The 143,273-nt window shown below is 43.2% G+C and overlaps 8 protein-coding genes across 12 annotated transcripts in view; 4 read left to right on the top strand and 4 right to left on the bottom strand.

The window, feature by feature from the left end:
- The window catches only part of LOC110525453 (probable peptidyl-tRNA hydrolase), a 5,224-nt gene extending 2,030 nt beyond the window's left edge, over positions 1–3,194 (bottom strand). The window contains exons 1-2 of one of the 2 annotated variants that reach the window (XM_036979587.1): positions 2,942–3,194; positions 2,553–2,690 (exon numbers count right to left, since the gene is read on the bottom strand). In XM_036979587.1, the coding sequence (XP_036835482.1) occupies positions 2,553–2,660 (108 nt within the window). In that variant the 5' untranslated portion in view covers positions 2,661–2,690; positions 2,942–3,194. Of the gene's footprint in view, positions 1–2,552 lie in introns of both variants that reach the window. The other variant, XM_021605577.2, reaches the window with a different exon arrangement.
- A 126-nt stretch (positions 3,195–3,320) lies between these two features.
- Positions 3,321–6,807, bottom strand: LOC110525452 (natterin-3-like). Its single transcript, XM_021605576.2, has 3 exons — positions 6,708–6,807; positions 5,988–6,102; positions 3,321–4,540 (listed from the first exon to the last, which is right to left on the bottom strand). The coding sequence occupies exons 2-3, from the start codon at positions 6,100–6,102 to the stop codon at positions 3,444–3,446; spliced, it is 1,212 nt and encodes a 403-aa protein (XP_021461251.2). The 5' UTR covers positions 6,708–6,807; the 3' UTR covers positions 3,321–3,443.
- A 22,907-nt stretch (positions 6,808–29,714) lies between these two features.
- LOC110525011 (protein FAM163B) lies at positions 29,715–31,276 on the top strand. Its single transcript, XM_021604973.2, has 2 exons — positions 29,715–29,818; positions 29,959–31,276. The coding sequence occupies exons 1-2, from the start codon at positions 29,726–29,728 to the stop codon at positions 30,373–30,375; spliced, it is 510 nt and encodes a 169-aa protein (XP_021460648.1). The 5' UTR covers positions 29,715–29,725; the 3' UTR covers positions 30,376–31,276.
- Positions 31,277–32,964: 1,688 nt separating this feature from the next.
- LOC110525116 (ADAMTS-like protein 2) lies at positions 32,965–55,283 on the bottom strand. Its single transcript, XM_036980155.1, has 18 exons — positions 55,182–55,283; positions 54,461–54,603; positions 54,246–54,321; positions 53,052–53,154; positions 52,792–52,937; positions 52,483–52,606; positions 52,099–52,179; positions 51,473–51,648; positions 50,845–51,163; positions 42,729–43,047; positions 36,886–37,241; positions 36,670–36,796; positions 36,136–36,349; positions 35,673–35,828; positions 35,360–35,530; positions 34,993–35,169; positions 34,514–34,658; positions 32,965–34,061 (listed from the first exon to the last, which is right to left on the bottom strand). The coding sequence occupies exons 1-18, from the start codon at positions 55,281–55,283 to the stop codon at positions 33,940–33,942; spliced, it is 3,057 nt and encodes a 1,018-aa protein (XP_036836050.1). The 3' UTR covers positions 32,965–33,939.
- Positions 55,284–70,640: 15,357 nt separating this feature from the next.
- On the bottom strand, positions 70,641–77,772 carry LOC110525115 (tetratricopeptide repeat protein 16). 3 transcript variants are annotated; one of them, XM_036979585.1, is made up of 14 exons: positions 77,633–77,772; positions 76,288–76,478; positions 76,072–76,162; positions 75,761–75,904; positions 75,499–75,599; positions 74,795–74,924; positions 74,349–74,563; positions 73,826–74,118; positions 73,091–73,232; positions 72,784–72,949; positions 72,265–72,401; positions 71,981–72,052; positions 71,706–71,865; positions 70,641–71,454 (listed from the first exon to the last, which is right to left on the bottom strand). In XM_036979585.1, the coding sequence occupies exons 3-14, from the start codon at positions 76,138–76,140 to the stop codon at positions 71,287–71,289; spliced, it is 1,797 nt and encodes a 598-aa protein (XP_036835480.1). In that variant the 5' UTR covers positions 76,141–76,162; positions 76,288–76,478; positions 77,633–77,772; the 3' UTR covers positions 70,641–71,286. The 3 variants fall into 3 exon arrangements, with proteins under 3 accessions (XP_036835480.1, XP_036835478.1, XP_036835479.1); XM_036979583.1 differs by lacking the exon at positions 77,633–77,772 and having other exon boundaries at positions 76,288–76,761; XM_036979584.1 differs by lacking the exons at positions 71,981–72,052; positions 77,633–77,772 and having other exon boundaries at positions 76,288–76,760.
- A 91-nt stretch (positions 77,773–77,863) lies between these two features.
- LOC110525450 (solute carrier family 2, facilitated glucose transporter member 8) lies at positions 77,864–90,614 on the top strand. Its single transcript, XM_021605571.2, has 10 exons — positions 77,864–78,246; positions 78,439–78,601; positions 78,819–79,025; positions 79,258–79,357; positions 80,112–80,323; positions 80,734–80,883; positions 84,583–84,691; positions 85,163–85,330; positions 89,182–89,327; positions 89,650–90,614. Exons 1-10 carry the CDS (start codon positions 78,155–78,157, stop codon positions 89,791–89,793), a joined length of 1,491 nt encoding a protein of 496 aa, XP_021461246.1. The 5' UTR covers positions 77,864–78,154; the 3' UTR covers positions 89,794–90,614.
- A 910-nt stretch (positions 90,615–91,524) lies between these two features.
- Positions 91,525–94,420, top strand: lcn15 (lipocalin 15). The gene is made up of 7 exons (XM_021605575.2): positions 91,525–91,696; positions 92,280–92,419; positions 92,730–92,806; positions 93,152–93,262; positions 93,382–93,483; positions 93,661–93,686; positions 93,794–94,420. Exons 1-6 carry the CDS (start codon positions 91,604–91,606, stop codon positions 93,684–93,686), a joined length of 549 nt encoding a protein of 182 aa, XP_021461250.1. The 5' UTR covers positions 91,525–91,603; the 3' UTR covers positions 93,794–94,420.
- Positions 94,421–95,254: 834 nt separating this feature from the next.
- Positions 95,255–139,119, top strand: jak2b (Janus kinase 2b). 2 transcript variants are annotated; one of them, XM_021605568.2, is made up of 25 exons: positions 95,255–95,980; positions 96,091–96,166; positions 98,183–98,428; positions 103,562–103,685; positions 103,806–103,923; positions 122,975–123,120; positions 123,398–123,689; positions 126,028–126,147; positions 126,304–126,461; positions 126,570–126,681; positions 126,858–127,044; positions 127,693–127,817; positions 128,006–128,140; positions 128,366–128,453; positions 128,962–129,089; positions 129,328–129,466; positions 129,769–129,920; positions 130,048–130,198; positions 130,549–130,685; positions 130,912–131,101; positions 133,881–134,005; positions 134,221–134,393; positions 135,476–135,593; positions 138,065–138,178; positions 138,449–138,816. In XM_021605568.2, the coding sequence occupies exons 3-25, from the start codon at positions 98,197–98,199 to the stop codon at positions 138,554–138,556; spliced, it is 3,372 nt and encodes a 1,123-aa protein (XP_021461243.1). In that variant the 5' UTR covers positions 95,255–95,980; positions 96,091–96,166; positions 98,183–98,196; the 3' UTR covers positions 138,557–138,816. The 2 variants fall into 2 exon arrangements, with proteins under 2 accessions (XP_021461243.1, XP_021461245.1); XM_021605570.2 differs by lacking the exon at positions 96,091–96,166 and having other exon boundaries at positions 138,449–139,119.
- Positions 139,120–143,273: the final 4,154 nt, after the last annotated feature.

The following is a 143,273-nucleotide window of genomic DNA, read 5'->3' as shown; positions in this document are numbered from 1 at the left end:
ACCATAGACAAACATTGGCAGTAGAATGGCCTTACTGAAGAGCTCAGTGACTCATTGTGGCACAGTCATAGGATGCCACCTTTCCAACTAGTCAGTTCAACAAATTTCTGCCCTGCTAGAGCTGCTCCGGTCAACTGTAAGTGCTGTTATTGTGAGGTGGAAATGTGTAGGAGCTACAGCTGTTCAGCCGCAAAGTAGTAGCCACACAAGCTCACAGAACAGGACTGCCGAGTGCTAAAGCGTGTAGTGTGTAAAAATCGTCTGTCCTCAGTTGCAACACTCACTACCGAGTTCCAAACTGCCTCTCGAAGCAACATCAGCACAAGAACTGTTAGTCAGGAGCTTTATGAAATGGGTTTCCATGGCCAAGCAGCCGCACACAAGCCTAAGATCACAATGTGCAATGCTAAGCGTCGGCTGAAGTGGTGTAAAGCTCACAGCCATTGGACTCTGGAGCAGTGAAAACACGTTCTCTGGAGTAATGAATCACGCTTCACCATCTAGCAGTTCGACGGAACAATCTGGGTTTGGCGGATGCCAGGAGAATGCTAACTGCCCCAATGCATAGTGCCAACTGTAAAGTTTGGTGGAGGAGGAATAATGGTCTGGGGCTGTTTTTCATGGTTCGGGCTAGGCCCCTTAGTTCCAGTGAAGGGAAATCTTAATGCTACAGCATACAATGAATGACATTCTAGACAATTCTGTGCTTCCAACTTTGTGGCAACAGTTTGGGGAAGGCCCTTTCCTGTTTCAGCATGGCAATGCCCCCGTGCACAAAGCGAGGTCCATACAGAAATGGTTTGTTGAGATCTGTGTGGAAGAACTTGACTGGTCTGCACAGAGCCCTGACCTGCAGCTGAAGGTGGCACAACCAGTTATTGAGTGTAAGGGGGCAATTACTTTTTCACACAGGGGCGACAGGTAGCCTACTGGTTAGAGCGTTGGGCCAGTAACCGAAAGGTTACTAGATTGAATCCCCGAGCTGACAAGGTAAAAATCTGTCGTTCTGCCCCTGAACAAGGCAGTTAACCCACTGTTCCTAGGCCGTCATTGTAAATAAGAATTTGTTCTTAACTAGTTAAATATAAAGGTGGTGATAGCTAGTAGGCTAAGGCAGGGTTTCCCAAACTCAGTCCTGGGGCCCCCCCTGGGTGCACGTTTTGGTTTTTGCCCTAGCACTACACAGCTGATAATCAAAGCTTGATGATGAGTTGGTTATTTGAAGAAGAAAAAAAAACAGGCACCCGGGGGGGGGGGGGGGGGGTTGAGACCGAGTTGGGTTAAGGTACCTAACGTCCTCCTCTCCTCTCACCTCCTGTTGACTGGGTGAGCGAGAGGTGGATTGTCTGCATCTGGCCAGGATTATTGTTATACCCAATGAGTGGCTGGACCCACACTTTTATAGGCTTTGCCTGGGGACAAAAAAGGATGTCATAATGGCATTGACATGATCTATTTACTTTGCAATAGAAACAGTGTTCTGTTTCTTTGGCCAACCCAATACACCCTGGTAGAAGAAAAAATATCACTCAGGGATTTAACTAGTCTAGTCATGACAAAATATAGCCCAGTTTTCTCAAACTCAACTCTGGACCTCGAAGCCATTTCCACTGCTTTAAAAAAAATTGTTCCTCTCTAATCAGGATCTAGACCTGGGACACTATATGGGTGCAATTAATTATCAGGATTTCAAAGGAGACTACGTGAATCAGGCCTTCATGGTTGAATTGCTGCAAAGAAACTACTACTAAATGACACAAATAATAAGAAGAGACTTGCTTGGGCCAAGAAACACGAGCAATGGACATTAATCTGGTGGTCTGATGAGTCCAAATTTGAGATTTTTGGTTCCAACCTCTGTGTCTTGTGAGACACAGAGTGGGTGAACGTATTGTCTGCATGTGTGGTTCCCACTGTAAAGCATGGAGGAGGAGGTGTGATGGTACTTTACTGGTGACACTGTCTGTGATTTATTTAGAATTCAAGGCACACTTATCCAGCATGGTTACCACAGCATTCTGCAGTGATATGCCATCCCATCTGGTTTGCGCTTAGTGGGACTATCATTTGTTTTTCAACAGGACAATGACCCAAAACCCACCTCCAGGCTGTGTAAGGGCTATTTGACCAAGAAGGAGAGTGATGGAGTGCTGCATCAGATTAAGAAATAATAGTACATATTTTGACTAGGAAAGCCACTACATTTAATTTCCATTTAGATAAATTGTAATAAGAATTTTAGCAAATATTTATAAACAGTTAATAATGCGATGTTTGCAAACTGTAGGCTAATGTGAACAACATCATGTACAGCATCTGATGCGCCCTACTGACACACTGTCCGCTGTGGTACTACATTGTCGCCTACAACGTTACGAGCATTGTTGCATTACTATATTGTAGTGATTGGCTGCTATGCCAACAGCAACATTGTAACTAGTAGTAGGCCTACGATTATTACATATCAAACTCTGTGAGCAAGACAAGTGGTTGCAGTGCACTAGACCAGAAGACATTTGTGCAGCAATGTCTTTCCTGAATATTTCACTTACCAGCCTCCGAAGAGCATTCGTGTGGACTCCTGCTCCAATGTCCATTATTGGTGCAAAGGGTTCAGTCAGCAACGCTCGGTTTATCAGTTTCGATAAAAGTCGTCTCATTGTAACAAAGTTCAACAGCGTCTTGAAAAACTGTGACACACAATACCAAAGTTTACCAGCAACAGTGACGTGTCTCATGAGTGCAAAAAAGGGAACGTCATAAACACTTGAATCTTCATAACTTCATTGTTGTGTTAATAGCCTACTGTCTGTGACCATCAACATCTCAAATTAAATAATGTACTCCTGACATTTTACTTCAGTTATAAACAAACCTATTTGAAATTGTGAAAACAAAATAAGAAACGTTGGAAAAGAGTAAATATTTTACTGAACTAGACCTGCCATGCAACTTCGACATTAGTCAAAGAGACTGGTGGCCAGAAAAGTGAGAGGGTTCATTGTGACCAACGTCTGGTCTTTTTAAGCGTACCGCCACCTAGCTACGAGGTTTATACATGCACGTATACACGCCTACACGCTCATAGAAAATGCACAGTGTAATAGTGATTTTTTTACATTTCAGCCTTGTGTAATTTTATGTACTGGAATTATATTTCACTTCTAGGCCATTGAAACAAATGATGATGATGATGATGATGCCTACATGAGGTAAATCAAAAAAAGTTCAACAAAATGTTGCACCAAAATCCTATTTTTTGTCTGGAAAATGCTTTTCTTGATCACAAACCTAAATTGACTGGCTCTTTTATCTGAATATGAAGTTACATCAGTTTATTGATGACAATGTATTGTGACACAAGGGTTATAATTTGTTCAGGTTGTGTCTGGAGGGATAGACCACGTGCACATTGGAGTTCTCACATCTAGAGTTCTTCTGTCTCAGGGGTCTGTCTCAACGGGGTAGCAGGGTATGGCATCAGGGACAGGCTGGCATCTCTCCACCACGGCATTGATCTCCCCCACCTTCACACCATCATAAGTCCCTGTGATGGTGGTCCAGTGGGTGTCACCGTTATGGTAGGTTCGGCTCAGCCTACCCGTGAAGGGGATGTCGGCGGTCATCTTCCTGCCCTCCATCTGCACGGCACAGGAGTGGTTGGGAGGGACCAGCAGCACCACAGAGATGGAGTGGCTGATAGACTCCACCATGGTGGTTCCCTCTGAGAAGCTCACCGTCTGCTCCTTGGTGAAGTCCACGGTGCCTGGGCTGATAATGGGCACCTTGGCCGTCATGGTGGTGGAGCTGTTGTGGCTCTCCCTGCCGATGTCCCAGGTCTTCTCCACACTGCTGGTCTTCTCCAGCAAGACCTTCTTCTCCACACTGCTGCACTCCAGGTTGGTGACCCTGACAAACTGCATGGCCTCAGGAGGGTGGTTGAACAACTCGATCTGGTCGATGGCGTACTCCACGTGAGAGATGTGCTGGCTGTAGGTGTCCCTGTTGATGGCCAGGACCTGGTATCTCTTGTACCAGTACTCATCGCCCTCCCAAGGCAGGAAGAAGGCTTTATGTTGGATCACAACCTTTCCCAGACCGTATTTGTTCTTGCCGACGTATATCTCAACACCTTGGCAGGTCTTGACAGCATGTTGGGGGACAGCACCGTATTCCTCTTCGATCCACTCCACAAACTCAAAGTTGTCCACATTGACCAGGACTTCGAACTTGGAGGATGAATGCTCCTTGTCAGCGTAGGGGTACTGGCAGAAACTGCCTTTGCTTGCGGTATAGAAGCCAGCTTCGCAGTTGACTTTGCAGATGTAGTCATGTCGTTCGGTGTAACCGTTGTAGATGCCCACAGCACCATTAGGGAGGGACCCTTCCCATTTAACCCATTTAAGGTTGGCGTTCTCCCCATACATAAACAGGGAATCGGGCAACTGGGGCTCTAGATCTGAGGTCTCTGTCAGTGTGGATGGACTGTGGATGTCCAGATCAGGGACCACATCTTCCAGCAGAGGGTTGAGCCAGGGCTCTGTGATGAGGTACAGAAAGCAAAGGTCATAGGTTGCAATGAAGTATCTTTTGTGGAGTTGAAATCTGATGTATTTGGATTCATTCACTCATTATTGATGAGTTAGTTAAGAAGCTGAGAATAAAAATGGGGCTTCTAGAGAAAAAGGTCCTGCCTCTCGCTGAATAGTAGAAAGCAGATTATTCGGTCGACATTCCTATTGGTCCTAGACTATGGCAACATTATCTATTTGAGCGCAACTGCCACTTCATTAAAGCCATTAGATTCAGTTTAGCATAGCCCACTGAGCTTTATTACCAGTGGCAATTTTAGTAATTACTGTATTCTCTACCAGAAAGTTGGTTGGTCCTCTTTGATGTCATGTAGGTTGATACATTGCTATGTTTTCATTTATAAAGCCCTTTTATAAAAAGTCCCACTCTACAGAACATCTTTACTAAACTTTAGACATACGAGTTACCACGCCCGGGATGGTTAACTCTGGAAATGTCTTTGGTCTCTACTGAGTTAGATAAATCAGCTACTAGTTTTCTTGCAGCTTATTTGTGGAACAATCTTCAACATGTTCTTAAATTTGATGTTTTGGTGCCTCTTTTGTATTTATATTTTGTATTTATATTGATGTGTGAATTTTCTGTAATTTATGTAATTCAGAGCTCATCTGTAAAATAGACCTTGGTCTCAGTATGACTCCCTGATAAAATAAAGGTGAAATAAATCAAATAAATACAATTCTTTAGATTGGTTGTCACGGTCTTCCTCCTCTTCATCTGAAGAGGAGAGGCGAGAAGGATCGGAGGACCAAAATGCGGCGTCGTTTGTGTTCATCTTGATATTTAATAAAGAAAACACTGAACACTGAAACACACAATACAAAAACAATAAATGAAATAACGACCGTGACGCTAATGAGAACTGTGCTGACACAAGCAATCAACATAGACAATCACCCGCAAACAAACAGTGAAACCCAGGCTACCTAAGTATGATTCTCAATCAGAGACAACTAATGACACCTGAACTGATTGAGAACCATTCTAGGCCGAAACATACAAATCCCAAAATCATAGAAAAACAAACATAGACTGCCCACCCCAACTCACGCCCTGACCATACTAAATAATGACAAAACAATGGAAATAAAGGTCAGAACGTGACATTGGTAGAGAATATTCAGACAAAATGTTTACACTCTGAGACCCAATTGAAGGTTTTTGATCAACGTGTTTGTGTAATAGGCTGTAATACAGGGGAGAGTGGTGGGAGGAGCTATAGCAGGACGAGCTCTTTGTAATGACTGGAATGGAATTAATGGAACAGAGTCTAACATGTGTAGTTTCCAAATGTTTGATACCGTTCCACTTATTCCATTCCAGCCATTAAACTGAGCCTGTCCTCTTATAGCTCCTCCCCCCAGCCGCCTCTGGTGTAATATAATCAGACTCACTGCTTGGTGCATCCTGCCCCTCCTCCAGCTGAGAGGTGTAGAGCAGGGGGTCAGAGAGGAAGACTGGGCTGCAGAGCTGCAGCACTGCCAGGATGACCAGGAAAGTCAGCCTCATCTAGCAACAAGCGTGCACACACACACACACACACACACACACACACACACACACACACACACACACACACACACACACACACACACACACACACACACACACACACACACACACACACACACACACACACACACACACACACACACACACACACACACACCACAGTCACATCAGTTTACCTATCTCAGATGACATTAGCAGAGTGCTACCCTGTGCATTTTTAACATTCACCACCTTCAATCTGGAAAATGCTCAGTGTTCCTTGTTGCTGGCATTTCCATATAAATATCCATGCGTTCCCCCATCTACAGTATTTCAAACACTTCATTGAATATACTTCAGTATATTGCTGATGGACTGAATACATTAAGATGCTCATTTGTAGGTCTTGCCTATTATTTACTAAAGAGAATTGGCTTCTGAAATCACAAAAAAACTGCCTCTCCAGCTTAGTAAAAAAATCCAACATTTGAAATGGCATTGATTGTTTTATGTTCCATGAAGCAGATGCACAATACAGTAAATCGTGATATTAGTATTCAGCACAGAACTAACAGTAATAGAACATGTTATACACATAGGTTGATGTAAAGAAGCTGTGTTACCTTGACAGGTTCTTCCTCCAGTGGCGTGATCTGCAGCCCCTTGCTACGTTTTAAACCTCCCTGCAGGATAATTGCCCCCAATAAAGTAGCCAGTGCTACAGTGAGTGGCCCCATGCCCATTGGTCTAGTACTCTTACTATATAAGAGTCCTCTGCTGCTGCTTCCGCCCCATTACTTTTGGTGTACAGTGCTTATTGTTTAGTGATTCAAAAAGTAAAGTGAAGGACACTGCACTAAACAGATACAACTAGAGAAAAAACATTCAAGAGGGAGCTGGTCAACACAAAACAGATCTCCAACATGCCACAAACAAGGGGCAGCTACGCAAGGAGAGACAACACCAAAAAGGCCCAACCACCACTCACCCCTACCCACACTGCACCGACATATGTGGCTGCCGGATCGGCCTCTACAGCCACCTAAAGACCCACAAATAGAAGACCTCATTGAGGACAGTCATACTCAACTCGAGTGATCGCCGATGATGATGATAATAATAATTTGACTATGTCGTTTTGGTACTCTTGCAGTGGTTGTGTAAGTAATGCTTGAGAGGATACCTTTCCACCCCATTACAGCAGTCAATATGAGCTTTTATATCACTGGACAGGATCTACCGGGAATCACGTACAATATCTAAGAACAAAATCACATTGCATAAGAATGGCTTTGGTATTGTGACGCAAGTGAGGTTGTTCTTGGTAAGCAAAGACAAAGAACCCAGTGGTAATATCCTTTAGAGTCCTCCGTTATCGATTATTTCAGAGACGATCGCCATTATCACAATAACTATTACCTCGCTGCAACACAGAGATAATATTGTTGACCCTGTCCGGATGAAGGCCAAAAACGTGGAATTGCTCTGATTGGTAAAACCTACTGATGATCACAAGGGTCAAGGCCATCTCTATAAGTCCTTGAACAGATAGCTATTATCAATTCCATTATCATGGTAGATTGAAAAGACTCAATGTTCCTCTGCAGATAATAAAATAGGACAGACAGTGTAAAGGTCTTTACATTGATAGAATATGTCTTTGATCATTCATTATCACCGCACTTTTCGACACATTTATATCAATTACACATGAACTGCTCTTCTGGGACAATAAAGATTTATTGAAAGAAATCATGCTATTATGCTCACAACTTAATAGTGCTTCCTAATCAAATGATGGAAAGGCCATGTTTGTGCTGTGTCTGTGTATCATTTCACAGGACTGGAGGTCACTGAGATAAGGCTGTCTGATATTTCAGGACAGTCTGCGCAGTTCTAGAACCTTTTTATCTTTGTTAGCTTAATCAGGTTAATAATCCTCATCTTATCTTCAATATATCTGTTCTTCCCTACTGGTAAGATGATGGGATGCACAACAACAAGAAAAGTGCATAACAACAAGCAGCTCCTGAACTATGTCCAATGTGGATTATTTTGTCATCGTGTAGATTGTCATAGTGGGATGTTGACTGTCAAGGACGAGAGAGAGAGAGAGACAGAGACAGAGGGAGAGAGACAGCGAGAGAGAGAGAGAGAGAGAGAGAGAGAGAGAGAGAGAGAGAGAAATAATGCATAAAAGAGAGAGAGAAAGACTGGCTTACATTTCAGATGATTATAATAATGAAACAATAATCCAAATGAAAAGAAGAGAAAGTGACACCTCCACATTCCTCCTCTTTCTTCTACCATGCCAGTCCATGACAGCCATGAGAGAGTTAAGAGTGAGTGTTGTAATTTATGAGTGTCATAAAGGAGCTATATAAGCCTGGAGAACCAACAGGTTCACTGCTCCCTGGGGGAACACTGTGAGGTTGTGTGCATTTAGGACACTATTTCACTATTTTAAATTATACAGTGTGTTGCTGTTGAATGGAGCCTACATCAAAACTGGCAGAAACAATAAGGAATGGGAGTTTGACAGCAATGTCATGTTGAGTTAATGTAAATTTGTGTAACATTATAGTTACAACTATAGTCCTTGAATGTTTCCTAATATTCCTCCTTTCCCTGGTCTTTCTCAGATGAAGCTGCCGGTCTTGGTGGTCATCTCACTGCTGCACCTGGGACAGTCCTGTGCCCAGTCTGCAGACCCCCCTCCACGCAGCCTCCGGGACATACTGTAGTGAGGAAGAGCTCCCTGAGACGGAAGGGTAAATTAAACTACATTTGTATACTTCTCTAATTTGATATACTCCTTTTATTCAGTCAATCCCTGCTTTTGACCTCTTAGAAAGGAAAACAGAAAACATTCAAAAGGTCATTCAATGCAAATTGTTTCAACGCAACAAAAGTAGGTGCATATTGTGACATTGTTTTATTCTGTCTTCTAGTGTCCCTCTTGAACCCAGTGCCGGAAGATACGGTCCCCCCCACTGAACAGTATAGGTCCAGTCCAGGCCCCACTGACCCCTCCTGAGTTTGAGGACGAACAGAAGCCTGCTCCATTCATGTTCGGGGACAATGTCATGGGGTGGCAGGTAGCCTAGTGGTTAGAGTGTTGGACCAGGAACTGAAAGTTTGCTAGATCGAAATCCCGAGCTGACAAGGTCAAAGTCAGTTGTTCTGCCCCTAAACAAGGCCGTTGACCCACTGTTCCTAGGCTGTCATTGAAAATAAGAATTTGTTCTTAACTGACTTGCCTAGTTAAATAAATGTAAAATATTTTTTTTATATAGCTCAACTTGCAGTGGCTGAGCTGGAATGGTTCTCTCCTCACTGTAGCTGTGGGCATCTACAACAGCTACACCGAACACACAGACTACATCTGCAATTATAACTGCGAAGCCGGCTTCTACACAAGGGGCCTTACTGCCAATACCCCTACGGTGACAGAGAGTACTACGTTCCAGATCCTGACCAACAGGGACCACTTTGAATATGTGGAGTGAAAAGAGGACTCACCTGGCTCGGTGCCCAAAGACTCGGTGCCCAAAGACTGGCTTGGGAAGGTGGTCCCCAGTTCGAGGCCTTCTTCCTGCCCTGGGAGGGTGATGAGTGCTGGTACAAGAGCTACCAGGTCCTGACCATCAACAGGGACGCCTACAGCCAGCACATCTTCCACGTCAAGTACGGCATCGATGAGGTGGAAATATTCCACTACCCCCCCCCCCCCCCCCCCCCCCCCGTGAAGACGGTGACCATCTCCAAAACGTTGGAGGTGGAGAGCACCTGGAACATTGGACGAACCACCATTCTGGGCATCACCACCGGCATCACAGCCAAGATACCCCCTGACTGGCTCCGGAAGGGTGGAGTTCAGCGCGGAGAAGACCCTACAGTTCAACAGGGGCACCACTATGGTGGAAGCCCACAGCCACTCTGTGTCTGTGGAGCTCAACATAACACCCAACCACTCCTGTAATGTGTACATGGAAGGCCGCAAGTTCACTGCAGACATTCCCTTCACAGCCAGGCTAAGCCGTACATATGGCAACGGAGAGGCCCTGTGGACCTCTATCTCTGGGGTGTACAATGCGGTTCAGATCGGGGAGATCCGGGCCGTGGTGGACCGCTGTGAGCCTGTCATAGACGCCAAGCCCTGTCATTAAGACTAATATCATCCAAACTAATTCTAAATCTAAATCTACATACATCTACACTCACACTGTAAGTATACAGTCTGCTGTATACTGTATGTCACAATCTATATTATCAAGTACTCCCTAGGTTATACCAACACGGATTAATGTGACACATGTAGCACATTTTACACAAGTATTGTACAGTTTGTGGTTCCTGGCCAGGTGTAAACTACAAAGCAATGGAAAAACTGACTACTGTGATTATTGCGTTCAATTTTTTTTTCACAATTTATGTCTAATGAATTAAATGACAGAAAATACAGAACGTGCCTGTTTTGAAATGTATGCTCTCAAAAAATAAATGTGTACATATATTGCACTTTGTAATTTAATTCCTTTTTATTGCCTTTTTATCTGCAGCATGGACCCATATTGGAGTTTCTTCAATCACTTGTGCAATTTTCACAAGTATGTGGTATATTTTCACAACTCTAAGCATGGCTCATGTTTCAAAACTAAACACATTTTCAATTGACCGAGTACAACCAACTGATTCCCACTTGTTCACTGCACCAAATCACTCATTCAATTTGAATACATATTCAATCTAAGTATCTGCTTTTCAAAATGCAATATTCACTTTACTTTTGATATGATGTTCTTGTAATGTGTTAACAACACAATTAACTATCATTTAATCAAATTGCTCAAAACTGATAACTACTGAACCAAAATGATGTAGTGCCTTGTTAACATATATAGTTCTAAAACTACTGAACACTGTACATTTCTACATTTGTATCTCATAAATGTATGAATTTGACATCAATTTATGTTGGAAGGTAAAAACAAATCATACAGTGCCTTGCGAAAGTATTCGGCCCCCTTGAACTTTGCGACCTTTTGCCACATTTCAGGCTTCAAACATAAAGATATAAAACTGTATTTTTTTGTGAAGAATCAACAACAAGTGGGACACAATCATGAAGTGGAACGACATTTATTGGATATTTCAAACTTTTTTAACAAATCAAAAACTGAAAAATTGGGCGTGCAAAATGATTCAGCCCCCTTAAGTTAATACTTTGTAGCGCCACCTTTTCCTGCGATTACAGCTGTAAGTCGCTTGGGGTATGTCTCTATCAGTTTTGCACATCGAGAGACTGACATTTTTTCCCATTCCTCCTTGCAAAACAGCTCGAGCTCAGTGAGGTTGGATGGAGAGCATTTGTGAACAGCAGTTTTCAGTTCTTTCCACAGATTCTCGATTGGATTCAGGTCTGGACTTTGACTTGGCCATTCTAACACCTGGATATGTTTATTTTTGAACCATTCCATTGTAGATTTTGCTTTATGTTTTGGATCATTGTCTTGTTGGAAGACAAATCTCCGTCCCAGTCTCAGGTATTTTGCAGACTCCATCAGGTTTTCTTCCAGAATGGTCCTGTATTTGGCTCCATCCATCTTCCCATCAATTTTAACCATCTTCCCTGTCCCCGCTGAAGAAAACAGGCCCAAACCATGATGCTGCCACCACCATGTTTGACAGTGGGGATGGTGTGTTCAGGGTGATGAGCTTTGTTGCTTTTACGCCAAACATAACGTTTTGCATTGTTGCCAAAAAGTTCAATTTTGGTTTCATCTGACCAGAGCACCTTCTTCCACATGTTTGGTGTGTCTCCCAGGTGGCTTGTGGCAAACTTTAAACAACACTTTTTATGGATATCTTTAAGAAATGGCTTTCTTCTTGCCACTCTTCCATAAAGGCCAGATTTGTGCAATATACGACTGATTGTTGTCCTATGGACAGAGTCTCCCACCTCAGCTGTAAATCTCTGCAGTTCATCCAGAGTGATCATGGGCCTCTTGGCTGCATCTCTGATCAGTCTTCTCCTTGTATGAGCTGAAAGTTTAGAGGGACGGCCAGGTCTTGGTAGATTTGCAGTGGTCTGATACTCCTTCCATTTCAATATTATCGCTTGCACAGTGCTCCTTGGGATGTTTAAAGCTTGGGAAATCTTTTTGTATCCAAATCCGGCTTTAAACTTCTTCACAACAGTATCTCGGACCTGCCTGGTGTGTTCCTTGTTCTTCATGATGCTCTCTGCGCTTTTAACGGACCTCTGAGACTATCACAGTGCAGGTGCATTTATACGGAGACTTGATTACACACAGGTGGATTGTATTTATCATCATTAGTCATTTAGGTCAACATTGGATCATTCAGAGATCCTCACTGAACTTCTGGAGAGAGTTTGCTGCACTGAAAGTAAAGGGGCTGAATAATTTTGCACGCCCAATTTTTCAGTTTTTGATTTGTTAAAAAAGTTTGAAATATCCAATAAATGTCGTTCCACTTCATGATTGTGTCCCACTTGTTGTTGATTCTTCACAAAAAAATACAGTTTTATATCTTTATGTTTGAAGCCTGAAATGTGGCAAAAGGTCGCGAAGTTCAAGGGGGCCGAATACTTTCGCAATGCACTGTGTATGGATGTGTCTGTAAATACTCCATCATCATTCTCTATCAGCCAGTGTGGACAAAGTGGAAATAGTCTTTGTGCTTGTGCAACTATTTGGAATTATAGTGTAGTGTACAATGCACTGCTGAAATACATGGGTTGTATATAACAATATCAAATCAAATCAAATCCAATTTTATTTGTCACATACACAATATATTCCACTCATCTGAATTCCATTGATACACTGTACGCAGATAAATTTCAAGCAGAAAGACAGGAGACACCTTATCAGTTGACAAGTCAATTAAAAAAAGGGTGATTTGGCATACTTTACCGTGCTAAGATTTTACAGTAGCCAACTGCTTTACAATACTCCTATTTCTGATGATTTGTGTGTACTATATAAGTGTGTACTATATAAGGATTATGAAACTGTTAGACTGTCAAACAGTATTTCTCAACATGCTCACAATTTGCCATTGGATAGAAATTATATCAGATAAATAGTCAAATACTGTATGGAAAATGATATTACCATGTACTATTCTTTCTTTTCAGCACTTCAAAAAGAACGGCTTTGAAATGTTTATGTTGTGTTTTTTGCTATTGGATAAAATGGTGAATGAATTCATGTTTTTTTTGCACAATCAAAGATTCTGAACATAAGATAGGGGGCATTACATTTGTTTTCAGTTTAGAGTTTTGTAGTCAGACTTATGAAAATATACCACATCTGAAAAATGTGCCAAAGAAAAAACTTTATTTGTGGTCTCATAACAGCTCATAACATTGCCTCCATTGCCATTACTATAATAGAACAGTAGGAGGCAGCAACAGCAAAGCAACGGCTTTCAGAGAGAAGGAGTAGACCTGTGTGTGTGTGTGTGTGTGTGTGTGTGTGTGTGTGTGTGTGTGTGTGTGTGTGTGTGTGTGTGTGTGTGCGTACGTGCGTGCGTGCTTGGATGTGTGCGTGTGTGTGTGCATGTGTGTTTATATGGTTGTGTGTGATTGAAAAAAACTTTATTTTTGGTCACATAACAGCTCATAACATTGCCTCCATTGCCATTACTATAATAGAACAGTAAGGGGCAGCAACAGCAAAACAACGGCTTTCAGAGAGGAGGAGTAGACCTGTGTGTGTGTGTGTGTGTGTTTTGAAGTTTGTGTGTGTGTGAGTGTGTGTGCATGTGTGTGCGTGTGAGTGCGTGCGTGCGTGCGTGCTTGGAAGTGTGTGTGTGTGTGTGTGTATGTGTGTTTTGAAGTTTGTGTGTGTGTGAGTGTGTGTGTGTGTGCGTGCGTGCTTGGAAGTGTGTGTGTGCGTGCGTGTGGGCTTGGAAGTGTGTGTGTGTGTATCCTCTCCAAAGAGACCTGACTGTCTTCGCTCATTCTATTACAGTATCAATAAGCACTAACTTTTTACTGCGACCACATGCTATGTCTGAGAAGAGAGGTGGATCAGGGTTCTACATGAAAGCTGTGTATTCAGCTGCCCCCCATCACAATGTTGCTATTGACAGTTAATGACAGTTATAGACTATTAGTGCTTTCTTAGAGATGGTCCAGTAGAGAGGACTGGGATTGTTGTTAATGTGACGGCCAGTCTCTGTCTCTCAGTATAAAACCTCTAGTCTAGAGGAGTAGACCTGCAGCCTCCCTTCACTGTGACTGCACTTACCAGTGAGATGAATAAAAGATGTTCTACTGTATGCCCTCTGTTCTCCCTCTCTCTCATGGCTGAGATGAGACGCTCCAGTAATTCTCCTTCATGTGAAATAATGGCCAAGGTGTGCTCTGTATCACTCTGCATCCTCTCCCCTCATTGATTGTGTAAGGGGGGGCCAGGTCTGGACTCTGCAGTCGTTGGAATGGGAACGATGCTGTGATTCAGATGTGTGCTGCTTGTGTGACGTAATGCTACCACTGTAACTCAGAACTATATATTTGAGGTGATTCCTGATAAGAGGGCACTCTCAATCCTTTTGAAATGGATAATTTTTTGTATTTTCAAGATTTTCTAAAGATCAGAATGTAGATTGGAGTATTTCTCAATAAACTCAAAGTTGTTTTGGAATTGACTCGTGTCTTGCTCTAACACTCTTTTAGTTTCCTATGTGAATCTCTGTCCATCAACTAGTAGTGTGGTCTGATAGGCCAGATAAAGCTCCAAAATAGGTGACATAGGTGAGTGAACACTTTCAGCTGGATGACCATATAATTGTGTGCAGGGTGGCAGGGACAAGGCAGAAGGCTTCTTCAGACTTCTTCATTACTGTATAACTTATAAAGCCATGCTAGTTTTAATGAGACCATAACAGTAGCTCTGAATGATCCAAGTGCCCATGGATTTCATTTAGCTTGATATTTAGCGAACATGACAGAAGCTTAAGCAAGGGGCAATAGCAGTACACAAGTAGACTACAAATGCATGCTGGGGCAGGCATGCCCTGAGCTTGTGAAGTGAGCGCTACTAGAGAAACACTACTACTGGAGCGAAATTGGAAGTGGGCGAGAAGGCGGACGCTCCAGCCATTGGGAATCTCGCTCCATCCTCCAGTCAGATTGGGCACGCTCCGGTCTTTGCTCCACTCCAGCTCCGCTCAGCTCACATACTCTGGTCCCTCTCAATACATACACACACAAACTCGCACACACACACACATAAGTAAGTACATAGCAAAGTATAGAATGGTGTATGTAAGCCATAGAAAGCATGTTATAGGTACTGAGATGTATGTAGTGGTGATCGAGGCTGTGTACTATAGGCCCGGTGCTTTTAAGCTCTATACCCTTTAATAGACTTCCAGTTCCTCCTCTCCAAAGAAAGGTTACTCCTGGGATGCTTTCTGATGTGCTTCAATGGATACTGGCCTGAATTCTTTGAAAAAGCCTATTCTCAAAGTGGGGTCGCAGAACAACTTGGAGGAATGCACCCTCAAACAAAAACATTTTGATTCATTATTTATCTCTTGTTGGTTCCTAGTTACAGTGGCTTGCGAAATTATTCACCCCTTTGCATTTTTCCTATTTCGTTGCCTTACAACCTGGAAATAAAATAGATTTTTGGGGGGTTTGTATCATTTGATTTACTCAACATGCCTACCACTTTAAAGATGCAAAATAATTTTTATTGAGAAACCAACAAGAAATAAGATAAAAATACTGAAAACTTGAGTGTGCATAACTATTCACCTCCCCAAAGGCAATACATTGTAGAGCCACCTTTTGCAACAATTACAGCTGCAAGTCTCTTGGGGTATGTCTCTATTAGCTTGGCACATCTAGCCACTGGGATTTTTGCCCATTCTTCAAGGCAAAACTGCTCCAGCTCTTTCAAGTTGGATGGGTTCCGCTGGTGTGCAGCAATCTTCAAGTCATACCACAGATTCTCAATTGGATTGAGGTCTGGGCTTTGACTAGGCCATTCCAAGACATTTAAATGTTTCCCCTTAAACCACTCAAGTGTTGCTTTAGCAGTATGCTTTGTGTCATTGTCCTGCTGGAAGGTGAACCTCCGTCCCAGTCTCAAATCTCTGGAAGATTGAAACAGGTTTCCCTCAAGTATTTACCTGTATTTAGCGCCATCCATCATTCTTTCAATTCTGACCAGTTTCCCAGTCCCTGCCGATGAAAAACATCCCCACAGCATGATGCTTCCACCACCATGCTTCACTGTGGGGATGATCCTCGGGGTGATGAGGTGTTGGGTTTGCACCAGACATAGTGTTTTCCTTGATGGCCAAAAAGCTCAATTTTAGTCTCATCTGACTAGAGTACCTTCTTCCATATGTTTGGGGAGTCTCCCCAAACCAAATGTGTTCGCTTATTTTTTTCTTTAAGCATTGCCGTTTTTCTGGCCACTCTTCCATTAAGCCCAGCTCTGTAGAGTGTACGGCTTAAATTGGTTCTATGGAAAGATATTCCAATCTCCGCTGTGGAGCTTTGCTGCTCCTTCGGCCCTCTCTTGGCAGGTTTGTTGTGGTGCCATATTCTTTCCTTTTTTGTATAATGGATTTAATGGTGCTCTGTGGGATGTTCAAAGTTTCAGATATTTTTTTATAACCCAACCCTGATCTGTACTTCTCCACAACTTTGTCCCTGACCTGTTTGGAGAGCTCCTTGGTCTTCATGGTGCCACTTGCTTCGTGGTACCCCTTGCTTAGTGGTGTTGCAGACTCTGGGGCTTTTCAGAACAGGTTTATATTTACTGAGATCATGTGACAGATCATGTGACACTTAGATTGCACACAGGTGGACTTTATTTAACTAATTATGTGACTTATGAAGGTAATTGTTTGCACCAGGTCTTATTTAGGGGCTTCATAGCAGAGGGGGTGACTACATATGCACGCACCACTTTTCTGTTTTTTATTTTTTATAATTTTTTGAAACAAGTTTTTTTTTAAATTTCACTTCACCAATTTGGACTATTTTGTGTCCATTACATGAAATCCAAATAAAAATCAATTAAATTACAGGTTGTAATGCAACAAAATAGGAAAATGCCAAGGGGGATGAATACTTTTGCAAGAAACTGTATGTGCTCTGAGTGGGTTTGGGGTATTTGTAATCAGTTGGGACATTGATGGTATAGTAGATTGACTAAATTCATCTAGCTCGGCATGTAACTCATGGATTCAAAAGCTGTGTTTGTTCATCTGGCTGTTATGGTACATGTGTTTCAAAAGCATGCATTTCGCCCATTTCTGTTCCAGCTTGTTTACAGTATATCATCAATTATATAGTAAAAACTACAAACCAACAGGCACACTGTATTTAGGGTTGCTTTGTTAGTACGTATTCTTTAAGTAAGTGAGGGTCAAATGTCATTGTCTTGCTCGAAGTGAAGTTCTCCAAGGCCATTCAGGGTGAAGACAGAGACAGCGCACTTGCAGTGTTGAATTCACTCCAGTCAGTGAATTGAAACTGTTGACCCAAAACGGAAAAGCATGTTGAGTGGTCCTGAAGATGAAGACCTAGAAAATGACTGGAAACAAATGAAAAGAAGGAAGGAAAAAAGAACACCACCCTTATCCCCAAAGACAGGCAGAAGACAGGCTCTTACTTTGTTTTGTCTAAAGGTGAGGGTGTTTTTCTAATGTCCACGAGCTGAGAGATGTTTGAATGAATCCAGGCTCTGAACCCTCATACCCAGACCCATTGGTGACGCATGGAGCGGGAGCTAAGTGGTAGCCTCGCGTGCATTCTGACATCAGAGGCAGTAACTTGAGGCTAACTCTATATATTTTATAAACATTGTGGTTTGGGGTTTTGGGGGCAGCTATGAGGTTTGGTAGAGAGCCGCGACTAAGGCTAATGCACTGGATCCTTCTAACATCACATTTTCTTGCCTGCAGCACTTTTGGCGAATTCAGCTAAAGTCTTATACACCCACAATACTGAAACCTTCACACTAAAGGCACTGTCTAGCCAAGATTCTGACCTTTAATGGACTTACTCCTATCCCCCTGAAGGTAACAAAAAGATAAAGATCTCTAAGAACTTCCAGCAGGTCAGTGTTGGTCCCTGAACTTCTTATATTGAACTTTCTAAGGCAATAGTTGACATCTGTATGGATTCAGTCAATCAGGAAAATGTACATAGCAAACATACAATGGGTTGCAGGTATAGTAGTGCTTAAAAACGTTGGGCCAGAAACCGAAAGGTCACTGGTTCGAATCACTGAACCGACTAGCTGAAAAATCTGTCAATGTGCCCTTGAGCAAGGCACCTAGCCCTATTTATTCCTGAAACTTTGTCTAGGTAAGATCATCTGCTAAATGACTCAAATGTAATGTAATAAAACATAATGGCCTATTTTCCAAATCTATACATCAATGCACCAGTAAAATCAACCCATGGAGATTTCAGATAGAAGTACAGTGGGGCAAAAAAGTATTTAGTCAGCCACCAATTGTGCAAGTTCTCCCACTTAAAAAGATGAGAGAGGCCTGTCATTTTTATCATAGGTACACTTCAACTATGACAGACAAAATGAGGGAATAAAATCCAGAAAATCACATTGTAGGATTTTTAATGAATTTATTTGCCAATTATGGTGGAAAATAAGTATTTGGTCAATAACAAAAGTTGATCTCAATATTTTGTTATATACCCTTTGTTGGCAATGACAGAGGTCAAACGTTTTCTGTAAGTCTTCACAAGGTTTTCACACACGGTTGCTAGTATTTTGGCCCATTCCTCCATTCAGATCTCCTCTAGAGCAGTGATGTTTTGGGGCTGTTGCTGGGCAACACGGACTTTCAACTCCCTCCAAAGATTTTCTATGGGGTTGAGATCTGGAGACTGGCTAGGCCACTCCAGGACCTTGAAATGCTTCTTACGAAGCCACTCCTTCATTGCCCGGGCGGTGTGTTTGGGATCATTGTCATGCTGAAAGATCCAGCCACGTTTCATCTTCAATGCCCTTGCTGATGGAAGGAGGTTTTCACTCAAAATCTCACGATACATGGCCCCATTCATTCTTTCCTTTACACGGATCAGTTGTCCTGGTCCCTTTGCAGAAAAACAGCCCCAAAGCATGATGTTTCCACCCCCATGCTTCACAGTAGGTATGGTGTCCTTTGGATGCAACTCAGCATTCTTTGTCCTCCAAACACGACGAGTTGAGTTTTTACCAAAACGTTATATTTTGGTTTCATCTGACCCTATGACATTCTCCCATTCTTCTTCTGGATCATCCAAATGCTCTCTAGCAAACTTCAGACGGGCCTGGACATGTACTGGCTTAAGCAGGGGGACACGTCTGGCACTGCAGGATTTGAGTCCCTGGCGGCGTAGTGTGTTACTGATGCTAGGCGTTGTTACTTTGGTCCCAGCTCTCTGCAGGTCATTCACTAGGTCCCCCCGTGTGGTTCTGGGATTTTTGCTCACCGTTCTTGTGATCATTTTGACCCCACGGGGTGAGATCTTGTGTGGAGCCCCAGATCGAGGGAGATTATCAGTGGTCTTGTATGTCTTCCATTTCCTAATAATTGCTCCCACAGTTGATTTCTTCAAACCAAGCTGCTTACCTATTGCAGATTCAGTCTTCCCAGCCTGGTGCAGATCTACAATTTTGTTTCTGGTGTCCTTTGACAGCTCTTTGGTCTTGGCCATAGTGGAGTTTTGACTGTTTGAGGTTGTGGACAGGTGTCTTTTATACTGATAACAAGTTCAAACAAGTGTCATTAATACAGGTAACGAGTGGAGGACAGAGGAGCCTCTTAAAGAAGAAGTTACAGGTCTGTGAGAGCCAGAAATCTTGCTTGTTTGTAGGTGACCAAATACTTATTTTCCACCATAATTAGCAAATAAATTCATTAAAAATCCTACAATGTGATTTTCTGGATTTTGTTTCTCATTTTGTCTGTCATAGTAGAAGTGTACCTATGATGAAAATTACAGGTCTCTCTCATCTTTTTAAGTGGGAGAACTTGCACAATTGGTGGCTGACTAAATACTTTTTTGCCCCACTGTATATGACCTCTCTCTTCAAAGACCTACAGTTCCTTCAGAAAGTATTCACACCCCTTTACTTTTTCCAAAAAATGTTGTGTTACAAAGTGGGATTCAAATGGATTTAATTGTCAAATTTTGTCAACGATATACACAAAATACTCTGTAATGTCAAAGTGGAAGAAGAATTCTCACATTTGTAGCAAATGTAATATATCTTCATTAGATAAGTATTCAACCCTCTGAGTCAATACATGTTAGGATCACCTTTGGCAGCGATTACAGCTTTGAGTCCTTCAGGGTAAATCTCTAAGAGCTTTGCACACCTAGATTGCACAATATTTGCAAATTATTATTTAAAAAATTCTTCAAGCTCTTTCAAATTTTTCGTAGATCCTTGCCAGACAGACATTTTCAAATCTTGACATAGATGTTCAAGCCGACTTAACTCAAAACTGTAACTAGGCCACTCATCTTGGTAAGCAACTCCAGTGTATATTTGACCTTGTGTTTTAGGTTATTGTCCTGCTGAAAGGTGAATTTGTCTCCCAGTGTCTGGTGGAGAACAGACTGAACCAGGTTTGTATGTTCTACGTTCAAGTTTCTTTTCGAAATAAACACCTCATTTATTTTGACTATTTTTCATAATATAAGTGGAAGGTAGGCAATACCTCAATAGCAGCAGATACATTTTCAACAACTCAATGATTCAACTTTTACATGTAAAATGGTACTTTGGGAATGCTACAATAGCAGAAGTCAATAGAGTCTCAACATTATCAACGGAGTAGAGAAGGTTGTGAGGTGTGAGTGTGTATTTGAATTATTTATTTGGTTGATAAATGTATTTATATTTGATTGAAATATATTCCAATATGCCATTTGTCCATATGCCTCATGCATTGGTTATCTGGATGTTAATCTGTCACAAAGCTGCAGTTTGTAGAGGCTGCCTTGGGCTTCTTAGTCAACATCTACCAGTCCCAGGAGCTCCTCTCATTCAGTCATTCAGTATGAGTGATCAGGTGGGAGGGGCAGTCATTACCCAGAGGAAAGTTTTATGAGCCCCCGGTGTCCATAGACTCAGCACCGCAGCTCCGCAAATCAAAAAGCTGCCACAGGGAGAGGGTTCAGTGTAGGGTTCTGTCAAGCCCATATTGAGCACCCACTATCTATTATGATGGATTATGCATAAGTGTTTATTGCTATAATTATGGAAAATAACCCTCAAGTGCAGCAGCACAGATGCACAGGGAGGCGATGGATTGAAGCATCCTGCTTTCAGCTGTGTTTGTAGGCTACTCTTCTGTAGCAAGCCTGCTGTAGCTCTTGTCTCTTGTATGAGAATTCAGAGATGCTTTGGGTTTAAAATCGTGTTGTACATGTCACTCTTAATGAGCCCATGCTTGTACAACCACAGCAGTGCTGTGGAACAGGGAACTTGTCAGAATGAGAGATGCAGGAAGCACAATAACAGTTGGTGGGTATCATCATACCAAGCCACACTCAGCATTCACCAGCTTGTTCATGCCTTTCTATCTTTCTTCTCCATTTTAGTAAGTTAGGTAAGTCACGCATAAATATGAGCTTTGGAATGACACAAACCCAGATGGAGGGAGCTCTTTTGAACCTCACATTTTCATAGGCAGCGGAGAAAGGAAATCATAAGGAAACAATGTAGTTTGAGAAAGAGTAATGTAAAAAATAGTGAGACTGATAGTTTGCATTGAACAATTTAACAGTTTTACAAACCTTCGAAAAAAGGCTTAAGTCAAAATGGTCAAACTGGCTCTCTATAGAAGTAACATTCCACAAGCAACTCCAGCCTCCTATTTCAGATTGAGTGAACAGCCATTGATACTGTGTAGCTATTAAATTCAGAGGAGACGGTTAGTTAGTGAACCACATAGTAGACAGGGTTGCTATCTGTCAACTGAACTTGTTAGGTGAACTTGACAACAAGTGTCCCAATGTACGACATTACCGATTGAATCAGTGCTAAGTAGATGACAACACTGGAGCCACGTTTGGGGTATTGAACTGTTAACAGCACAGCCAACAGTATCAGACATGCAATCAAATAAAAGGGAAGGGGAAGAGAGGGGGTGGGGGAGAGAGGGAGGGGTATGGGGTGGATAGATGTCCGAACATGGAGGGCTATTCGCAAGTACAGACAGATGAGGAGGAGAGGAAAAAAGGAGGGAAAGGAAGTCAAGTGAACAGTAAGAGACTAGTTTCTTTATTTAATGTTAGGGTTGAATTCATTAGGGCAGGAGTAGAAAAGCGTTCCTTGACTGGAAATGGCTGACAAATTCTGAACACAGACCCCTTGATTGGTTGCCTGCTTGCCCTGACCCCTGACCCTCAAAGCAGTGTATTTATTGTATTTGTTTATTTGACAGGGACCATGTTCATCAGATTTTAGTATCGGCAGTCTCTGCATGCCTACACTGTTCTAACATGTCAAATCATATCGCTGAAACCAAGGCCTAAGACACTATACAGTTATACATCTCCAACACACCTGAATGGAAGACAAACCAGAACAGAAAAAGAAGGAAAATAACCCAACCATCATCGCACCACATCTCCACTAATAAATATTACACAACCTTGTCTGTATAATACAGTGGAATCTCAGCCTCCTTCAACATCTGAATAATTAATGCAATAAAATCAGTTTTTTCGCTTCCCTCATTTTCTTGGCTGTACTGGTAGCAGTGGGGAACAGGACTTCAGAGCCAGGCAAAGAGCTGGAAGTTGGTGGAGGAGAAAGCGACTGAAGGATGTGTGTGTGTGTGTGTGTGTGGGGGGGGGGGGGGGGGGGGGGGGGGGGTCATTATAGAAACGTCCATAACTCAGTGCTTGTCAAGGCTGACAATTTGATGAATTGCATAGTCAATATCAGACTCCATGATGGCAGTGTTTGCTGCTTTCTCTGCTACTGAGATCATTACAAAGTTCAAATCAAGTTCAAATCATTACAGATATTGAAGGGTTTCTATGATTAATAATCATAAGGGATTTGGTATTTATATATTTTTTGTAAATGTTTCACTACTGTACTAAGGTGGACTTTCCTATTTTTGTAGCCCACAACTCTTCCAGTGGCTCTAATAACTGTTCAACTCATGGCAATTTTTTTCTGGGAAACCGACCAAGGATGCTTTAATCAATTACATGCTACTCCATATCGTTGTCTGGCAAGAACGATGACAGTAGATATACGGTTATTCTATCGTGAAAGTCAACTGTATGCCCTTCAGTAAAAGCGCGACGACTCACCGCTGCTTTGCCACATGGCCACATTTCGTCAGATCAGCAGAGACAATAAATGCGCGCGTGGAGGTCCGCTGTCACGCTCAGGTGCAATACAGAGGGGACCGGACAGGACAACGGGCTCGGAAAATATAATAAAAACGTTGTATCCACTGTACCAATCACCAATCTTTTTTTATAATTTTGGGGAGACATTTTTCTTATTATTTTTTTGCCAGGATAAGGCCACACATTACATTAGGAATGTAACGAGGGTTTTTTCTTTGCATATAGATATTTGGAGTAATGTGTTTTGCATCATTAGTGTCAGTCTTCAGCGTCCCCCTATCAAATGTTGACTACATGATAGAATTGAGCGGGAAGGAGAAAGGTAATTTGGGAGCGCGGGAAACAATTCAGCTGGCAATACCATCGTATAAGCGTCCAAATAAACAGAGCAATTTGTAGGACTACTTCAGTAATCTTCAAATTGTGCTTGCAAGGACCTATCTTTTTTAAACTCCCTTTAACGCCTTTTCGAAGTGAAGACAGATGGAGATAAACTTGGGAAATTGTGATGGGAATTTAATTGAAGTGTTTGGTTTCTTTTAGATTCGACACGTTTTTTCCAAGGAAATACGTGCTTTACCACAGAATAGCTACAGGGATAGTCACTTTTGTCGTTTTCGGTATTAAAGGTACAAAACAAATGTTTCCTTTTAAGAGTAGCGAACCTGATGATAATCCCATTAGTCTACAATGAAAGCCTATTATTCACCTTCAGGCGCGGCTGCCTTTGAGCGTCACGTGGCTGCAACACGGATGCCCAGAACCGGGGCTGCGCGAGCCGGAGGCACCCGGGACGCGACATGGGACGATTCAAATACTTATAGAGGTAAGATTATAACCTGCGTGCGAGTCGTTTATTGTTTAAGTAGTTTTGTGTTTTTGCTTTCACACACATTTCACACAAGTCATTTAGAGTATTGCTCGTACTCCTGAATGTAGGCTAGGCTTGGTTAATGTAGGCCTATTATAGAACCCCATATGCTTAATTTAGTTTATTAGATATTGATAAAAGTTTTTATTTCATGTATCTCTCATATTTTGCTGACTATGAGCGTTTTTTAAATCGATAGACGTGGTCTAAGGGGAGCAAAGACTGAAGACAGAAACGTTCGATTATGAAACTGGATAGATAAAGAGATCCGATGAGACAGTTACAGGGAGTTAAATGTGTCATGAGATTGAAAGTGAGACAATCTGCATGATAATTGAATACCTATGACATGTTTTTATAAATTCAGTACACTTGTCGCGTGCTCTTGGCACTGAGCGGCTGTCCATGGTGCTGATATGCTCTCCATGCGGCGGGGTGGTTGAAACCTGAGACAATTGTAGCCTGTGTGATTTGTGCAAATGGGTAGATTGGCTAAAGTACATAGCCTATGTTTTTTGGTCGTTCGTGAGGGGGATAGGCATCTCTGTCTTGGACCCAGCGATTATATGATGTGATGTATGATGTGATGTGTAATGTGCTGTGGAGGTTTTTGCAATTTTGTTATCAATGGGTCAAAACAGCAATTATTTAGTATGGTTAGATGCCTTGTAAAAATGTGTTAAACGAAAAAATATTTGAACTCTCTCCAAACAAATAGCATTCTGTAAGTCTAGGGAAACTTTCATGGTTTGTTGATGATAGAATACCACGTCTAATGGCCTGTCCATTGACTTTGAGAGTTGGCCCAATGCCTTTAGAGCCTCAAGAGGTTATGTCAGACATTGTTCTCTGAGAGATAGATTTTAACCTGAGAGCCAGTACTCTAATGCTATAGTCTAACGATAGTCAATAGAATATCCTTTGCACTTCTTGTTTAGGATGCATCATGGTCTGTCTGTCTGTCTGTCTGTCTGCCTGTCTTTCTGTCTGTCTGTCTGTCTGTGCCTGTGTGTAATGTAACCAAAGTGATAATCAATTTATTTTTTAATAGATACAAAATAAACTAGTAAGGTGGAAGGTACACCAATGTGAGAATGCTATTCATTGACTACAGCTCAGCGTTCAACACCATAGTGTCCTCAAAGCTCATCCATAAGCTAAGGACCCTGGGACTAAACACCTCCCTCTGCAACTGGATCCTGGACTTCCTAACGGGCCACCCCCAGATGGTAAGGGTAGGTAACAACACATCCGCCATGCTGGGGTGCGTGCTCATCCCCCTCCAGTACTCCCTGTTCACTAATGACTGCACGGCCAGGCACGACTCCAACACCATCATTAAATTTGCCGATGACACAACAGTGGTAGGCCTGATCACTGACAACAACAAGACACCCTATAGGGAGGAGGTCAGAGACCTGGCCATGTGGTGCCAAGACAACAACAATTCCCTCAACATGATCAAGACAAAGGAGGTGATTGTGGACTACAGGAAAAGGAGGACTGAGCACGCCCCCATTCTCATCGACGGGGCTGCAGTGGAGCAGATTGAGAGCTTGAAGTTCCTTGGTGTTCACATCACCAACAAACTAACATGGTCCAAGCACACCATGACAGTCGTGAAGCGGACACGAAAATACCTATTCTCCCTCAGGAGACTGAAAAGATTTGGCATGGGTCCTCAGATCCTTAAAAGGTTCTACAGCTACACCATCAAGAGCATCCTGACTGGTTGCATCACTGCCTGGTATGGCAACAAATCAGCCTCCGACTGCAAGGCACTACAGAGGGTAGTGTGAACGGCCCAGTACATCACTGGGGCCAAGCTTCCTGCCATCCAGGACCTCTATACAAGGTGGTGTCAGAGGAAGGCCCTGAAAATTGCCAAAAACTCCAGCCACTCTAGTCATAGACTGTTCTTTCTGCTACCACATGGCAAGCGGTACCGGAGTGCCAAGTCTAGGTCCAAGAGGCTTCTAAACAGCTTCTACCCCCAAGCCATAAGACTACTGAACATCTAGTCAAATGGCTACCCAAACTATTCTCATTGCCCCCCCCCCCCCCCTCTCCACACCACTGCCACTCTCTGTTGTCATCTATGCATAGTCACTTTAATTAACTCTACCTACATGTACATACTACCTCAACTAACCGGTGCCCCCCGCACATTGACTCTGTACCGGCACCCCCCTGTATATATTGTTATTTTCTACTGCTCCTCTTTAATTACTTGTTACTTTTATCTCTTATTCTTATCCATATTTTTTATAAACTGCACTCTCGGTTAGGGGCTCGTAAGTAAGCATTTCACTGTAAGGTGTCACCTGTTGTATTCGGCGCATGTGACTAATAAAATGTGATTTGATTTCATCATTATGTAGATCTAGAGGACAGCCTGCCATGGAGAGTTGTAACCCCAGCTGAAAGTAGTTGTGTGTGTACTGCAATATGGATCATGATGAACTTTTAAATCCTGGCTGCATGTGGATGGCCAGTGATTTGTGTATTATGGTGAATCACAGCAGTCGGTGTAAATGACTCCCTTCCTACAGGGACACTGATACCAGACCAGGTCGTCATGGGAACAGAATGCAATATGTTGAGCTGAAGCTATCTTGTGGCAGAAAAGGAAAATGGAGGCCACCACAAACACTCCGACCATTACTTCTCCTGTCCTCCCTGTGCGTGGCAGCTACAGGATAAGGATAAGGACAGGATAAGTAATGGTCTGAGTGTTTGTGGTGACCTCCATTTTCCCTTTCTGCCACAAGATAGCTTCAGCTCAGTTAGACATTTTGCTGTTACAGAATACCGTATCTGGGGGGTCATTGTGAGAAATTGCGCAGCTCTTCATGCAAGCTAGTCTTTCAAAGCCATTCAGATGTGACTATCAAACCTATCACACATCACTTCTAACTGCTTTGGAATGGACAATTCCATTAGCCTTTGCGGGAGCATGGGACTTTTAATAGAACATTCCAGACACCTGGTTACTTCCTGCCTTATTTAATGGACGTCTACAGCATCAATAATATGTATCTACTTTGGTCTGATGATATATTCTGCAATATTATTCACAGTGTGCTTAAACTAATAACACACACAATTATATTTTTTATATTGAATATATCATTTAACCATTCAGTGTAGGTTGGGAAAAGTATGTGAACCCCTAGGCTAATGACTTCTCCAAAAGCTAATTGGAGTCAGGAGTCAGCCAACGTGGAGTCCAATCAATGAGACGAGATTGGAGATGTCGGTTTTAGCTGCCCTGCCCTCTAAAAAACACTCACAAAATGTTTGTTTGCTATTTACTAGAAGCATTACCTGATGTGAACCATGCCTCGAACAAAAGAGATCTCAGAAGACCTAAGGTTATGTCACGTTCGTTAGAATGAGTGGACCAAGATGCAGCGTGGTATGGTTCCATCCTCTTTATTATGAAGTGAAACTCAAAGAAAGCAATAAATGCACAAACCGAAGCTTGAAGCTATACAAAGTCAAGATCCCACAAAACACAAAGGGGAAATGGCTGCCTAAATATGATCCCCAATCAGAGACAACGACAAACAGCGGCCTCTGATTGGGAACCATACCTGGCCAACATAGAAATATAATTACCTAGATGACCCACCCTAGTCACCCCCCCGCGCACTCCGAAAACCTGACTCAATAGGGGTGGGTCCGGGTGGGCATCTACCGTCGGGGGCGGCTCCGGTGCGGGGCGAAGCACCCACTCCGCTCGCGGACACGTTATCCTCAATGGCAGCTCTGGTGCGGGGATGACCCACCCTAGTCACACCCCGACCTAACTAACATAGAGAATAAAAAGCTCTCTATGGTCAGGGCGTGACAGGTTAATAATTGTTGACTTGCATAAAGCTGGAAAGGGTTACAAAAGTATCTCTAAAAGCCTTGATGTTCATCAGTTCACAGTAAGACAAATTGTCTATAAATGGAGAAAGTTCAGCACTGTTGCTACTCTCCCTAGGTGTGGCTGTCCTGCAAAGATGACCGCAAGAGCAAAGGGCAGAATGCTCAATGAGGTTAAGAAGAATCCTAGAGTGTCAGCTAAAGACTTACGCAAAACTGTGAAACATGCTAACATCTCTGTTGACGAGTCTACTACACGTAAAACACGAAACAAGAATGGTGTTCATGCTGCACGTCTGAAGTTTGCAAAAGTGCACCTGGATGTTCCACAGCGCTACTGGCAAAATATTCTGTGGACAGATGAAACTACTGTGTAGTTGTTTGGAAGGAACACACAACACTATGTGTGGAGAAAAAAAGGCACAGCACACCAACATCAAAACCTCATCCCGACTGTAAAGTATGGTGGCGGGAGCATCACGGTTTGGGGCTGTTTTGCTGCCTCAGGGCCTGCACATCCCAACAATATTGCTGAACTGAAACAGTTTTGTAAAGAGGAATGGTCCAAAATTCCTCCAGACCGTTGTGTACTGTAGGCCTGATCCGCAACTACAGAAAACGTTTGGTTGAGGTTATTGCTGCCAAAGGAGGGTCAACCAGTTATTAAATCCAAGGGTTCACATACTTTTTTCCACCCTGCACTGTGAATGTTTACACGGTGTGTTCAATAAAGACATGAAAATTAATGTTTTGTGTGTGTTATTATTTTAAGCAGACTGTTTGTCTATTGTTGTGACCTAGATGAAGTTCAGATCAAATTTTATGACCAATTTATGCAGAAATCCAGGTATTTCATAAGGGTTCACATACTTTTACTTTCCACTGTATCTACTTGAAATTCACTGGAAGTCTGTCTCTTAGTGTTGAGGCTATTTCTGGGTTTGATGTCATGTCTGCTGTGTAACTCCCATGCATTATTCCAGTATGGTCCTACACTGAATGACACGTTCCTGGGACCTTTCCTACAGTACCAAACAGTCTCAACAAGAAGGAAAGCAAACTAAGATGGACTCAACCTATTAGGAAGCTTTTGATTTAAAAACCATACAATGTGTCCATGTCCTCTGCAGTTCATTTGTCTCTTTTACCATGTCACTGCATAGACCAGTAGATTCTTTTGAAATTCATTTTACTTGAGCTTGAATTTTCTCTCCAAAACAAGTAAATTGATGGCTTTTCAATTTCCCTCTAATGTACATATTTTCGTGAAATAACCTGATGATTTGAAGGAATTTGCAATTACTGCACTATGCCTTTGTTTCAAAGAGTGGAAGTGATCACTAAAAGCAGCAACATCAAATGCCCAATGAGGGCTGTTGTCAAGGATACAAATCTATATAACAGAGAGAGATTATCTAAGTTTAAGCACTACTCCCCCCTTCAATCTGTCCCCCTTTTTCTCCTTCTATTCTTTTCTCTCTGTAGAGTGTTGATGGAGAGGACTTCGAATGTCAGCCGGGACAGTGGTTATCTGTGGTGGAATTCTAGCTACAGTCATCTTACTGACTATCGTTGCAGTACTGTGCTACTGTAGGTTGCAGGTAGGCTAAAGTCTTGCCATGAAGAATTCGATTTTGTGAAGTAGCCAAGTTTTTTCTACCTTAGCTGTGATGAGTGCATAAGGTTTTACGGTGACCAGCTTGATCACTCTGTCACATGTTTCTCTCTGCTCCATTGGCAGTATTATTGCTGTAAGAGGGAGGAGCCAGAGATGGAGGAGGAGCAACCGGACCTCACCATCATGTCCTCTCTCCCCACACCAGTGCACACGGCTGATGACCAGGACATGATGACCACGCCCCCCTCTGAGCCCAACGGGCCCGCCTTTGTCTACACTCCTTCCCTGATCCGCAAACCAATGACACACTCCCATAGGTTTTGCCCATCCTGCACTCGCTACTCCTTGCCCTTCTACCTGCAGCACTCCTCTGAGAGACTGCATAACGGTGGCGGCCGCATCAGCTACAGGACTGTGCAGCAGCAGGAACTGGACCTGCCAATGGACCTGGCCAGCTTCAACCACAAGCTCAACCTCATCCGCTCTGTCACCATGAGGGAAGTGGTCACTCACAGCCACGGTGTCAGCACTGATGTGTAGCCCCATGGTGGCTGGGAGGACTAATGTTAGGGACCTGACCTGGCTGAAGGGAATTTTATTGCACTCTTACTTACTGTAGATATTTTCCACCTCACCAAACCGATGGATACGTTCACTCGCTCACATGATGTAGAGAGGTTTTTTGGTGTCACATGCAGATATATGGACACCTACTCCTGAATTCACATGAACATTTTTTTTAAATGGCTTAATATCATAGACATATAGGATCTGTGATTATGAGGGAGACATTTTTTCTCAAGAGAAGTTTAAGCAGGCAGATTAATAACTTTGGTACTCTGTATGTTGTGTGATTGCTGTACATTCTCTTTGGGTTTATGCAGGTGATGACACATAAGCTACTGTAAGCTGCTAAAATAAGTCCAGAACCCTAAGTAATATTTTAGAGTAGACAGAAAATGACCTGATTCACCAATATTCTGAAGTGTTCTGAGTGTCCTCATAACAGCTTCTTAGAGTGTGAAAACTGAACTATTTTAAGAGCTAATTTGGTGACAATTTAATGGGAAAATATGCTTAAATATGTATTTGAAGGGATTTTCATGTCGTTCATTGTCAAGTCATATACTTCAAGTTCCACAATACATTTGACATACGTCAATTGAGTTGGTTTCTCCAGTAATGTGTGTAATGTTCACTTGGCAAGTATGGGTGGCACACCCCTTTTTGTTTTGTGAAGAAACGTAACATGTCTTGTTTGCTTTAACAGGGTTTTGTCTTCTTAGTGTATAGGATATTTGTTTGTTATTTCAGCAGTAAATGTGAGAAGGAAAACGACACACAGAAACCAGCAGGTGGCATCAGGTCCTAATACATGCTTTTCCCATCATCGATACTACTACTTTGGATGAACCATATGTGAAATAGTGTCAACAATAAACTGTTGGAAAAATAAGTGTGTTTTTTTGTGTGCCTGATATTCTGAACCCAACATAGCAATCAAAGAAACCGCTATAATTTAGACCTTTTAATGGAAATACAGGTAGATACATAAAGCATTTCAGTTCAACTTTTTTGGACAAAGAGGCATCAGTTAACAAAACCAGTAAACTAGATAACGATATTGCCAATATAAGACACACACTCTTGAATGTATTTCCACCTTCTCAAGTGTCAGGAATCTTTCAGTTCATAAATGGGATAACTGTATGGTCATACTGTATGTCTTCAGTCTTACCCTCTCAATTCACTCTCTCATTCACATTTAGCTAACTGGCATTTAGTAACTTCAAGAATTATATGCCATGACTGATAAAATCATGTGTGATGAGAAATAAATAAATTGTATGTCCTGCAAAAATAACTAATAACATAGAAATAGCAGTATGGGCATAATAACAATAGAATGAGCAGAATAAAATGGGACACTTACAAGATATGAAGCAGAAATGAGTCTTGAGACATGTTTTAAAACCTTTCTTTGACATATTGTACTATTTCTTATAGCATAGCCAAGGATAACACCTTCCTTGTGCCAGACACTAATTAAAAATATAATCAATATTAATAATCAATATTTACCTTAAATACAGTCTAGACATGCAGTATAGTCAACCAGGAAATAATTTGATGCATCTTTCCACATAAGTATGGCCCTGTGTGGTTTAAGAGATTTCTGATGTAGGATTCTCTCTTCAAAATACAAAAATAGATGCACCAGTTCACTCTTTGCTCTCTCGTCTCCCCGCTTGACTCTTAATACTTCAGGGTTTCAGTCTTTGCATGTGCCCAATTGACAACCTCTGAAAGAAAGGTATGTGGTTGTGGTTCATACTGAAGCCTTTATCATATTCTACTGTTTTTTCCTTATTTAGATCATGTCACTTTGGATATACCGTAGCCTAGTGTGGTGTAATAGAGTAGCCTAGTGTGGTGTAGTAGAGTAGCCTAGTGTGGTGTAGTAGAGTAGCCTAGTGTGGTGTAGTAGAGTAGCCTACTGTGGTGTAGTAGAGAAGCCTAGTGTGGTGTAGTAGAGTAGCCTAGTGTGGTGTAGTAGAGTAGCCTACTGTGGTGTAGTAGAGTAGCCTAGTGTGGTGTAGTAGAGTAGCCTAGTGTGGTGTAATAGAGTAGCCTACTGTGGTGTAGTAGAGTAGCCTAGTGTGGTGTAATAGAGTAGCCTACTGTGGTGTAGTAGAGTAGCCTAGTGTGGTGTAGTAGAGTAGCCTAGTGTGGTGTAGTAGAGTAGCCTAGTGTGGTGTAGTAGAGTAGCCTAGTGTGGTGTAGTAGAGTAGCCTAGTGTGGTGTAGCAGAGTAGTCTAGTGTGGTAGAGTAGATTAGCCTACTGGGGTGCAGTAGAGTAGCCTAGTGTGGTGTAGTAGAGTAACCTACTGTGGTGTAGTAGAGTAGCCTACTGTGGTGTAGTAGAGTAGCCCTACTGTGGTGTAGTAGAGTAGCCTAGTGTGGTGTAGTAGAGTAGCCTAGTGTGGTGTAATAGAGTAGCCTACTGTGGTGTAGTAGAGTAGCCTAGTGTGGTGTAGTAGAGTAGCCTAGTGTGGTGTAGTAGAGTAGCCTAGTGTGGTGTAGTAGAGTAGCCTAGTGTGGTGTAATAGAGTAGCCTAGTGTGGTGTAGTAGAGTAGCCTAGTGTGGTGTAGTAGAGTAGCCTACTGTGGTGTAGTAGAGTAGACTAGCGTGGTGTAATAGAGTAGCCTAGTGTGGTGTAGTAGAGTAGCCTACTGGGGTGCAGTAGAGTAGCCTAGTGTGGTGTAGTAGAGTAGCCTAGTGTGGTGTAGTAGAGAAGCCTAGTGTGGTGTAGTAGAGTAGCCTACTGTGGTGTAATAGAGTAGCCTACTGTGGTGCAGTAGAGTAGCCTAGTGTGGTGTAGTAGAGTAGCCTAGTGTGGTGTAGTAGAGAAGCCTAGTGTGGTGTAATAGAGTAGCCTACTGGGGTGTAGTAGAGTAGCCTAGTGTGGTGTAGTAGAGTAGCCTAGTGTGGTGTAGTAGAGTAGCCTACTGGGGTGCAGTAGAGTAGCCTACTGGGGTGTAGTAGAGTAGCCTAGTGTGATGTAGTAGAGTAGCCTACTAGGGTTCAGTAGAGTAGCCTACTGTGGTGTAGTAGAGTAGCCTAGTGTGGTGTATTAGAGTAGCCTAGTGTGGTGTAGTAGAGTAGCCTAGTGTGGTGTAGTAGAGTAGCCTAGTGTGGTGTAGCAGAGTAGTCTAGTGTGGTAGAGTAGAGTAGCCTACTGGGGTGCAGTAGAGTAGCCTAGTGTGGTGTAGTAGAGTAACCTACTGTGGTGTAGTAGAGTAGCCTACTGTGGTGTAGTAGAGTAGCCCTACTGTGGTGTAGTAGAGTAGCATAGTGTGGTGTAGTAGAGTAACTTACTGTGGTAAAGTAGGGTAGTCTACTGTGGTGTAGTAGAATAACTTACTGTGGGGAACGTACTGTGGTGAAGTAGAGTAACCTACTGTGGTGTAGTAGAGTAATTTACTGTAGAGTAGTCTACTGTAGTGTAGTAGAGTAGCCTAGTGTGGTGTAGTAGAGTAACTTACTGTGGTGAAGTAGAGTAGCCTACTATGGGGGAAAGGCTTTGGGGGTGTCAGGCAATACTAAGAGGTGTGCTGGGCCCTGCAGGAATGGCAGCAAGCCTTGCTGTAGTACCAGTGACTGCACAGGTTCACCTTCAGAGCTAGAGAGCAGTTGGTGGTGGGTCGGTCCTGACAGCTCTCATCTGCATGACAGAGACATTTATGATATGTTCAGTCATGTGGAAAAAGTAGCCTCATCACAATCAGAAAATACTGTAATGACAAATCTATCAATTAATCAATCAATCTGCCTTGTTACCTCCATAATCTAAACGCTCAAGACTTTGGGCTGTTATGAAAGAAAAAGGTGCTTGCCCACACTAATAATTATCTCAGTTGTGAAAAGCAAAAAAGTACTGCAAATAATAGAATTAAAAACAAGTGCTTTGACGATGCCATGTTCTCCGGTCTACTTTTGCCTGTGACTAGACATAAGCTACTGTAACTCTCCTAAAGTTGCCAGAGGCTGGGGTTATGTGCTGCTTGTATAGCCTGATCTCAGATCTGTTTGTGCTGTCTTGCCAACTCCTATGGTCATTGGTGTTGGAAGACAGCACAAACATATATATTTGGGACCATGCCATTGCTTACATACCTGGGGGTTCAGTGGGACAGGGTTGCAGGGCGCAGGTCTGCTTGGCCACAGGCTTGGTCAGGGAGTCACACCCTCTCACGATCTCCCTAGCCTGGTAGCACTTTACATCTCTCATCCTAACACCCACACCACACATCTTAGTGCACTGAGGAATGAACACACCACACATCTTAGTGCACTGAGGAATGAACACACCACACATCTTAGTGCACTGAGGAATGAACACACCACACATCTTAGTGCACTGAGGAATGAACACACCACACATCTTAGTGCACTGAGGAATGAACACACCACACATCTTAGTGCACTGAGGAATGAACACACCACATATCTTAGTGCACTGAGGTTTGAACACAGCAGCACTGCTCACGGTTGTGATTTGATGGGACACCGTATATGTGAGGTGTGTAAATACAATGTATTGCTCATGTCATTATGTTTTCAGATACAATGTCATGGTTGAAATGGTATCTCACCTCAGACCAGGGTGTGGTGTACCACTTGAAACAGGGCCTCTCAAAGCAGGTGTTCTCGTCCTCTGGCCTCTCACTGGCACCACAGTCCTCGTTGTCATGGGTCTGAAACTTCCCAGCGGTGATGCCGGCGCATTGCACGATCCTCCGCTTCACACCGCGGCCACATGTCGTGTTACACTGAGAGGAAAATGAGACTGCTTTCAGCTAAGGAATCTCTAACCAAGAGAACATACATGAAACATCAAGAGAACATCAGGTAAACATTGTCAAAATGCTCATCATAATATCAACAGACCATCAATAAAACATAAATAGAACACCAATAGAGCATTAATAGAACATCAACAGAAGGACCCAGTTGCCTTACCCTCTCCCAGTCCTGAGTGAGCCAGTGTGGGGCACAGTCCTTCTCCCCACAGGGATGGATGGCCAGGGGCTTATTCTCCGGAGAGCACTGAGATTCAGGCACCACACGGCCCTCTGGTGTCTTACAGTACACGTGGCGTACCATCTTCCCCTGGCCGCACAACCCCGAGCACTGCAGAGGTCAAAGGTTAACAGGAATGACACAGCAAAAGCATTAGTTATCAAGAGCAACTTACAGTCAGTGCAATCACTATTCCTATCCGTAATCAATGTACCAACGAGATAGAGTAGTGTAGTGAAAGTAGTGTACTCACTGGCCCCCACTCTGACACAGTCCACTGGCGTTCGCAGGGCGAGCCTGTGCAGTTCTTAATGTTAGGGGGGCGGGTCGGGGGATCACATAACTTGGTTTCGTCTGAACACCTGACCTCCCGGGTCACCTGGGCCCTGTGGCCACACTTGGCTGGACACTGGACAGGAGAGAGGAGAGGGCACAGGACAGACTCACTTTTAATATCATCTACAGCTGCCCAAACAGTTGTAAGTAGGATGCAACAATGTACTTACTATAGTGTTCCCACGCAGTAATTCCTGTAATGTAAACCACACACACACACACACACACACACACACACACACACACACACACACACACACACACACACACACACACACACACACACACACACACACACACACACACACACACACACACACACACACACACGCACACAAACCCTGTCCCACCGTTAACTTCCACAGTATAGCTCCACCCACCTCAGTCCACTCGGCCACCTCCCATTGGGGGCCACAGGTGGGGCTCTTACAGGCACGGCGCTCCAGGGGCCTCTCCAGTTCTGCCACGGTGCAGAGATCACTGTACACAGAGCTGTCCAGCCCGGGGGACAGCATCTTCCAGCAGCGCACCAGACGGAACTGGAAGCCCTCACCACAAGTACGAGAACATTCACTCCAACTGCTGGCCTCCCACCTGAGGGTGAGGGAATGCACACAGAGTAGAGTTCAGGTATAGTTAGTGATCTTCTGAAGTCAATTAAATCAAATATTATTACTGTAAATGGTATGGTAGTGGCCAACACCAGTTTATAGTTCCTGGTTAAGTGTGGAAAAGAGACAAACATTGTTCTCAATGAACTTTGATTGCCACATCGTCCAACTGGTAAACAGTCCTTATATACTGAGTATATAAAACATTAAGAACAGCTGCTCTTTCCATGACATAGACTGACCAAATGAATCAAGCTGAAAGTGTGTTATTTTCTGGTAAGTGTGTTATTTTCTGGTGCATACCTGGGCTGGCACTCCCTCCCAATGCAGAAGTCATGAACAGGCTCAGGTCGGGTCATATTGTCACACTGCATGTCATCTACCTCAGCTCCATCGTAGCGCACACACATGGCAAAGGACTTTGACACTCCTGCAGCGGAAATTATTACAGGCAAACTAAGGAATAACTGAAAATGTAATAAGTTATCCATATACGTGTGTGTGTGTGTGTGTGTCTACCTATAGAGCAGGTGGAGGTGCAGGGTTCCTGAGAAGACAGTTTCCAGCGGTACATGTCTGCAGGGCTCAGCTTGAAGTTCTTCTGCAGGAACCTCTGAATGGTCCTGTCAAACACAACATGACAACAAGGTCTCACAGGAATGGTTATGTCAAACACAACATGACAACAAGGTCTCACACGAATGGTTATGTCAAACACAACATGACAACAAGGTCTCACACGAATGGTTATGTCAAACACAACATGACAACAAGGTCTCACACGAATGGTTATGTCAAACACAACATGACAACAAGGTCTCAGATGATTGGTCCTGTCAAACACAGCATTACAGCAACGTCCCAGGCGATTAGTCCTGTCAAACACAACATAACCATGCCTTCACAGTGAACCCACTGAACCCCAGCTCTTTCTTCCACACACACATTGCTGCATCACTGCTACGGCTGATTAACCTCAACATCAAAATCATAACAACCAGCGACATTCTGTTTTTTATACATTCACATAAAAGTGACATTCTTGTCATACGTGTACTGGAACTGCTGTGTCCAATCCAGAGAGCTCGGTTTGTTGTTTTGAAAGTTTCTTAGTAGCTAGGTAACTTTTTAGTTTGGATCCGCGACGCATTTGGCATCAGTTGCTGGAACTGCTTCTCTTTGTCCAGTGATCCTGCTGACCAAGGCCGGGTCTGAGGAGCTATTTGGCGTAGCAGTTAGCCTAGCTGCTAGTTAGCTGCCTATCAAGCTATGGGAGTTTCTTGAGGGCTTGAACGCAGCCTGCGACGCGGTTAGCCTTGCTGCAAATTGATAAATGATGTGACTAAACTCAACAAAAGAAAAAAGAAACTGTATTATAAAGCCAAGATCAATGATACAAAGAATGATGGAAAACAACTGGAGTACTTTAAATGAAATTATGGGCAGAAAGACAAATTCAACTCCATCTTTTATCAAATCAGATGGCTTATTCATCACAAAACCATTTGATGTTGCCAATTATTTTAATGATTACTTCATTGGCAAAGTGGACAAACTTAGGCAGGAAATGCCAACAGCGAACAGTGAGCCATCATATTCATTCATAAAAAAACAACTAATGAAAGAAAAGCATTGCAAGTTTGAATTTTGTAAAGTTAGTGTGGGAGAGGTGGGAAAATGATTGTTAACGATCAATAATGACAAACCTCCTGGCATTGACAACTTAGATGGAAAACTACAGAGGATGGTAGCCACTGCTATCAGTCATATCTTTAATCTGAGCCTCGAGGAATATTTTGTCCTCAGGCCTGGAGGGAATCCAAAGTAATTCCGCTACCCAAGAGTAGTAAAGCAGAATTTACTGGTTTTAACAGCAGACCTACCAGCTTGCTGCCAGCTCTTAACAAATTGTTGGAAAGAATTGTGAATGACCAAATACAATGCTATTTCTTTGTAAACAAATCAACCACAGACTTATAGAGATGGGCACTCAACATGTACTGCACTGACACAAATGACTGATGATTGGTTGAAAGAAATTGATAATAAGAAAATTGTGGGAGCTGTACTGTTAGATTTCAGTGCAGCCTTTAATATTATTGACCATAACCTGTTGTTGTTTTATGGGTTTTCAACCTCTGCCATATCATGGATTCAGAGCTATCTATCTAATAGAACTCAACAGGTTTTCTTTAATGGAAGCTTCTCTAATGTCAAACATGTAAAGTGTGGTGTAACGCAGGGCAGCTCTCTAGGCACGCTACTCTTTTCTATTTTTACAAACGACCTGCCACTGGCATTAAACAAAGCATGTGTGTCCATGTATGCTGATGATTCAACCATATAAGCATCAGCAACCACAGCTAATGAAGTCACTGAAACCCTTAACAAAGAGTTGCAGTCTGTTTTGTAATGGGTGGCCAGTAATGAAATGGTCCTAAACATCTCTAAAACTAAGAGCATTGTATTTGGTACAAATAATTCCCTATGTTCTAGACCTCAGCTGAATCTAGTAATGAATGGTGTGGCTGTTGAACAAGTACAAGAGACTAAATTACTTGGCGTTACCTTAGAATGTAAACTGTCATGGTCAAAACATTTAGATTCAATGGTTGTAAAGATGGGGAGAGGTCTGTCCGTAATATAGAGATTATCTGCTTTTTTGACCCCGCATTCCAAAAAGCAAGTCCTGTAGGCTCTAGTTTAGTCATATCTTGATTATTGTCCAGTCGTGTGGTCAAGTGCTGCAAGGAAAGACCTAGTTAAGCTGCAGCTGGCCAAGAACAGAGCGGTACGTCTTGCTCTTCATTGTTGTCACGCCCTGACCTTAGAGAGCTTTTTATGTCTCTATTTTGGTTTGGTCAGGGTGTGATTTGGGTGGGCATTCTATGTTCATTTTTCTATGTTTTGTATTTCTTTGTTTTGGCTGGGTATGGTTCTCAATCAGGGACAGCTGTCTATCGTTGTCTCTGATTGGGAACCATACTTAGGTAGCTGTTTCCCACATGGTTTTTGTGGGTAGTTATTTTCTGTTTAGTGTTCTGCAACACGTACCACGCTCTGATCCTTCCTCATGCAACGATGACCATTACAATTGTAATAAGAGGGCTGATATAAATACTATGCATGCCAGTCCCTCTTGGCTAAGAGTTGAGGAGAGACTGATTGCGTCACTTCTTCTATTTATAAGAAATATTCATGTGTTGAAAATCCCAAATTGTTGCATAGTCAACTTACACAAAGGTCTGACACACACACACTTACACCACCAGACATGTCACCTGGGGTCTTTTCACAGTCCCCAAATCCAGAACAAATTCAAGAAAGTGTACAGTATTTTATAGAGCAGTTATTGCATGGAACTCCATTCCATCTCATTTCTCAAATGAACAGCAAATCTGGTTTCAACAAACAGATAAAGCAACACCTCAGGGCACAATCCCTCTTACCTATTTGACCTCGATAGTTTGTGTGTATGTATTGGTATTGATATGTAGGCTACGTGTGCCTTTTACAATTTTTACAATTTTTTTACTGATGTAATTCTGTCCATGTCTACTAATGTTCTGTATTACAGTGCCTTGCGAAAGTATTCGGCCCCCTTGAACTTTGCGACCTTTTGCCACATTTCAGGCTTCAAACATAAAGATATAAAACTGTATTTTTTTGTGAAGAATCAACAACAAGTGGGACACAATCATGAAGTGGAACGACATTTATTGGATATTTCAAACTTTTTTAACAAATCAAAAACTGAAAAATTGGGCGTGCAAAATTATTCAGCCCCTTTACTTTCAGTGCAGCAAACTCTCTCCAGAAGTTCAGTGAGGATCTCTGAATGATCCAATGTTGACCTAAATGACTAATGATGATAAATACAATCCACCTGTGTGTAATCAAGTCTCCGTATAAATGCACCTGCACTGTGATAGTCTCAGAGGTCCGTTAAAAGCGCAGAGAGCATCATGAAGAACAAGGAACACACCAGGCAGGTCCGAGATACTGTTGTGAAGAAGTTTAAAGCCGGATTTGGATACAAAAAGATTTCCCAAGCTTTAAACATCCCAAGGAGCACTGTGCAAGCGATAATATTGAAATGGAAGGAGTATCAGACCACTGCAAATCTACCAAGACCTGGCCGTCCCTCTAAACTTTCAGCTCATACAAGGAGAAGACTGATCAGAGATGCAGCCAAGAGGCCCATGATCACTCTGGATGAACTGCAGAGATCTACAGCTGAGGTGGGAGACTCTGTCCGTAGGACAACAATCTGTCGTATATTGCACAAATCTGGCCTTTATGGAAGAGTGGCAAGAAGAAAGCCATTTCTTAAAGATATCCATAAAAAGTGTTGTTTAAAGTTTGCCACAAGCCACCTGGGAGACACACCAAACATGTGGAAGAAGGTGCTCTGGTCAGATGAAACCAAAATTGAACTTTTTGGCAACAATGCAAAACGTTATGTTTGGCGTAAAAGCAACACACCATCCCCACTGTCAAACATGGTGGTGGCAGCATCATGGTTTGGGCCTGCTTTTCTTCAGCAGGGACAGGGAAGATGGTTACAATTGATGGGAAGATGGATGGAGCCAAATACAGGACCATTCTGGAAGAAAACCTGATGGAGTCTGCAAAAGACCTGAGACTGGGACGGAGATTTGTCTTCCAACAAGACAATGATCCAAAACATAAAGCAAAATCTACAATGGAATGGTTCAAAAATAAACATATCCAGGTGTTAGAATGGTCAAGTCAAAGTCCAGACCTGAATCCAATCGAGAATCTGTGGAAAGAACTGAAAACTGCTGTTCACAAATGCTCTCCATCCAACCTCACTGAGTTCGAGCTGTTTTGCAAGGAGGAATGGGAAAAAATGTCAGTCTCTCGATGTGCAAAACTGATAGAGACATATCCCAGGCGACTTACAGCTGTAATCGCAGCAAAAGGTGGCGCTACAAAGTATTAACTTAAGGGGGCTGAATAATTTTGCACGGCCAATTTTTCTGTTTTTGATTTGTTAAAAAAGTTTGAAATATCCAATAAATGTCGTTCCACTTCATGATTGTGTCCCACTTGTTGTTGATTCTTCACAAAAAAATACAGTTTTATATCTTTATGTTTGAAGCCTGAAATGTGGCAAAAGGTCGCAAAGTTCAAGGGGGCCAAATACTTTCGCAAGGCACTGTATGTCATGTTTCATGTTCTGTGTGGACCCCAGGAAGAGTAGCTGTTGCTTTTGCAACAGCTAATGGAGATCCTAATAAAATAAATTCAAAAAAATATCACTGGCTGTTTTTTATAACCAGAGCTGAGATGTTTAGAGGAAAAGTGGGACCAGGAGAGGGAGGTAGGAGGAGAGTGAGAAGGTGTAGGTGGAGAGGTGGAAGAGCATGAAGAAGAGGACGAGGAAAAGGAGGAAGTGTTTGGTTGTGGAAAAGAAAGAGGAGGAGGCAGGGAAGAAGAGAAAAATGGATACAGTCTTTCATTTAAACAAATAATTCTAGGTATTTGCGGCGAAGTGAAAAATATGACTGGGAAGAAACATACTGTCAGACTGTATTCACCTCTGGGAGAAATGTGCAGAAATTAGACACAGTTACACTGAGATATGCCAGTGAAGTATGATTCAAAGTTTCTGTGTATGTTCAAATAATCTGTCCCTCTCCTCTCCTACTTGTCCTTCACTTCCTCTACTCCCTTCCTCCTCCACCTCCTATCCTTGTCCTCGTCCAATCCATTCTTCTCCCCAGTGCAGGGGAAGACAGGGCGGGTCATGTGATGTGTTTTATGGGGCACTGGCAAAAGAACTGGCAAAGCTGTGTTTGGACACAGCGCAGGGAAGCCAACATGAATTATAAATATGATGGAATGCAATCCCGGCCAGCTCTGAGCTTTAGCTGTCTCCTCTCCATGCGATTCTTGGGATGTCTCAGAAGGAAAAAAGAAGCTAGCATTGAATCGGTCCAGAAGCCAGCATGGAGCACATTCCATTCCACTAGCCAGCCCAGCCAGCAGCACAGGCCCTTGTCCCTGGCAAGACTATACATCACTTTTAAATGCCCCTCTGCTCAGGACCTTGAAATGACTCACTCTGGTCCTCACTTAGAGAGAGTAGTGTTCACTCTAACTCCTCAGGAGCAGCATCCCTTAGTGAAGAGAGGTAGTGTATGGTAGATGGAAGAGGAAGATCAGATGGGATTCTGAAGTGCTTTTTTTGGATGGGTTCCTATACCTGATAACAAGCTGATGTTGGGCCAACATTGGCTCAGCGTTGGGTTTTCCTTTTCAACTATATCTGCTATAACTATAACGATATGTGCCTATTTACTTCTGCTCATTGTGTGGATCTCTCCTTACTCTACCTGGTTCTGTTGGTACGGTTGTTGCTCCTCATCCCTGTCAGCAACGTCCTGTTGGGGAACAGCAGGTCTCCAGAATCATTCCTCCGCCGGGCCAGACTGAACTCCCCCAGTGAGCTTTTGAGGGGGAACTTCACACTGCTATGGTCTACCTCCAATGGCCCCACCTCTGACGAGAACAGTCCCTCTCCCACATCTGGACCAATCCGCTCGCCCAGCAAGACTCTCCAGATGAGGTTCTCTGGGTCTGGCACCTCCTCTAAAGGCCTGCTGGCTGCCGGGGCAGGGACTGCTACACTGCTTGTGTGACTGCTGTTGCCATCTGTTGGGGTGGCAGGAAGGGAGAGGAAAGTTAGAGAAATTATTAAAGTGGGAGAAAGCCTTATATACTATATAAAGCTATATAAAGCCTTATAATTGAAATAACTTCACAGATCTTCATTGTAAAGGGTTTAAACAGTGTTTCCCATGCTTGTTCAATGAACCATAAACAATTAATGAACATGCCACTGTGGAACGGTCGTTGAGACACTAACAGCTTACAGACGGTTGGCAATTAAGGTCACAGTTATGAAAACTTAGGACACTAAAGAGGCCTTTCTATTGACTCTGAAAAACACCAAAAAAAGATGCCCAGGGTCCCTGCTCATCTGTGTGAATGTACCTTAGGCATGCTGCAAGGAGGCATGAGGACTGCAGATGTGGCCAGGGCAATAAATTACAATTTCTGTACTGTAAGACACCTAAGACAGTGCTACAGGGAGACAGGACGGACTGCTGATCGTTCACACAGTGGCAGACCACGTGTCTGCTTGCTCTGTGCGTTATTTCCTGCAAGTCAGGAATGTCAGTGTTCTGCCATGGCCAGTGAAGAGCCATGATCTCAATCCCATTGAGCACGTCTGGGACCTGTTGGATCGGCGAGAGCGCCTAAGACAGAGCTACAGGGAAACAGGACGGACAGCTGATCGTCCTCGCAGTGGCAGACCACGTGTAACAACACCTGCACAGGATCGGTACATCCGAACATCACACCTGCGGGACAGGTACAGGATGGCAACAACAAGTGCCTGAGTTACACCAGGAATGCACAATCCCTCCATCAGTGCTCAGACTGTCCGCAATAGGCTGAGAGAGGCTGGACTGAGAGCTTGTAGGCCTGTTGTAAGGCAGGTCCTCACCAGACATCACCGGCAACAACGTCACCTATGGGCACAAACCCACCATCGCTGGACCAGACAGGACTGGCAAAAAGTGCTCTTCACTGACGAGTCACGGTTTTGTTTCACCAGAGGTCATGGTCGGATTCGCGTTTATCGTCGAAGGAATGAGCGTTACACCGAGGCCTGTACTCTGGAGTGGGATCGATTTGGAGGTGGAGGGTCCGTCATGGGGCAGTGTGTCACAGCATTATCGGACTGCATGCAATCTCAACGCTGTGCGTTACAGGGAAAACATCCTCCTCCCTCATGTGGTACACTTCCTGCAGGCTCATCCTGACATGACCCTCCAGCATGACAATGCCACCAGCCATACTCCTTTTTCTGTGTGTGACAGGAATGTCAGTGTTCTGCCATGGCCAGCAAAGAGCCCGGATCTCAATCCCCATTGAGCACGTCTGGGACCTGTTGGATCGGAGGGATGAAAGGCTAGGGCCATTCTCCCCAGAAATGACAGGGAACTTGCAGGTTTCTTGGTGGAAGAGTGGGGTAACATCTCACAGCAAGAACTGGCAAATCTGGTGCAGTCCATGAGGAGGAGATGCACTGCAGTACTTAATGCAGCTGGTGGCCACACCAGATACTGAATGTTACTTTTGATTTTGCCCCCCTTGTTCAGGGACACATTATTCAATTTCTGTTAGTCACATGTCTGTGGAACTTGTTCAGTTTATGTCTCAGATATTGAATCTTGTTATGTTCATACAAATATTTAAGTTGTTAAGTTTACTGAATATAAACGCAGTTGACAGTGAGAGGACGTTTCTTTTTATGCTGAGTTTACTAAGATGAACAAGAGGTGTTTCCTGGTCAGGTGGTCAAGAAGAACTCCTGGTGCTTTTTATAGAGTATGTAAAGAGACATTTTATGTGCAGTTTGTACACAACAACAAAACAACACACAAAGCCTTTCTGCACATTCCTAACGGTAGTAGAGAGGGCCTCATACCCTGACTACACCACTCGCGGTATTCAATTATTGCACCCACACTGCTCGCGCGTTGCCAAGGGCTAAAATAGAAGTCCATTCTATTTCTGACGCAGATCGCGCTGCAAGTCCTGCCTCTCCCTCATTGGTTTAAAGAAGCAGGTACCCACGTGTCATCTCCTCATTGGTTATACCCACGTGGGTGATTGAAAGATTAACTGTTGCCGGTTGTCGTGGTAATACTATGAAAGTTTAGATGCCAATCACCATATAAGTTAAACGATGAAAAAGCCTGGAAGGAGGAGAGATGACTAGAAACGATGGATTGTATGTATGGATTCATTGTCGGAGTAGAGGACCTTGTGCATTTCAGGTAAAATAAAAACCTAATGTTTATATCCCAGGACAAATTAGCTAGCAACAGCAAGCCTGCGTGTCGTGATCGTGTTTGGTGTAGGGGGACAAAATAAATGTATGCATGACCACGCGCAGACGGTTTGGGTTCCGTGTCAGTCTCACCCAGTGGCCAAACTCCCTGCAGAACTGTCACACAGTCCGAGTAGAGGGGCTGTCTGAGACCTTGTTGCAGGCAGGTAGCAGGCAGGCCTGCACCTATTACCACTCATGTTTGTGATGCAGCCATTTTTAAAAAGGAGAAAATTCCAGGGCTCCCTGAAGTTTCCATCGATCCTAGCTCATCTTTGTATGTACGTCTGTGAATAATGCAGGACTCAAAAGGGCCAGCAGAGAGGATGCTCTTACATTTTTTTATTAAAAAAAAAATCTCCTCTGATATCTGAGCGTTGAACCAATAAAGTTTATTTGTTACGAACACAGATTTGCAGATGTTATTGCAGGTGCAGTGAAATGCTTGTTTCTAGTTTCTAACAGTGCAGTAATACCTAGCAATAAAAATAACAAATACATACAAATAAAATTTGAGAAATTATGAAAAATGACATATTGAGAAATTTCTCAATTTTTATTTGTACAGTATGTATTTGTTATACACTACCGGTCAAATGTTTGGGGTCACTTAGAAATGTCCTTGTTTTTGAAAGAAAAGCACTTTTTTTTGTCCATTTCAAAATAACATAAAATTTATCAAAAATACAGTGTAGACATTGATAATGTCTTCTCTCCAAGATGGCATAGCAGTCAGACATCCTTTGTCCTCATCTTGTTGTGTCCCGTATATACTGTATATATATATATATATATATATTTACATCTTTCTTCGCATGTCTTTTATATATTTTATTTTCCAAAACCTCAACTTCAAAACACCCTCCTGCAACCCACCTCACCAATTTAAAAAAAGTATTATTTACCTCAAATCTGAAATCCACAATAGAAGCTAGCCAGAAGCTAACCAGATGCTAACCAGAAGCTAGCCAGAAGCTAGCCAGTTTACTGGCTAACGTTAGTATTCAGCTAACCACGGTTGATGGTCATCAGCTATCGCCAGTCAAAAAGCTATTGCCAGTTTTTTACAACGTGACTCAGACCAGAACATACCGGACCTATATCCCCGGATCCCAGGATTTCAACCAAAAGTTCTGGATATTTACAACTGGATCTTGCAGCTAGCTATCTGCTATCTGTGTGACTATTGGCCAGCTGAAGAGTTCCATCAGCCACTCCTGGGCTACAATCACCTATCCGGACCCTGCCGGATACTGCCGACATGGATCCCCACTGGGCCTTCACGACTGGACTACCGATGTTACCGACGTTACCTGAACGCCCATCTGCGGCCCGCTAATCGTTAACTGTCTTATCGGCTGCTATCTGAATAGATCTATCGGACAATTTTTCTTGGGTCACTATAACTATATCTATTTGCCAATTGGATTGATCCCCTCTACCACACGGAACCCCACTAATCTACCGACGGAAACGCACGAGGTGGCTAAAAACAGACCTCCATCCTATGCTAGCTTGCTACCGATGGCCCGGCTAGCTGTCTGAATCGCCGTTACCCCAACCAACCTCATTACTAACTGGAACCTTATGATCACTCTACTAAGCATGCCTCTCCTTAATGTAAATATGCCTTGTCCATTGCTGTTCTGGTTAGTGTTTATTGGTTTATTTCACTGTAGAGCCTCTAGCCCTGCTCATTATACCTTACCCAACCTTTCAGTTCCACCACCCACACATGCGATGACATCACCTGGTTTCAATAATGTTTCTAGAGACAATATCTCTCTCATCATCACTCAATACCTAGGTTTACCTCCACTGTATTCACATCCTACCATACCTTTGTCTGTACATTATACCTTGAAGCTATTTTAATCACCCCCAGAAACCTCCTTTTACTCTCTCTTCCAGACGTTCTAGATGACCAATTCTCATAGCTTTTAGCCGTACCCTTATCCTACTCCTCCTCTGTTCCTCTGGTGATGTAGAGGTGAATCCAGGCCCTGCAGTGCTCTGCCAACCCGGATGTTCTAGTCGTGTCTGAATCCTGGCTTAGAAAGACCACCAAAAATTCTGAAATCTTCCTCCCTAACTACAACATTTTCAAACAACATAGAACGGCCAAAGGAGGCGGTGTTGCAATCTACTGCAGAGATAGCCTGTAGAGTTCTGTCCTACTATCCAGGTCTGTACCCAAACAATTTTAACTTCTACTTTTAAAAATCCACCACTCTAAAAACAAGTCTCTCACCGTTGCCGCCTGCTATAGACCACCCTCTGCCCCCAACTCTGGACACCATATGTGAACTGATTGCCTCCCATCTATCTTCAGAGCTCGTGCTGCTAGGTGACCTAAACTGGAACATGCTTAACACCCCAGCCATCCTACAATCTAAGCTTGATGCCCTCAATCTCACACAAATTATCAATGAACCTACCAGGTACCACCCCAAAGCCATAAACACAGGCACCCTCATAGATATCATCCTAACCAACTTGCCCTCTAAATACACCTCTGCTGTTTTCAACCAAGATCTCAGCAATCCCTGCCTCATTGCCTGCATCCGTCATGGGTCAGCGGTCAAACGACCTCCACTCATCACTATCAAACGCTCCCTGAAGCACTTCAGCGAGCAGGCCTTTCTAATCGACCTGGCCCAGGTATCCTGGAAGGATATTGACCTCATCCCGTCAGTAGAGGATACCTGGTTATTTAAAAAAATGCCTTCCTCACCATCTTAAATAAGCATGCCCCATTCAAGAAATTTAGAACCAGGAACAGATATAGCCCTTGGTTCTCTCCAGACCTGATTGCCCTTAACCAACACAAAAAAATCCTATGGCGTTCTGCATTAGCATCGAACAGCCCCCGTCATATGCAACTTTTCAGGGAAGCTAGAAACCAATATACACAGGCAGTTAGAAAAACCAAGGCTAGCCTTTTCAAGCAGAAATTTGCTTCCTGCAACACAAACTCAAAAAAGTTCTGGGACACTGTAAAGTCCATGGAGAATAAGAACACCTCCTCCCAGCTGCCCACTGCACTGAGGATAGGAAACCCTGTCACCACCGATAAATCCACTATAATTGAGAATTTCAATAAGCATTTTTCTACGGCTGGCCATGCTTTCCACCTGGCTACCCCTACCTCAGTCAACAGCACTGCATCCCCCACAGCAACTCGCCCAAGCCTCCCCATTTCTCCTTCTCCCAAATCCAGTCAGCTGATGTTCTGAAAGAGCTGCAAAATCTGGACCCCTACAAAGCATCCTTCACTCATGCTGCCAAACATACCCTTGTAAAACTGACCATCCTACCGATCCTCAACTTCGGCGATGTCATTTACAAAATAACCTCCAATACCCTACTCAATAAATTGGATGCAGTCTATCACAGTGCCATCCGTTTTGTCACCAAAGCCCCATGTACTACCCACCACTGCGACCTGTACACTCTCGTTGGCTGGCCCTCGCTTCATACTCGTCGCCAAACCCACTGGCCCCAGGTCATCTACAAGACCCTGCTAGGTAAAGTCCCCCCTTATCTCCGCTTGCTGGTCACCATAGCAGCACCCACCTGTAGCACGTGCTCCAGCAGGTATATCTCTCTGGTCACCCCCAAAACCAATTCTTCCTTTGGCCGCCTCTCCTTCCAGTTCTCTCTCTCCTTCCAGTTCTCTGCTGCCAATGACTGGAACGAACTACACAAATCTCTGAAACTGGAAACACTTATCTCCCTCACTAGCTTTAAGCACCAGCTGTCAGAGCAGTTCACATATTACTGCACCTGATTTAAGAATAAAGTTTCCCTAAGTTTCTTAGGGGCATAATTCCTTCAGCCGCCCATCTATAATTTAGCCCAAACAACTACCTCTCCCCCTACTGTATTTATTTATTTTGCTCCTTTGCACCCCATTATTTCTATCTCTACTTTGCACATTCTTCCACTGCAAATCTACCATTCCAGTGTTTTACTTGCTATTGTATTTACTTCACCACCATGGCCTTTTTTTGCCTATACCTCCCTTATCTCACCTCATTTGCTCACATTGTATATAGACTTATTTTTCTACTGTATTATTGACTGTATGTTTGTTTTACTCCATGTGTAACTCTGTGTTGTTGTATGTGTTGAACTGCTTTGCTTTATCTTGACCAGGTCGCAGTTGTAAATGAGAACTTGTTCTCAACTTGCCTACCTGGTTAAATAAAGGTGAAATAAAATAAAAATGTTTAAAAAATGTTGTAAAGGATTATTGTAGCTGGAAACGGCAGATTTTTTATGGAATATCTTTAAAAGGCTAATTGATCATTAGAAAACGCTTTTGCAATTATGTTAGCACAGCTGAAAATGGTTGTGCTGATTAAAGAATAAAGTTTCCCTAAGTTTCTTAGGGGCATAATTCCTTCAGCCTCCTGAGCTTGAGAGGCGCTGTTGCACCTGTTTGTGTGAATGGACCATTTCAGGTTGTCAGTGATGTGCATGCCAAGGAACTTGAAGCTTTTGACCCTCTCTGATGAGACCCCGTCGATGTGAATGGGGTCGTGCTCTCTCTGCTGTCTCCTGTAGTTCACGATCAGCTCCTTTGTTTTGTTGGCGTTGAGGGAGTGGTTATTTTCCTGGTACCACTCCGACAGGGCTCTTACTTCCTCCCTGTGGACTGTCTCGTCGTTGTTGGTAATCAGACCTACCACTGTTGTGTCGTCAGGAAACTTGATGATTGAGTTGGAGATGTGCGAGGCCACGCGGTCATGGGTGAACAGGGAGTACAGGAGGGGGCTGAGCATGCACCCCTGCGGGGCCCACATGTTGAGGATCAGCGTGTCAGAGTTGTTGTTGCCTACCTTCACCACTTGGGGTCAGCTTGTCAGGAAGTCCAGGACCCAGTTGCACAGGGAGGCGTTCAGACCCATGGCCCTGAGCTTAGTGATGAGCTTGGAGGGCACTATGGTGTTGAAAACTGAGCTGTAATCGATGAACAGCATTCTTCCATAGGTATTTATCTTGTTCAGGTGGGATGGGGCAGTGTGTAGTGCAATGGCAATTGCGTAGTCCATGGATGAGTTGCTGCGATATGCAAATTGTAATGGGTCTAGGGTGTGGGGTAAGGTGGAAGTGATATGACTAGCCTCTCCTTAACTAGCCTCTCAAAGCATTTCATGATGAAAGAAGTGAGCACTACGGGGCGATAGTCATTCAGCTCAGTTACCTTCACTTTCTTGTTACAGTAACAATGGTGGACATCTTGAAGCAAGTGGGGACAACAGGCTGGGTTATGGAGAGATTGAATATGTCCGTAAACAGTCAGCTGGTCTGCACTTGCTCTGAGGACACGGATTGGGATGCCGTATGGCCCGGCAGCCTTGCGAGGGTTAAAATGCTTAAATAACTTACTCACATCAGCTACAGATAGCGATAGCACATAGTCCTGAGCGTTGGGGGCCCGCATCAGCAGCACAGTGTTGTTTTCTCTCTCTCTCTCTCTCTCTCTCTCTCTCTCTCTAAGTTATTGTATTGGTATATTGGTTTCTAGTTATTGCTGTTACCTGTGTATTGTGGAAGGGTTGGGCTGTCCTGGTCACAGTCAATGGCTGCTGTCTCCTCATACACCTCATTGGTCTCCTGGCCCTCGGCCCCTGCCATCTCGGCCCCCTTCTTCAACAAACGGTTCTGCTGAGGCTCAGGTATCGCCTTGTCATACATGCTCTCGTTGGGGGCCACCATACTGCCCATTTCCACGGAAACCCCAGGGGTGGTGCTGTTGGGGCCGGTGTAGACAGGGGGTTGAGGGATGGGGGACAGGGACTCCCGTAGGACGGTGTACTCGTACGTAATGTAAGGGATACGACCATTCTGGTTCCACACCTATGAGGAGACAAAATAGCACCAGAGAGCTCACCATTCCCTCCTGCTTTCTCCTACCAAACTCAGTCAATTGCACATATAAAGGAAGCAATTCCCTGACGTTGATGACTTTTTGCAAATCCAATCAGTCTTCCACGTTGATTAAACGTCATCACATATTATTTTTTCATTGAAATTACGTGGGATTTTGTACCCTGCACCTACAAGTTACTGGATACGAGTTCACTATTTCTAAATTAGAGATTACCCAGAGGCACTGGCTGCTCGGCGAGGGGAGGGAGCAGAGCAGACCTCAGCAGGATACAATACCAGAACATTGATGGCCTGGTTGATGGGCCCTTTGGCTACGATGTACTCGATTCCCGTCTCATACACATCCATGGGCCGCCGGTACTTGAAGACGGTACCCGCTGCATGGAAGTTCTGGGGGCTGTCCACCTTGTAGTTTCCATTGAAAAAGAAGTTCCCCGCCTGATCAGTCACAGCTGTGTGGGAGATAGGATAGAACTCTCATTGAGGGGATGGAGAACCATTGGAGGAGGACCGGTTGGTTGACTCTATGGAAAGGTCAAATCTTTGATGTTCACTGTAAACAGGAATTTCTACTCCCCATACATGACCATAAATTAATACAATAAAGTAATGTCAAGAGATCACGAAGGAAATTAAAGTATATAGATGATCTGATTAATTTCAGTTGATTAATGTACTTCCTTTAGTAACTTCCCACTGTCCCACTATCAATATTAATGGTTATCCCATTGCGGGAGAGAAAATATCCTTTGTATTTGCTGAAAATCTTGAATAAAATGTTTTACACCTTCTTCTTGTCATTAAATTATATGGATCCTAATGACATCACACCGTACCAACAGGAGACATTAGAAATGTTTGTATACATGGCATAGGGAGCAGGATAAAAAGGAAGTACCCACCCAAAACATCAGCTGACTTCTTCCTCTCAATGATCTGGATGTCCCAGGAACCCTCAGGGATTGTTGTGATAAAGGAGTAACCTTGGAGACAGGAAACAGGAAACATTATGATGACTACATTTTACCTGCAACTAAATAGCCTGGATATCAGAGGAGTCAGCTTAAGAATCACATAGACCTTGTTGTCAGATTCAGCTCTGAACTGTCTGTAGTTATCTTTCAGTGACATATTTGGGGGGCTTGTCCCTGATAGGTGTGTTCAAGATTTGGAATAGATGGAGAGCCATATCTCCTCCATCAGTACCCTCTATCCATGCCCACACATCCACCCACCCACACACCCAATCTATCTGAGCCTGTGGTTGAGGTTGAACACACTCGTACCCAAACTGGTGGCCTCGCGGCGGAAGTTTCCATTGACCCTGCTGCAGCTGCTGCCATCCCCCTGACACACTCCACACGTATCCAGTGTATTGGGCGAGAAGAGCACTCCATCACACCCGATTGGCTGCAGAAATGATGTTAACACAAACAGGATCATTATCTTCTTGAATCATTTCAGCACATGCAAAGCCAGTTGAAGAAGTATTGATACACTTTTATCATGTGACCAGAAAAATAAGCCTTTCGGCCATTCTCACAGAATATGCAAAGCCATTTCCTCGGCAGATGAAGAAACAAGCGCTCCCTAACCTCACATCTGCCGTCCACACAGACCCCTCTGTAGTTGCTGTACTTGCAGGATGTTCCGTCTCGGGCAGGAACCATCAGCTGTCTCTGGCCGTCGGCTGTGGTGCAGTGCAGGTCACATGGGTTACTGGAGATATGGACATAGTCATCTGTGGATGGATGGATGGACACAAAGGTCATCGTTAACAGTGTAATAAAGAGCCTCGAGGACAGGCCACACAGGAGGGAATGACAGCTGAGTGGGTTTAATATGGTTGTTTTACCCGGATACAGGGGTTTCCAGTGGTAGTTCCTGCCATTGTAGACCTGTGAGTTGAACGACCAGCACTGCTCTTCCCTGAAGCTTCTCCCAGAGGAAGGGCAGTCCTGCACAAGACAGAAAATATACACACACTTTTCTGTCTGTTCCATGTGTTTTTTTTATTTTATAATGGTTTTACAATATGTAATAAAAGGGTGTGACAGGGTGTGGCAACTCTGGAACAAAAGCCTGTTCACCCTTTTGCTCTTCAGGACCAGGGTTTATGGCCACAGCACTAAACCTTAAAGGGGCAATCTGCTGTTGAAACAATAACAAAGGGGGTTCCCCTCCACTGTTTCAGTAAAAGGCTGAGGGATGGGTCTGGAAAAATTTAACTACTCAAATTCATAGACTATATTCATAGATTACAGTTTTAATCATGTTTTGAGGCTATAGGCTGACAGTGTTTGTTTACATTTACTTTGTTTACAAACATTGGCATTAAACAATGTTATATTTGGGGTTCTGATTGGTACTGCAGTTGAACAAAGCTCCTGAAGCATTTCTAAGTGTCACGCCCTGATCTGTTTCACCTGTCCCTGTGATTGTCTCCACCCCCTCCAGGTATCACTTATTTTCCCCAGTGTATTTATCCCTGTGTTTCCTGTCTCTCTGTGCCAGTTCGTCTTGTATGTTAAGTCAAGTCAACCAGCGTGTTTTCCCCGTACTCCTTTTCTATTCTCTTTTGCTTGTCTTCCCGGTTTTGACCACTGCCTGACTCTGGACTACTTTCCCACCTTCCTGATCATCCTGCCTGCCCTGACCTTGAATCTACCTGACCTTCGGTACCTATTGGACTCTGAGCTGGTTTTGACCTTTTGCCTGTACACAACCATTCTCTTGCCTTCCCCTTTTTGGATTAATAAACATTGTAAGACTCCAACCATCTGCCTCCTGTGTCTGTATCTAGGTCTCACCTTGTGCCCTGATAATAAATTATATTCTTCAAAAATCAGTGGGTACATATCATTACTTTATAAGTCCAGAAATGTATGTAATACCTGCTGATTACCCCTTTAAGCTATTTGTATCTCAATTGATAAGAAAAAGAGCTGTGCTAACTTCTGCATCATATACTTTGGGTTGTGGGGTATTGTGTCAACATACATTTTGCTAACGACAGGAAAAGGGGTGGCAGTACTAGATGCATGCTAACCTTGGTGTTACAGAGGAGGTATTTTTTCGAAGTGCCAGTGCAGGTCATGTTGTCTCTACCAGCGACTGCTTTCTTTCTTTGGATAGAAAATACATACATTTAATACATGTGCTAAATGAATGTGCTAAAATAACAGGTTAGAATATAATTGAATAGAATAACAATAGAACAGAACAGTTTAGAATATAATAGAATATTTCTTTCAGTGGACAGACCTCTGTTTGAGACAGTGCCTCTCCTGGGACATGACCCCACCTCCACAGGTACGCGTGCAGGCGGTCCACTTGGCCCACTCCCCCCACCAGTATGTGGTGGACTCCAGCTCATCCTCCAGACTGTTGGAGGCTCCCCCATCCTCCTAGACACAACACAGCACCCTTAGAGAACAACAGCAGAACAGGGCCCTGTACACACAGTGTAACTAATTATAAGCATGTCTAGCCACTCTGACAATCTGAGTGAAGTGGAGACAAATGATATCTACTGTGCTCTCCTTGGAAAAGTAGTGAGAGAAAACAGCTGTGGGTTTTTATAGGAGAACTCATGTAAGAAGGACCAGTCAGAAGATGAGAGGGACAGAAAGACGGAGCAAGAGTGTGTGCGTGAACAACTGGCAAATAGAGAAAAACAGAGTGAAAGAAAGACAAACAAACATTGTGACTGACGGACTGATATTAGGTCAGTGATAGAGGTGTGTGTGTGTGTGTGTGTGTGTGTGTGTGTGTGTGTGTGTGTGTGTGTGTGTGTGTGTGTGTGTGTGTGTGTGTGTGTGTGTGTGTGTGTGTGTGTGTGTGTGTATGTGTGTGTATGTGTGTGTGTGTGTGTGTGTGTGTGTGTGTGTGTGTGTGTGTGTGTGTGTGTGTGTGTGTAAGCGAGAGGCCAGAGATGGGCCATCATATGCATAGACAAAGTAAGAGAGAGAGATGGTGAGCGTACCTGTCCCCTGGTTGAGAGGTTCCCTACAGACAATCCCAGGGTGAGGAACCCCAGTAGCACCAGGCTAGTCTCCCCACATTGTTCCCACGACCAGATCCGCATCCTGACAAGAGAAAATATACAGATGGGACAGCAGAGTAAGAGCTGAAGACTCACACCCATAAACATTAACTACAGATGTAAGATCTTAATTTGATCACCCTGTTGCAGGAGAACATTTAACATGCATGTGAGTTTTAAAAAGGCATCTAAAGTTATATTCCTGCTGTATAAGACTGGCTCAAATTAAGATCCTACATCAGGTACTGACAAACAGAGTGGGAAAACACTTTGATTTCGAAAGACATCCTCAATAAACACTTGGTATATCTGATACAGTCGACTCTTAACAAGGGCACAATCATATCAAATCGTTATTTGTCACATGCACCGAATACAATGGGTGTAGACCTTACCGTGAAATGCTTTCCTACAAGCCCTTAACCAACAATGCAGTTTTAAGAAAATAGAGTTAAGAAAATATTTACTAAATAAACTCAAGTAAAAAAATATATTTTAAAAGTGACACAATAAAATAACAATAACGAGGCTATATACAGGGGGTACCGATACAGAGTCAATGTGCGGGGACACAGGTTAGTCAGTGTAATTTGTACATGTAGGTAGGGGTAAAGTGACTTTGCATCGATAATAAACAGCGAGTAGCAGCAGTGTAAAAACAAAGGTGGGGGGGGGGGTCAATGTAAATGTAGTCTGGGTGGCCATTTGATGAATTGTTCAGCGGTTTTATGGCTTGGGGGTAGAAGCTGTTAAGGAGCCTTTTGGACCGAGACTTGGTGCTCCGGTACCACTTGCCGTGTGTTAGCAGAGAGAACAGTCTATGACTTGGGTGACTGGAGTCTTTGACACCTGCTAGTATATTGGTCCTGGATGGCAGGAAGCTTGCCACCGTGATGTACTGATGCACTATAAGATAAGAGCAAACTCTGTTCACAGAAGTTCACCAGTCCCAATTCAAACACAACATTTTTACTTACTCCAGATATCTGTATGCTGCGGGAAAAAACACGCTTTTATAACAATCTTTAGCTGTCGCATATATCAGGGGTCGACTATCCATGCAAATGTGTTAAACAGACCAAATTAGAGCACTTACAGGTGTTTCAGAGGAAACATATTCATGTCAGACCCATGTGGGCTTCAACGTAAATGTCTTGAAACATTTTAGTGCACTGGCAATCACTGTATACTTGGATAAAACCTTGAGATAGTCAGGTGGTGACACAGGCAGGCTGTTGAGTGAGCACAGGTGTTGGAGACAGGATTGGACCATGAAAGCAGCATGTACAAATTAAACAAGTCTCAGTGCTGGATTGACTAAGGTAAGTTTCCTGACTCAAGGCCTAGGCTTCCACACAGGTAGGCCTTTGTTTCCTCCACCTCAGTGTAAATGCACCGGCTGGCCCAGGTGCTTACTGTAAGGTAACACAAACACACACATTCAAACACACACTCACATACATTCATGCAAGCACACACACACCAGTGACATAAACATCCAGTCACGCTCCGATTCTAGGAAAGGCCCCCTTGCACATCCCCCTGTCCCGTCTCTCCTCCTCATCAGGCCCACAGCTCCACTTAGGTAGGCTTCTTAAAATAAGCAAACAGATCGTCTAGCCCTGTTTGCAGTCTGGCTTTTTCTGGCACTATGTATTGGTGACAGGTGTCTTAAACTACCCACTGGAACACCTGGAGTTCATTATCCTCCCAGACACAGCTGGAGTACATCCAGCTGCCAAACACACACTCACTCTCTCTCTCCCCACACAGACAACGCAGTCTCTCACAGACCCCTCAGTCTGTCGCCCGTGAAACAGGCCTTCCTCCTCACAAGGCGTCCCAGGGCCACAGAGAAGAGTAAACACAGCCCTGTGTGTCTCCCCATTGCCACACCCCCAGCATCCCTTGAGCAGTGGGCCTCAGGGGGACAGAGGGGAGGAGGGGTGTTTTTCCTTCATTGGCAGAAGACAGATAGCGGACAGTCCCTGGGGAGGCTGTGGGGAGCTGGGGCTACTCCGACCAGGGCTGTCTTGTCTGGATGGAAGGCCCAGGCAGACTCATCCTTTTTGATCCTTTCTTTAGCAAGCCTTCTCACGTTCATATGTGAAGTGGAAAAGGTATGTTGATCCAACTCAATTGTCCGCTGCTCTCCACGAGTCCTCAACCTCGCTCTGCTTACACCAAGTGCAGAGAGAGGAGCGCAGGCAGACAGACACATAGAGGCTGAGAGAAGTTAAGTAGAGGTCACTCACGTTTTGGAGTGGAGAGAGAGTGCATGTGGTCTGTCTTTGTGGAATGAGTGACACTTTAGACATTGTTTCTAATAACCACGTTGGGGACTCCGCCACCTTTGTGCCAGAGTGCCTTCAAGTAGTTTGTTCCATGCCTCATTCTGTGTGCATTGTTTTTCCTCAGTGACCATAACCATAATTGATGTGTTCTTTGTGAGTAATGGTCTAGCTACCAAATCCTTCTCCTTCACACTGAGGCACTTTCAAACAGCTGAGCCTACCATCCTCAGAGCAGCTGGTGGGGATTTCTCCTTTACCAGGTAAACTTTGTGTCACTAGCTAGCTTAAGATGAATGCACTAACTGTAAGTCGCTCTGGACAAGAGCGTCTGCTAAATGACTAACATTTTTAATGTAAGAAAGTGCAAAATTCTTAACTCCAAGCAATTGACTTAATTTCACTATTGTTTAAGAAATAATCATTACAGAATGTACACTGACTATCTTAGACTGGTGCTTTTCACAATATTGATCCACAATCATTGAGTAATAATTTGTGTAGTTTTCTACTCAAGATCCTAATTCTTCTGCAGTTGATGAGAACTAGATTTGATCATCTTCACACGTTTAACAGAATACCTAAGACACCATCAAAACTAATGCATTTAGTATGCAATAACACATTATATAGTTTATTGTTCAAATCACTTTTTCATTGGGCAGTTTCAGAACTTGAATTAGCATGAAAAAGAGCCTCCCCCTCATCAGTCTCTCCCACAGCAGTAGAGAGCTCTCCATCCATACACACACATTCACAACCACACACGCATTCACAACCACACACACATTCACAACCACACATGCATTAACAACCACACATGCATTCACAACCATACACACACACACACACAAATCACTTTTTCATTGGGCAGTTTCAGAACTTGAATTAGCATGAAAAAGAGCCTCCCCCTCATCAGTCTCTCCCACAGCAGTAGAGAGCTCTCCATCCATACACACACATTCACAACCACACACGCATTCACAACCACACACACATTCACAACCACACATGCATTCACAACCACACATGCATTCACAACCATACACACACACACACACACACATTTGTTTAGGCCAGGAACAGGAGACACGTCTCATTGGCTCGACTACCACATCACAAAACATACTTCACGGTAGACACACACACATTATATACACACACTTTTACACACAGACAGGCTGGAGGAGTGTAAATATTTACCCACTCACCTAGCTGCAGTCCAGGGGCTGCCGAGTTGTGTGATGCCGGGTCAGAGTGGGTGGTGTGGTGGTGGTGCTGCTGTGGAGATGTGTGTGCAGAGGGAGAGAGAGGGAGAGAGGTAAGGTGTGTGCTTTGCATCCCTCTTCCCCTCCCTCCCTCCCTCCCTTCCTCCCTCACCCCCTCCACCCCCTTCTCCTCCCAGCAGCAGGAAGAGAGTGGCAGTAGGGAGTGAGGAACGCCTACAAACAGGAGGCTCCCAAACGGTGCCAAGCACTGGGGTCTGCCTCTGCTGCTGCTGTATGTGGTGGGGACTCTGTCCTATTGACAGGCCAGCGCAAGCCTGGCAGCTCAACTCTCTCTCTGCTCTCGTCCTCTACTCCACTTTGCTCCACTCCACTCGCAGGTCAGACAGAGGAGGATGTTGCTGTTTCCAACAGTGGGACACCCCCCCTACCCCCTTCCCTAAACCCCCAACCTCCCCTCCCATCACCCCTTCCCCTCATCTTCTCAGTTCCCTGACCATCCTTTCTCCCATTTCCTCTTCAGGCGCTGATATCTTGCTCTGTGTGCTTGTTTCAATGTCGAGAGAACACACCAGGAAGTAGTTTGTGATGAGTTTCAGAGCAGGACCCTACCTATCACTGAGGTGGATCCAGAATATCTAAGGCCCTATACATAAACAAACATTTCAATTAGAAAGCATTATGCATATCAAAGTTACAGATACGAAGAGAGTGAACGAAAAAGAGAAAGACGATGGAGAAAGTAAGAGAGGTTGAGTCTCTAGAATGTCTTGAGCAGCACAGAGAGAGAGTGAGAGACTGGGACTGGGAGGACCACCATGCCTGCCCACAACGTCTGCACCCAGCAGCCACATGTTCTCTTTGCTACGCTGCCTCTGTGTCTGCTATGTGCATTAGGATTCCTCTACTAAACTACACTGCTAGGCTTCAATCACATGCTCCATACAATCACACAGATAATCTATATATACAAAAGTATGTGGACAACCCTTCATATTAGTGGATTCGGCTATTTCAGCCACACCCGTTGCTGACAGGTGTAAAAAATCGAGCACACAGACATGCAATCTCCATAGACAATCATTGGCAGTAGAATGGCCTTACTAAAGAGCTCTGTGACTTTCAATGTGGCATCATTCCCAACAAGTCAGTTCGTCAAACTTCTGCACTGCTAGAGCTGCCCCGATCAACTGTAAGTGCTGTTATTGTGAAGTGGAAACGTCTAAGAGCAACAACGGCTTAGCCGCAAAGTGGTAGGCCACACAAGCTCACAGAAGGGGACCACCGAGTGCTGAAGCGCGTAGTGTGTAAAAAATTGTCTGTCCTCATTTGCTACACTCACTACCGAGTTTCAAACTGCCTCTGGAAGCAACGTTAGCACAATAACTGTTAGTCGGGGGCTTCATGAAATGGGTTTCCTTGGCCGAGCAGCTGCACACAAGCCTAAGTTCACCATACGCAATGCCAAGCGTCGGCTGGAGTGCTTGCCACCATTGGACTCGAGAGCAGTGGAAACGCGTTCTGTGGAGGGATGAATCACGCATCACCATTTGGCAGCCTGACGGACAAATCTGGGTTTGGCGGATGCCAGGACAACACTACTTACCCCAATGCATAGTGCCAAATGTAAAGTTTGGTGGAGGAGGAATAATGGTCTGGGGCTTTTTTTCATGGTTCGGGCTAGGCCCTTTAGTTCCAGTGAAGGAAAATCTTAATGCTACAGCATGCAATGACATTCTAGATGATTCTGTGCTTCAACTTTGTGGCAACATTTTGGGGAAGGCCTTTTCCTGTTTCAGCATGACAATGCCCCCATGCACAAAGTAACGTCCATACAGAAATGGTTTGTTGAGATCGGTCAGGGCTCTGGCCTGCACAGAGCCCTGACCTCAACCCCATCGAACACCTTTGGGATGAAATGGAAAGTCGACTGCGAGCCAGGCCTAATTACCCAACATCAGTGCCTGACCTCACTAATGCTCTTGTGGCTGAACGGAAGCAAGTCCCTGCAGCAATGGTCGAACATCTAGTGGAAAGTCTTCCCAGAAGAGTGGAGGCTGTTGTGGCAGTGAAGGGAGATCAACTCCATATTAATGTCCATGATTTTGGAATGAGATGTTCAACAAGAAGGTGTCCATTTACTCATGGTCATGTAGTGTAGACATAGTTGATGATAGGTGATAGACATAGTTCAGAGAGAGAACTGCATATACTGCAAGTTGAGTGATATTCTCTCTCTCTCTCTCTTTCTCTCTCTCTCTCCTTCCTATAAAAGTGTAAAGTACGAGGCGTCAAACAGAGGAAATGTTGTGGAGGGCTAACAATACTCCTGAGGTTTGGTGTTGTGTGGAGAAACGGTCTGGAGACAGTATGGTTAGTACACACAGACAAGAGGAAACATTCGAGTTTTTTTCTCTCCACAGATGTTGGAAAATAAATATATACTGTTTCAGTCAATGACGCTCTTTCAGTGAGAGAGAGATTCTAGAATAAAAAGGTGTATTCCCAAACTGAGATGTTAACAATACTGGCATTTTTTAGGTTTTATTTACATTCAATTTAGTCATAATTTATATGTCTGAAATCAAATCTGAATTATAACACATTTTATCTGAATTGTTAAGCTCTATTTATTTCTGAGGTGTCTTTAACAGTTTATTTTAAACTGCCTCACTTCTCTTAAAATTATGTAAGCTATTGAGGTACCTGATAAATTCATTTCAGTCCATTTCAATGGTTATAGTTTTATCTTTTTAAACTCTCACCTACTTCCTCTGAGCTCAGAAGCACAGTGACTGCTCCTCTTCAACATTCTCTGATGTCCTCTTGGCTCACAGCCCAAGTTTATTCAAGCTGGTACTGCTCTTTAGACAGACACATTCATGCTCACAGACAGACAGCCAGACAGATTGGCAGACCTACACATCATCAAGCACATAGACAGACAGGCACACACACACACAATATAACTACATACTTACATACCAATACACACACACAAAGCATGCATGTGCCCTGGATATATTCTCTACATGGGAGTTTAACAGATAACTATTCTATACTCATACAGTATGTACACTGAGTGTACAAAATATTAGAAACACCTGTTCTTTCCATGAGATAGACTGACCAGGTGAATCCAGGTGAAAGCTATGATCCCTTATTGATGTAACCTGTTAAATCCACTTCAATCCGTGGGGAGGAGACAGGTTATAGAAGGATTTTTAAGCTTTGAGACAATTGAGACAGAGGTTGAATGGTCAAGACAAAAGATTTAAGTGCCTTTGAACGGGGTATGGTAGTAGGTGCCAGGTCCACCGGTTTGAGTGTGTCAAGAACTGCAACGCTGCTGGGTTTTTCACACAGCAGTTTCCTGTGTGTATCAAGAATGGTCCACCACCCAAAGGACATCCAGCCAACTTGACAAAACTGTGGAAAGCATTGGAGTCAACATGGGCCATCATCCCTGTGGAACGCTTTCAACACCTTGTAGAGTCCATGCCCCAACATATTGAGGCTGTTCTGAGGGCAAAAGGGGGTTCAACTCAATGTTTTGTATACTCAATGTATCTCCAAGTCACTTTCCAAATATACTTTGGATATATTCCCACAGCTTTAAAACATTTTTTTAGTATTAAGCGTTCACAGAGTTGACCAACTAAAACATCTTCTTTATTATTTGTAAAAGAACTGGAGGGCAGAAGGCAGAACTATTTATGAGCTAATCAAAAGGAAGCCCAGTGTTTTCTCAGATGCTTACAGGAAGTACCTGGCAGCCACATTCCCACACTACTGTCCATGACTATGTTTAGATAGGGACAGAGCAGGGGTATGGGCCTGTTGAGGTGAAAGTAAGCATGATACACTTTCATTTTGTTTGCTTTCCCCCTCCTCTCACATTGCCCTCTCAACAGGCTCAATCCATGACCTTTAACCTCAGAATTCTGGGGTCAGCCCCTTTCCAGGGGCCATTACAAATTCCAAAGGCTGTACAATGGGCTGGTATGGGGAGGCCAGAGACTAGAGACCAGTGGCACTGAACACCCACTGGGGTCCCCAAGCTAAGCCTGAGTGGCGTTCTGGTCGTGTGCCGAGTGCTAATGTTACATCCCCTCCTGGAATCTGAGGCATGAGGGTGTGTTCCCAACTACACTACACCCCTTTGGGTTCTCTCATCAGCCCCACAGGGCAAGTGCAACCATTGAGGAGATAGGAGGACCACCACCAGCTAGTTCTACGGGCGTAGCCCTTTTCTGCAATCAAATGACCAAATTGTCCTCGAGTGGCCTCATGGGGGAGAGTGTTTAATATTTTTCATCATTTCATAATTAATAAACATTACTTAAAAAAACCGACAAAATCTGGTGTTTCTATGTCAAACGTTTTGGTTATATTTCAGTGTTCTGTGATATATTTAAAGTGTAATATTCAGATGTAAACTCAAAATTTACCATGACATACCTAGATTTACCATAACCTACCTAGATTTACCATGACCTACCTAGATTTACCATGACCTACCTAGATTTACCATAACCTACCCAGATTCACCATGACATACCTAGATTCACCATGCATGTGATGGGCCAGGCCTCTCCATCATATGCTTCATTAAGTGTCCTGGAGTACTTCATCATGTACGGAACAGCCATCTCTTTTTTTATTAAATTTTTTTTTTTAAATTGTACCCCTTTTTCTCCCCAATTTCGTGGTATCCAATTGTTGTAGTAGCTAAATCAAATCAAATCAAATCAAATTTATTTATATAGCCCTTCGTACATCAGCTGATATCTCAAAGTGCTGTACAGAAACCCAGCCTAAAACCCCAAACAGCAAGCAATGCAGGTGTAGAAGCACGGTGGCTAGGAAAAACTCCCTAGAAAGGCCAAAACCTAGGAAGAAACCTAGAGAGGAACCAGGCTATGTGGGGTGGCCAGTCCTCTTCTGGCTGTGCCGGGTGGAGATTATAACAAAACATGGTCAAGATGTTCAAATGTTCATAAATGACCAACGTGGTCGAATAATAATAATAAGGCAGAATAGTTGAAACTGGAGCAGCAGCACAGTCAGGTTGACTGGGGACAGCAAGGAGTCATAATGTCAGGTATTCCTGGGGCATGGTCCTAGGGCTCAGGTCCTCCGAGAGAGAGAAAGAAAGAGAGAATTAGAGAGAGCATAAGTGGGATGGCCAGTCCTCTTCTGGCTGTGCCGGGTGGAGATTATAACAGAACATGGCCAAGATGTTTAAATGTTCATAAATGACCAGCATGGTCGAATAATAATAAGGCAGAACAGTTGAAACTGGAGCAGCGCACAGCCAGGTGGACTGGGGACAGCAAGTAGTCAACATGTCAGGTAGTCCTGGGGCATGGTCCTAGGGCTCAGGTCCTCCGAGAGAGAGAAAGAGAGAAGGAGAGAATTAGAGAACGCACACTTAGATTCACACAGGACACCAAATAGGACAGGAGAAGTACTCCAGATATAACAAACTAACCCTAGCCCCCCGACACATAAACTACTGCAGCATAAATACTGGAGGCTGAGACAGGAGGGGTCAGGAGACACTGTGGCCCACTCCGAGGACACCCCCGGACAGGGCCAAACAGGAAGGATATAACCCCACCCACTTTGCCAAAGCACAGCCCCCACACCACTAGAGGGATATCTTCAACCACCAACTTACCATCCTGAGACAAGGCTGAGTATAGCCCACAAAGACCTCCGCCACGGCACAACCCAAGGGGGGGGGGCGGGGCGCCAACCCAGACAGGATGACCACATCAGTGACTTAACCTACTCAGGTGACGCACCCCCTCCAGGGACGGCATGAGAGAGCCCCAGTAAAGCCAGTGACTCAGCCCTTGTAATAGGGTTAGAGGCAGAGAATCCCAGTGGAAAGAGGGGAACCGGCCAGGCAAAGACAGCAAGGGCGGTTCGTTGCTCCAGAGCCTTTCCGTTCACCCTCCCACTCCTGGGCCAGACTACACTCAATCATATGACCCACTGAAGAGATGAGTCTTCAGTAGAGACTTAAAGGTTGAGACCGAGTTTGCGTCTCTGACATGGGTAGGCAGACCGTTCCATAAAAATGGAGCTCTATAGGAGAAAGCCCTGCCTCCAGCTGTTTGCTTAAAAATTCTAGGGACAATTAGGAGGCCTGCGTCTTGTGACCGTAGCGTACGTGTAGGTATGTACGGCAGGACCAAATCAGAGAGATAGGTAGGAGCAAGCCCATGTAATGCTTTGTAGGTTAGCAGTAAAACCTTGAAATCAGCCCTTGCTTTGACAGGAAGCCAGTGTAGGGAGGCTAGCACTGGAGTAATATGATCAAATTTTTTGGTTCTAGTCAGGATTCTAGCAGCCGTATTTAGCACTAACTGAAGTTTATTTAGTGCTTTATCCGGGTAGCCGGAAAGTAGAGCATTGCAGTAGTCTAACCTAGAAGTGACAAAAGCATGGATGAATTTTTCTGCATCATTTTTGGACAGAAAGTTTCTGATTTTTGCAATGTTACGTAGATGGAAAAAAGCTGTCCTTGAAATGGTCTTGATATGTTCTTCAAAAGAGAGATCAGGGTCCAGAGTAACGCCGAGGTCCTTCACAGTTTTATTTGAGACGACTGTACAACCATTAAGATTAATTGTCAGATTCAACAGAAGATCTCTTTGTTTCTTGGGACCTAGAACAAGCATCTCTGTTTTGTCCGAGTTTAAAAGTAGAAAGTTTGCAGCCATCCACTTCCTTATGTCTGAAACACATTCTTCTAGCAAGGGCAATTTTGGGGCTTCACCATGTTTAATTGAGATGTACAGCTGTGTGTCATCCGCATAGCAGTGAAAGTTAACATTATGTTTTCGAATAACATCCCCAAGAGGTAAAATATATAGTGAAAACAATAGTGGTCCTAAAACGGAACCTTGAGGAACACCGAAATTTACAGATGATTTGTCAGAGGACAAACCATTCACAGAGACAAACTGATATCTTTCCGACAGATAAGATCTAAACCAGGCCAGAACTTGTCCGTGTAGACCAATTTGGGTTTCCAATCTTTCCAAAAGAATGTGGTGATCGATGGTATCAAAAGCAGCACTAAGGTCTAGGAGCACGAGGACAGATGCAGAGCCTCGGTCCGATGCCATTAAAATGTCATTTACCACCTTCACAAGTGCCGTCTCAGTGCTATGATGGGGTCTAAAACCAGACTGAAGCATTTCGTATACATTGTTTGTCTTCAGGAAGGCAGTGAGTTGTTGCGCAACAGCCTTTTCTAAAATTTTTGAGAGGAATGGAAGATTCGATATAGGCCGATAGTTTTTTATATTTTCTGGGTCAAGGTTTGGCTTTTTCAAGAGAGGCTTTATTACTGCCACTTTTAGTGAGTTTGGTACACATCTGGTGGATAGAGAGCCGTTTATTATGTTCAACATAGGAGGGCCAAGCACAGGAAGCAGCTCTTTCAGTAGTTTAGTTGGAATAGGGTCCAGTATGCAGCTTGAAGGTTTAGAGGCCATGATTATTTTCATCATTGTGTCAAGAGATATAGTACTAAAACACTTGAGCGTCTCTCTTGATCCTAGGTCCTGGCAGAGTTGTACAGACTCAGGACAACTGAGCTACTACTATCTTGTCTCATTGCTACAACTCCCGTACGGGCTCGGGAGAGACGAAGGTTGAATGTCATGCGTCCTCCGATACACAACCCAACCAGCCGTACTGCTTCTTAACACAGCGCGCATCCAACCCGGAAGCCAGCTGCACCAATGTGTCGGAGGCTACACCGTGCACCTGGCAACCTTGGCTAGCGCGCACTGCGCCCGGTCCGCCACAGGAGTCGCTGGTGCGCGATGAGACAAGGAGATCCCTACCGACCAATCCCTCCCTAACCCGGACGACGCTAGGCCAATTGTGCGTAGCCCCACGGACCTCCCGGTCGCGGCCGGTTACGACAGAGCCTGGGCGCGAAACCAGGGACTCTGATGGCACAGCTGGCGCTGCAGTACAGCGGCTGTGAACAGCCATTTCTATCTGGGTCACATTGATAGGTGAATGTAAACAGCATTGTATCCTGACACTGTAATGGCGTTGTTAAGTGGCATAAAACTATGTTCAGAGGGCAAGTGAGCTCTGCATGCAATCTCACTGAACAATTGTTTGGAAGAATGTGCTGTGTCTGTCTCTCATTCTCTGCTACACACACACACACTATATATTTTTATATTAGCTTCCATGTTTGGGGTGTTGACCTGTGCTGTGGGATCTACCAGGACCATGGGATCTACTCTGGACCAATAGGATCAGCAGTATTCATAATCACTGTCAGGGTACAAGACAACTTATAATATGACTATGACAAACACTGATAACAATATGCCCTAAAATTGTCATATTTACAGTAATTTAATAGATATCTCATAATCTTGTCAATGCGAAATGTATACCAAAGTTCATACCTGATTTTTTAGATACTGCCTAGCAACATTGCATTGATTATCTCTTCAACTGAACCTGTTATTCTAAACTGATCCTGTGTACTGTATCATATTTCAGTTACAGAAAATGAAAGAGATAAAGGACCTCTACCAGAGACGTGTATATACCCAACTGGTGGGACCAGGATGCTGCTTCGGTGCCCTGACTCTGATGCTCCGCTTCTACTTTCAGGTATCATCACAATGCAATCTCCCTCCTTCCCCTTTCCATTCACGATGAAGGCAAGAGTAAATGTCAAACCTAGTTGAGATGTGTTCGGCTTTGCACAAGTGTGAACACATTGACATCAAAAAGTATTTTTTTTAAATGATTGATTTGAATTAGTTTTACACGAGTGGGAATATGCCTATGTCCACAGTTTCTATCACCTGTCTATGGCTGTGTCCTTCGTGTTGCTGCTACCCAAGATGAACCGCTATGCAGGGACAGATCACCCTGCCAAGCTCAGCTGCTACATCCTTTTTACCTCAACAATGCACATGGTTTCAGTGCTGGAAACATATTGCAGGAAGCACAGAACAAGTTAATTTCAGCTTGTTTAATGAGTAGCTGAATTGTGCCTATACTTCACTTAGATCAGTTCTCTCCAACCCTGTTCCTGGAGAGCTACCGTCCAGTTGGTTTTCACTCCAACCCTAATCTAAATCAGATCAAATATTATTAGTCACATACACATGGTTAGCAGATGTAATTGTGAGTGTAGCGAAATGCTTGTGTTTCTAGATTAAACAGTGCAGCAATATCTAACATTTAATCTAACAATTCCACAACAACTACCTAATACACACAAATCTAATCTAGTGCACCTGATTCTAATAATTAGCTGGTTGATAAGCTGAATCAGGTGAGTTACAACTGGGGTTTAGCTCTCCAGGAACAGGGTTGGAGAGCCCTGACTTAGATAATAATTCACAGTGACTTCAATGGTGCTTGTACCGGAGCTGCCATGTCTACAGTTGAACAAACATACTTGCTAAATTGCTAGTCAGATATAATGTGCTGTAAGCGCCAAGAGACACCTTTGTTTCTAAACTCAGCACTGAAAAATATTACTTGTCTCTTATTCACTTCTCTCAGTGTTTCACAAACTTGGTCCCAGGGACCCCAAGAGGTGCACATTTTGGTTTTTGCGCTAGCACTACACAGCAGATTCAAATAACACATCATTAAGCTTTGATTAATCTAATCAGCTGTGCAGTGCTAGGGCAAAAACAAAATGTTCACCCCTAGGGGTCACCAGGATCGAGTTTGGGAAACAATGCTCTAACTTTTCTCACTGTCATTTACTATCAGCCACCCTTTCCTGGGACAAGAAGACCCCGTCTCTAACCATTTGGACCATTCCCACTGAACGGCCTTGGACACGGGCCTGCAGCTCACCAACTCTCTCTCTCTGTACAACCCACCTAGTACACCCGTTAAGAAAGGACTGGACTTCAGCAGCACTAAACCTGTTCACAAAGGACTGAACATCAGCATGCTCAAAGAACAGAATGGCTGGAAGTGACCCCACAAGACAGATACACTGTTATAAGTCAATTGGTCTTGGTGATGTCCAGAGAGAGAGAGCAAATAGAGAAAGATGTCATACAATTAAGGGTTACAGGGAAAACAGATATCTGCAAAGGTCAAGCCCTGTACTGTGCCCTCAAGGACCTGAAGAGTATGGCGGTCTCTTCCCCCTGTACAGAAAACAGGCGATCAGCCCTCTACTTCAAAACACGGGGAGACTGACAGGGAGAGTGTTCCTGAAGCAAGCCAGTAAAACTGACTGGAAAATTTGTGAGTAGCACAAACCGGCAGACATTTTATCTCTCCAAGATGAATAAATTGTCTTTCAAACGTTCCTAATGTCTGCTCCTCTCTCTGAGAAAGGAAATATGCAGTTAAATTTGGTTATGAAAATTACAAGATTGTGAAAGCACATTGTACTCGCTTCAATATATCGCCTAGGTGCCAAACATGTCATCTGGTGCATCAGACTTTTGAGTGTAGCGGAATCCGGTCCAGACGCTAGGCTGTAAACTAACTGCAAAACTTTAGAATGTTTTTGAGGCGGCAGGTATTTATTCCAGTAAAGTGAGTGACCAAGCAACTTTCACTTTATTTCCTTACTTTGCAGCCTCACTCTCTTTAACCATGATGAACTATACTTTATTAAATGCTTATTTATTGTAATGGGAAGGTTTGTAATGAACTGTTTCACTATCACGTACGTAAATATTTTTTGTAAGAAATATTTGAAAATAAAATGTTGATGCTTCATTTGATCTGATTCTGCATCCTTGAGCAAAGACCCCTCATGTGAATGGAAAATAACTACCTGTATCTGAGTCATTTTGTATCACCATTGATACACACCATGACTGGCAAATAAATGAAGCGGCACTAATCCACTTAAAGACCTACACATAATAAAACGTCAAGACTCCTACATTTCCCTTTCAGGACGACATAGTGGCGTGCGTTAGCTGCACGTCACCTGCTCCGAACACTGCCCAAAGAGTTCAAACGTGTTCTGATTGTCTTAGACAAAACAGTTTCCAGCCAAACGTGAATGAAACTTCTCCGGTTCACCATTAATTATTTGACAGGGTGCCAAGCCACCAGCTCCTGTGCCCAGAGAAAGGTGTTTTTGTCTGGGGTAAAGACCTGACGGCCACTGGGATCTCCTGGACGCATTTCCCATTCCTGACAGGACAGTAACCTGAAACTTTTATTACGTGGGTGTGAAACACTTTTCAGCTCCTTTACGACCACCGTCTGTCCCAGACCACTTTGTTCAGGGGCTGCAGCCCACACACACACACACACACTGTCTGAGGGAGCTGAACCAGGCACCAAGCACCATCCCCACTGAGACACCACATTGTAAGGCGGCGGCCCGACCACGCTCTCCAAATGGAGCGACTGAAAGTCAACACCACATCTGAGGATTGACATCAGTCTGGGCATGGGCTCCGTGGTCGTCTGCACCAACATTGGACAGACACCATTGAGAAGATTTGGGTGGTATCTGGCGTACGGTGTATGAACATGTACTTTTATATTACTTTCTCCGCTGTTCCACTCCGCATGTGACTATGCCACTGCTCTCAAATTCTTATACCGCAAGGGGAGCTTGAGGAGACTTTGTACTGTTCCTTCATTCTGCTCACAAATTAAGCCAAATGAAGTATTGTTTGTTCAGCAATTGAAATAGCTGGTATGGATGGATGGAGTGCATGTTATCCGCTACTGCTCGGGTGTTTTCTACAGGGTTGAGTGTCACAACTCCTTTCTCCTCCAATGTTACTACAGTGCAGGGAGGAGGCAGCTGCTTCGCTCTCAAAACAACAACTTCTCTCCAGTCTCCCATGTACAATATGCTACAATCCCCAACTATTACACACTGTAAACCACTTTATTGCCACGCATAAAATATTTTAAACTCTAGATCTATTTACAGGACCAGTATGAATTCAATCTATACAATTGTCTATAATCTGGATAAATCTCTTTTAATTTGGCAAAACATACTTTTCAGACAAATTTCCAACGCAAAACAATCTGTTAAAAATAAAGATTTACTGTTAAAAAAAAATTATAAACAGACAATGGTATTACCATTCAACTAAATTCTCAAGCTTATAGAACCGACACAATAGAGCTACAGTACAGTATCTCCATCCTTTATGTCTGTCATATCACTGAACTGCCCCACCTATTCCCTTTTGTCATACGCCCTTCACATGTCTCCATATGCCTGTTAATCTATGGACATAAACAATACAAAAACTTGAGAAAAATACCATAACAAAATCGTTGTGCCCTGACAATCTAGATTAATGGATCAATTAAATAAATCCAAACAGGTGAGGTGGAACTATGGAAAATTGTGCCTCTACTGACACCTATTGGATTAAGAACAATATGGTACCATCACAACCTCTACATTACTATGGCCACACTCAAGCTCAGAGGGCTGAAGAGCAACAGTGGACCAACAGTTCCACCATGTCAACCGAACAGTAGTAAATGCCATAGTGTTGCTGCTCATTTGGAATTCACTCCAAACCCCCCAAACTTCCTCCAGTGGTATGGCCTGTCCTTTGAGCCCAGTGCAGATTGCTCCTGTTCCACTGTGCAGCCGGGGGACAGACGGGGCCCGTCATAATGTAGAGGCTGCCGCCATTCGAGGGCCAATCGCACTGCTCGCTTCACCTGGCACAGCCAACACAGGAAGTGCACCTTTGGTCAGTATGAGAGATGCTCTCAACGGGTGGAAGATCCAACTAAAACAAATACTGATCAATGGTGAATGTGAGTGGAAAGCATGAGCGTTTTATGTGATTTGGTGAATAAGAGGTATGGAAAAGAGAGTTTGAATTGAAGGGCTTTATTGAGTGACCTCATTAGATGAGGTTAGATGAGTTTGTCTGTCCCAGTGTCTGGATGTCTTCCTGGTCTCGTACCTGCTGGTTGATCCTGACAATCTGCTGGTATACCTCCTGCGGGGCCACACAGGCTTTAAGAGGCTCCGCCCCCTGGGCGAACTGGTCCTCTGAGGATTGGCTGTCAGACTGGCTGATGGCGTCATGCGACAGGGTTATCTTGTCAAGCTCACTGCACATTCTGGGGAAACAGGTTAAGGAAATCTGTAATTAGCATCCACCACAGTTAGTTTGTACACTTTGGGACTGGTGAACACACCCATATTTAGCCTATGAAAGGACTACAAATCACTTACAATTGAGACTCTCTGTTGAAAAAGCTTATTTGTAGTCCAGGATAAGGCTTCATTTGGACCTGTGCAACTGCCCTTTAAACAAAATATGTCAAAAACATTAAAGTACTTGAGGTGTGCTTAATTTAGCTTGGATTCTGCACTTTGGGAACTATTCCACTGGTTATATTGTACCTGGCAAACTAAACCAAGTGAAGATTAAGTATTGGACATATATCTTTCTGACTCAGGTCTGACCTGTTTAGCAGTAACAGGGAGGGGTTGCAGACAAACAGTGCTAGCCTAACCTTAGCACGGAGGATGCAGATTGTTTGCAGGCCTGGATGCTGTCCATCAGCTGGGCTTTGACCGTCCTGGCCGTTTCACTGGACAGAACATCTGACACGGAGCAGCCTGGGAATAGACTCAGCAGCAGAGGGACCACCTACACACAAACACACACACACACACACACACACACACACACACACACACACACACACAGACAGATTTACTACAGCAGTCAGTTCTGCACCGTGGGAGTTCCGCACCCCTTTATGAAACATTTATTACATAAAATGAAACGTTGGTTAAAAGAAAGAATCAACCATCCATGTATTTATAAAAAAACATGTTTTGTTTCCCCCCAACTGCATAGGAAACAAGCAGTGAGAGCTTTGTACTTGCATAACTAGGGCCCTTCGTATTTCCTGACAAAGTCACGTTAAGCCCTTGCCATAAAAGCTCAGAATATCTGGTCCATAGTTTTTGTACAGACCAAGGTTAGTTTTATGGATAGAGTGGATGAGACATATTGAGGGTCTTGCCTGATCATTAGTGGGGTCCAGGATGAGGGTACTGATGGCATCCTGCTTGGCCCCCTCAACGTTGGGCAGTTTACTGTGGGCTTTGGCTCGGTTCTCATAGTACCGGCTAACTCCAGGGTTATAATTGATGGCCTCAGAGAACTTATCAGCTGCCTCCTGGTACTTCCTGCGGTGAAGACAAGAAACAGAGGTGTGGATGATAGACAGACTCACCGGTCCTGGTAGCAGTGTGTTCCCAGGGTGTTGTGGATGAGACTCACCGGTCCTGGTAGCAGTGTGTTCCCAGGGTGTTGTGGATGAGACTCACCGGTCCTGGTAGCAGTGTGTTCCCAAGGTGTTGTGGATGACAGCGAGGCGGATCCTAATGACCTGGTCATCAGGAGAGATCTCCTTCGCCTGCTGGTAGTCAGCCAGGGCAAACTCCCACTCATCCTGCTTGAAGAAACAGTCTGCACAAACCACAACCACCTTTATAAATATCTGAAGTGATGTGTGCGGTATACCCAGATGCACTCATTCCTGAAATTGGATGTTATGGATGTAGGCATAGCCACGGAAAGTAGGAGTGCTGAGGGTGCTGCAGCGCCCCCTGATAATCCGTTTTTTATTTTTTTAAATACACAAAATTAGTGCCCTGGCCCTTTATTACTCCGGTATAAGCGAACAAAAATAGCCTTCAGCAGCGCAGGGAGAAAACAATTCTCAGCACCCCAACCTCTAAACATCTTCCCATGGCCATAGATATAGGTACTGCCTTTATGCATTAACGTATTCAAATTGTATGAGGAGATATAAAATCACATCACCAGTCACTTCAAACACATTCTCTTTTGATCTCAGAGACTCCTGCCCACCATCTATAGTTACACAATATTGTTATTTCACTGGGCCAGACTTCAATTGCACCTTTTTCAAGAGGGAGCCCACAGCCTTCCTCACCTAATTTCACCTCAGCCAAACCCCCCCCCCCCCCCCCCCCAGACATACCTCACTTCCCTGATCTTACCCTCCTCTATTATCCCCTCTGCTCATTTCTTCTCACCTCCTCTGTTGATGTAGAGGCCACTCTCCTCCTTCTGCTCCTGGATGGCCTTGTTGAGCAGCAGAACTGCCTCTGTGTAGAAGCTACGGGAGAAGCACTGCACAGCAAAGTCGTTGTAGGTGAGCACCAGCTGGACCTGGGCCTCTCCCTGCACGGCCCTCCAGTCTTCCTGGGTGTGTCCGCTCAACTCCGACCCCTGGTCTCCCGCATCTCCAGCCTCACTCAGCTCCACAGCCAGGACCAAGTCCTCAATGGCAGCAGTAAACTCTTTCAGCCTGCGGTACAGAATACCCCTATGGTGCAAAATACTACATATTAGTGGATAATAGACAGTATGTATCCTCATTTACTATAGATTGGTAGAGAAGCTTCTCCTAACAGGTACATGTAGATGTATATCTCTTCAGTGGTAGCAGAGAACGGTATGGTAAAATGGGGTCAGGCATGTATCAGATAAACCACAGGCCTAATCAACCACCTTGCTTGGTGTATCAGAACCTGAAAAATACTCTGCCATCAACACCTGAAGAGGTAGTGCCGCCCAGTCTCAGGGCAATGCTCCAGGGCTGTGTTGATCTTGGACAGGGCCTCTGTGAGCTCCCCTGCCAGGGCCCTGCTGACGGCCTGCTGCCTGGCCCTTTCACTGGCCTCCTCTAGCTGGCCCAGCAGGGCACCTGCCTCTGGGCACGACGGACTGAGAATCAAAGCGGACCTCAGATCATGGTAGCACATTTTTACCTGTATAGAGAATTGTGCTGTCATTACATTAGATTGCATGTAAATTAGACTTTTGATCATTTATATAGATAAAAGTGGCAATGACGTCACGTGTTGAGCTAGTACATAAGCTATTTATCCCTAGGGTTAAAACTAGAAATCGCCACACCTTTGTTCTTTCTAGCATGGTATTGTCAGATATTGCCCAGTGTTTAACACAGAGGTAACGGAGTGTGAGAGTGTACTACTGACCTGGTTGAGCTGTTTGTGGAGCCGTGCTCTGAGGGTGAACAGATCTGCGGTCTGAGAGTCTGCCTCCAGCCATTTACTAACCAGCCTCAGACAGTCAGTATAGCGGCCCAGGGCCGTCAGACATGCCAGGCTACAACAGCAACAAAGGGGGACACTTCAGTGGTTCAAACTTTAAATCTTAGGTGAATAGCACCATCACATGGCTGTACAAGGTGTCTGTCTATCTGTAGAGACGGCTGAGGTCAAAGGATTTCACATGACCTCCTAATGCCGCGTCCACACAGGTTATTGCCATACGGTACATTTTACGTAGTCTTCACAATCCAAGTGCCGCATCACAGCAAAAAGATTCACACCACACATTAGCAACTTCTTCTGTGGTTTACTACTGACACCGCGCGGCAAAGCAACACACAAGTTAAAAAAATCCAACGCATGCGACACACTGCACGCAGTGCCACGAACCGCAACCTAGTCCCGCAGATGAGTCGCAGCAGTGCAGATTGCCTCCCAATTATATGAATGGACGTCTGCCGGAATTTGACGGAATTTTACAGTTTGACGCAACCGGTATGCACGAGGCGTTAGGCAGATAACATATGGATAAAGCCAAAGAAAGTGTTAGTAAATAGAGGAAACAGTAATACATCTATTATTTGTATGCACATAGCTCTCCATGTGAATAACTCGTATTTCACACTGACCTCCTCATGTGATATGACCTGCTGCTAGGCTTGAGCTCGGCAGCCTTGGCAAATGACTCCAGAGCATCCAGGAACATGCCCTTATCATACAAACATTGGCCCTGTGGAGTGGACACGATTTTATATATTACAAACTGTTTTCAAGTGAAAGCAAGAAGTATTTCAATAGGGCTGGATGCTTGCTTGACTGTGTAGGAATGATCATCCTGTTTGCATCACACAGCAGGCCGCTTTGGGGGACATTCTCCCTCCTCACTCTCACCTGTAGGTAATAGATGAAGGCCAGACGTGTGTGTAAGGTCTTAGCCTGAGGCTCCAGGAGGCAGGCATGCCTGTAGCTGACGACTGCAGACTGGAAGTCACATAACTGTAAATAGGCCTCCGCCTGGCTCACATAGAGCTGGGTCTGGAAGTCAGGACACGTATGACAACTTCAGACAATTCTTTCAGACAAATCAAACTATATTTCAGTTAAACAATCAACCTCACTCCCATCTGTTCTCCTTCCAACAGCAGTTACTGTAGATATTCAGAATCATTTGGTACTTGATGTCAATTTATGTGGTTCTGTACCTGTTTCGGCTGAAGATGGATAGCTTTGGTGAAGAATGTCACGGCCTTTGAAAATTGGGACTCTGTCATTGCCTCTTCTCCATTCTCATAGCTGCAAATTGATAAATATAGGTGAGTGACCCTTGGCAAACTCATCTTCAGAGATCCTATTGACATGTGATCAAAGTAATACATTGTCAAATAAGCTGCATCAACCTGTTGCCATGTCAAACTCACTGTTCAATGGCTTTGTTTGTTAAAATGTTAATGAGATCAGGCCGGTCCCCTCTCCGGCTTTCAGATGATAGGAAAATGCTGCTGGACCCAAAGAGCCGGCAGATGGCATGTTTACGCCGCGCCTCCACGAGCACTTCCTCCGACACAGCAGTGGGGAACAAAACCCTGTCGTCGTCGACCTGTTGGTCCTTCTTCAGAGCAGGAACAGACATGCCTTATATTATGCAGCTAACGTTAGCTAGCAATTTGTTGGCATTCATAGCTAATGTAGGGGATCGCAAAAGTGCCTACTTTATAATTCTAACGTACCAAAGTATTTGCATATAACAGGGTAGCTAGCTACTTAGCTATTGGTGCGAAAAGTTTCCGCAGTTGTTTTTCTCTCTTTGCTTTCAGTCACTTTTGAGAGCGCTGTAACCAAGGGAACGAACAACATGTGCATGAGCGGCTAGTGGATTTACCACGCCCATTCTGTCTGATTGATCACAAGCTTTTATTACATAAATAATTACAATTGTAATGTTTTGAGAAGAATTTCGAACTTTAACCTGAAAGGCAAAGTAGAAGCAATGTATTTTACTCGGCCTAAAATCGGTCCATAAAAATAGGCACACGAAGTGAGGAATTTTTGTATGACAGTCAAGGAGAGAGTGGGCTGATTCGATTATGCTGAGCTCCGGGGACCCCTGTAATAGGGCTCGTGGCGTGCAAAAGCGGGAGTCGCGCCCTTCTCAAATCGAACAGTAATCTGCTCCGCTCAGAAACACATAATATCTATTTTGTATTACATAAATGTTCGAATTAATTTTCAAACTAGTTTTCATTGAGAAGGCAGATGAAGTGTTTTTTCAAAGGCAATCAGGTGAAAATAGCATCCTTATCATTACTTCTCGTGCTTTATTACGTACATTTTGTTTTGAGGCAATTTTGCCGTGGTCTTTGAACGGGGCTCCTGGCACACGCCCAGGAGGCGGCCCGTTCGACGCGAATACAATCAACTTTCACCCGGGTCAGATTAATCGAATCCCCTCATAGTGAATTTGGTCAACAACAATTATTATTTGCTAATTTCCTACATGAGGCGTATTTAATCGAATATACGTTTCGTAATAGTTAGGTTGTTACAAATACACTGGAGTGGACGCACGTGGCATTTAGGCAATAAAAAAACAATTACTTGAAATGAGAAGTGTGCCTGTTGTCAGAGCTAGATAGAGGATTTTTAAGCAATAAGGCACGAGTGTGGTATATTGGCCATATATCACAAACCCCTGAGGTTCCTTATCTCTATTATAAGCTGGTTACCAACGTAATTAGAGCAGTACAAATACATGTTTTGTCATACCCGTGGTATACGCCAAATAGTTAATCTGTGTCGTTTACAGTTTCAGCAAATTAAGCATGTGGGCAAAGCCATGTACGAGCTAGCGAGATCCTATTGGCGCGTTGTAGCAGATATTTGCATATTTCCGTTAGGGAACGCCTTCCCTGTGAAACGAACGAAACTACGTCCTGGGAACAGCTGCACTTTTATTTTGAAAAAACCAAACCGGAAATTGCAATTAATTGCTTGCGTGCGCATCAACTGATTATATGAAAACACAAGACCAGATTTCACAATCCGCTGGTCGGTCGGTCGGTCAGTTGACAACATTGAAACGGATATATTGCTTTAAAAATTGTAATATAATTATGATTTTCGTTCTTTCCTGATCATTGTCGATTTGAATTAGGTGGTTATAGTCTCACGTGCGGTGGTAGTTTTCCCTTCGCGTATAATTCTTTGCACAGGTTTGCTAAATTATCTGTCGCTGGCTCTGCATGTCCAACATTCATGGTTGTCAAGTGACTGCGAACAGGACAAACCATGATTGAAAGCCAAAATGAGTCAAGACGATTGCTTGATACAGAAGATGGAGAAGACACAAGAGTGAGGTCGGAACAGGACGCATATCTTGAGTAAGTTTGTTATTGATTGTTAGAAACATGTCTGCAAGGAAAGTTTTCACCCAATATGGTTGGTGGCCCTATACCACATAACATGTTGTTCTTTACTAAAAACATGGTCTCGTGTTGTTGCGATGAAGTCTTATATGTAATGTTATTGTTACAATAGATACTGATTTGTAACCCCACCTGTTCTTTCAACAGCAAGGTGAAGAATGGGAAGCTGTTCCTGGCCACTCTTGCAGCTGTCCTTGGTCCCTTGAGTTTTGGGTTTGTATTGGGGTACAGTTCCCCTGCCATCCCTGAACTAAGCACAATCACTGACCCAAGATTACGACTAGATGATGACGAGGCTTCGTGGTTTGGGGTAAGATAAATTCTGGGCCCCATGACAAGAATGTTTTTTTTCCCCCCCTCGCATAACCCCACTAGGATATGCTTTGAATCCTTGTCATGCTATAACAAGGACCCAGAGTTTTTCTTGGTCAGGCCATGCCACTCTTGGGGGGGGACTTAGGGCCCTAATCATTCCTGAGTGGATGAAAGTGGACATTAGCCACTATTTGACTGTTTTTCTTTTGTAGTCTATCGTGACGATAGGAGCTGCTATAGGAGGTCTACTCGGCGGTTGGATGGTGGACAAGATCGGGAGGAAGCTGAGTCTTATGTTCTGCTCTCTACCTTATATCTTTGGTTTTACTATCGTCATTGCTGCTCAGAATGTCTGGATGCTGTATCTTGGGAGGGTACTCACAGGACTGGCAAGTGGGGTGACGTCACTTGTGGTGCCAGTAAGTACTATGGAATGTCTACTCTTATGCTATCAGTTTAAGGTCAGAGGGAGTTACAATTGACCATGATAAGTGTACTATGTGAATGCCTGCATTCTAATGATCTTATTTCATCATACATTTCTATTTTACATAGCACCTCAAATGTTGAATTATTTATATTGATATGCCATGCTGCATACTCTTCCTGTGTGAAAATTGTTTTTCACTTTTCTCTTCCTCTGTGCTCTAGCTGTACATCTCAGAGATTGCCCATGAGCGTGTCCGTGGGACAATGGGCTCCTGTGTTCAACTCATGGTGGTCACAGGAATCATGGGGGCATATATAGCAGGTATGCCACAGTAGGTGTCTGTCTGTCTGTTAGCAGTATTTGGATGTTATGACTTTATCGTTTTGAATCTCATGAGAAAGTCTTGAATTTTTTTTTAATACCGTATCTGGTCAGCGGAGGGGATTTCTGACCATGTCACTAAGGATTTCTCTGTTTTGTACAACTTTGCCAGAGGTTACAACAGTAGTCATACGGGTAGAGGTTAATGTTTTAATGATGTGGTGCAAGGTTTTCCAATCCCAATCAGTATTGGCAACCGAACCTTGATAAACACATGTCATGTGATCATCACCAGGAATGATCAAGATTCCACCCTGCTAACTGAGAGCTCTCATATGTGCCAGCCTCCCAAGCCACCGCTATGCCTAATCAAGTTACTGACATGACATGCTTGTTTCTCAAGATACTTTCCTCAATAGACAGTACTATTGCAGGCGTGGTAGGCTGTTTTGTCTCATTATTGTCTTATGTTTAGAAGGAATGGTCTTTGGCTGAGAAATGTTGTAAGGAAGAGGCTTTTCATTATCCCATTGTCTGTATATGCTCTTCTAATTATGCATATTTCAATTTTTGTGGGGTGATGGATACTAATAATCGACACTATAGATTTTCATTGTTCATCTTCTGGAGTTACATAATATCAACACCACTATGTGGAATCCAGAATGTCAGTGGTTAATTTTCACTGGGAAGGATCCAACTAGGGTCATCCCACTACTGTCCTCTCACATTCCCTACTCTACTAACATCCCAGGGATGTTTCTGGACTGGCGCTGGCTGGCAATCTGCTGCTCCATCCCACCCACCATTATGATGGTGTTCATGTGTTTCATGCCCGAGACCCCCAGGTTCCTGTTGTCTCAGGGTAAACGGAGGGAAGCCGAGGAGGCAGTGCGCTTTCTGAGGGGGCCAGATGCCCCTGCAGAGTGGGAGTGTGCCCGCATTGAGGATGCTTCTGACGACCAGGTGAGTTTGTGTATTCCCTAATAATCATGAGGTATAAGACTTGCTTTGAAGAAGACATTGTGCAATGGCGTAATACAAGGGACAAAGGTATGGATTGTGAAATATTTAGTCACCTCTGTGTTGTACTTAACCAAATCAATAAGAACATGTGGGAAAAATCCAGAACTTTTAGCTGAAAGAACTCTGTCTTTACATGCATGGTTTTGTCTCTGAGTGAGTATATTCTGGTCAGCCCCACTACTATAGGGAAGCAGAACAGAGATAAACTTGGCAGAGCTGAGAAACGGTTGTTATCCATTCAGTGGATATAGTGTGAGGAGAATCAGGAACAAAGAAGCATGCTAACACATCTGACTCATGTTAATGGGAATAAGAGGGTGTGATGACTGTGTGCTTTGTGTTAAACCCAGGGAGGTAGTTTGGGGATGGCTGATCTTAAGGACCCTGGAGTATACAAGCCCCTTGGAGTGGGCATCATGTTGATGCTCTTCCAACAGCTCACCGGTATCAACGCCATCATGTTCTATGCTGAGACTATCTTTGAGGAAGCCCATTTTAAGGTAAGAATTGTTAAGTGTTATGAGGTATTTTGGCTGCTGGAATGAGCTATTTTATTTTTTAGGATTACAGTTTTAATACATTGATCAAAAATATAAATGCAACAATTTCAAAATAGACTGAGTTACAGTTCATATAAGGAAATCAGTCAATTTAAATAAATTAAAACTGACATTTTCAGCTTCCAGGAATTGTGTACATATTCTTGCGATGTGGGGCTGTGCATTATCATGCTGAAACTTGAGGTGATGGTGGCGGATGAATGGTACAACAATGGGCCTCAGGATCTCGTTATGTATCTCTGCATTCAAATCTCCATTTGATAAAATGCAATTGTCTTTATTGTCCATAGCTTATGCCTGCCCATACCATAACCCCACCGCCACCATGGGGCATTCTGTTCACAACGTTGACTTCAGCAAACCCCTCACCCACATGATGCCATTTGCCCGGTACAATTGGAACCGGGATTCATCTGTGAAGAGCACACTTCTCCAGCTTGCCAGTGGCCATTGTGACTTTACTTTCATTAATCTGATGACTGATTTATTTAATACACTAACTATGTTTAATTGTTACCCGATTTTAAAATGATCATCTAACAATTAACTGAGAAGGAATTTGGGGCACCACGGAAGAGATTATCATCTCCTTAATTAGTCTATGGTATATCTATTACATCGATAAACAGTAATCTAATTATTACCTCATCATTCTAAACAGTTGTAATCTCATGCATCAGCAAAAACCCCAGCCTATGGGCCTCCTGGGTAACGCAGTGGTTAAGGGCGCTGTACTGCAGTGCCAGCTGTGCTACGAGAGACTCTGGGTTCGCGCCCAGGCTCTGTCGTAACCGGCCGCGACCGGGAGGTCAGTGGGGTGACCCACAATTGGCATAGCGTCGTTTGGGTTAGGGAGGGTTTGGCCGGTAGGGATATCCTTGTCTCATCGCGCACCAGCGACTCCTGTGGCGGGCCGGGCGCAGTGCACGCTAACCAAGGTTGCCAGGTGCACGGTGTTTGGTGCGGCTGGCTTCCGGGTTGGATGTGCGCTGTGTTAAGAAGCAGTGCGGCTTGGTTGGGTTCACTCTGGAAGATAGCTAGCTAGCCAGCAGTGTCGATGGTTCCCACTGGGTGATGAGACAGTGATTGTCTGGAAGATGAGCTTCTCGCCAACACCTCGAGTCTACTCAGGGTTCAGGATTCAGACCACTTTACACTCACAGCTGCAACCTGGCAATGTTCTGGTCTCGTCTGGGAGGTGAGGTATTTTCTTCACCTCGTGAAGCATTTCAAACGTGTAACTCATGGCTCACATTTCCTGGTCTAATTTTAATTTCTGTTGGCATTCTGATTCCGTTAGTTTGATATGCTCTCTGGCTACTTACTTATGCAGTTTATAGGGATTCTCTTATAAACTCAGCAAAAAAGGAAACGTCCTCGCTGTCAACTGCGTTCATTTTCAGCAAACTTAACATGTGTAAATAGTTGTATGAACATAACAAGATTCAACACATGAGACATAAACTGAACAAGTTCCACAGACGTGACTAACAAATGGAATTATGTGTCCCTGAACAAAGCGGGGGGGGGGGGGGGGGGGTGTCAAACGTAACAGTCAGTTTCTGGTGTGGCCACCAGCGGCATTAAGCACTGCAGTGCCCCGTGTGGTTCTGGGATTTTTGCTCACCGTTCTTGTGATCATTTTGACCCCACGGGGTGAGATCTTGCGTGGAGCCCCAGATCGAGGGAGATTATCAGTAGTCTTGTATGTCTTCCATTTCCTAATAATTGCTCCCACAGTTGATTTCTTCAAACCAAGCTGCTTACCTTTTGCAGATTCAGTCTTCCCAGCCTGGTGCAGGTCTACAATTTTGTTTCTGGTGTCCTTTGACAGCTCTTTGGTCTTGGCCATAGTGGAGTTTGGAGTGTGACTGTTTGAGGTTTTGGACCGGTGTCTTTTATACTGATAACAACAAGTTTAAACAGGTGCCATTTTTAAAGAAGGTCTGTGAGAGCCAGAAATCTTGCTTGTTTGTAGGTGACCAAATACTTATTTTCCACCATTTCCAAATAAATTCATAAAAAATCCTACAATGTGATTTTCTGGATTTTTTTTTTTTCTCATTTTGTCTGTCATAGTTGAAGTGTACCTATGATAAATTACAGGCCTCATCTTTTTAAGTGGGAGAACTTGCACAATTGGTGGCTGACTAAATACTTTTTTGCCCCACTGTAGGTCTCTTTTAGTGTCCTATGTTTTCATAACTGTGACCTTAACACTAACAGTTTACAGACTGTAGGCAATTAACGACTTTTCCACAGGTGCATGTTCATTTATGGTTCACTGAACAAGCATGGGAAACAGTGTTTAACCTGTTGAGTGTAGGGGGCAGTATTTTGATGTTTGGATGAAAACCGTACCCAAATGAAACTGCCTATTTCTCAGGCCCAGAATCTAAAATATGCATAGTATTGTCAGATTAGGATAGAAAACACTAAAGTTTCCAAAACTGTCAAAATATTGTCTGTGAGTATAACAGAACTGATATTGCAGGTGAAAACATGAGGAAAATCCAACAAGGAAGTGCCTAAGAGAAACAAATCTCCCTGTTCCATTGCATGCCCTCTCTCCATTTTAAAGGGACATCAACCAGATTCCTTTCCCAATGGTTTCCACATGGTGTGAACTGTCTTTAGACGTAGTTTCAGGCTTCTATTCTGAGAAATGAGCGAGAAGGATCACATCGCGTCAGTGGATGGCTGGGTGCTAGCAGAGTTTTGCATGCGCAACAGCTTGGAGCAGACATTTTCTCTCTCTCTCCTATTGAAAAAGCTATGGTCTGGTTGAAATATTATCGATTATTGTAAAAACAACCTGAGGATTGTGTATAAACAACTTTTGACATGTTTCTACCTACTTTACGGATACTATTTGGAATTTGTCTGCCCCGTCGTGACAGCTCGAGCCTGTGGATTTCTGAACAAAACGCACCAACCAAATGGAGGTATTTTGGATATAAATATAATCTTTATGGAACAAAACATTTATTGTGTAACTGGGAGTCTCGTGAGTGCCAACATCAGAAGATCATCAAAGGTAAGTGATTCATTTTATTGCTTTTCTGACTTTCGTGACCAACTTTGCTGCTAGCTGTTTGTAATGTTTTGTCTGCTGAGAGAGATGTCCTAACATAAACGCTTGGATAGCTTTTGCTGTAAAGCTTTTTTTAAATCTGACACGCCAGGTGGATTAACATTCCTGCAGTCAGCATGCCAATGGCACGCTCCCTAAATTTGAGACATTTGTGGAATTGTGTTGTGTGAACTGCTAATTTAAGTGGCCTTTTATTGTCCCCACAAAGTGCACCTGTGTAATGGTCATGCAGTTTAATCAGCTTCTTGGTATGCCACACCTGTCAGGTGGATGGATTATTTTGGCAAATGTAGAAATGCTCACTAACAGGGATGTAAACAAATTTGTGCACACAACTTGAGATCATATTTTATTTCAGCTCATGGGACCAACATATGTTGCGTTTTATATTTTTGTTCAGTGTCGATTTATTGGTTCAATTTGTTTGTTTTTACACATTACTATTCATAAGCTGTAATATGATCTAAATAATATCAATACTATGGATATTGACATGCCAGTTGGGTTAAATGTATTAAATGGCAGATGGTGATTTTGTTTTTCAGAACAGCAATGTTGCTACGGTGGTAGTAGCAGCAATCCAGGTAGTGTTCACTGCAGTAGCAGCATTGGTCATGGACCGCGCTGGAAGAAAACTTCTCCTCATCCTCTCAGGTGCATATGTCTCAAGCGTGTCTGTAATATCAGAACTTAACTTTCCTCCACCATTGATTATAATGCATCAATTGAGTCCTTTTGTGGCAATCCCGCTCAAAATGTAGGGGGCGGAAATAAGGCGCTGTCAAGCTTGACATCAGATTATCTCACCCAAACTGGGCCCCAACTCCCTAAAAATAATTGTTCAATGGCGGACATGCATAAATACGGAGGCCTCCATGCACTTACCACAAATGCCTCGTTTGCTGTATTGTAGATTGCTCTCCATTACACTTTTTAAATTTTTTTTTTTTTTTTTGTATCGGTATATGATCCAAAGACACCAGCAATTCAAAAAGAAGAAAAAGATTGAGCCATGTCGCGTGCCATAGTTTTAGAACTATGACATCATGTCTGTACTCTGCCATCTTTGTGCTTGTTCACCAATGTGAAAGAAATGTCAATTTCTCCCTCCCTTTATATATCAAGGCGTTTCTATGTGCCTAAGCACTGCTGCCTTTGGTGTCTACTTCAAGTTGTCCAGTGAAACCCATGGTAACTCCTCAGGACTTTGCCTAGTAGAGAGTCCCCTTGCAGAGAACCCTGCGGTTGGGCTGTCCTGGCTCGCACTGGCCAGCATGGGCTTCTTCATCACAGGTGAGCTCCACACTTAGATTGGGCTCTGTCTAGTCTAGAAAACAGTGACTTGTTGCCCAGCAAACTATCCTGGCTAAATAAACACATTTTAAAACAAATTGTTGGCAATGTACAGTGCATTTGGAAAGAATTCGGACCCCTTCCCTTTATCCACATACAGCCTTATTCTAAAATGTATTACTTTTTTTTATACCTCATCAATGTACACACACTATCCCATAATGACAAAGCGAAAACAGGTTTAAATTTATTTTGGTACATTTATGTAAAAAAAACATTATTTACATAACTATTCAGACCCTTTGCAGTGAGACTCGAAATTGAGCTCAGGTACATCCTGTTTCCATGGATTATCCTTCAGATGTTTCTACAACTTGATTTGGCGTCCACCTGTGGTGAATTCAATTGTTTGGATATGATTTGGAAAGGCATACAACTGTCTGTAAGGTCCCACCGTTGACATGCGTTGCATGTCGGAGCAAAATCCAAGCCATGAGGTTGAAGGAATTGCTGTAGGATTGTGTAGCGGCACAGATCTGGAGGAAGGGTACCAAAACATTTCTACAGAATTGAAGGTACCCAAGAAAACAGTGGCCTGAATCATTCTTAAATGGAAGAAGTTTGGAACCACCAAGACTCTTCTAGAGCGGTCCACCCGGCCAAAATGAGCAATCGGGGGAGAAGGGCCTTGGTCATGGAGGTGACCAAGAACCCGATGGTCAGTCTGACAGAGCTCCAGAGTTCCTCTGTGGAGATGGGAGAACCTTCCAGAAGGACAACCATTTCTGCAACACCTCACCAATCAGGCCTTTATGGTAGAGGTTTCACAGAAGCCGCTCGGGAAAAGGCACATGACGGCCTGCTTGGAGTTTGCCAAAAGGCACCTAAAGGACTCTGACCATGAGAAACAAGTTTCTCTGGTCTGATGAAACAAGCAAACACAGGAGTGGCTTTGGGACAGGTCTCAATGTTCTTGCGTGGCTCAGACTTGAACACGATCAAACATTTCTGGAGGGACCTGAAAATAGCTGTGCAGCTAATAAATAATCGTTTTTGTAGATTCTCATTTATACGTGATATAAATTAAAAATCAAGCTCCTTGATTGGATAAAAATGTTAACTTTAACACTTCCCTGTGGTACTTTTATTTTATTTATCCCCATCCAACCTGACAGCGCTTGAGGATCTGCAGAGAAGAATGGGAGAAACTCACCAAATATAGGGGTGACACGCTTGTAGCGTCATACCCAAGAAGACTCGTTGACACTGACGTCTTGCTTCCGGACAAGCTAAACACCTTCGGCCGCTTTGAGGATAACACAGTGCCACCGACACGGCCTGCTACCAACGACAGTTGGCTCTCCTCTCCTCCTCAACCTCAGGAGGCTGAAATTTGGCTTGGCACCCTCAAACTTTTACAGATGCACAATTGAGAGCATCCTGTCGGGCTGTATCGCCGCCTAGTACGGGAACTGCATCGCCTGCAACCACAGGGCTCTCCAGAGGGTGTTGCGGTCTGCAGAACGCATCACCGGGGGCAAACTACCTGCCCTCCAGGACACCTACAGCACCCGATGTCACAGGAGGGCCAAAAAGATCATCAAGGACAACAACCTCCCAAGCCACTGCCTGTTCACCCCGCTATCATTCTGAAGGCGAGGTCACTACTGGTGCATCAATGCTGGGACCGACCGACAGACAGTTGTTTCAATCTCAAGGCCATCAGACTTTTAAATAGCCATCACTAGCACATTAGAGGCTAATGCCTTACTTAATCACTGGCCACTTTAGTAAACGGCACACCGGTCATTTTAATGTTTACATATTTTGCATTACTCTATGTATATACTGTACAGTCGTGGACCAAAAGTTGAGAGAATGACAAATTAATTTTCACAAAGTTTGCTGCTTCAGTGTCTTTAGATATTTTTGTCAGTGTTACTATGGAATAAGTATAATTACAAGCATTTCATACGTGTCAAAGGCTTTTATTGACAATTACATGAAGTTGATGCAAAGTGTCAATATTTGCAGTGTTGACCCTTTTTCAAGACCTCTGCAATCCCTGGCATGCTGTCAATTAACTTCTGGGCTACATCCTGACTGATGGCAGCTCCATTCTTGCATAATCAATGCTTGGAGTTTGTCTGAATTTGAGTTTTTGTTTGTTCACCCGCCTCTTCAGGATTGACCACAAGTTCTCAATGGGATTAAGGTCTGGGGAGTTTCCTGGCCATGGACCCAAAATATTTATGTTTTGTTCCCCGAGCCACTTAATTATCACTTTTGCCTCATGGCAAGGTGCTCCATCATGCTGGAAAAGGCATTGTTCATCACCAAACTGTTCCTGGATGGTTGGGAGAAGTTGCTCTCGGAAGATGTGTTGGTACCATTCTTTATTCATGGCTGTATTCTTAGGCAAAATTGTGAGTGAGCCCACTCCCTTGGCTGAGAAGCAACCCCACACATGAATGGTCTCAGGATGTTTTACTGTTGGCATGACACAGGACTGATGGTAGTGCTCAACTTGTCGTCTTTTTTCCGGATTCCCCAAACAATCGGAAAGGGGATTTATCAGAGAAAATGACTTTACAGCAGTCCAATCCCTTTTGTAGAATATCAGTCTGTCTGTTTTTCCTCGAAGTGGCTTCTTTGCTGCCCTTCTTGACACCAGGCCAGCCTCAGTCTTTGCCTCGCTGTGCGTGCAGATGCACTCACACCTGCCTGCTGCCATTCCTGAGCAAGCTCTGTACTGGTGGTGCCCAGATCCCGCAGCTGAATCAACTTTAGGAGACAGTCCAGCAAGCGCCAGGACCGTCTCCTTTCTTGGGCGCCCTGAAGCCTTCACAACAATTGAACCGCTCTCCTTGAAGTTCTTGATGATCCGATAAATGGTTGATTTAGGTGCAATCTTACTGGCAGCAATATCCTTGCCTGTAAGCTTTTTTTATGCAAAGCAATGATGATGGCACGTTTCCTTGCAGGTAACCATGATTGACAGAGGAAGAACAATGATTCCAAGCACCACCCTCCTTTTGAAGCTTCCAGTCTGTTATTCGAACTCAATCAGCATGACAGAGTGATCTCTAGCCTTGTCCTCGTCAACACTCACTCCTGTGTTAATGAGAGAATCACAGACATGTCAGCTGGTCCTTTTGTGGCAGGGCTGAAATGCAGTGGAAATGTTTTTTTGGGATTCAGTTAATTTGCATGGCAAAGAGGGACTTTGCAATTCATCTGATCACTCCATAAAATTCAGGAGTATATGCAAATTGCCATCATACAAACTGAGGCAGCAGACTTTGAAAATTAATATTTGTGTCATTTTCAACTTTTGGCCACGATTGTATTCTATTCTACTGTATCTTAGTCTATGCTGCTCTGACATTGCTCGTCCATTATTTATATATTCTTAATTCCATTCCTTTACTTAGATTTGTATGTTGTGAAATTGTTAGATATTACTGCACTGTCGACGCTAGAGAAACAAGCATTTCGCTCTGAATGCTTATGTAAATGTGTGATATTTCAGTTTAGCTAAAATGTATAACCTGTTTGTATTTATAATTAATTATTGTGGGGTAAAACAATTTTAATACATTTTAGAAAAAGGCTGTAGAGTAACAATCTGGGAAAAGTTGAGGGTTTTGAATACTTTTCGAATGCACTGTAGGAGTGTTTAGTAATGTTTTTAGAGTATATTGGGTTTAGTCACCTATAAGTTGTTCCATGTCTTTTGGCTATAATATTGAAATGACTATTAACCATAAAATATAAATGAGTATAAGTTCAGATCTGACATTTTGCCTTGTGTGATGTTTTCTCATCGGCATAACCTGTTGTCCGTTCAGGTTTTTCTCTTGGTTGGGGTCCCATCCCCTGGCTGGTGATGTCTGAGATCTTTCCTTCGCGAGTAAAGGGGTTTGCCAGCTCTGTTTGTGTCCTCACCAACTGGGGCTCTGCCTTCATCATTACCAAGACCTTCCAGGACCTGATGGTGAGCTGGTGCTGATTTGGGGCATCGTGTGGCAGACGGGGGGGATAAAGGGATGTTTTGCAGGCAGAGGACTTGGCAGTAAGCCATTTTGCAGTTATGGTTTGCATGTTCTTAGCCTAATAGAGACAAATGTCTTACAGATACACAAATTGCTATGTATATATTTAGATAGTAAACGTGTCGAGCAAGGTAGTTTTAGAGCAGTGTCCAAGTCAAGACAAAACACAGTTTACAGGATCAGCTAAGATGTCTGAGGTAATACTGGTAACTGTAAGGATGAATTTGGGAATTGTAATAACAATCCATGATACATTTATTTCAGGACCTTCTAACCAATGCAGGGACCTTCTGGCTGTTTTCTGGGTGTTGTGCGCTCAACATAGTCTTCACCATCCTCTTTGTCCCGGAGACCAAAGGCAAAACTCTGGAGCAGATCCAGACACAATTCAAAGGGACTCCAGAATAATCAAGCTACAATAGACAAACTTAATGCCAACCCCAAATATAACATCAAGGACAGCGTCTCACGATACTTTGTGGTCAATAGTTTTCTGGGTAGTCCTATCCGGATGGTCCTTAGCGATAGATTATCTCATTCTGTGACTTGAAAAGGTATAAATGGTTGTGGCTGACTTGTGCCTATTTGATACGCTCAGACTTAATAGTGGGCCTTGCATTCTGAGCCATTGGCCTTTTGGGCATCCTGAATGAATGCTGGACCTCTTAAGCCCCCTTTTTAAGGGTACTTTTACCAACAACAAAAAAATTGCTGGAGTAGTTTAGCTCATACATCACACTTGAAGATTTACAAAATATATGTGTGCTCCAGAAATATTTGTCAATTCAACTTACAATGCTTGCATTTCATTATGTTGTATGTATTTTTTGGGGTGAAAGTACAAGAACAGTTTACAACATTTTCAAATGTGAGAGAACAATTAAGGCTATGTGCATGTAAGTTAGAATTTGGCCCATATTGATAATTAGAGACTTTACTGATTTAATGTTCTATTTGTACCATGGGGGTATACATTAAGTGTGCACAAATGTCCTGTTGGTATTATTTGTCATGTTTTTCTTCTGAAACAACTAAATGTTTTTACTGAAACATATTAGAAAGGTGGAGAAAAGTATGTTATTTTGGTAAGAATGGCTGTGACTACACATGAAGTATCAATGCACACTGTAATATGTGGTATACTATTACCGGTGCCATAACATTGAAATTAAATGTGCTACAGTAGTGACTGGTCATATCATGTTAATAAAAGACTTGTCTATTTCATCCATACTAGCACTGTACATTTTCTTTAACCATAGACATTCTATTTTTTTTCTTATTCTGAAAAGTTCTAGGGGTTATGGGGTCTGTTCAGTGGGCACTCAACTGTATGGAAGCCTAGTGGTTAGAGGGTTTCCAGTTTGAAACCCAGGTCTGATGGGAAAATTCTGGCAGGAAGTGAGCTGGCAACCGGAGCTGGTATCAGATCCTAGATGCCATTGCCTGCTGTTGTGCCCTTGAGCACAACAACTGCTCCATGGGCGCCCGGTGTACATCCCCCTCCAACCTGTGTGTCTGTCGGAGGGGTTGGGATAAAAGCAGAAGTCGACTAAGTGTATAATTGAATAAAGTGATTTTAATAAGACTACATGAAATTGCTATTGCAATGACATGAGTGTGTGACTAACCCTTGAGAGACTTTTCTCAAACTTGTGGTGGATCTTTTGATCACCTACACCTGCAATTATCTGCCTTATTTCCCATCTTACATTTGTATAAACTTGTAAGACCATTTTGACTTCTACACTTTTAATGTCATTAACATTTTCTGAGGTTATTCAGTATGTCGTCTCATGTTTTAAATCCTTTCAACTGAATGGAAATGTCAGCTTCTTTGTTTCCTGGCCTCACATTAGGAATGAGTCTCCATTATGTTGGGCATAATTTATCACCTCTGTTAAAAGACTGTAGATGCATCATTACAATGTGGAAGTTACATTCTGATAAACCTTATCTTTTTTTGTTGGACAATATGGTATGTTTCAGTATTCCCATCACTACTTTAACCTTTGAAAAGTGAATATGCATTACCCACAGGGTACAGGAATGTGCAATTACCTAATTGGTGGCAGGTGAGTATGAAGGCGGCATTAGGAACATTTCCAAGTACTTAGAGGAAGATATAAAGGTCCACATCCAGGAGACCTCCCACTTATCTATTTGATTCTACCTGCTTGGTCTCACAACAGGGTCTGTATTTCTCTATTTGTTCATCATGTTTTTAGTGGTGACCGTCTTCAGCGTGATGCTATGGACTCAGTGTATCAATGCTGATATTCATCCACAACAGGACTTTGATCTACAAAGGGTGAGAACAATGGTATATTTGTCAATGTGCTGTGGTAGTCTGTTTTTTTCTGATAAAAGCACTGTGGTTCTTTGATCTTTTTTTTACAGGTTTTACTCTTTGTTAAATACCTGCTTTTGACCATTTTATTTATCCTCTGAAATCTGATTAACTAAATGTAATGTATCTATGGTAAATGTCTGTGTCTAACCATAGTATATGGAAATTCTTGTTTGAATCAGAAAAGTTACTGAATTGAAAAACAAACAGTAGTGAGGTCAAAGAACAGTGGAATTTCAACTTTGTTGTTGTTTGTTTAGACCATTACATAAGATTGGTCTTTTTGTGTGTTTTGAATCCTGTTTTGTGAGCATGTATTGTAACGTGTACCCTGAAATATTATTTTAAAGCAATTATTAATATGTGTTCTTCATTTTAAACAATGCTGTTCTCATGTCACTATATATTTAAAAACACACAATTGTGTTATTGAATTGTGTTATTACTATACTTGATGGATTTTGATGGAAGGATTTTATTTCCCTATTTAATGTTGTAGGGAATAATGTATTGTCTTTATTAAAATTCTTAGTGATTTGCTCAGTTTTCAGGACAGTGGTATCGTGTTGGCCTGGCATATGACTCGCCAGAATTTGTGCCATGGAGAAGTTATGTGCAGGTCTCCAATGGGAATGTAACCTCTGATATGGATGGCAATGCCAACCTAACCATATGGGGGACAGGGTATTTACCCTATTTTGTCTTTTAAATGAGATCTACACTCCAACAAATAAAAACATTGTAGTTATTAGGAACATTACACATATTAGTCAATAAGTTAACACTGGGATAAACTTTATACTGACTTTATGACTTTCAGTAATAGGCCATTGTAAATGCTTATCAATGCTTATAGATGCTTATGTTTTATAAATGCTTAAATACTCAAGTAGTAAAAGTAAACACTATAATATGTGTATTCATACTTATTAATACATGTTATAAATACTTGCAGCACACAAACCCATAACCCAACTCAATTTCCTGTTGTCAGGTTAAAAGGTTGCATGTGTCGTGTGTACTACTACCAGAAGACTGACCTCCCAGGCCAGTTCAACTACTTTAGTGACCGTAAGTTGTGCTTCCTGTCTCGAGCTGGTTAGAGGAGATGGTATGAGGGAGGAGACACAGTACAGTATGGGGTAAATGTAGAAATAGACACGCCGATGTTGACACAGCAGTGGGAGGGGGAGTACAGACATCCGTTTCTTATGTATGCTAGATTCTAACCCTAACCCTTCCCATAATCCATTTGTGTTTCAATGTATGATGAAGTTTGCTGATCCACTATTATCTGTGCTATTTTTGTTGCTGTGCGGTTTCATTTGTTTCTTTATGGTATCATGTCCTGAGCCTGTAAAGATAAACCATTTCAAACCATAAAGTATTCTAACTAACAAATTACCTAATTGACAGGCCATCAGATATTGAAGGACATCACCGTGGTAGAGAGCAATTACACTGAATATGGTCTGGTGGTGAAATACAAGAAGATTGTGAAAGAATTCTCCCAGGTGTCTCTTTATGGTAAAGATTTTACATACAGAATTGCCTTTTTCATGTGGATCCCCTTACTCCTACAGTTATTCTAGTCATGATCAAAAAAGTATGTTTTAATCAATATTTCCCACTCTGTTTTTCTTAAGGTCGCTCTCCAACGCTGAGAAAAGAATTGGTGGAGAGATTTAGAAACTATTCTCTGTCTCTGGGCTTCTCTGCAGACTCCATTCTGACCCCATCGTTCGTAGGTAAATATGACTGATCAAACACAGCACAAACTGTGTTTGTAGTGTAGGACTTGGACTGGTGCCATTGAACTGTATATAATCATTGTCCCAGTTTAAAAAAATTACTAAATGTGTTATGTTATGCTTTAAAATTTCACCTTTTGTTATTTTCATTTTTTCATTTTACTACTTATACAGATCCCTGCTCTGATTGCGGGCATTAAGTGAGTAGAAATTACATTAAATGAGAATAACATTTCTATAGCAATGGGGTTTTCTGAGCGTTTCTGTGTGCTGCTTTTTATATAATACAATCTGCTCACTTTTTAAGGACCTAACAGCAAACATTGGTTAAAGAACTCCACACCATCATACTGGACCAAGATAGGAGCGCATCACCCTTACATATCCTGGGTCTTCTGTTTCGCTCTCTACTTTACATACATGTATTGTACAATAACACTATTGAATATACAGAGAACTGTTGCCATACTCTATAAAAAGTCTGAGTCATATTACTCATATACGTCACTGCCTCACGTGTTGTACATGAAGAATCTGTTGTATTTAATATGGGATAGTGGGTTGAAATGTCTTGAAGGTTGACATTGGAAGCTATCAATATAACCCTATTACCTGAGGGGAAAATAGAGGCCTGCTTAACATTATTGCTGAACCACTCAACATCGCTTTACATCATTAAACCTTTCTATTTAAATCTCAGGTTTTCTGTAAGCAATTTATACTGTATACACAGGTCCAGAAATCAACAATAAACAAGATTTTGAATAGAATAACTTTATTTTTCCCTTGAGGGAACTTCTTGCCTGGTGAAAACAAAAAAATGAACTTTTTTTTTGTCTAATTTGTCTAATTGTACTTGAGCAGATCTGCCCCACATTTTACCAAACCATTTCAGCTCCCTCTAGTGGGTCTTAATAAAGCCATTTAAGAATTGTGTCAGTGTTCATTCAATTTCAGTATAGCCCATGATTTTAGTTTTTTAAGAAATGTCTTCCCATAATAGATCCATAGACACTGTGTGAAAAAGAGTGGACCTGTAGAAGGGAAACAACTTGGTTCTAGGGCTTGAACCAATAAATCCATAGTTATACCAAGTGCACTAATGGGCTAATACACTTATAATAACTATTTCACTTTTTAGGTGGTATGCTGAAAATGCAAACACAAAACGGCTTCCAACAAGGCCAGAGTGACTGTGATGACACTCCATGTTGCACTTTCCACCAAATTATGGGGAACAGCTGGGAATGGGATAAGGGTTTGAACAGTTCATTGGGGTTATAGAGCATGACTGAGTTTACACTATAAAGGTCTAGACTCCAGACACCTTGGTTGATGCTAGATATCAGAGGCCAGTAACTGTACACTGTGAAACTCAATTAGGCCATTTAGCTATCCCTTTCTAACCTGAACTAAACAATTACAACGTTAGTCAGTGGATAACACATATAACACAGTAATATAGGGCACAGAACGCTAATGAAAACAAAACTGTTTTATAAAATATTTGTCAATTTACAAAAATTGTGGTTCCTTCCTATGGGTATCAGTTCCATTGAATGGACATTTTGGACTAAATGTGTTCCAACATTTGGCCAGCCTAAGAATTTTTTTTAATTGAAATTGACATAGATATAGAAATTGAACGGCAAGGGTTTATCATCGAAACAAAGTAGAACTTACGAGATAGTCTTCAAAAGCAGGGCAAATAACTGACATAGATGGCCTTCACTCACAGCTCGTCAATTTCGTCCTCTCTGGCTAGTTTAGTTTAAAGCTACAATTGGCTGGTGTTACTGTTATGCAGATCTCCATAAGGGTGGTAGCTAGAACTGACATAATACTGCTAGCTGACTTGCTGGGATAGCTATTAACGTTACCTTATGCCGTATTCTTATTTTTCTGGTATTAACTAAATTGTAGTTTAGAAACTGTTTTCGACATAACGTTGTCTTTATAACGGGGTTGATAGCGCTGTGGGAGCTTGACAAGTTGTGCCTGCTTTTGAAAACTTAGCCTGTTAGCTAGTTTAGCTAGCCGGGGGTTGGCACTGGGGATCAGACTCGGAGAGCTGACCAGCTGGCTTGCTAGCCACTTTCTACCAGTCCGCTAGCTAATGTTATTGGCCAAGCTAACGGTACTGTAACAATGCAAGTTAACTAGATAGCTATATTCGCTAGCTAACTGTTAAGGCTAGATAAATCGTTTCGGGTAAACTGTGGTGTAGCTACATGGATTCGATAGCTAGTTAGCCTGACGACAAGAACATAACATCTTAGCTTAACGTTAGTCCTCGCTACTGTACTTTTTTTGTTTCGTGAAGGGGAAGAATGGAGAGAGACACTATTTTGAGATACATTGATAAATGAATTTTCATCTGGCAAAGATTGATTTACAAGAATTGGATCGGACCTGGCGTTGACAAGCAAGCTGTAAACTCGCCCTGCTAGCTAGCTAAGTGGGCTAACGGTAGCTGACTGGCGTCAACAACCGAGTAAGTTCTATAACGCGTTACGCTAACGCAACACTTTTAACGCTAGTAGGTATACAAATGTCACGCACTGTACAGTAACTTTACATGGTATTGATTTGTATTTTCTGAAGTTGTAGGTGCAGCCCGTAAGATTGAGTTGACCCGAGCTAGAAAGCTACATTAAGCTAGCTGACTAACGTTGTTACGGTAAAGTCGAAGCGAATATTGTCACCATATTCAAGTTGAATTGCAAGACGACATTTGTTCCACTAGCTATACATCATACATCATTTGTCATTACAATAGCATATACTTGCTAGTAGCTAGCAAACTGGGCCTTGATAACTAGCTGACGTCAACAGGTTACTTAGCTACTAGCTAACACTAGTTAACTAATTGTTTCGCTAACATTAGCCAACTAAATAAGCTTGAAAGCAAGTTGTCAGGCACACATTTCTCATTTGTTTTTATGCATAATGTGTTTTCTGTTTGAATTGTATGGTGGTTAACAGTTTCTACACAAGTTTTCTGTGCTGATGTAGAGGTTATTGCTCCCATTTCTACCGGAAGTGGGGCGTAACTCTTGCGCGATAACTAGCTAGCTACGTATATACCCAGTAAAGTATGGACTGATTTTTTTTTTTTTTTTTTTACATCTAGTAATGAATAGGTGTAACATTAGGTAATTAATATATATCTGGACACCTTGAGTCACTCACACATTATTTGCAGTGTCGGCCTGGGTGATGTCTCTTGGTAACCCTCACTGCCACAGCCTACAATTCACTCAAACATAATTTGCACTTCACTAAAACTGAATGCAATATTCATTCAATTCAGTTTAAAAAAATCGATGTATTGAATGAAGTGCAATATCTTATACACATTGAAAATATTTAATTCAAATACAGTTTCTGTTGGCACTGAAATCACTCAATACACCCTGTCACCATGAAGATCCAAGAGACCATGAGTCAATGACATTACCGATTCTGCATGTACTCATGCAACATAGGCACACAAGGATTTGGGTTTGCCCATGTTTTGAAACTCTAATTGACCGTTATTTCAAACCCCAGAGCTGACGAGGTTGAAATCTGTCGTTCTGCCCCTGAACAGGCAGTTATCCCACTGTTCCTAGGCCGTCATTGAAAATAAGAATTTGTTCTTAACTGACTTGCCTAGTTAAATAAAGGTACAAAAATTAAATAAAAATCCACCTCCCTTTAGCTCACATTACATGCACTCACTTTGCAGTGTGGTGAACATTTGCTCCTTGTGTCTGTGATGAGCTGTAGGCGATAGCCAGTTCAGATTGCTTCCAAGCCAGCACAGATATACTGTGGAAAGTTGTAATATTATGTAAAGGAATGATAAGGCCTGCATCTTCACAACAGTTACTCCAAAGCTGCTAACAAAGGTTTTTCTTTGATAAGTAATAGCCTTATACAAACTCTTGATGGTGTTATACACCAGTCTTCTGTGATTTTGATTCAGCCCCATTATAAGGTCTTGTGCTCCTCTCTGTAATCATATTACAAGCTTTTGCCCAGAGGCAGCTTTTGTCATTTACTTCTTCCGATCAGAAGTTATTCATCTCAGCTCAAAACTTTGCCAAGGGCTTAACTCCTGCTTTGGTCGAAGTGTTTGTGTTAATTGAGTAGGGCAGTCCTATCATGAGCTGCTCATCTCCGGGCCCACAGGCAGTGTCAGGAGGTTGTGTGTGTACAGTGTGTGTGAACTCCGGTGGTACTGGTGGAGGATTTACAGTAGTCAATAGACCAAAACATCCAGTCATCAACAGAAGAAGGCGCTCCTCTGCTCTAAGGCATCTTTGTTTCAAGGTTATATGTTTGTTTGTTATGAAACCCCTCTATTGCCTGCCGGGCAGTTGAAAAGTTGTGTGCTAGCCTGTTGCGCTTCTATGCTCAATTTCTTTGACTGCCACTACTATCTGTCATTGAGATGAATTCGGAGATCTTGATTGCAGACAGTTGTAGCACACGCTGACAATGGGCCCCTCTGTATTGTAGCTCTCTGCAGACATTTGTTTCACGGTTTCCCTGCTACGCTAATCAAAACATGAGATGCTCCGCAGTATGGTGGAACAACACTGGCTGTACTGCTTTCAAAATGCTCTAACTAACCTGTCTTGTATTGTCTGACAAAATAACTCATCACCTTCCCTTTTCTTCTTCTTTCCCCGTCTGCTGTTCAATGCAGGCAGCTGATTGCGGATGGCCGGTGTCTCTGTATTGGACATGGAGACGGCTTCATGCCCTCCGGTCCCTGTGCACCAGAACGGGACTGCTCACCGGGAGCCTCGGGGGTCCAGGCCAACCGCTGCTCCGGTGCTGCGGGTCCACCTCTACCACAGCAGCCTGGCTGGGCTAGACTCAACCCCCCTCAGCTACCCACCGGGGGACTACGTAGTCGAGCAACTGTGTGTCAATGCAGCGAAGGAGTGCAGTGAGTACCAGTCAAATTCTTTCAAAACAGCATGATAACGGTCATGAGTTTGTCCTCACTTAGTGACCTGGCCAAGAAGACCTCTGGACTCTAGTTGTAGACTTGTAACTTTAATAACTTAAAATCATAGTTTTTGGTTAGGTCCTGTGGGTTTGGCATGAGGTGTCCTTTCTGCACCAAAATGCATTGTTGCATTTGCACTGAAAAGGGATAGAGGGAATTGGGTTTGAATGGTATTTTGGTACAGTATTTTATTAGGATCACCATGTAACTAACATGCTCATTGAGTTAATGTACTTTGTACTAGCTCAGACATAGAGGACTAGACACAGAGGTTATGGTCTTGGTTGATTGCAAAAATAAACTATATTATACACTTTGTTCCAGCCTGTCTACCTTTATGTGCTGTTGTCATGGACGCGTAAAATATAATAACTAAGGTTGAGTGAGTTCTGACATAAGCTGCACTCCCAATGGTCAATAAAAATGTGCGACAACAAAAAAATGTCAGCGAGGAGAAACTTAACCCGCATGTTTTTAAATGCCCACAAGATTTATTGAAAAGCAAAACATGAGGGACATTTTAAAGGACAATTCAACCACTTTTCAACCTCATTTTCATTATCTCCAGCACAATAACAGTGGCTGGAAATAAGTGTCTACATACAGTATGTGAAATGCACATTTCTACATTTAAAAAAAAACTTTTAATCCTACCCTGAGATGTCACAGAGAAGCATATTTTTAAGACCTACCTTCTCATCTTTTTAATCACATATCATACAGACATGCTGTTTTAACATATGTAGACACTGGTTTGGTGCAGGAGATAATGAATATGCGGTTGAAACATTTCACAATTGCCCTTTAAGCAAACGGCAACAGGTACGTTTGTTGGAATATGTCCCAAGTTCCAACGGCTCAAATACAGGTCTTGTGTTTAATGACCTTTTGGTGACCCTGTAGGTAGAACATTTTATTATGGTAACATTCAAATCCTTTTCAAGCTTTTTAGTAAGACTCAAGGCACAGTGCATTATCTGGTCTCCTAAATGTTGATGAAAGATGCAATGTTCTTGTGAAATGAATCATGTTTCCATCCACAGTTTTTATGCGAGTAAAGTCATACAGCTGTCGTGACTTTTTTTTATATACTGTGATGTAAACCGGGCGTTTCGGCACAATTTCTATAAATGCTGAAAGATCATTTGTTCGTTCGACATGGTCGGATCTTTTTGTGTCGGTACATTTTTTTGTTGAGAAATGGTGGTGGAAACCATCGTATAATAACTATCAACTCATCACGTGACTCAAAGTTTACTTTGATATGTTATGAGGTTTAGAGGTCGACCGATTAATCGGCATAGCCGATTAACAATCGGCAATCAGCATTTTTGGTCGCCGATTACATTGCACTCCACGAGGAGACTGCATGGCAGGCTGACCACCTGTTACGTGAGTGCAGCAAGTAGCCAAGGTAAGTAGCTAGCATTAAACTAACTTTATATTATAAAAAAAACAATCAATCTTAACATAATCACTAGTTAACTACACATGGTTGATGATATTACTAGTTTAACTAGCTTGTCCTGTGTTGCAAATAATCAATGCGGTGCCTTATCATCGAACGGGTGATAATTTAACAAGCGCATTCTCGAAAAAAAGCACTGTCGTTGCACCAATGTACCTAACCATAAACATCAATGCCTTTCCTAAAATCAATACACAAGTATATATATTTGTTAAACCTGCATATTTAGTTAAAAGAAATTCATGTTAACAGGCAATATTAACTAGGGAAATTGTGTCACTTCTCTTGCGTTCTGTGCAAGCAGATTCTGGGAATATGCAGCAGTTTGGGCCGCCTGGCTCGTTACAAACGGTGTGAAGACCATTTCTTTCCAACAAAGACCGTAATTAATTTGCCAGAATTTTACATAATTATGACATAACATTGAAGGTTGTGCAATGTAACAGCAATATTTAGACTTATGGATGCCACCCGTTCGATAAAATACGGAACGATTCTGTATTTCACTAAAAGAATAAACGTTTTGTTTTCAAAATGACCATATTAATGACCAAGGCTCGTATTTCTGTGTGTTTATTATAATTAAGTCTAGGATTTGACATTTGATAGAGCAGTCTGACTGAGCGGTGGTAGGCAGCAGCAGGCTCGTGAGCATTCATTCAAAAAACACTTTCTTGCATTTGCCAGCAGCTCTTCACAATGCTTGAAGCACAGCGCTGTTTATGACTTCAAGCCTATCAACTCCCGAGATTAGGCTGGCAATACTATAGTGCCAATAAGAACATCCAATAGTCAAAGGTATATGAAATACAAATGATATAGAGATAAATTGTCCTGTAATTCCTATAACTGCAACTAAAACTTCTTACCTGGGAATATTGAAGACTAAAAGGAACCACCAGCTTTCATATGTTCTGAGCAAGGAACCTAAACGTTAGCTTTTTTTACATGGCACATATTGCACTTTTACTTTCTTCTCCAACACTATGTTTTTGCATTATTTAAATCAAATTGAACATGTTTCATTATTTATTTGAGACTAAGTAGATTTTTAAAATAGATTTTTAAAATACTACGTCTCGAAATTGGAAACCATGCAGTTTATTAGGCACACATGCCAAGACCAGATTTGGCACATTTGCTATTTAACATAACTGTTTTTGTGGCTAAACTATCAGTAGAGTTGAAAATGTAATGGAAACACTTAACTTTAGATTTTTAGCAAAAAAAAAAACATTTTGTGTGCGCTACGTCATCACCAATGTTCCCTCTAAACTGCGCGCGTGCCCCGAGACTGCCCTTGCAGAAATATCAGCTCACAGAGAGAAGAAGCACTGAGATTGAATTTCTCTCAACTTTCTAGAGCAGTGGTCACCAACCGGTTGATTACGATCGCCTTGTTGATCCAATGCATTCCTAGTCAATCGCCAAACATTTCTGTAAAAAACGATAAAGACTTGTTTCTATTTTTTTGTATTAGTCTCGGGAAGTTGGCGGTATGTGCACCTGATTGAGCTGTGCTGCGTGCCGGTCAGGCAAACTGTTGCAATTTTAACCATTTCATGTATCTGAAGGTACAATCTCTTTCTTCCCGGCGGGCCCAAAGAGCAAATCAAGTGCACTATAGGTTTACCATTGGCCAATTGGATAGCTCAGATTACCGTGTCTACAGTAATGTTACAGGCTACAGCAAAATTGATACTGTGAGATTTCAAAACGTTTAAAACCATGACTAGAGAGAGACAGTCAACGAATACAGAAAAGTGTTGGCAATCAGAGGTCAGACGTTTCTTGTAGTGGGCCACCAGCTCTGCACACATCTCAGGAGGGATTTTGTCCCACTCCTCTTTGCAGATCTTCTCCAAACCGTCAAGGTTTCGAGGCTGACGTTTGGCAACTCGAACTTTCAGCTCTCTCCACAGATTTTCTATGGGATTAAGGTCTGGAGACTGGCTAGGCCACTCCAGGACATTAATGTGCTTCTTCTTGAGCCACTCCTTTGTTGCCTTGTCTGTGTGTTTTGGGTCATTGTCATGCTGGAATACCCATCCCCGACCCATTGTCAATGCCCTGGCTGAGGGAAGGAGGTTCTCACCCAAGATTTGACAGTACATGGCCCTGTCCATCGTCCCTTTGATGTGGTGAAGTTGTCCTGTCCCCTTAGCAGAAAAACACCCCCAAAGCATAATGTTTCCGCCTCCATGTTTGACGGTGGGGATGGTGTTCTTGGGGTCATAGGCAGCATTCCTCCTCCTCCAAACACGACGAGTTGAGTTGATGCCAAGAGCTCCATTTTGGTCTCATCTGACCACAACACTTTCACCCAATTGTCCTCTGAATCATTCACATGTTCATTGGCAAACTTCAGACGGGCATGTATATGTGCTTTCTTGAGCAGGGGGACCTTGCGGGCACTGCAGGACGTCAGTCCTTCACGGTGTAGTGTGTTACCAATTGTTTTCTTGGTGACTATGGTCCCAGCTGCCTTGAGATCATTGACAATATCCTCCCGTGTAGTTCTGGGTTGATTCCTCATCGTTCTCACGGTCATTGCAAATCCACGAGGTGAGATCTTGCATGGAGCCCCAGGCCGAGGGAGATTGACAGTTCTTTTGTGTTTCTTCCATTTGAGAATAATCATACCAGCTGTTGTCACGTTCTCACCAAGCTGCTTGCCGATGGTCTTGTAGCCCATTCCAGCCTTGTGTATGTCTACAATCTTGTCCCTGACATCCTTGGAGAGCTCTTTGGTCTTGGCCAATTTTTCAGTTTTTGATTTGTTAAAAAAGTTTGAAATATCCAATAAATGTCGTTCCACTTCATGATTGTGTCCCACTTGTTGTTGATTCTTCACAAAAAAATACAGTTTTATATCTTTATGTTTGAAGCCTGAAATGTGGCAAAAGGTCGCAAAGTTCAAGGGGGCCGAATACTTTCGCAAGGCACTGTACTTGGAACTGGATTGTGTTTACAGCATGAGAGGTCGTGAGTAGATGCGCTTGTTTTGAGAGCAAAGCGAGAGCTGCATTAAGCCACGTGCAAATTTAGTTCATATCCTTTACTAGTTAGTGAGAGCTATTAGCCCAGTTATAGATCATTTGTAGTCAGCAAAAAGGGAGTGATCGCTTCCTACAAGTTAAAAGTTACAAGTTAAAATGTTATGGGGTGCATTTTCCATAGTTTTTTATGGAAGGCAACTCTGGTAGGCCTACATGATGATCAAATAGCCACTATTAAAATGGTAACTTAAAGCGGGTACAGAGTCAATGTTCGCAGTAAACGCTGGAAGTTGCACAGAATTTTCACAATGTAAGATTTTACTTAGAGCAGACCTGAAATTTGCTCAGTGATGGAAAAATATTTGAGGGAGCATTGGTCTTCACACGCTGATTTTTATCCGCAACAAGTATGTTTGTTGGAAACACCACTGGTGGGAAAATGTGCGTATTTTCTTAATGAGGATTTTAGAATATTCACATGAAATTCTGTCGCCAATTGGATGGAACCTAGTTATTGAAACTAAAAATGTGTACCGTGAAAGTGCTTCATAAGCACAATGCATGCTATCTCATGATGAATCTCCTGTCTCCACTCTTCTTTAGGTGTGTCGCCTCTGTACTGCAGCCTGTTTGGGCTCTTCAGAGAGAGAGACGGCATGTGGTTCCCCCCGAACCATGTCTTCCAGCTAGATGAATATGCCAATGAAGACATGGTCTTCAGAATAAGGTATGTGTAGTGTTTTCTGTGCTCATGGTTTCTGCATTTTTGTTCGCTAGATCTCACGCTCTCTAATTATACATTATTAATTTCTCTCTCTGTCTGTCTCTCTCGCTCTCTGTCTCTCAGGTACTATTTCCCTGGCTGGTACAGCAGTGGAGCTACGAGGGCATATCGGTATGGAGTCACCAAGGGCTCTGAGAGTCCTGTCCTCGATGACTTTGTCATGGCATACCTCTTTGCCCAGGTAAGAGTCTGTCTGTAACATATGGAACCAGGCAATCTAGCAAATTGTCTCACTCTTCACTGTGATGATGTTTCTTAAGATTTGATCACCGAAGCACACGTTTGTCCATTGGTGCACATGTGGCCTTATTCCTTCAATAATGCTGTGGAAAAACAATGGTGGTTGATTGGCTGACATTTACTTTAGCCAAGCGGTATCTGCGATAAGAACATTGACTAGCTATATCCTTGAGGAAGTATCAGTATTGCTGTCAGACTGTTGTACTGTCTGTATGTATCGTGCTTTCGGAAAGTTTTCAGACCACTTCACTTTTTCTGCACCTACCCGCCCGTCTAGCATCGCTACTCTGGACGGTTCTGACTTAGAATATGTGGACAACTACAAATACCTAGGTGTCTGGTTAGACTGTAAACTCTCCTTCCAGACTAACATTAAGCATCACCGATCCACTGCGACCTGTATGCTCTCGTTGGCTGGCCCTCGGTTCATATTCGTTGCCAAACCCACTGGCTCCAGGTCATCTATAAGTCTTTGCTAGGTAAATCCCCGCTTTTTATCTCAGCTCACTGGTCACCATAGCAGCACCCACCCGTAGCACGCGCTCCAGCAGGTATATTTCACTGGTCACCCCCAAAGCCAACTCCTCCTTTGGCCACCTTTCCTTCCAGTTCTCTGCTGTCAATGGCTGGAACGAATTGCAAAAATCACTGAAGCTGGAGACTCATATCTCCCTCACTAACTTTAAGCATCAGCTGTCAGAGCAGCTTACCGATCATTGCACCTGTACATAGCCCACCTGTAAATAGCCCACCCAACTACCCCATCCCCATATTGTTGTTTATTTTTTGCTCCTTTGCACTCCAGTATCTCTACTTGCACATTCGTCTTCTGCTCATCTATCACTCCGGTGTTTAATTGCTGAGTTGTAATTGTTTCGCCACTATGGTCTATTTATTGCTTTACCTCTCTAGTCTTACTTCATTTTCACACACTGTATATACAGTGTCTTGCGAAAGTATTCGGCCCCCTTGAACTTTGCGACCTTTTGCCACATTTCAGGCTTTAAACATAAAGATATAAAACTGTATTATTTTGTGAAGAATCAACAACAACACAATCATGAAGTGGAACGACATTTATTGGATATTTCAAACTTTTTAAACAAATCAAAAACTGAAAGAGCTTGAGAGGATCTGCTGAGAGGAATGGGAGTAACTCCCCAAATACAGGTGTGCCAAGCTTGTAGTGTTACACCCAAGATGACTCGAGGCTGTAATTGCTACCAAAGGTGCTAAAACAAAATTCTGAGTGAAATGTCTGAATACATATGTAAATGTAATATTTCTGGGTTTTTTTGCGAAAAAACATTTGCAACCTGAGATTTCTTTGTCATTATAGGGTATTGTGTGAAGATTGAGGGGGGAAAAACAGTTTCATCCATTTTAGAATAGGGCTGTACCCGTAACAAAATGTGGAAAAAGTCAAGGGGTCTGAATACTTTCCAAATGCGCTGTATATATCGAGACATCAGCCGTGGAATGCGAGCGTGTTCCAACTGCGTTTGATAAGGGCCCCCTATTAGGGAAGTTGCATGATAAAATGAAGAATTTCTACACCCGCCTGACATTGCTGATGGGCGATGCCTGTTTGGCCATCAATATTTTTGTTTGGGATGTTTACTGTTGAGTGACGTCTACAGTGTATGGTTTAGTGCTGATTGGAACATGTCTTTATCACGGAAGTAGAGAGGGAGACTATTTTAATCGCTGAGGACACAGATTTACTGTAATCTATAGATTTGTGTCTTTTCTTATAAGAGACCATTTCAAAATGATCACACATACACAAAGCTATTTTTAATTTATTTACCACCTCTTCATGTAGCCTGATCTGTTTGTTCTTTTCTTTAGGCCTTTGATATCATTTGTCCAGTCAGTGAATCCATTTAGAGGTGCCCATACTGTCCACCCATTCTGTAAAACATGAATTATCTATTAAGCCACAATTTAATAGAAAGTTTATTTTTTAGAGGATATAACATTGAGATAAACCAACTAACACCTTAAATTTGCCAAGCTAATTTTAGGTCTGGGGTCAAATTAGATTGGAGATTCTCCAATGCAACTTCCAATGTGCCTCAATGGAAAAGAGGAGAGGTGAACCCAGGTATCTTGAGACTGTGATATGACTGGGGCTGAACTCTCAGGATTATATGGATTTATACCCTGGAAATCTGCTTCAGTGACACGGTGCTCTGGGGCCTCATTTATAACCGTTGGGTAAATTTAACACTAAATATCTGCATGCTGCTTTTCTGGAAAGACTGCACACGCACAGAAATATTGAGATTCATACGTTTGGCGCACACCATACATATGCATGTTTGCCGCTATAAATTAGACCTGTCATAAAACTACGCACATGAAGGAGCATTATAACGCCGCCTGAAAAACGCACATCATTCAACTTTTATGGTGACAATAACTCCCTTATTTGCTGTATACTTTGGAAGTATTGGAATTAGGGCAAGACGGTAAAGGAAGTAGCCTAGTAAGAGATGTCGTTTAGAGGTGTTGGCAGAATGTTTTTTTCTGCAGTGACATTTGCTGAAAGGCAAAAACAATTGCAAATTCTTGTGGACCTGTAAACAGATAGTTTGATTTCAATAATGTTTTGCATTCACTTTTTCCCGAACCTTAATATGCTGAACTGCTAGCCAATTCTGAAACATTGTAAACTACAGTAGGCTTACTTACAGTGGCAGCCTACACACTTCAATGCAAAATATCACCTGTATATCAACTGTTAATTGATACTGGATGTTCTAAGCCATGCTCCCTGTCAGATGCATAGAGCAAAAACTTGAAATTATAATGGCCTATCTAATAGGCTCAATTAAATGAGGTGTGCATGGTCATTTGTTGAATGGCTACTTCGGGAATATTAACTCATCGTGGACAGAAATGTTACGGTGCGTGAATGAGGACCCAAAAGCGAATCAACTTAAACAGAGCTTCTTTAATTACCAAACATAGGTAGGCTCAGATGGACCGGCAGATTCCGACAGGACAGGACAAGGTTACAGCAAACATGACGGCAGTCTGGTTCAGGCATGAATGACACAAACAAACAAGAATCCGACAAGGACAGGAGCAGAAACAGAGAGAGATATAGGGACCTAATCAGAGGGAAAAAGGGAACAGGTGGGGAACGGGGTGAATGGGTAGTTAGAGGAGACAAGGGACAGCTGGGGGAAAGCGGGGGAGAAAAGGTAACCTAACACGACCAGCAGAGGGAGACAGGGTGAAGGGAAAGGACAGAGACAAGACAACATGACAGTACATGACAGTACCCCCCCACTCACCGAGCGCCTCCTGGCGCACTCGAGGAGGAAACCTGGCGGCAACGGAGGAAATCATCAATCAGCGCACGGTCCAGCACGTCCCGAGAGGGAACCCAACTCCTCTCCTCAGGACCGTACCCCTCCCAGTCAACTAGGTACTGATGACCACGGCCCCGAGGACGCATGTCCAAGATTTTACGGACCCTGTAGATAGGTGCGCCCTCGACAAGGATGGGGGGGGGGGGGGGGAAGACGAGCGGGGGCGCGAAGAACGGGCTTAACACAGGAGACATGGAAGACCGGGTGGACGCGACGAAGATATCGCGGAAGAAGAAGTCGCACTGCGACAGGATTAATGACCTGAGAGATACGGAATGGACCAATGAACCGCGGGGTCAACTTGCGAGAAGCCGTCTTAAGGGGAAGGTTCTGAGTGGAGAGCCAAACTCTCTGACCGCGACAATATCTAGGGCTCTTCGTTCTACGCTTATTAGCAGCTCTCACAGTCTGCGCCCTATAACGGCAAAGTGCAGACCTGACCCTCTTCCAGGTGCGCTCGCAACGTTGGACAAAAGCCTGAGCGGAGGGGACGCTGGACTCGGCGAACTGAGACGAGAACAGCGGAGGCTGGTACCCGAGGCTACTCTGAAAAGGAGATAGCCCGGTCGCAGACGAAGGAAGCGAGTTGTGGGCGTATTCTGCCCAGGGGAGCTGTTCTGACCAAGACGCAGGGTTGCGAAAAGAAAGACTGCGTAAGATGCGACCAATAGTCTGATTGGCCCGTTCTGCTTGACCGTTAGACTGGGGGTGAAAGCCGGAAGAGAGACTGACGGAAGCCCCAATCAAACGGCAAAACTCCCTCCAAAATTGAGACGTGAATTGCGGACCTCTGTCCGAAACGACGTCTGACGGAAGGCCATGAATTCTGAAAACATTCTCGATGATGATTTGTGCCGTCTCTTTAGCAGAAGGAAGCTTAGCAAGGGGAATGAAATGAGCCGCCTTAGAGAACCTATCGACAACCGTAAGAATAACAGTCTTCCCCGCTGACGAAGGCAGTCCGGTGACAAAATCTAAGGCGATGTGAGACCACGGTCGAGAGGGAATAGGAAGCGGCCTGAGACGGCCGGCAGGAGGAGAGTTACCGGACTTAGTCTGCGCGCAGACCGAACAAGCAGCCACGAAACGACGCGTGTCATGCTCCCGGGTGGGCCACCAGAAACGCTGGCGAATGGAAGCAAGCGTACCCCGAACGCCAGGGTGGCCGGCTAACTTGGCAGAGTGAGCCCACTGAAGAACGGCCAGACGAGTAGGAACGGGAACGAAAAGAAGGTTCCTAGGACAAGCGCGCGGCGACGGAGTTTGAGTGAGTGCTTGCTTTACCTGCCTCTCAATTCTCCAGACAGTCAACCCGACAACACGCCCCTCAGGGAGAATCCCCTCGGGGTCAGTGGAGGCTACTGAAGAACTGAAGAGACGAGACAAAGCATCAGGCTTGGTGTTCTTAGAGCCCGGACGATAAGAAATCACGAACTCGAAACGAGCGAAAAACAGCGCCCAACGCGCCTGACGCGCATTAAGTCGTTTGGCAGAACGGATGTACTCAAGGTTCCTATGGTCAGTCCAAACGACAAAAGGAACGGTCGCCCCCTCCAACCACTGTCGCCATTCGCCTAGGGCTAACCGGATGGCGAGCAGTTCGCGGTTACCCACATCATAGTTACGTTCCGACGGCGACAGGCGATGAGAAAAATACGCGCATGGGTGGACCTTGTCGTCAGAGAGGGAGCGCTGAGAAAGGATGGCTCCCACTCCCACCTCTGACGCGTCAACCTCGACAACGAACTGTCTAGAGACGTCAGGTGTAACAAGGATAGGAGCGGATGTAAAACGATTCTTGAGGAGATCAAAAGCTCCCTGGGCGGAAACGGACCACTTAAAGCACGTCTTGACAGAAGTAAGGGCTGTGAGAGGAGCTGCCACCTGACCGAAATTACGGATGAAACGACGATAGAAGTTCGCGAAGCCGAGAAAGCGCTGCAGCTCGACGCGTGACTTAGGGACGGGCCAATCAATGACAGCTTGGACCTTAGCGGGATCCATCTTAATGCCTTCAGCGGAAATAACAGAACCGAGAAATGTGACGGAGGAGGCATGAAAAGTGCACTTCTCAGCCTTCACAAAAAGACAATTCTCTAAAAGGCGCTGGAGGACACGTCGAACGTGCTGAACATGAATCTGGAGTGACGGTGAAAAAATCAGGATATCGTCAAGGTAAACGAAAACAAAGATGTTCAGCATGTCTCTCAGGACATCATTGACTAATGCCTGAAAGACAGCTGGAGCGTTAGCGAGGCCGAAAGGAAGAACCCGGTATTCAAAGTGCCCTAACGGAGTGTTAAACGCCGTCTTCCACTCGTCCCCCTCCCTGATGCGCACGAGATGGTAAGCGTTACGAAGGTCCAACTTAGTGAAAAACCTGGCTCCCTGCAGGATCTCGAAGGCTGAAGACATAAGAGGAAGCGGATAACGATTCTTCACTGTTATGTCATTCAGCCCTCGATAATCTATGCAGGGGCGCAGAGACCCGTCCTTCTTCTTGACAAAAAAAAACCCCGCTCCGGCGGGAGAGGAGGAGGGGACTATGGTACCGGCGTCAAGAGCTACAGACAAATAATCTTCGAGAGCCTTACGTTCGGGAGCCGACAGAGAGTATAGTCTACCCCGGGGGGGGGGTGGTTCCCGGAAGGAGATCAATACTACAATCATACGACCGGTGTGGAGGAAGAGAGGTGGCCCTGGACCGACTGAACACCGTGCGCAGATCGTGATATTCCTCCGGCACCCCTGTCAAATCACCAGGCTCCTCCTGTGAAGAAGAGACAGAGGAAACAGGAGGGATAGCAGACATTAAACATTTCACATGACAAGAGACGTTCCAGGAGAGGATAGAATTACTAGACCAATTAATGGAAGGATTATGACAAACTAGCCAGGGATGGCCCAAAACAACAGGTGTAAAAGGTGAACGAAAAATTAAAAAAGAAATGGTTTCACTATGATTACCAGAAACAGTGAGGGTTAAAGGTAGCGTCTCACGCTGAATCCTGGGGAGAGGACTACCATCCAGGGCGAACAAGGCCGTGGGCTCCTTTAACTGTCTGAGAGGAATGTCATGTTCCCGAGCCCAGGTCTCGTCCATAAAACAGCCCTCCGCCCCAGAGTCTATTAAGGCACTGCAGGAAGCTGACGAACCGGTCCAGCGTAGATGGACCGACAAGGTAGTGCAGGATCTTGAAGGAGAGACAGGAGTAGTAGCGCTCACCAGTAGCCCTCCGCTTACTGACGAGCTCTGGCCTTTTACTGGACATGAAGTGACAAAATGACCAGCGGAACCGCAATAGAGACAGAGGCGGTTGGTGATTCTCCGTTCCCTCTCCTTAGTCGAGATGCGGATACCTCCCAGCTGCATGGGCTCAGCACCCGAGCCGGCAGAGGAAGATGGTAGTGATGCGGAGAGGGAGGCGACGGAGAGCGCGAGCTCCTTTCCACGAGCTCGGTGACGAAGATCAACCCGTCGCTCAATGCGAATAGCGAGTTCAATCAAGGAATCCACGCTGGAAGGAACCTCCCGGGAGAGAATCTCATCCTTTACCTCTGCGCGGAAACCCTCCAGAAGACGAGCGAGCAAGGCCGGCTCGTTCCAGCCACTGGAGACAGCAAGAGTGCGAAACTCAATAGAGTAGTCTGTTATGGATCGATTGCCTTGACATAGGGAAGACAGGGCCCTGGAAGCCTCCTCCCCAAAAACAGATCGATCAAAAACCCGTATCATCTCCTCCTTAAAGTCTTGATACTGGTTAGTACACTCAGCCCTTGCCTCCCAGATTGCCGTGCCCCACTCACGAGCCCGTCCAATAAGGAGAGATATGACGTAGGCGACACGAGCAGTGCTCCTGGAGTAAGTGTTGGGCTGGAGAGAAAACACAATATCACACTGGGTGAGGAACGAGCGGCATTCAGTGGGCTCCCCAGAGTAACACGGCGGGTTATTGATTCTGGGCTCCGGAGATTCGAAAGCCCTGGAAGTGGCCGGTGGATCGAGGCGGAGATGGTGAACCTGTTCTGTGAGGTTGGAGACTTGGGTGGCCAGGGTCTCAACGGCATGTCGAGCAGCAGACAATTCCTGCTTGTGTCTGCCTAGCATCGCTCCCTGGATCTCGACGGCTGAGTGGAGAGGATCCGAAGTCGCTGGGTCCATTCTTGGTCGGATTCTTCTGTTACGGTGCGTGAATGAGGACCCAAAAGCGAATCAACTTAAACAGAGCTTCTTTAATTACCAAACATAGGTAGGCTCAGATGGACCGGCAGATTCCGACAGGACAGGACAAGGTTACAGCAAACATGACGGCAGTCTGGTTCAGGCATGAATGACACAAACAAACAAGAATCCGACAAGGACAGGAGCAGAAACAGAGAGAGATATAGGGACCTAATCAGAGGGAAAAAGGGAACAGGTGGGGAACGGGGTGAATGGGTAGTTAGAGGAGACAAGGGACAGCTGGGGGAAAGCGGGGGAGAAAAGGTAACCTAACACGACCAGCAGAGGGAGACAGGGTGAAGGGAAAGGACAGAGACAAGACAACATGACAGTACATGACAAGAAAAGGTGAGGAATTTATTATGCAATGTTTATGAGATACACTACCATTCAAAAGTTTGGGGTCACTTAGAAATGTCCTTGTTTTCCATGAAAACATACATGAAATTAGTTGCAAAATGAATAGGAAATATAGTCAAGATGTTTATAAGGTTGTAAATAATGAATTTTAATTGAAATAATAATTGGGTCCTTCAAACATTGCTTTTGTCAAATAATCAACCATTTGCAGCAATTACAGCCTTGCAGACCTTTGGCATTCTAGTTGTCAATTTGTTGAGGTAATCTGAAGCGATTTCACTCCATGCTTCCTGAAGCACCTCCCACAAGTTGGATTGGCTTGATGGGCACTTCTTACTCACATAAGATCAAGCTGCTCCAGTGACTGTGCTAGCCACTCCATTATAGACAGAATACCAGCTGACTGCTTCTTCCCTAAATCATTCTTGCATAGTTTGGAGCTGTGCTTTGGGTCATTGTCCTATTGTAGGAGGACATTGGCTCCAATTAAGTGCAAAATGGAGTGATAGCCTTCTTCAAGATCCCTTTTACCCGATACAAAATAAACTCAGCATAAAAATAAATGTCCCTTTTTCAGGACCCTGTCTTTCAAAGATAATTCGTAAAAATCCAAATAACTTCACAGATCTTCATTGTAAAGGGTTTAACTTCTTATGGCTGCAGGGGCAGTATTGAGTAGCTTGGATGAAAGGTGCCCAGAGTAAACGGCCTGCTCCTCAGTCCCAGTTGCTAATACAGTGGGGCAAAAAAAGTATTTAGTCAGCCACCAATTGTGCGAGTTCTCCACTTAAAAAGATGAGAGAGGCTTGTAATTTTTATCATAGGTACACTTCAACTATGACAGACAAAATGAGGGAATAAAATCCAGAAAATCACATTGTAGGATGATTTTTAATGAATTTATTTGCAAATTATGGTGGAAAATACGTATTTGGTCACCTACAAACAAGCAAGATTTCTGGCTCTCACAGACCTGTAACTTCTTCTTTAAGAGGCTCCTCTGTCTTCCACTCGTTACCTGCATTAATGGCACCTGTTTGTACTTGTTATCAGTATAAAAGACACCTGTCCACAACCTCAAACAGTCACACTCCAAACTCCACTATGGCCAAGACCAAAGAGCTGTCAAAGGACACCAGAAACAAAATTGTAGACCTGCACCAGGCTGGGAAGACTGAATCTGCAATAGGTAAGCAGCTTGGTTTGAAGAAATCAACTGTGGGAGCAATTATTAGGAAATGGAAGACATACAAGACCACTGATAATATCCCTCGATCTGGTGCTCCATGCAAGATCTCACCCCGTGGGGTCAAAATGATCACAAGAACGGTGAGCAAAAATCCCAGAACCACACGGGGGGACCTATTGAATGACCTGCAGAGAGCTGGGACCAAAGTAACAACGCCTAGCATCAGTAACACACTACGCCGCCAGGGACTCAAATCCTGCAGTGCTAGACGTGTCCCCCTGTTTAAGCCAGTACATGTCCAGGCCCATCTGAAGTTTGCAAGAGAGCATTTGGATGATTCAGGAGAAGATTGGGAGAATGTCATATGGTCAGATGAAACTAAAATATAACTTTTTGGTAAAAACTCAACTCGTCGTGTTTGGAGGACAAAGAATGCTGAGTTGCATCCAAAGAACACCATACCTACTGTGAAGCATGGGGGGTGGAAACATCATGCTTTGGGGCTGTTTTTCTACAAAGAATACCAGGACGACTGATCCGTGTAAAGGAAAGAATGAATGGGGCCATGTATCGTGAGATTTTGAGTGAAAACCTCCTTCCATCAGCAAGGGCATTGGAGATGAAACGTGGCTGGGTCTTTCAGCATGACAATGATCCCAAACACACCGCCCGGGCAACGAAGGAGTGGCTTCGTAAGAAGCATTTCAAGGTACTGGAGTGGCCTAGCCAGTCTCCAGATCTCAACCCCATAGAAAATCTTTGGAGGGAGTTGAAAGTCCGTGTTTCCCTGCAACAGCCCCAAAACATCACTGCTCTAGAGGAGATCTGCATGGAGGAATGGGCCAAAATACCAGCAACCGTGTGTGAAAACCTTGTGAAGACTTACAGAAAACGTTTGACCTCTGTCATTGCCAACAAAGGGTATATAACAAAGTATTGAGAAACTTTTGTTATTGACCAAATACTTATTTTCCACCATAATTTGCAAATAAATTCATAAAAAATCCTACAATGTTGTTTTCTGGATTTTTTTTCTTCTCATTTTGTCTGTCATAGTTGAAGTGTACCTATGATGAGAATTACAGGCCTCTCATCTTTTTAAGTGGGAGAACTTGCACACTTGGTGGCTGACTAAATACTTTTTTGCCCCACTGTATATACTGACTCTGAAAACCACCAAAAGAAAGATGCCCGGGGTCCCTGCTCATCTGCGTGAATGTGCCTTAGGCATGTTGCAAGGAGGCATGAGGACTGCAGATGTGACCAGGGCAATAAATTGCAATGTCCGTACTGAGAGACGCCTAAGACAGCGCTACAGGGAGACAGGATGGACTGCTGATCATCCTCGCAGTGGCAGACCACGTGTAACAACACCTGCACATGATCAGTACATCTGAACATCACACCTGTGGGACAGGTGCAGGATGGCAACAACAACTGCCCGAGTTACACCAGGAACGCACAATCCCTCCATCCGTGCTCAGACTGCACGTAATAGGCTGAGAGAGGCTGGACTGAGGGCTTGTAGGCCTGTTGTAAGGCAGGTCCTCACCAGACATCACCGGCAACAACATCGCCTATGAGCACAAACCCACCATCGCTGGACCAGACAGGACTGCCAAAAAGTGTTCTTCACTGACGAGTCGCGGTTTTGTCTCACCAGGGGTGTTGGTTGGGTTTCGCGTTTGTCGTCGAAAGGAATGAGTGTTACACCGAGGCCTGTACTCTGGAGCGGGATCGATTTGGAGGTGAAGGGTCCGTCATGTCCTGGGGCGGTGTGTCACAGCATCGTTGGACTGAGCTTGTTGTCATTGCATGCAACCTCAACGCTGTGTGTTACAGGGAAGACTTCCTCCTCCCTTCCTGTACACTCATCCTGACATGACCCTCCAGCATGACAATGCCATACTACTCGTTCTGTGCGTGATTTCCTGCTAGACAGGAATGTCAGTGTTTTGCCATGGCCAGCGACGAGCCCGGATCTCAATCCCATTGAGCACGTCTGGGACCTGTTGGATCCCAGAATTGTCCGGGAACTTGCAGGTGCCTTGGTGGAAGAGTGGGGTAACGTCTCACAGCATGAACTGGCAAATCTGGTGCAGTCCATGAGGAATAGATGCACTGCAGTACTTAATGCAGCTGGTGGCCACACCAGATACTGACTTACTTTTGATTTTGAGCCTCCCTTTGTTCAGGGACACATTATTCCATTTCTGTTAGTCACGTCTGTGGAAACTTGTTCAGTTTATGTCTCAGTTGTTGAATCTTGTTATGTTCATACAACTATTTACACATGTTAAGTTTGTTAAATAAACACAGTTGACAGTGAGAGGACTTTTTTTTGTAGCTGAAGTGTCTCCAATTAAATGATTAGATGGGATGAATGGTAGCCTATCCTACCTGGTTGTAGGCCTTTAGGCTATTTTGCAAGTAGCCTATGAAACCATCCCAGTCAAAAAGGGTGAGGATATTATTCTGCAAGCAATGATAATGGAAATGAAATAAATAATCTGAAATATATGCCTATTTCTAATTATTTTAGAATGCACAGAAAAAATAGGCCTAAATCGAATTTCGCTCTTTTCACTAACGGCAAATGATTGCATCTTTAGCTACCTATTTTTTTTATATTTTTTTAATATGAATAAATCATCATATATTCCCAATTTTCAAAAGGCTAATACTAAGCTACTGTGTGTTGGCATGGTCTAAAGTTTGCTGGAGGATAAGGGAAAGGGGGATACCTAGACAGTTGTACGAATGAATGCATTCAACTGAAATATCTTCCGCATTTAAACCAACCCCTCTGAATCAGAGAGGTGCGGGGGGCTGCCTTAATCGACATCCACGTCTTCGGCGCCAGGGGAACAGTGGGTTGACAGCCTTGTTCATTTGCAGAGTGACATATTTTTACCTAGCACATTCTTACGTCTCCAACTTTTCAGTGAAAACTGGTGCACGCAAGTTTTGTGGCATATTTTGTGATTACTCAGCGTTTATAAATGAGGCCTCTGGGCCTGTAGAAATATACACTACTGGTCAAAAGTTTTAGAACACCTACTCATTCAAGGGTTTTTCTTTATTTTTACTATTTTCTACATTGTAGAACAATAGTGAAATACATCAAAACTATGAAATAACACATGGAATCTTGAAGTAACCAAAAAAGTGTTCTAATTATTAGAGTAAGAACTCGACGGACACTATGAAATCTTAAACCAAGTTTATTCTTCCCAAAGGATCGAACAGCTGAATCGACTAAGACATATTCACACAAGCACTAATATTTAACTCTTTCTCCTATGCTGAGTCTCCTCCTGCACATCTGAACAAATATTGTATCTTTATTGCTAGGCAGGAAACTAAGTGACACGGGCCATAAACTGTTCTTTCTCCCTTAACGTGACCTGACCTGACCTTGACCCCCTTCATCACTTATCCATGGCTCTCTCCCCATATCAATGCCTGCCACGTGATCGCTTTCCCTACACTCAGTATATTCCAAGCTTAATTGCACCCACCATATACCTTCCCCCTACAGATAACCATTCATCTCTGGTGTAGCCCCTCAATTAACAGGTGTGCCTTCTTAAAAGTACAATTGTGGAATTGCTTTGCTTCTAAATGCATTTGAGCCAATCATTTGTGTTGTGACAAGGTAGGGGTGGTATACAGAAGAAAGCCCTATTTGGTAAAACCAAGTCCACATAATGGCAAGAACAGCTCAAATAAGCAAAGAGAAATGACAGTCATTATTACTTTAAGACATGAAGGTCATTCTATATGGAACATTTCAAGCTCTTTGAACGTTTCTTCAAGTGCAGTCGCAAAACCCATCAAGTGCTATGATGAAACTGGCTCTCATGAGGAGCGCCACAGGAATGGAAGACCCAGAGTTTCCTTTGCAGAGGGTACGTTCATTAGAGTTACCAGCCTCAGAAATTGCAGCCCAAATAAATGCTTCAGAGTTCAAGTAACATACACATCTCAACATCAACTGTTCAGAGGAGACTGTGTGAATCAGGCCTTCATAGTTGAATTGCTGCAAAACAACCACTACTAAAAGACACCAATAAGAAGAAGAGACTTGCTTGGGCCAAGAAGGACGAGCAATGGACATTATACAGGTGGACATCTGTTCTTTGGTCTGACGAGTCCAAATTGGAGATTTTTGGTTCCAACCGCCGTGTCTTTGTGAGACTCTGTGCGGGTGAACAAATGATCGCCGCATGTGTGGGATACTTTTCTGGTGACACTGTCAGTGATTTATTTATAATTCAAGGCGCACTTAACCAGCATGGATACCACAGCATGGATACCACAGCATTCTGCAGCGATACGCCATCCCATCTGGTTTGCGCTTAGTGGGACTATCATTTGTTTTTCAACAGGACAATGACCCAACACACCTGTGTGATGGAATACTGTATCAGATGATCTGGCCTGCACAATCCCCCGACCTCAACCAAATTTGAGATGGTTTGGGATGAGTCGGACTGCAGAGTGAAGGAAAGCAGCCAACAAGTGCTTAGCATATGTGGGAACTCCTTCAAGACTGTTAGAAAAGCATTCCAGGTGATGCTGGTTGAGAGAATGCCAAGAGTGTGTAAAGCTGTCATCAAGGCAGCGGGTGGCTATTTGAAGAATCTCAAATCTAAAATATATTTTTATTTGTTTACCACTTTTTTTGTTACTACATGATTCCATATGTTGTTTTCATAGTTTTGGTGTCTTCATTATTATTTTACAATGTAGAAAATAGTCAAAATAAAGAAAACCTTTGAATGAGTAAGTGATCTAAAACTTTTGACCGGTAGTCGAAGCTATTTCTATGACTGAAGAATGGCCATGGAGGGATGTGGACACGAGGGCACAGTTATTTCAGTCCATACAACAGCACTTTATCTCTAGGTTTAGATTTGTTGCTAAGCTTGTGTCAAGTAGACACTTATCGAACACATGATACTGAACAATCTTACAGATTACCATACAAGTAGTTAGTTGATACAGTGGTTGATACAAGTGCTCTCTCTAAGATGGTATCCCTCCTAATTCTACATACCTTTGAAATAAAACCTGTCTTGTCAAGCCTAACAAAGACTTGTGCTTTTACCAGAGAGGAAATGCATTTTTTACCAATACAATTATTTATCACTTGAATTGTACCTTCATGCTTGTTGACAAGATTATACAGGGTTATTTAAATGTTTTATGTTTATTCTTCTCTACTCTTCTCTTCTCTATTCTTCTCTGCTTTGTTGTGTAGAGGGAATACTACAATATGTATTCTTTTTCCAAAAGGTTGGCTGGACCTCTTTGAAATCACGTAGATCACATCATTACGCTCTTTTTGTTTACAAAGCCCTGCTCCACAAACTTCTGACTTACCTTACATCACTGTTAAGATTTAAAATGACAAGTTATCAAACCCGTTCACTCCTTTGGTGTATTGAGAAATAGGTCAATCAGCCTTTAATATCCTTGCACCTTATGTGTGGAATGATCTACAATACACTTTAAAATGGGAGGAATTGGTGCCTCTAGGGCATTTCAGATGGTTGTTAGGGGAACTTTTCTACTGAAGAATGTGTCTGTTTTTATGATTTGTGTTTTGCTTTTCGTGTATTGTTGTGCATTTTATTGTGTGTATGAATGTGTAGTTTCAATGTGTTTTTTGTATTTTGATGTGAATTTTGGTGCTTAGTGGTGCAACGGGTCACAAACCTCACGGTTCGAATCGGGTCATGGTTTTGAGTCACGGATTTGATAATTTTTTGGATCAGAAAAAAAAAGGGGGAGACAACTTTGCTTTCCATTTATTACTTCACATCTTTAAGTGTAATATGAGGCATGATACCTTCTTCCTTTGAACAGTAGTGAATGAAACAATGGCCTGTGTCTACATCATTAAAAAAAGTAAAGAAAGAAAGCAAAGCAGACCTGAGCTTATAACTTCAAATTATTTTTCAAAAATATGAGGATGTCTACATTGTCTGGGGAGAGGGTAGACCTCTTTGCAGTCTTCATGTCCCCTGCCGTGGAGAACACCCTCTCGCTAGGAACTGAAGTGCCAGGTAGCATCTTGCCATCATGGCAATGTGAGGGTATTTACACTCATTGCTTTTCCACCATGCCAGTGGATCACCATCCAGTGGAATGCTACTTGCTGCCTTGTAGGATGCCACCTCATTTTTGATGGTGTTGGCAAATGTCTTGCCTGTGTTCTTACTCGCAAAGGCCTCCCCAAAAAGCTCCTTCATGGCCAAACTATTTTATTTTGTGAAGGAGATGCCTCTGAGTCTGCTCCTGTCAGCTCTGTGGCTTGACCCTGCAGAAAAAATGACTTGATCTATTAAACTAACTATTTTTTCCCATTTTTCATAGAACTAGAATTGTGGCAATAACATTTAATAAAAGCCATTATTATTCCAAATCAAAAGTGGATGATTCTAATAGCAATAGCATAGACTAAGATTAGACTGCACAATATTTATTATTTAAGTAATTCACACTTTTTATTTTTTTTTATTATTATTATTATTTTTTACCTCTTCAGTGGCCATAAATCTCAGTGGTGAGATCACTGTATGTCCTCCGGTATAGGGCAGGGTCTAGGTGAGACAGGGACTTTAAACTTGGATCCAGTGCAGTAGATCTATGAAGGTAGTCCTGTGCATTAGGGGGGTATCTGGGGTTCAGGTCCTCTCTAATGGCAACCTTGACATCTCTAGTGATGGTTCCTCACTTGGGGCCATGGATTGTAGAATCCTTGTTTTCAGAGGTAGGATCATGGACACAGACAGTGCAGTTTCAGCGCTCAATAGGGTTGTATCCGTTTTGAGGGGGTTGAGCACCTGTAGGAACTCCTCTGCCACTTTCACGTCATCATCAGACGAGGTAACGATGTCTTTATTTTTTTTCAGGGACTTGTCTGTCAGTGCAGAGTATACAGCTGCCTGCTGCTCAAGATGGTGCTCCAACATGTCATAAGTGGAGTTCCATCTTGTTGTGACATCTTGTATGAGATGTGGGTCGGTAGCTGTAGCATTTCTTGGTTGGTCTTAAGCACATGAGCGGCTATTGTGCTTCCTGATCCTCCCAAGGAGGCGGTCCATCTGGTTCACTGAGATTCCCCTTTGGGATGCTAAATTGATCACATGCAATACCATTTGTATTTCATATACCTTTGACTATTGGATGTTCTTATAGGCACTATAGTATTGCCAGTGTAACAGTATAGCTTCCGTCCCCCTCCTCGCCCCTACCTGGGCTCGAACCAGGAACACATCGACAACAGCCACACTCGAAGCATCGCTCCACAAAAGCCGCGGCCCTTGCAGTGCAAGGGGAATAACTACTCCAAATCTAAAAGCGAGTGACGTTTGAAACAGTATTAGCGCACACCCAGCTAACTAGCTAGCCATTTCACATTGGTTACACCAGCCATTAGGCTGATAGGCTTGAAGTCATCAACAGCGCTGTGCTTGCGAAGAGCTGCTGGTAAAACGCACGAAAGTGCTGTTTGAATGAATGATTACGGGCCTGCTGCTGCTCAGTCAGACTGCTCTATCAAATCATAGACTTAATTATAACACAGAAGTACGAGCCTTTGGTCATTAATATGATCGAATCCGGAAACTATCATTTCGAAAAAACGTTTATTTCAAGTGAAATACGGAACCGTTCGGTATTTTATCTAACGGGTGGCATCCCTAAGTCTCTAAATATTCTTGTTACATTGCACAACCTTCAATGTATGTCATAATTACGTAAAATTCTGGCAAATTAGTTTGCAATGAGCCAGGCAGCCCAAACGGTTGCATATGCCCTGACTCTGCGTGCAATGAACGCAAGAGAAATGACACAATTTCACCTTTTGCCTATTGTCTGCTAAACTGGATTAGTAGTTATAACTAGTGATTATGATTGATTGTTTTTTATAAGATTAGTGTAATGCTGCAGTGATAAACATCCCAATAGATTTGGTGATGGCTTTAGCCCGGTATGATTCTGTAGCAAAGGGCTGCTTAAATTCCACGGTGAGAAGTTGTTGCCTCTTGGCTGAGTTGGCTCCCGTTACTGACACACCAGAGTGATGACGCTTTAAATGTGTGGCCATGCTCGATGTATTTCCATGATCATACGGCTTTCTTGTAGCACAATGGCTCCTCACTGTAATGGTGTTGTCCACCACCCTTCTTCTGTCATCATATTTGACAGGGAAGCCAAAATGCTCCCATACATGAGACTTAAATGAAGCGGGAGGCTTTTCCAGTACTTCAGCTCCTCCGCCAGCCATGGCTGTCACTGCTCTTTAGTCTTCTTTGCTTTTTGCAACGCGACCATCCAGGATTTATTCATTGGGATTCAACATGCCCCGTTCACGTGAACAGCACACACAACTGATTAAAAAAAATAATCAAATCATCCTTTAGGCTTCAAAGTAAAACATTGCACACATCTGTCTTGTCTATCTTTTCACTGCATTGAGATTTAGGGACCCGAGTCTTACTGATCATTCCGTACCATGCAAATTGATGTAATTATTTATTTACTAACTAAATGATAACACAGGATACACACACACACAGTATAGGTTATTGATTAGAAACTTAATACGATGAAAACAGGTCCCTAGTAGACTAACGACAACATGACTACTTGTTTATCAGAAGAGAGAGAAGTAGAGGGGACAAAGAGAGGCAACACTTATACACTTCTAACTACGCTCAAAGTAATATACTAATACTTTGCTCCGAACCGCCGCCCATTTGGGAAAGAAATAATGAATGCATTTACATGTTTCAAGGTCTTCCTTCGTCGTTTCTCTCTGTTGGCTCAGGCCTTAATGGAAAGGGCTCTGATGGGCATCCTCCCAAGCTCCCAAGTGTAAGGCTCTGATTGTCCACAAGAGGTCACAATGTCCTTGTCCTGTAGTCTGAAGCAGGCTAACAGGGTGGTGTTTACTTTCACTTCCCAGGAAGGGGGGGTCCTCTGAAGACAGCTAATCAGCCGTGTCGATGAGAGCAGTGTAGTTGACGATGATTCGAAGAGAGTAACAGGATGATCCTACTTAAATTCACTTTCTTAGATATGTAGACAGCTACTCAGCCGTAACATCGATTGTTAGGGAGGCTACTTTGTCATCTTCACCTTGTGTTGATTTTCAGGGTTGTGACCAATGTAGACCTAAGCTGCAGCTTGAGTCCTTCTAGTCTGATATGTTAATTCTCAACTCACCCTTTAAACACTCAGGTAAAAAGGGGGTGTTTCCGTCATGCTGACACGCTCTCTGAGCTCCCTCGGGTGTGGCTAATTACTTGGCAAAGTATCATCCAAGCTATGATCTTGTTAGAAAACTAAAATCACATTCCTATCTTAACAAAAATATTATCTTCATCCTTGATATTTCCTACACGCCGTAAAAGATTTAACCTGACATACACAATGTGAAAACTCTTCAAGTTACAATATTTTTAGACCATATTTAATGACAACACAAAATAGACATTCATTTCCCGTCTCATAATTCCCCACATCCGGATGCTAGAAATATTGTCCCAGTGTTCATTTTTGGACATTAATGTTTCTGAGCGGAAAAATCTTCTGGAGACACAGGGACATTCCAATCCCAATACTAGAGACCAAAAGGAGTTGTCTGCTGTATATAATTTATGCACGTGAGGTGTTATAAAAACCCCACACCAATCCCTCTTCCCCTCTGCGGGTGAGAGGGATCTGTAGTCGTTGATCCGTTGTAACCTGATCTTTGCATCCTCACAGGAGAGTCATGACAACTACAATATATTAACCAGCCAACCTCTGTCTCTGTGTTTAGTGGAGGAGTGACTTTGTGAATGGCTGGGTGAAGATCGCCAACACACATGAGACTCAGGAGGAGTGCCTTGGCATGGCTGTATTGGACATGATGAGGACAGCCAAGGAAAGACAAATGTCTCCGCTGGATATCTACAATTCCATAAGGTGCAGAGGAAAGATAAATACATGTCCAACCACTTAAGTGGTTTAACCTGGTAGTACTGGGGGTCAGTTGTAGCTAGAGACAAATGTCTCTGCTGCATATGTACAACACAGCCATACCTAAAACAATACTGTAAGTAGTATGGCCAACAGAATGATTTGAATTGGCAATGTAAATTATTTATGGTCTATTGTGTATCTTGGTATTCTACAGGTACCTATTATACTAACCTATTCCATATGGCTTGACTTATCCTATTCTTCCCTGCTGTCACTTCAGCTACAAGTCCTTCTTGCCCAAGGAAATGAGGGCTCACATCCAGGACTGCAACTTCGTGACCAGGAAGAGGATCCGCTACCGCTTTAAGAAGTTCATCCAGCAGTTCAGCCAGTGCCGGGCTACGGCACGCGACCTGAAGCTCAAATACCTCATCAACATGGAGTCTCTCGAGCAGGCCTTCTATACAGAACGCTTCCAGGTCAGGGAATCCTCGGCAGGGCAGGTCACCATCATCGTGACGGCTGATCATGGCATCCAGTGGTGCAGAGACGGGCACAAAGACACTGAGCAGGTACTCACAGCAGGGTTGTCCAGATTGTTCATGTTCACTTGTCTAAGGGGAATTTGCTGAAATGTTATAATTATCAGACTTATCACTGACTGATACAGTGCCTTGCGAAAGTATTCGGCCCCCTTGAACTTTGCGACCTTTTGCCACATTTCAGGCTTCAAACATAAAGATATACAACTTTTTTGTGAATAATCAACAACAAGTGGGACACAATCATGAAGTGGAACGACATTTATTGGATATTTCAAACTTTTTTAACAAATCAAAAACTGAAAAATTGGGCGTGCAAAATTATTCAGCCCCTTTACTTTCAGTGCAGCAAACTATCTCCAGAAGTTCAGTGAGGATCTCTGAATGATCCAATGTTGACCTAAATGACTAATGATGATAGATGATAAATACAATCCACCTGTGTGTAATCAAGTCTCCGTATAAATGCACCTGCACTGTGATAGTCTCAGAGGTCCGTTAAAAGCGCAGAGAGCATCATGAAGAACAAGGAACACACCAGGCAGGTCCGAGATACTGTTGTGAAGAAGTTTAAAGCCGGATTTGGATACAAAAAGATTTCCCAAGCTTTAAACATCCCAAGGAGCACTGTGCAAGCGATAATATTGAAATGGAAGGAGTATCAGACCACTGCAAATCTACCAAGACCTGGCCGTCCCTCTAAACTTTCAGCTCATACAAGGAGAAGACTGATCAGAGATGCAGCCAAGAGGCCCATGATCACTCTGGATGAACTGCAGAGATCTACAGCTGAGGTGGGAGACTCTGTCCATAGGACAACAATCAGTCGTATATTGCACAAATCTGGCCTTTATGGAAGAGTGGCAAGAAGAAAGCCATTTCTTAAAGATATCCATAAAAACTGTAGTTTAAAGTTTGCCACAAGCCACCTGGGAGACACACCAAACATGTGGAAGAAGGTGCTCTGGTCAGATGAAACCAAAATTGAACTTTTTGGCAACAATGCAAAACGTTATGTTTGGCGTAAAAGCAACACAGCTCATCACCCTGAACACACCATCCCCACTGTCAAACATGGTGGTGGCAGCATCATGGTTTGGGCCTGCTTTTCTTCAGCAGGGACAGGGAAGATGGTTAAAATTGATGGGAAGATGGATGGAGCCAAATACAGGACCATTCTGGAAGAAAACCTGATGGAGTCTGCAAAAGACCTGAGACTGGGACGGAGATTTGTCTTCCAACAAGACAATGATCCAAAACATAAAGCAAAATCTACAATGGAATGGTTCAAAAATAAACATATCCAGGAGTTAGAATGGCCAAGTCAAAGTCCAGACCTGAATCCAATCGAGAATCTGTGGAAAGAACTGAAAACTGCTGTTCACAAATGCTCTCCATCCAACCTCACTGAGCTCGAGCTGTTTTGCAAGGAGGAATGGGAAAAAATGTCAGTCTCTCGATGTGCAAAACTGATAGAGACATACCCCAAGCGACTTACAGCTGTAATCGCAGCAAAAGGTGGCGCTACAAAGTATTAACTTAAGTGGGCTGAATAATTTTGCACGCCCAATTTTTCAGTTTTTGATTTGTTAAAAAAGTTTGAAATATCCAATAAATGTCGTTCCACTTCATGATTGTGTCCCACTTGTTGTTGATTATTCACAAAAAAGTTTTATATCTTTATGTTTGAAGCCTGAAATGTGGCAAAAGGTCGCAAAGTTCAAGGGGGCCGAATACTTTCGCAAGGCACTGTATTTCCCTGAAAGTGGAAGGATCAATACAGCAAATTAGTACACTATGATTTGAGTGGAATCTCTTACTTAGTGGAAACATGACTGAACTCCCGGTTCCCTAGTATAGCCTATGAAATAATTTCATACTGTAATCCCAGTGATTTAGCTAGCTATGATGGTTTCATGCTGTTGTCAGGAGGGTTTTACTGTGAAGTTGAATTTATGGTGGCGATGTCATGTTATTTTGTAGCTTTGGCCTGGCCGTTTTATTCTTTCCTAATCCACGGTTAGAGGTGTTAATGTATAATTGAGTAATTCATGGGTTTAAGAGATGTTACAGTAGGTCAACAGTGGCTTACATTGCTAATGGAATCTAATGCCGATGGATTGCATCAGATCAGTCTGTGGTGTTTAACAATTTAAAATGTTCAAGGACTTAATTTTCTACAGTGAAGATGGGCAAAAGCAAATACTGTACTTGGCTCATTGCTGGCTTAGAACTAATTGCGTCATGCAATTTTCTGCTTCTTGGCACTAAAGGTTATTCAATCAACACATTTTACTTTGTTCCAGAAGAATGACATCGTCTAGATTGAGTCAAATGACGTCTTGTTTTCCCACCTTTTTCCGGGCAGGACCTGCAGACCTACTGTGATTTTCCAGACGTTACTGACATCAGTATTAAACACGCCAATAAGGAGGGCTCGATGGAGAGTCGAGTGGTTACCATCAATAAACAAGACGGCAAGACTCTGGTAAGACTGACGTCAGCCTCTCACCTCCACTAGCCTTTCTTAATATTCACATTGAAACAGCCACAGTATTGAAACCTCATTCTATCAAATTTAGTTTTTATTGGATTGTATAAATATTTTGACAATTGTATTCTCATCCTTTTTGCACTGTCTCAGGAGCTGGAGTTCAATTGCCTCTCTGAAGCTCTGTCCTTTATATCGCTGATTGATGGCTACTATCGTTTGACGACAGATGCACACCACTACCTCTGTAAAGAAGTGGCACCCCCTGCACTGGTGGAGGCCATTACCAGCCACTGTCATGGTCCCATTTCGTAAGTGAAGTTTGGAATCCTACCCTTATAGAGCACTGTGCATCATCTGATTGTGTATCAATAACTTACAGAGATGCATACATAGATACACTCTGTGCTTCTCCACAGAATGGATTTTGCAATTAATAGACTGCAAAAATCTGGGAACAAGCGGGGTCTGTACATCCTGCGATGCAGCGCTAAGGACTTTAACAAATACTTTTTGACCTTCACCGTGGGGGTATGTAATGTATTTAAGTTATAATTTTAGTACATAACAGATTTTTTTAAAATGAATTAATTTTGCCATTTTAGAAAACCTTTGTGTAGAATTTAAGCAGTTTGGAACATATTTAACTATCATGTCACAGGAACACTGATTTGATTATAATTTCTTGCTCCTGTGCTTTCCTTTAGGTATACGATGGAATTGAGTACAAGCACTGCCAGATCACTAAGGCTGCTAATGGAGAGTTCAATCTGAGTGGAACCAAAAGGAACTTCAGCAACCTCCAGGAATTGCTGAGCTGCTACCAGAAGGAGACTGTGCGCTCTGATGGCATAATTTTCCAGTTCAGCAAGTGTTGCCCACCCAAATCCAAAGGTAACTGAGTTTAAAGACTCTCTCCAGCTATGTTGGAATTTTTCCTGTTGAAAAACAAAAACTATATCCCAAGGATAAATACAGTAATGTACACACACTTAATGGTAAAAATATATGTTTTGAGCAAAATATAATTTTTCTAGACACAACTAGGGCGGCAAATAGCCTAGTGGTTAGAGCGTTGGGCCAGTCACCGAAAGGTCGCTAGATCGAATCCTCGAGCTGATGTGGTAAAAATGGTTCTGCCCTTGAACAAGGCAGTTAACCCATTGTTCGTAGGCCGTCATTTTAAATAAGAATTTGTTCTTAACTGACTTGCCTGTTAAATTAAAAAATAAAAACTGGAAACTTCAAGCTGTAGGCCATTCAAGGGGTTCGTCTGATGTGATGTCACCGGCCTCCCCCTTGCTTGCCTACTTGTGCCATGTCATACCAAGACTAGCTATTGAATGTGCCTTCTGTTAAGTAAATCAGGTGATAAATGAGGTGAAAAGGAGACTGGAGTGCCACCTTAAATCTTGACTTTTTTTTTTTGCCTCTAAATCAGCAGAGAAGTTCTTTGACATGTTGAGGCATTGCTCCACTTAAACTCAATATACTGTCAATGGTTAAGGCTGATTTATATGGTCCTCTTGTTTTTCTTGACAGACAAGTCCAGTTTACTGGTATCCAGGAGTAACAAGGGCTCAGACGTGCCGCTCTCTCCCTCCCTACAGAAGCGCAACATCAACCAAATGGTGTTCCACAAGATCAGGAAAGAGGACCTGGAATATGTAAGCATTTCACGTTCAACACAGACACACAGTCTTATTTTCATTCATACAGCAACATTGTAGATGTCATCATCTCACTGTTTAGTACAGTTTTGGATAACCAGCATGCAGTGTCTGTTTCTTATCAATGAAAGATTCAGGAATGCATCCTTTTATTGTAGACAATATCTTGTTTGTGTGTTTTTTAGACTGAGAGTCAAGGCCAAGGGACATTCACAAAGATCTTCAAAGGGGTCCGCAAGGAGCTGGGAGACTACGGGGAGATGCACCAAACAGACGTCATCATGAAAGTCCTGGACAAGGCCCACAGGAACTACTCGGAGGTAAGAAACTAAGATTATATACACATAGAAGACAAACAGTTTCCTGAGTTGATTGGAAAAAAATTAAGTACTTAATCTTTCTACAAAGAAAGTAAGAGCAGGTGACTAATTGCCTGTGGTCATGTCTATTGGCATTATTGTCTTAAATCAGCCATTGTCTATGGTGGTCTGTAATGAATGATGACGGTGTTTATTAATGATGGTTATCTCTCTCCTTCTCTACAGTCTTTCTTTGAGGCAGCCAGCATGATGAGCCAGCTATCTCACAAGCACCTGGTGCTGAACTATGGCGTGTGTGTGTGCGGGGAGGAGAGTGAGTCAATCAATCTGTCCCAGTTGGGAAATGTATATAACAGATAAAGCAAGTGAATGAGTGTATCCCTCCATCCATAATACCTGCCTGCGTTTTAAGCTTAGGTTATTATCCTTTAATGTCCACTACCCTACTGTGACTGATGATCCTCTGACACGTTGTAATAATCTGTGTAACCTGAAGAAGAGACCACAGCAGAGTCAAGGTGGGCTATTCTTAGGGGGATTACAATACCGAGCTGTTTCATCAAAACCCTCTTACCTGACCATTCTTAATCTGCCAGCCTCTGTGCCCTATGAGTGTTCCTCTGCTGCTTTTAGATTGACCCATGTTGTCTCTGGTATGTAATGTAGTGCTGCATATGACTGGAGGGCCTGATTCGATGAAAGCTGATATAGCGATATTAATGCTTTATTGCAAAAAGGTTCGTTAATAGTGGCATTTGATAAATCCTTTGGGACAATGTCTTGTGTTTTAACCCCTGTAAAAATGCTGTTAACTCTTACAGATATCATGGTGCAGGAGTATGTGAAGTTTGGCTCCCTGGACACATACCTGAAGAAGAACAAAAACTCAGTCAACATCTTGTGGAAGCTTCAAGTGGCCAAGCAGCTTGCCTGGGCCATGCACTTCCTGGTAAGGCTGAACCCAACCTGTACTACAGACATGGCTGCTCATTGATAAAGGGACTCTATGGATAATTATACATTCTCAGCGTTACAAGCCACAGACTGCACCAGTCCATCAGTGCCTGCAGGAAGTTTGTGAATGTTTAGTTAGTTGGTGTGATGCACCTCTGCTCCTGACTGTCCCATCCCCTCTTGACTGTCCCGTCTCCTCCCCTCCTGACTGTCCCCTCCCCTCAATCCCGCAGGAGGAAAAGAACCTTGTTCATGGGAATGTCTGTGCCAAGAACGTCCTGCTGATCCGGGAAGAGGATCGGAAAACTGGGAATCCCCCCTTCATCAAGCTGAGTGACCCTGGTGTCAGCATCACTGTCCTGCCCAAAGATAGTGAGTTCTCCTCTCTCTTCCTCTGATACACCGGTGTTACCACTAGGCTGCCAGAAGGGGGCAACGTTTATCCATCAAAACTCAGTTGTGTGCAGGAAGTTACCCCAGCTTTGACCTGAGCCACACCTCTAAAGATCCTTGAATACCTCCGTTTTTACGACCTTTCACATCTTAAAATATTACAACCTAGATATTATATTCAAATCATATTGTACTATTTCAGAGTTATGATTATTGAACACTAAATGCTGTGTGAATTGATTGTCAATGAATTATTAATTACATATTATGGTCTGGCCCAGTTTTGGTTGAGCGAATCCCCTGGGTGCCTCCTGAATGTATTGAGGATTCTACCAACCTGAGCCTTGCAGCAGACAAGTGGAGCTTTGGCACAACGCTGTGGGAGATCTGCAGTGGAGGGGAGAAACCACTGGCGACACTGGACAACTCTAAGGTGAGGATCACATCGGCTATACCAGTAGGTTATGTTTTAGAAATATGTAGCAGTATGTTTACACTAATGCAACTTGATATGCAGTCCTACTACAAACAAACATACCTCTAATGATTCTTTGGTTCAGAAAAACCTATTTTACGAGGACCGCCACCAGCTGCCTGCTCCTAAGTGGACTGAGCTTGCTAACCTGATCACCAGCTGCATGGACTACGAGCCCACGTTCAGACCCTCTTTCAGGGTCATCATCAGGGACCTCAACAGCCTGTTCACTCCTGGTCAGTGCATTGCTACAGTCATTGCAGATTTAAACTGGGTCATACTGATGGGTCCTAAGGTCTCTACATTATGTTGATTGTCTCAAGGAGGTCATGATTATTATAATTGTCACACATCATGTTGTTATAGGAAGAGGAAATTGTGGGTGTAATGGTGGCCATATTACCAGCCTATATTATATCTAGGTTGTTACCGGTGTTTGTGTTTTAGGTGGACCAAGTGCTGCTAGGGGCTTAAAAGAGATGGGGAGAATCCAAGCAGACATGGAAAAAATACAAGTCTCTGCAAAAAATACTGTCATTCTTGAACATGTCTGTGTGATTTGATATTGTGCTGTTTTTGCCCACAGAATATGAGCTGATTGTGGAGAGTGACCTCCTGCCAAACAGAACAGCAGCGTCACCATGGGTCACTGGGGCTTTTGAGAACCAGGAGCCAGTCCAGTTTGAGGAGAGACACCTCATCTTCCTACAGCAGTTAGGCAAGGTAAGGAACCACAGTATCACAGCCAATGATGGCCACAAGCTAAGGAATCACACTCATTGTCATGAACAATGATGACCACAGATGATCATTCATGGTCTTTGAACACCACACAGTGTTCTCGTTTGTGGATGTGTCTGATTCCGTCTCAAAGCGCTTCATTAAGTAATCAGCTGAATTTAATGTAATCTCTTCCGTCCTACTTAATCATGTTGGTTTCTTCCATCAGGGTAACTTTGGCAGTGTGGAGATGTGCCGATACGACCCACTCCAGGACAACACTGGGGAGGTTGTGGCTGTGAAGAAGCTTCAGCACAGCACGGCAGAGCACATGCGGGACTTTGAGCGGGAGATCGAGATACTAAAGTCTCTTCAGCATGAGAATATCGTCAAATATAAAGGAGTGTCTTACAGCGCAGGTACCGTGTGACGTGTGGGATTGGCTTGATTCCTCGCATCCTTTCCTCCTTTCGAAAAAGGTCCAATTGAAATTACTCTCCACTACTGCATCATCAGGCAAATTACGTTTACAGATGTAAAGTGGTAAAGTGTGTAAAGTGGTAAGGTACATCTATGTATAGATCTATACATGGATAAGTAGCATACCATTTTACATGTGCATGATTTTCTCCTCCGAGAAAACAACAGGTGATTCAAAGGGGGTGTGGCGGATTTCAAAACAATTCTGCAATAGGATACACCTGAGTATCTTTGGCCGGAGGAGGCAATCGAGGAGAGGAGCAAACTCCTCAGTTCACTTTACAAGTCACTGTCCTACATATGGCAACAACTTATGTCTCTGTGTCCAGTATGAAGGAAGTTAGAGGTACAGTAGTTGTGCGAGCCAATGCTAACTAGCATTAACGCAATGACTGGAGGTCTATGGGTATTTATACTGAACAAAACTATTAACCCAACATGCAACAATTTCAATGATATTACTGAGTAAATCAATCAATTGAAATAAATAAATTAGGCCCTAATCTATGGAATTCACATGACTGGGCAGGGGCGCAGCCATAGGTAGGCCTGGGAGGGCATAGGCCCACCCACTGGGGAGCCAGCCCCAGTCATTCAGAATCATTTTTTTCCCACAAAAGGGCTTTATTACAGACAGAAATACTCAGTTTAATCAGCTGTCCTGGTGGCTGTTCTCAGACGATCCCGCAGGTGGAGAGGCCGGGTGTGGAGGTCCTGGGCTGGCGTGGTTAACGTGGTCTGCGGTTGTGAGGCCGGTTGGACGTAATGCCACATTCTCTAAAACGAAGTTGGAGGTAGCTTATGGTAGAGAAATGAACATTCAATTATCTGGCAATAGCTCTGGTGGACATTCCTGCAATCAGCATGCTAATTTCACACTCCCTCAAAACTTGAGACATCTGTGTCATTAGGTTGTGTGACAAAACTGCACATTTTAGAGTGGCCTTTTATTGTCCCCAGCACAAGGTGCACCGGTGTAATGATCATACTGTTTAATCAGCTTCTTGATATGCCACACCTGTCAGGTGGATGGATTATCTTGTCATAGGAGAAATTCCCACTAACAGGGATGTAAACAAATTTGTGCACAACATTTGAGCGAAAGAAGCTTATTGTGCATATGGAACATTTCGGGTCATGAAACACGGGACCAACACTTTACATGTTGCTTTAATATTTTTGTTCAATGTACTAGCATGCTAGCAGATACCCATAAACTTCCAGCCATTGCGCTAACGCTTCATTGCCTAAACCCTGAAGTATACCTTTTAAGGCTCAAGTTTAAAGTTTTAATGTCACATGCACAAGTACAATGAAATGTCTTTCTTGCAAACTCAAAACCCAACCATGCAATAATCAATAACAATGTAATACTAGAAAAAAACACATGAGAAATAAGATGAAATATGAAGAACACAATAAGTAAGTAAACATACTATGTACATGGTCAGTTTCAATACCATATTTACAATGTGCAGGGATACTGGAGTGATGGAGGTAGATGTGTGTAGGAGTAAGGGGACTAGGCAACAGGATAAAATAAACAGAGTAGCAGCAGCTTGCATGTGAGTAGGTGTGTAGAGTGTATAAATGTATGTTCATATTTTGTGTGAGTGAGAAAATGATGGCGTGAGTGTGTAGGGCCCTGTAAGTGTGCGTCAAGACACTGAAATATAAGGTCAATAAGATGCAAGGTAAACTCGGTCCGTGTAGCTTTTTATCAGTCGTATTGCTTGGGGCTATAAGATGTTCAAGAGCCTGTTGGTGTCAGACTTGATGCACCAGTACCTCTTGCGATGCGGCAGCAGAGAAAATTGTCTATGACTTGGGTGGTTGGGGTCTTAGACGATTTTCCAGGCCGCCTTTTCACACCGCCTGATATAGAGGCCCTGGATGGCAGGGAGCTCGGCCCCAGTGATGTACTGGGCTGTCCGCATAACCCTCTGTAGCAATACCCTCTGTAGCAATACCCTCTGTAGCATAACCCTCTGTAGCATAACCCTCTGTAGCATAACCCTCTGTAGCATAACCCTCTGTAGCATAACCCTCTGGCACCACGCTGCCAGTCACTGACCTCCTCCCTGTAGGCTGACTCATTGTTGCCTGTGATCAGGCCTACCACCGTTGTGTCATCAGCGAACTTGATAATGGTGTTAGTCGTGCATGGCCACACAGTCGTGGGCGAAGTCGAAGATCCAGTAACCTGTTAGTCCAGGATCCGATCATTAGTAACCCGTTTGCTTCTGAAAAGATAAGTCTAGAATACACTTTTTTGGTGTTTTTTTTGTGTGTTTAAAAAAAAATGTACCCCCTTTTTCTCCCCAATTTCGTGGTATCCAATTGTTAGTAGCTACTATCTTGTCTCATCACTACAACTCCCGTACGGGCTCGGGAGAGACGAAGGTTGAAAGTCATGCGTCCTCCGATACACAACCCAACCAAGCCGCACTGCTTCTTAACACAGCGCGCATCCAACCCGGAAGCCAGCCACACCAATGTGTCGGAGGAAACACCGTGCACCTGGCAACCTTGGTTAGCGCGCACTGCGCCCGGCCCGCCACAGGAGTCGCTGGTGCACAGAAGGTGAATAGTAGTTGCCTTGTAACTCCAACAGATCCTTTTAATTCAGTCAGAAGACAAGACAAGTTCAGCAAGTTATTCGTAGAATCCTAAGTCAGTGCAGAGGTGAATGTTTCTCTATTTGTTTGTTGTCTGCAGGTCGGAGAAACCTGCGACTGATCATGGAATACCTGCCCTATGGGAGTCTGAGAGATTACCTCATCAAGAACAAGCAGAGAATAGACCACATGAAACTGGTGCATTATACCGCTCAGATATGCAAGGTACTGATAGTGACCAGATATGAAAGTAACTTTTAACCTTTTGATTATAATGGTTTTATTCTTCCATATCCAGATATCTACCTCAACTGATGCCTGATGTTTACCATATGGTGATAGTTCATAACATTCTAATACAGACTGCAACCTAGTGGGAAGTAAAGGTAAAGCATGTATGAGGTCTGAACGTTTTTGTCTTTGTTCTTTTGTGTGCGCAGGGTATGGAGTACCTGGCAACCAAGCGCTACATCCACAGAGATCTGGCAACCCGGAACATCCTGGTAGAGAGTGAGCTGAGGGTGAAGATAGGGGACTTTGGCCTGAGCAAGGTCCTGCCCCAGGACAAGGAGTACTATATGGTCAAGGAGCCTGGAGAGAGCCCCATCTTCTGGTTAGACACATTTAGCAGCCCCTCCAGGATTCTGCTATCTTTTTTAGCAAAATTAACAATTCCTTGCTTATTATCATCATTGAAATCATTGCATATTGTGAAAATCATTTTTAAAATCGCTGCAAATTCTGGAGGGACAGTTTTATTGGGTCACTGGCAGAAAAGTTTATATTTTTGTAGTGACCAATGATATTTCTTGAAGTCAACCAACATAATCGTTTAAAGTAGGACTAGGCTGTTTACATATAATTACTACATACCGGTATTGAGGCATTTCCACCGCCATTTCTCACACATTTTTACAGACACAAAAGGATCGCAACATGTCGAATGAAGAAATTAATCTGCCAGAATTTATAAAATTGTACTGAAACTTCCTGTTTCTAACAAAGCTGTCGTGATGATTATTTATACAGTTTGCCTTTACTCGCATAAAAACTGTGGATGGAAACATGGTTACAGAGAAAAATAAGGGAAAAGTGACTTTTTGATGATAAAGACAAAACAAACAAGCCACAGTGTGGAAATGATAGCAAAAATTGGTAAATGCTGAAAATTATTTTGGGTTGAAGTTGACTAAACAGTTTAAAACACGTGTCAAAACTCATTGCATGGAGGGCCGAGTGTCTGCAGGTTTTCACTCCTCCCGTGTACGCGATTAGATTAATTGGGGTCACTGATTAGTTAGGAACTCCCCTCACCTGGTTGTTAATCTTAATTGGATACAAATTGAAAGGTGAAACCAAATACCAGCAGACACTTGGCCATGGAATGAGTTAGAACTTTCATTATTCAAAAACATAAACAACTGTCAAATGCCATCATTCTGTAAAAAAAATTGGATAATATTGTGATATGATACTGTATTTTGAACATATCGTCCAGCCCTAGTTTAGAGTTCTATGAACTGTGCAATCTTGATCCTGACTTTATTGTTAGTTCCTGTGTTAGATTTGTGCTTTAGCTGTTCGTTTTCACCCATTTCCTTGGCTTCCTATGTGGTGTAACTGTAATTCCTAGTCATCCTTTTTTTGAGAGAAGAATGAGAGAGATTTGGGACACTTTTTTGTGTTGTTGTGCAGGTATGCCCCAGAGTCTCTGACGGAAAGCAAGTTCTCTGTGGCTTCTGACATCTGGAGCTTTGGCGTAGTGCTCTATGAACTGTTCACCCACAGCGACAAGAACTGCAGCCCTCCTGCAGTGAGTTCATCCCTCTCTCTCCCTTCTCTGATTTTTTTTTTCTTCAAATACAGCTAATATGTTGTCTCATTAAATACTTGATACTTGTACAGTGGGGCAAAAAGTATTTAGTCAGTCACCAATTGTGCAAGTTCTCCCACTTAAAAAGATGAGAGGCCTGTAATTTTCATCATAGGTACACTTCAACTATGACAGACAAAATGAGAAGAAAAAAAATCCAGAAAATCACATTGTAGGATTTTTAATGAATTTATTTGCAAATTATGGTGGAAAATAAGTATTTGGTCACCTACAAACAAGCAAGATTTCTGGCTCTCACAGACCTGTAACTTCTTCTTTAAGAGGCTCCTCTGTCCTCCACTCGTTACCTGTATTAATGGCACCTGTTTGAACTTGTTATCAGTATAAAAGACACCACAACCTCAAACAGTCACACTCCAAACTCCACTATGGCCAAGACCAAAGAGCTGTCAAAGGACACCAGAAACAAAATTGTAGACCTGCACCAGGCTGGGAAGACTGAATCTGCAATAGGTAAGCAGCTTGGTTTGAAGAAATCAACTGTGGGAGCAATTATTAGGAAATGGAAGACATACAAGACCACTGACAATCTCCCTCGAACTGGGGCTCCACGCAAGATCTCACCCCGTGGGGTCAAAATGATCACAAGAACGGTGAGCAAAAATCCCAGAACCACACGGGGGGACCTATTGAATGACCTGCAGAAATCTGGGACCAAAGTAACAAAGTCTACCATCAGTAACACACTACGCCGCCAGGGACTCAAATCTTGCAGTGCCAGACGTGTCCCCCTGCTTAAGCCAGTACATGTCCAGGCCCGTCTGAAGTTTGCTAGAGAGCATTTGGATGATCCAGAAGAAGATTGGGAGAATGTCATATGGTCAGATGAAACCAAAACAATACCTACTGTGAAGCATGGGGGTGGAAACATCATGCTTTGGGGCTGTTTTTCTGCAAAAGGACCAGGACGACTGATCCGTTTAAAGGAAAGAATGAATGGGGCCATGTATCGTGAGATTTTGAGTGAAAACCTCCTTCCATCAGCAAGGGCATTGAAGATGAAACGTGGCTGGGTCATTCAGCATGGCAATGATCCCAAACACACCGCCCGGGCAACGAAGGAGTGGCTTCGTAAGAAGCATTTCAAGGTCCTGGAGTGGCCTAGCCAGTCTCCAGATTTCAACCCCATAGAAAATCTTTGGAGGGAGTTGAAAGTCCGTGTTGCCCAGCAACAGCCCCAAAACATCACTGCTTTAGAGGAGCTCTGCATGGAGGAATGGGCCAAAATACCAGCAACAGTGTGTGAAAACCTTGTGAAGACTTTGTGAAGACGTTTGACCTCTGTCATTACCAACAAAGGGTATATAACAAAGTATTGAGAAAGTTTTGTTATTGACCAAATACTTATTTTCCACCATAATTTGCAAATAAATTCATTAAAAATCCTACATTGTGATTTTCTGGATTTTTTTTCTCATTTTGTCTGTCAGAGTTGAAGTGTACCTATGATGAAAATTACAGGCCTCTCTCATCTTTTTAAGTGGGAGAACTTGCACAATTGGTGGCTGACTAAAGGCCCCATGGTGTCAAGGGGAACATCAGGGTAATTTTAATAGGCTACGTTAAGATCACATAGCCTGTTAAAACAAACTATGGGGGCCTCCCGGGTGGCGCAGTGGTCTAGGGCACTGCATCGCAGCGCTAGCTGTGCCACCAGAGACTCTGGGTTCGCGCACAGGCTCTGTCGCAGCTGCCCGCGACCGGGAGGTCTATGGGGCGACGCTCAATTGGCCTTGCGTCGTCCGGGTTAGGGACGAATACAGCTAAGCACGGGCAAAATCCTAGAGGAAAACCTGGTTCAGTCTAATTAATTCCAACACATTTTGGAGAAAATTGCACCTTTCAGCAGGACAGTAACCTAAAGCACAAGTCCAAATCTACACTGGTTGCTTGCCGAGACGACATTGAATGTTCCTGAGTGGCCTAGCTACAGTTTTGACTGAAATCGGCTTGAAAATATAGTATTGTCTCAGGGGGGTGTATACTTATCTAATCAAGATTTTATGTGTTTTATTTTTCTTATGTTTCATAAATATTAGCTTTTTTTGGGCATTAGAGTATTTTGTGTAGATTTTGTGTAAAATAAAACACTTACAAATATAATGAAATCCATCTTAATCCTAATTTGTAACACCACCAAATAAGAAAAAATTGAAGGAGTGTGAGTACTTTCTGAAGGCACTGTATGTTAAGACACATTGTCCCAGACTCTACTTGAGTCTATTTGTATACACATGAGCCTGCACATAAAGGAAAGTATACTGTATGTGTGCAATAGAGACAAAAAAAAAACTGCTAACATCCCTGCGTTACACTGACCTAGTTTACATATACTTGTTTGATCATTTGTAGTTCACACCTGACCAACCATCCTTTCTCCACATCCTCAGATGTTCATGGGCATGATGGGTAATGACAAGAAGGGCCAGCTGATTGTTTATCATCTCATTGAGCTCCTCAAGTCGGGCAGCAGGCTGCCTCAACCTGTGGGCTGTCCCATGGAGGTAAGGGCTGGGTTGTAGTCATTATGTCCGTTTTGTCTTGCATTGTTCAGTCTATATAGTGCGTTTGCCTTCCTTAATGAGGCAGTGTCATATGTGTAAAAGAGGGGTTGCGGTTTCCACAGTTAACTTAGTACCTTAACTGAGCAATGTGAGTGAATGGTAACATGTTTATGTGACAATCAGATTTCAATGAATATATACCATAGGAAGGCTACCAGTTGTGACCATCCCAAATAAACATGTCTTTGGTTCTCTCTCTCGTTCTCTCAGATGCATGAGATAATGCAGGAATGCTGGGATAAAGACCCATGTTTGCGGCCCTCCTTCAAGGAGCTGGCCCTGCGTGTCGACCTGTTCCGTGACAGCAAGGATACGTAGACAAACACCCTAAGTGCCCCTCTTCTAAGAGACTGTTTTTCTGCATTCACTTGGTTGCCGTGTGTGTGTGTGTGTGTGTGTGCGTGTGCGTGTGTGTGTGTGACCGCCCCCCCTGTCCTTTTGCAGTGTGGCAATAGATTGGACTGAGAACAAGATCTTCTACCAGGACACTATAGAGACACTTGTATCAAACAAGGTCTCATTTCTCTTGAGTGTGTTTTTTCTTTTCTTCTCCAGCCCTTTGTTTTCTAAGCTAGCAGGGCTAGCCTTCACCTTTCTGTCCCCCCATCTGAAAAATGAAAGTATGCTGGACTGATGGAACGGAATGTTTCTTCTATTTGTGTCGTTTTCTGGATGTATATACATATATTTGTGTACATATGTCAAGAGGATTTTATAATTTTATAAAATGAAAAGAATACACTGCAGTCTGTATTTGAAATGTTAGACAAGAAGTCAGTGTAAATGAAGTACATTTAGAGATTTAAAAATCCATTGATTTAAAATTCCATTGTGAAGCAGGTGTTGTAAGATTAAAATATATATCCATGCTATATGAAAAAGGGTTGTAGAATGTTTTTCAAAAACCCGTTAGTGGGGTCAGTAATTTCTTCTGCTGGCCTTACAGTCAATAATACTATGTTCAAGGTCTGTACAGATTATAGGACTCTTCTGATACTTTGTACACAGTCAGAACTCTGCTTGAGGATAGTTCAACAGTAGTTGAGAGTGTGTGACACTCATTCCTTCCATATCCCATGTCCATTCTAAAAATATCCCTTCAACCGAACAGGCTACTCATCATATCACTCCTCAAATCACAAGATCTCTTTCATTTGTATAGGGTCACACTATCAGTATAATCTTAGTGTGACATGAGCTCTTCAATTTCACTAGTTGGGTTTGTCAGCTAACATTGAACTCTATCAAGACATTATGGTGCATAGTCCTACACAATCCCTTTCATATACTTGACACCACTTGCCTTTAAGTTCCTAGAGATACTTTATTTTTCCTAGAGCTACTTTATTATTGCAACATCTCATGCATTTTCTCCCCACGTCATTACAAAATGGGAGTGTTACAAACTAGTGTATCAAATCCAGGGGTCACAACTGGTCAGTGAATAAACCCAGGTACAAGTTTACTGACGTTTTTCAAAGATTATGACAGATTCTTCTATTTGTTAAAATGTGTCTACATGCATTCCCCTCCATATGTATTTGGACATTGAATATTTTTTTTGGGGGGGGGCTTTATATTCCATACTCCATACTTTATACTTTGGATTTGAGATCAAATGTTTCATATGAAGCGACAGTACAGAATGCCAGATCTTATTTGAGGGTATTTTCATACATACAGTGCCTTCAGAAAGTATTCACACCCCTTGACTTTTTCAACATTTCGTTACAGCCTGAATTTAAAATGGATTAACTTTAGATTGTGTGTCACTGATCTACACACAATACCCCATAATGTCAAAGTGGAATTATGTTTTTAGACATTTTTACAAATTAATTAAAAATGAAAAGCTGGAATGTCTTGAGTCAATTAGTAATCAACCTTTTTGTTATGGCAAGCCTAAATAAGTTCAGGAATAAAAATGTTCATAGCAAGTCACATAAGTTGCATGGACTCACGCTGTTTGCAATAATAGTGTTTAACATGATTTTTGAATGACTACCCCATCTCTCTACCCCACACATAAAAGTATCTGTTGGTCCCAAGCACACATTCAACCAGGGAGGTTTTCCAATGCCTTACAAAGAAGGTCATCTATTGGTAGATTGGTAAAAATAAAATAAAAAGCAGACATTGAATCCCCATTTGAGCATGGGGAAGTTATTAATTACACTTTGCATGATGTATCAATACACCCAGTCACTACAAAGATACAAGCGTCCTTCCTAACTCAGTTGCCGGAGAGGAAGGAAACCACTCAGGGATTTCACCATGAGGCCAATTTTGATTTTAAAACCATTAAAGACTTCAATGGCTGTGATATAAAACTGAAGTTGGATCAACAACATTGTAGTTACTCCGCAATACTAATTTAAATGACAGGGTGAAAAGAAGAAAGCATGTACAGAATTTTTTTAAATAAAAAAATGCATTCTGTTTTCAAATAAGGCACTAAAGAAATACTGCAAAAACTGTGGCAAAGAAATACACTTTTGTTCTTGAATAAAAAGCATTATTTTGGGGCAAATACAACACATCAAATGTATTTATATAGCCCTTTGTACCTCAGCTGATATCTCAAAGTGCTGTACAGAAACCAAGCTTAAAATCCCAAACAGCAAGCAATGCAGGTGTTGAAGCACGTTGGCTAGGAAAAACTCCCTAGAAAGGCCAAAACCTAGGAAGAAACCTAGAGAGGAACCAGGCTATGAGGGGTGGCCAGTCCTCTTCTGGCTGTGCCGGGTGGAGATTATGACAGAACATGGCCAAGATGTTCAAATGTTCATAAATGACCAGCATGGTCAAATAATAGGTCTGGGACAGGTAGCACGTCCGGTGAACAGGTCAGGATTCCATAGCCGCAGGCAGAACAGTTGAAACTGGAGCAGCAGCACGGCCAGGTGGTCATCATGCCAGGTAGTCCTGAGGCATGGTCCTAGGGCTCAAGTCCTCCGAGAGAGAGAAAGAAAGAGAGAATTAGAGAGAGCATACTTAAATTCACACAGGACACCGGATAAGACAGGAGAAGTAATCCAGATATACAAACTGACCCTAGCCCCCCGACACAAACTACTGCAGCATAAATACTGGAGGCTGAGACAGGAGGGGTCAGGAGACACTGTGGCCCCATCCGATGATACCCCCAGACAGGGCCAAACAGGAAGGATATGACCCCACCCACTTTGCCAAAGCACAGCCCCCACACCACTAGAGGGATATCTTCAACCACCAACTTACCATCCTGAGACAAGGCCGAGTATAGCCCACAAAGATCTCCGGCCACGGCACAACCCAAGGGGGGGCGCCAACCCAGACAGGAATATCACATCAGTGACTCAACCAACTCAATCCACCGCGTTTGTGTCTCTCACATGGGTAGGCAGACCATTCCATAAAAATGGAGCTCTATAGGAGAAAGCCCTGCCTCCAGCTGTTTGCTTAGAAATTCTAGGGAAAATTAGGAGGCCTGTGTCTTGTGACCGTAGCGTACGTGTAGGTATGTACGGCAGGACCAAATCGGAGAGATAGGTAGGAGCAAGCCCATGTAATGCTTTGTAGGTTAGCAGTAAAACCTTGAAATCAGCCCTTGCTTTGACAGGAAGCCAGTGTAGAGAGGCTAGCACTGGAGTAATATGATCAAATTTTTTGGTTCTAGTCAGGATTCTAGCAGCCGTATTTAGCACTACCTGAAGTTTATTTAGTGCTTTATCCGGGTAGCCGGAAAGTAAAGCATTGCAGTAGTCTAACCTAGAAGTAACAAAAGCATGGATAAATTTTTCTGCATCATTTTTGGACAGAAAGTTTCTGATTTTTGCAATGTTACGTAGATGGAAAAAAGCTGCCCTTGAAACAGTTTTGATATGTTGTTCAAAAGAGAGATCAGGGTCCAGAGTAACGCCGAGGTCCTTCACAGTTTTATTTGAGACGACTGTACAACCATTAACATTAATTGTCAGATTCAACAGAAGATCTCTTTGTTTCTTGGGACCTAGAACAAGCATCTCTGTTTTGTCCGAGTTGAAAAGTAGAAAGTTTGCAGCCGTCCACTTCCTTATGTCTGAAATACAGGCTTCTAGCAAGGGCAATTTTGGGGCTTCACCATGTTTCATTGAAATATACAGCTGTGTGTCATCCGCATAACAGTGAAAGTTAACGTTATGTTTTCGAATGACATCCCCAAGAGGTCAAATATATAGTGAAAACAATAGTGGTCCTAAAACGGAACCTTGAAGAACACCAAAATTTACAGTTGATTTGTCAGAGGACAAGTCATTCACAGAGGCAAACTGATATCTTTCCGACAGATAAGATCTAAACCAGGCCAGAACTTGTCCGTGTAGACCAATTTGGGTTTCCAATCTCTCCAAAAGAATGTGGTGATCGATGGTATCAAAAGCAGCACTAAGGTCTAGGAGCACGAGGACAGATGCAGAGCCTCGGTCTGATGCCATTAAAAGGTAATTTACCACATCACTGAGTACCGCTCAGTATTTCCAAACATGACAGTGGCTGTATCATGTTATGGGTATGCTTGTCATTTGAAAGGACTAGGTAGGTTGTTTAGGATAAAAAATAAATGGAATTGGGCTAAGCACAGGCAAACCCCTAGAGGAAAACTGATTCAGTCTGCTTTCCAACAGACACTGGGAGAGTTGCTTACCAAGACAATGTTGAATGTTCCTGTGTGGCCTAGTTACAGTTTTGACTTAAATTGTCTTGAAAATCTATGGTAAGACTTGAAAATGGCTGTCTAGCCATGATCAACAACCAACTTAACAGAGCTGGACGTATTTAAAAAACAATAATGGGCAAAATATTGTACAATCCAGATGTGCAAAGCTCTTGGAGACTTAGACTCCCAGCTGTAATCTCTTCCAAAGGTGCATCAAACATGTATTGACTCAGGGGGTTGAATGCTTATCTAATCAAGCAGTTTGTTTTGATTGTGTTTTGGATTATGTTTTGCCCAATAGTAACTGAATGATGACTAGAGTCATTTTATTTCTAATTAAGTAGGTAAGATTATTTTGAA

This window comes from Oncorhynchus mykiss, chromosome 6 (genome assembly GCF_013265735.2).
Source record: "Oncorhynchus mykiss isolate Arlee chromosome 6, USDA_OmykA_1.1, whole genome shotgun sequence".
NCBI classification, from domain to species: domain Eukaryota; kingdom Metazoa; phylum Chordata; class Actinopteri; order Salmoniformes; family Salmonidae; genus Oncorhynchus; species Oncorhynchus mykiss.
The sequence above is the reverse complement of the archived record's forward strand: the minus strand, read 5'-3'. Positions and strand labels throughout refer to the sequence as shown.

Bases quoted from the DNA above. Each gene is read 5' to 3' on its own strand.
- LOC110525452 (XM_021605576.2), bottom strand. From the start codon at position 6,102: ATGAGGCTGACTTTCCTGGTCATCCTGGCAGTGCTGCAGCTCTGCAGC. The intron at 4,541-5,987 runs GTGAGTCTGATT...ACCTCATCACAG, and splicing joins GGGGCAGGATGCACCAAGCA to AGCCCTGGCTCAACCCTCTG.
- LOC110525115 (XM_036979583.1), bottom strand. From the start codon at position 76,499: ATGTCTGTTCCTGCTCTGAAGAAGGACCAACAGGTCGACGACGACAGG. The intron at 72,402-72,783 runs GCAAGACCCTCA...GTTTGTGTGTAG, and splicing joins TGGACCCCACTAATGATCAG to GTGGTCCCTCTGCTGCTGAG. The intron at 71,866-71,980 runs GTAAGTGATTTG...CTGTTTCCCCAG, and splicing joins TTCAACAGAGAGTCTCAATT to AATGTGCAGTGAGCTTGACA.
- lcn15 (XM_021605575.2), top strand. From the start codon at position 91,604: ATGTTTTTAGTGGTGACCGTCTTCAGCGTGATGCTATGGACTCAGTGT. The intron at 92,420-92,729 runs GTATTTACCCTA...TCCTGTTGTCAG, and splicing joins CTAACCATATGGGGGACAGG to GTTAAAAGGTTGCATGTGTC. The intron at 93,263-93,381 runs GTAAAGATTTTA...GTTTTTCTTAAG, and splicing joins CTCCCAGGTGTCTCTTTATG to GTCGCTCTCCAACGCTGAGA.
- LOC110525011 (XM_021604973.2), top strand. From the start codon at position 29,726: ATGTCAGCCGGGACAGTGGTTATCTGTGGTGGAATTCTAGCTACAGTC. The intron at 29,819-29,958 runs GTAGGCTAAAGT...CTCCATTGGCAG, and splicing joins TGTGCTACTGTAGGTTGCAG to TATTATTGCTGTAAGAGGGA.
- LOC110525116 (XM_036980155.1), bottom strand. From the start codon at position 55,283: ATGCGGATCTGGTCGTGGGAACAATGTGGGGAGACTAGCCTGGTGCTA. The intron at 54,604-55,181 runs GTACGCTCACCA...TGTTGTGTCTAG, and splicing joins ACCTCTCAACCAGGGGACAG to GAGGATGGGGGAGCCTCCAA. The intron at 35,531-35,672 runs GTGAGTACACTA...TGACCTCTGCAG, and splicing joins CTGTGTCAGAGTGGGGGCCA to TGCTCGGGGTTGTGCGGCCA.
- jak2b (XM_021605570.2), top strand. From the start codon at position 98,197: ATGGCCGGTGTCTCTGTATTGGACATGGAGACGGCTTCATGCCCTCCG. The intron at 103,924-122,974 runs GTAAGAGTCTGT...CTCTGTGTTTAG, and splicing joins TGGCATACCTCTTTGCCCAG to TGGAGGAGTGACTTTGTGAA. The intron at 128,454-128,961 runs GTGAGTCAATCA...TAACTCTTACAG, and splicing joins GTGTGTGTGCGGGGAGGAGA to ATATCATGGTGCAGGAGTAT.
- LOC110525450 (XM_021605571.2), top strand. From the start codon at position 78,155: ATGATTGAAAGCCAAAATGAGTCAAGACGATTGCTTGATACAGAAGAT. The intron at 79,026-79,257 runs GTAAGTACTATG...TCTGTGCTCTAG, and splicing joins TGACGTCACTTGTGGTGCCA to CTGTACATCTCAGAGATTGC. The intron at 80,324-80,733 runs GTGAGTTTGTGT...TGTTAAACCCAG, and splicing joins AGGATGCTTCTGACGACCAG to GGAGGTAGTTTGGGGATGGC.